A 144,179-nucleotide genomic window follows, 5' to 3' on the forward strand; every position below is an offset into this window, starting at 1 on the left:
GACATATGTAAAAGATACAGCTACAATAATATAAATAACGATTTATGTTAGTTTTCTAGTGCACATGTAGCACATTACCACAAACTTAGCTGCTTAAAACAACATCCATTTATTAGCTCACAGTTTTGTAGATCAAAAGTTCAGCATGCTGGGGGGCAGGGATTCTTCTCAAGGTATCACAAGGTGGACATCAAGGTGTCACAAGGTTGACATCAAGGTGTCAGCTGGGCTGAATTCTCATCAGAGGCTCTGGGGAAGAATCAGCTTTCAGATTCACTCTTGTTGACAGAATGCGGTTCTTTGCAGTTTAGGATTTAAGTCCTCATTTCCTTGATGTGTGGTCCCCTCCAACTTCAAGCCAGCAACCGCACATCAGGTCCATCTTATGCTTTACATCTCTGACTTCCTAGTCTGCAACTAGCTGGAGAAAATGCTCTGCTTTTAAAGACTTCATGTAATTGGGTTTGGCCCACCCAGATAATCTCATTTTTATTAACTCAAACACAACTGATTAGTAGCCTTAATTACATTTGCAAAATCCCTTCTGCAATATTCCATGATATAATCACAGACATAACACTAGGGGGCAGAAATCAATGGGGCAATCTTAGAATTCTTCTTACCACACTTTGAATCCAACACCCAGGGAAAAAGATGGAAACATAATTAAAATTATAAAACCTTTAGAAGAAAGCATAGAAGAAAATGTATGTGGCCTTAGGTTAGACAAAGATTTCTTCAATAAGATATCAAAAAGCACAATCCATATTAGTGTAGACTGAGCTTCATCAAAATTTAAAACTTCTGCTCTTCAAAATACACTATTGAGAGCATAAAGATGGGTGTTAACAGGTGACACGAAATAAGAAAAAAGAGTATAAAAAGGCTACAGACTTGCAAATCGTATCTGATAAAGGACTTGTACCTAAAATACATAAAGAACTGTCAAACTTCAAAAATAAAATATCTCAATGAAAAAAACTAGTAAGATTTCAACAGACATTTCACCAAAGAAGATAAGCTGATGGCAAATAGCCACGTGAAAAGATGTTTACTATCATTGGTTATTAGGGAAATGCAAACTAAAACTACAATGGGATACCATCACTCACCTACTAAAATGGCTGAATTTAAAAGGTGAATGGGTAAAGAAACTTTGCTATGTTCACACAATGGAATACCACTCACCAATAAAAAGGAATTGCCTACTGACACATACAACAATAATTATTTTGTTAAAGCTCAAAATAACTATTCTGAGTGCAAGAAGCCAGACCAAACAAGTATATATTATTTCATTTATATAAAATTCCGGACAATGCAAACTAATCTGTAGGAACAAGAAGCATGGCAGTGGTTGCCTGGGGTGATAGAGAGGATCACAAGGGAGGGATTAGAATGGAGCAGGAAAAACCTTTTGGGGATTGTGGCTATGTTCACTATCTCGATAGTAATGATGGTTTCATGAGTGTATACATATGTTAAAACTGATGAAATTGTTCACTTTACGTATGTGCACAATTATACCTGAATAAATCCATTGAAAATACAATAAAAAACAATTTACTCTGAATTTTATGAATTAAAAAATAAATGGAGCAAATTATTCACCGCTTTCCTGAGCACATGCAAATAGATACACATCACAGAGGACATCTGTGTTTGTTTTTCTAATGAATCTCAGGTGAACACAACTGAATAAATTGAAAGCTTTGGTTTATGGTACACTGTCTTCATTGGTTCATGCATAATTCTTTTTAATTTATGTTATTTGCTTGCATATATATTTATTATAATACTGTAAACAGTCATGAGTGCCTAGCCAATTGGAGAGCCATAACTCTGATCATCACATCACTTCATTTCATTTCCCAGCCTTCAAGCCCCGCTCCCAAATGACCAATCACCCTGAATTTTCTATTTAGCATTCTGTTAACTTCTTAGGTTATTTTTTTCCAGTGACTAAGATAGTTTTGTATGTCCTATGAACTTAAAAAGTATTTCATTCTCATAACAATATTGTTCACGATAACCAAGAGGTGAAGGCAACACAAATGTCCATCAACAGAAGAATGGATTTTTAAAATGTGGTACCTACATGCAATATAATACTATACAGCCTTTCAAAAGAATGGGGCCAGGCGCAGTGGCTCACACCTGTAATCCTAGCACTTTGGGAGGCTGATCACTTGAGCTCAGGAGTTCAAGACCAGCCTGGGCAACATGGCGAAACCCCACCTCTACTAAAAATAAAAATAAAAGAAGGGTATTCTAACACATGTTACAGCATGAATAAACCTTGAGAACACTATGCTAAGTGAAATAAGCCACTCCAAAAAGACAAATACTATATGATTCTATTTATGTAAGGTATCTAAACTCGAATTCAATGAAACAGAATAAAACAGTTACCAGGGACTAAAGGGTAAAGGAAAAGTGGAGGCTGTTGTTTAACAGGTACAGAGTTTCAGACTGGCAACGTGAGGACGTTCTCAAGAGCTGTTTCACAACAATGGACTATATTTACTACTGAATTGGATACTTAATAATAGTAGAGATAGAATACAAAGCAGAACATGCATGAAGAAAAAAAATAATTAAGATAGTACATTTTTTGTTACATGATTTTTACCATAATAAAAAACAAATAAGCAAGCAAAACAAAGAAAGTATCATGCTAAATGTAGTCTTTTTTCACTGAACATTTCTAAATTATTATTCACATTATTGTATGTGGCTATAGTTAATTTATTTTCACAGCTGCAAAATAAAAATTTTCCGTTTTCCACTTTCTTTGATTTATTTTGATGGTTTATTTTGCCTGACTCATTAACTTTCAGCATTTTTTTTTAAGTGTATGCATTCAGCCTGGCACAATGGCTCACACTTGTAATCCTGTAATCAGTACTTAGGGAAACAAAGTTTGTCAAACACGTTTTTCCTTTTGTCTCTTGTTTGGTACATTAGGAGTCTTTGCAATCTGAAGTCTTTCCTATTTCTTTAATTCTGAAGGAAGTTCTGCATTGTATCTTTAAATATTTTCTTTTCTCCGTCATTATTTTTCTCTCCTTCTGGTATCATTTTTCTGTAAAAGTTAGCACCTCTACTTCTATTCTCCATCTCTCTTAACTTTTCTTTTGTATTTTCTATTTCTTTGTCTTCTCTTATTTTCTTCTTGGGATTGTTTTTCCATCTGTTCTAACTCATCAGCAGGTCTTCACCTGTATCCATTCTGCTATTTATACCATCTTCTATGTTTCTTATTTTAATTATCTAATTTTTCATACCTAATATTTGTCCTAGGTTCCTTTTATGTTTTTGTGTTTCTGTTCCACATTGAAAATTTCCCTTTCTCCTCTGATGTAGTTTAGATATTTGTCCTCTCCAAATCTTAAGTTGAAATGTGATTCCAAATATTGTCCAGTATGTCCATGTTTTGTCCATTATGTCTTTTAATATATATAGTAAGTTTATTTAAATATTTTCATCCATGTGTTCTAATACTTCCAGGGATCTTTGATTTGTTGTTTTTCTTTCAAGATAATTAAGTTCCATAAATATTTCATTATTTTGGCTAATGAAATCATTCTCTCCCAGGGATATCATATAGGGTATACTGAGAAAGGGCTCACACGCCTGCAGAAGCCCACACTTAGATCTATCATTCCAAACGACTGCAAGGAGTGAACAGGCATGAGCCTTAGGGTAGAAAGTCTCAGGCATCATAAAACCAAAATTAATCATCCTCCTGTGTCACTAAGCAATACCTTCAGATCAAGACTTGCATGTTAGAATCACTTGGCAAGCTCTGAAAACGATGATGCTGAGGTCAACAGCCCAGGTCAGTTACATCAGAATCTCTAGGGGTGGGAGCCGGTAAGAATGATGGCAGTATAACAGTGGGAAGTGGGAGAGTGTGGCTTCCAGGGCTACACAGTCTCCAGATTTTTCCCCAACTCCTCACCTGATAGGTGCGTGTACCACCTTTGGGTCTTTGTCACTGGTTTCTGCAGGAAGCAGTTATCAATAATAATTACACAGCAAAGAATGATTGGCAAGAGCTGAATTTTTCAAACTTTTCTTTAAATCTCTTTATAGCAGCACCAGACACCCTCTGCCTCAGACCTCAGCCACTACGCACCCATCCACAAACCATAACCACCACCTCATTTCAAAACTTTCTTCCATTTCCACAGGAATTTCTCTTTTATGGATGTTGTTTGTATTCTCTAGCATTTATGTTTTTCTCTATATGATTTTTCCAGTGAATTTTTGAGAAAGGAGCCTGCCCAAATCAGGAGGAACTATCTCTCATCTATTTTAAAGTCACAAGTTTACATTCCCAATAAACGAATATTTTTGAAACCTCCAAGCATTTATATTAAATAATTAGCTCCCGATGAGTCCACATCTATGCACATGTAATTAACAATTTCCCTTTCAGAAGGCATGCTTCCATTTTGGAAAAGGAAAAGGTTTGCTTCATAGTCAAAATACCTGTAATTAAAACAAAATTTAAACTGACCAATATCTCTCATTCTTGACATCTGTAAGAAATTTTTTACTCTCATCAAGTATATTTCTATCCCACTCTGGGTCCCAGTATCTCTCATCATCATCCTTTTTGATAGAAGTGAAAAGAGGATGTCTTTGCCATTGATATGCTTCATTCTTCACCATTGTCCCAAATCCCACGAGGTTTTAAAAATAGCATAGGTCTTAGAAATTTACTCTATATAGTCCTTATCTTTCTCTAGTCAACTTAGAATGTTTAGCATGTGGGAAAATTTCCCTTTTCTCTCTAATAGAATTCAGATGTTAATAATATTACTGTTTTTCCCCTCCAAATCTTATGTTGAAATGTGATCCCAAATGTGGGAGGTGGGGCTTAGTGGGAGGTCATGAGGGCAGATCCCTCATGAATGACTTGGTGCCCTCCCCACAGTCGTAAGTTCACGTGAGATATGGTTGTTAAAGGTTCTGGAACCTCTTGCACCCTCTGTCTTGCCTCCTCTCGCATGGTGTGCCACACCTGACTCCTCTTGCCTTCCATCATGACTGTAAGCGTCCCGAGGCCCGCATTAGAAACTGATACAGGCACCACGCTTCTTTCGCAGCCTGCAGAATCATGAGCCAAATAAGCCTATTTTCCTTATAAAATTACCCAGTCTCTGCTATCTCTTTATAGCAGTGCAAAGTGGACTCATGTGTCCTTTATAAAACTAATTGCCTCTAAAATCTCCTGCTCCTTTGAAATCATGCATGGGTTGACTAAAAAGCCATATGCTATTCTCTTCCAGACATTTGTAGTCTATGCTTCTATGCTGCAGAAGAAATTACTACAAACATGGGAGCTTGAATCAGCACACAATTATTACCTCAGAGTTTCTGCAGGTCACACATCTGGCCACGGCATAGCTCGGTCCTCCTCAGAAGGTCTTACAAGGCTACATTCAAGGTGTTGGCCAGGACTGGCTCTCAACTGGAGGCTCAGCTAGGGAAGGATTTGCTTCCCAGTTCCTTTTGGCAGCAATGAGTTCCATGTGGCTTTAGGAGTTCTGGCAGCTTGCTCCTTCACAACCAGCAAGGGAGAGAGAACGTCAGTGGAGCCAGTCAGCTAGCAATACACAGTCATATAACATCACATAATCATGGAAATGACGTGCCATTCCATTTGCCATATTCTGTTGTTTAGGAGCAAGTCATGGGTCTGGTATATACCTAAGAAGAAAACAATTACACAAAGGCCTGAATACCAGGAGGAAGGGGTTGTGCGACCACCTTAAAGTTTATCTGCCACACCACTACTACGTCAATCTCATAAAATTTCATCTCCCCCAAGCCAATGGACCTGCCTCCCGGACCTCCTGATGTTTGGTAGAAGATGGCTCTCAGCAGGCTAGAAACATCTGCGGATTTTCATTCAATAACCGACAAGGAGCGACTGCTTTCTACTTTAATTTCAATAACTGACAAGGAGCGACTGCTTTCTACTTTAATTATAATTCGCCACAAATTAAATGTCCAGGGATTATTAGGATTTAAGTTCGGATGCATGCAATGGAGACATGAAATAAACTGACTTACACCAAACCGAGTTTAATTCCTTTCTTGCAGAAGAGTCCAGAGTTAAGCCGTTCAAGGGGCTCTATTCCTCAGAGTTACCAAGGACCGTGGCTGTTTCTATCTTGTTCTGCTATCCATACAGCATTGTCCTCATGATGTGGTCCAAGACGGCTTGCTGTCAGGTTCATCTTTTAGTAAGATACAGGAAGGGAGGAAGGCACATACTGGAAATTGTGTGCACTACTTCCCCTTGAATCTTTTTTGACAAAAATCACTTATGCAGAAGTACCTACCAAGGGAGACTAAACCACTAAACCATGTAGACTTTATTCTGAGTAGTCATGTCTTTGGCCAAAAGATCAGAGATTCTCTCACCAAGGGAAAATAAATCAGGAGAAATAGAAACCAGAAGACAACCAGGATTAGTGAACTCCACGAAAGTGATTATTTTTTATTTTATTTTATTTATTTATTTATTTTGTACAGATGAGGTCTCACTGTTGCCAAGTTGGTCTTGAATTCCTGGCCTCAAGTAATCTTCCTGCCTTGGCCTCCCAAAGTGCTGGGATTCCAGGTGGCAGCCACCACATTCTGCTTGATGTGAATCTTTTTTTTTTTTTTTTGAGACGGAGTTTTGCTCTTACTGCCCAGGCTGGCACGCAATGGCACAATCTCGCCTCACTGCAACCTCTACCTCCCAGGTTCAAGCGATTCTCTTACTTCAAACTCCCAAGTAGCTGGGATTACAGGCATGTGCCACCATGCCCAGCTAATTTTGTATTTTCAGTAGAGACAGAGTTTCACCATGTTGGCCAGGCTGGTCTCGAACTCCTGACGTCACATAATCTGCAGGCCTCTCCTCCCGTAGTGCTGGGATTATAGAAGTGAGCCACCGTGCCTGGCCCTAATGTGACTCTTAACTCCACTTAGGAATCATTTTTCTCCCAGTTTTCCCCTCAGTTAGCTAAAAGAAATCCTTTTATTGAAATATCCCCAGACCTACTACATGGTCCAATCAAATTGTGCTCCCTAAAATGAAGTATTTTAATAACAAAATAAAATATTTTATTTTAAAATAAAAATTTTAAAGGCATTCATTTATTGGACAAGAGGGTCAAAGGAAAAAGCAAACTGTGTGCCACGGTGCTGATCGCAGTTTAATATTTCGGGTTTTCTCACACCCTTTTGGCTTCAGAATTAGGACCTGCCCTTCCCACGTCTCTCCCCTCCATTGCGCTTTAATTGGAAATAGGGATTTACTTCTCTTTGGTTATTCTGTGACCTACAGAGAATAGGACTGGGACCTGTTTTGAGAAGCAAAATAAAATAATATTATGAATTGAAATGCTTTTGTGGTCCACTTAGCAGTGATTGGGCAAGAATTTCATCTTAATTTTTTTGTAGTGCTTATCACTTGAGTGCATTTTGGACACATGTTACATTTGCCTGGTTCTCCAGGTGACATAATGACAAATTCCTGAATGCTTGATTCTTGGTTTCTCTATGCACCTGCAGAGGAGCCCTAAAGTCATATGGGAATATAGACGTGTAACATAACAAAGGTATTGAGATATAACCCTAAAAGTTGATAGTGGTTTGCTCTGAGTAGAGGGATGGGGCAGAACTGGAATAAGTGGAGAAGGTCTCATGTGGAAGGCTAAATAATGCCCCCCACAAGAATGTCCACATTCCAATTCCCAGAGCCTGTGAATATATTATCTTATATGGCAAAAGTGACTTTATAGGTATGATTAAGCTAAGGATCTTGAGCTGGGGAGACTCTTCGAGTGGGCCCTAAATGTAATCACAAGGATCCTCATAAGAGGTAGGCAGAGGGAGATTTTACATGGAAGATAAAGTGAGGTGGTGACACTGAGATCAGAGGTAGGAGAGGTGATGTGATGTGATGTGACTACAAGCCAAGGAATGACGATATCCCCCAAAAGATGAAAAAGATAAGGAAATGGATTCTCCCCAAAGCCCCCAGTGAGTGCTGCCCGACCGACTTTGATTTTGGCCCAGGGACATCCATTAAAGACCAATGGTCTTCAGACTTGTAAAAGAATGAATCCAAGTTGCTTTAAGCCACCAAGTTTATGGTAATTTATACGGTGACTAAAGAAGCCACCAGATAATAAAAAAAATGGTAGAAAAGAAGCATTTTTTTCCTTCTATCATTGCCTCTTATAGACTTTAGCTTCTCCATGATCTCCATCAACAGGGAACTAATATAGTTTAACTTTTTACCTTGATCCCTCCTAAATGTTTGAGTTTTTTTATAATAAGTATATATGATTTTTATAATTAAAAAGTAATAAAGAGGAAAAATGATAATTTCTGATCATTAAAATGAATTTTTTACCTTGTGAATTTTTTAAACATGTGTACTACATGTCCAAAAATAATTTTAAAATGACCTGAAAGATGCATATTTACATTGTTGTCTCTTGATCATTCCATAGTCTGAATTGTACAGGGGGATGTGAGTATCATGGGGGCCAACCAGCCCTGGAATTTTGCCTTTGGCAACTTTATGTCTGTTTTTGATGTTATTGTATGTTTTTCACTTGTTTGGTTTCCTGTAGTGATGTTCCTGGTGCCATTACAGCATGCTGGTGGTGTGTGATGGTCTACTAAGAAGAGAGGACTATGATTTCAGTTGTTTCTCTGTATTAACCAGCCACCAAGAATTTCAATGACTTTTTAAAACCAGGGCCAGGCATGGTGGCTCATGCCTATAATTCCAGCACTTTGGGAGGCTGAGGCAGGAGGATCAGTTGAGGCCAGGAGTTTAAGACCAGCCTGGGTAACGTAGCAAGACCTTGTCTCTTTAAAAATGTTTTAAATTAGCTGGGCCTGAGGGTGCATGCCTGTAGTCCTAGATACTCAGGAGGCCGAGGTGGGACGATTGCTTGAGCCCAGGAGTTCCAGGCTGCATGAGCTATGATTGTGCCACTACACTCCGGCGTAAGCAATAGAGCAAGACCTTGTTCATAAAAAATAAAAATAATGAAAAGTTTCAGAGTAAAAAAGATAAAGAAGATTGTAGTGAACGTAGGCTTTCATTTGATAAGGGTATTCACGGCTTTCCTCCTAGTTTTCCCCTTTGCTGCTGCTAGTTCAAAGGTCTAGAAACAGCCCCAAGTAAATCTCATCTAGTTTCTTTCCTGGTCTATTTGTTATCTTATACAACTCAGCCCCTGAAGATTGGGGACATGCCCTAGTACTAAAGAGCCCATGCTTCGAAGAAGTCACCAGCTCATAGAAAAATGGTAGAAAAGAAGCATTTGTTTTTCCTTCTACCACTGCCTCTTACACACTTTAGCTTCTCCATGATCTCCAGCAGGAAGACAGGACCGCAGTATGTGAGACTCCCCAGTGATCCATGGATGCTTCCAGATGCATCCTTTGCAGTGTTGCTCCCCTCCCTCATCACCAGAATGTCTTTTTCTTACTTCCAAAAATACTGCCCTGCTTTCTTAGAAAGGAAAAGACCCATGACTCTCCCATCTTCCTTCACTTCGTCCCGACTGTAACGTATACAGCAGGAATTCTGTAACGTTTGTACAGTCCAGTTGGCATTGTTCCCAATTTAAAGACTTATCTAATTTTGTCTCCCAGATAGTATTTATTTGATCTTTCTTTTGAGGGCATTTTGGGGTGACAAACCAGGAATCAGTATAAGCTTACTCTTATACTTTCATATTCCTTAGTTATCTAAACTCTCTAACTTTTATTAAATGAATCTATATTATTTGTATAATTTTAAAGTAAATTTTACTTAAATGTACTTAAAAATAAATATTATTAAATTTCATTTAATAGTACTTTCCAATCAATGAATTCCTACAGTAAATATTTGAACTTATAAAATAATCCAGATGATTTTAGCTAAGCTCTAATTATCAGTTTAAATAGAGCCTCCTTTGTTCCTTTTACTGTTATTATGATGACTATATCAGTGAAGCAGAATGCACCTCTGCTCAGGAAAATTTAGGTGAAAACGATAAAATTAATACGTTTTTAATTCTACCCTGAGGTATTCTCCTTGAGTCTTTTCAATCCAGACTATTATAAACAGGAAAAACATCAGCATTTAGATTAACAGCTGGATTTTGTTTAAAATATTTTCTTAATTATAATCTATTTAATTTTTTGCACTCTAAGGGATTTTTGATGTTATTGTTATTGGAGAAAATCTCTTACTTGTGTTTCTTATATGACAATCTTGTGTTTCTGGAATACAGAGCTGAAAAATATGGTGGCAATTGTTCTGGAAAGTTTGTCTTCTTACTTGGCTCTTTCAAATTTTGCACCCAAGCAATAATTCGCTTTAGGGGTCAGACCTGAAAAACGTATCAAATCTCACCAAATCATGTAGAAATAGAAGTTCCCAAAACTGGAAGAAACCTAATGAACCTTGGGGAAATGTCACAAAAAGCAAGTAAATATGCTTGGGTGTTTACTTCCTCCTGAAACTTAGAAAGACTTTTAGCTGCATAAAAGTTACGTGAACTCAGGATTCTGGTTTTTCTCACTTTTCTCCATTTTGGGAGACGAGACAAAGTGCAGTTAGACTCAGCATAGCAATAACTCTCGGGGAGCCAAGGTGGAGCTTCACCATTTCAACAGAGACCGATTTTGGTTTTAGCACAATGCCACACATTTAGCACCGGATTGCTCCTGAAAGACCCGAGAGACCCCCCAAATACTGTGAGTGCCCAAACTGCAGAAGAGGGAAAGGGAGACCCGCCTCTCCCAAACACACATCCCCACTTGGAAAAGGGTCTAGTCTGTGGGAGAAGTTCCCAACCGACTTGGAGCTGAGTCAATTTAGAGAGCCCAGCAAAATACAGGTGCAGAGGAAGCAGCAGGAAAGGCCCTGGGAGCTCACTGGGTCCTCAAGCAGGCCATTCCTGCCTGGCACCACAGGGACCCTTCGGGAGGGTGGTCAGAGGTGCAGGGGAAAATGCCACAGTGAAAAGGAAGTCTCCAGCTGAACTTTGTAACAATTTGAACCGGACAAGAAGCCTCCTGGCCAGAACTCGGGGGAGGGTGCGAATCCAGTGTGCAGACTCCACAGGTGCGAGAAGAACCAAAGCCCTGTTCTTTTGCAGCTTGGAGGTGGGTAGCTGGGGGCAAGTTCTCAAGCCTGGCTCACCCACTGTCTGGAAACGGACTCCAGGCTGTTGGGGGTGCACAGTGGGAGTAAGACTGGCCCTTCAGATTGCACGGTAGCTGGGTGAGGCCTGTGACTGCTGGCTTTCCCCACTTCCCTGACAACCTCCATGACTCAGCAGAGGCAGCCATAATCCTCCTAGGTACGCAACTCCATTGACCTGGAAACTTCACTCCCATTCCCCACAGCAGCCACAGCAAGATCTGCCCAAGAAGAGTCTGAACTCAGACAGGCCTGACCCTGCCCCCACCTGATGGGCCTTCCCTATCCACCCTGGTAGCTGAAGACAATGGGCATAAGCTCTTGGGAGCTCTAGGGCCCCACCCACCGCCAGTTCCTCTCCATACTACTACAGTTGATGCTCTCTGGAAAGCACCACCTCCTGGCAGGAGGCCAACCAACACAAAAATAGAACATTAAACCACCAAAGCTAACAATCCTCACAGAGTCCATTTCACTCCCCTGCCACCTCCACTGGAACAGGTGGTGGTATCCATGACCGAGAGACCCATACAGTTCACATCACAGGACTCTGTGCAGACAACCCCCAGTACCAGCCTGGAACTGGAGAGACTTGCTTGGGTGGCTAGACCCAGAAGAGAGATAACAATCACTGCAGTTCAGCTCACAGGAAGCCACATCCCTAAGAAAAGGGGACGAGTAGTACATCAAGGGAACACCCGGTGGGACAAAAGAATCTGAATACAGCCTTCAGCCCTAGACCTTCCCTCTGACAGAACCTATCCAAATGAGAAGGTACCAGAAAACCAACCCTGGTAATATGACAAAACTAGGCTCTTTAACAGCCCTCACAAAATATCACACTAGCTCACCAGCAATGGATCCAAACCAAGAAGAAATCCCTGATTTACCTGAAAAAGAATTCAGGAGGTTAGTTATTAAGCTAATCAGGTAGGCATCAGAGAAAGGCAAAGCCCAATGCAAGGAAATCCAAAAAATGATACAAGAAGTAAAGGGAGAAATATTCAAGGAAATAGATAGCACACAGAAAAAACAATCAAAACTTCAGGAAACACCGGACACACTTATAGAAATGCAAAATGCCCTGGAAAGCCTCAGCAATAGAATTGAACAAGTAGAAGAAGAAATTCAGAGCTCAAAGAAAAGGTCTTCGAATTGACCCAATCCAACAAAGATAAAGAAAGAAGAATAAGAAAATATGAACGAAGCCTCCAGGAAGTCTGGGATCATGTTAAACAACCAAACCTAAGAATAATCAGTGTTCCTGAGGAAGAAGAGAAATCTAAAAGCTTGGAAAACATATTTGGGGGAATAATTGAGGAAAACTTCCCTGGCTTCGCTAGAGATCTAGACATCCAAATACAAGAAGCACAAAGAACACCTGGGAAATTCATTGCAAGAAGATCATCGCCTAGACACATTGTCATCAGGTTTTCTTAGTTAAGACGAAGGGGAGACTCTTAAGAGCTATGAGACAAAAGCACCGTGTAACCTATAAAGGAAAACCTATCAGATTAACAGCAGATTTATCAGCGGAAACCCTACAAGCTAGAAGAGATTTGGGCCCTATCTTCAGTCTCCTCAAACAAAACAATTATCAGCCAAGAATTAACTAAGCATCATATATGAAGGAAAGATTCAGTCTTTTTCAGACATCCAAATGCTGAGAAAATTCGCCACTATCAACCCACCACTACAAGAACTGCTGAAAGCAGCTCTAAATCTTGAAACAAATCCTTGAAACACATCAAAACAGAAACTCTTTAAAGCATAAATCACACAGGGCCAATAAAACAAAAATATCATTTAAAAAGCAAAAAACAAAAACAAAACAACAACAAAAAACATGGAGGTACACAGGCAACAAATAGCATGATGAATGCAATGTTACCTCACATCTCAATACTAACATTGAATGTAAATGTCCTAAATGCTCCACTTGGAAGATACAGAACTGCAGAATGGATAGGAACTCACAAACCAACTATCTGCAGCCTTTTGGAGACTCACCTAACACACGAGGACTCACAAAAACTTAAAGTAAAGGGGTGGGAAAAGGCATTTTATGCAAACAGACCCCAAAAGCAAGCAGGGGTAGCTATTCTTATATCAGACAAAACAAAATTTAAAGCAACAGCAGTTAAAGGAGACAAAGAGGGACATTATATAATGGTAAAAGGCCTTGTCCAATAGGAAAATATCTCAATCCTAAACATATATGCACCTAACACTGGAGCTCCCAAATTTATAAAACAATTACTAATAGACCTAAGAAATGAGATAGCAACACAATAATAGTGAGGGACTTCAATACTCCACTGACAGTACTAGACAGGTCATCAAGACAGAAAGTCAACAAAGAAACAGTGGATTTAAACTATAGCTTGGAACAAATGGACTTAACAGAGATATACAGAACATTTCATCCAACAACCACAGAATACACGTTCTATTCAACAGTGCATGGAACTTTCTCCAAGATAGACCATATGATAGGCCATAAAACGAACTTCAGTAAATTTTTTAAAAATGAAATTATATCAAGCACTCTTTCAACCCACAGTGGAATACAACTGGAAATCAACTCCAAAAGGAAGATTTAAAACCATGCAAATACATGAAAATTAAATAACCTGCTCCTGAATGAGCATTGGGTCAAAAATGAAATCAAGATGGAAATCAAAAAAATTATTTGAACTAAACGACAATAATGACATAACCTATCGAAACTTCTGGGATACAGCAAAGGCAGTGCTAACAGGAAAGTCGTTGCCCTAAATGCTTACATCAGAAAGACTGAAAGAGGTGGCGGGCACCTGTAATCCCAGTTACTCAGGAGGCTGAGGCAGGAGAATCATTTGAACCTGGGATGTGGACGTTGCTGGGAGCCGAGATTGTGCCACTGCACTCCAGTCTGGGTGACGGCGAGACTCCGTCTCAAAACAAAACAAAACAAACAAACGAAAAAGATTGAAAGATCACAAACTGACATTCTGAGGTCACTTCTCAAGAAACTAGAGAAACAAGAACAAACCAAACCCAAACCCAGCAGAAGAAAGGAAATAACCAAGATCAGAGCAGAACTAAATGAAATTGAAATGAAAAAAATACAAAAGATAAATGAAACAAAACACTGCTTCTTTGAAAAGATAAATAAAACGGATAGACCGTTAATGAGATTAACCAAGAAAAGAAGAGAGAAAATCCAAATAACCTCATAAGAAACGAAATGGAAGATATTAAAACTGGCACCACTGAAATACAAAAGATCATTCGAAACCACTATGAACACCTTTACACACATAAACTAGAAAACCTAGAAGAGATAGATAAATACCCGGAAAAAATACAACCCTCCTAGCTTAAATCAGGAAGAATTAGACACACTGAACAGACCAATAACAACCAGCATGATTGAAATGGTAACTTTAAAATTACCAACAAAAAAGAGTCCAGGACCAGCTGGAATCACAGTAGAATTCTACCAGACATTCAAAGAAGAACTGGTACCAATCCTTTTAACACTATTCCACAAGATAGAGAAAGAAGGAACCCTCCCTAATTCATTCCAAGAAGCCAGCATCACCCTAATACCAAAATCAGGAAAGGACATAACAAAAAAAGAAAACTACAGACCAATATCCCTGATGAACACAGACGCTAAAATCCTTAACAAAATACTAGCTAACTGAATCCAGCAACATATCAAACAGACAATCCACCATAATCAAGTGAGTTTCACACCAGGGATGCAGGGATGGTTTAACATATGCAAGCCAATAAATGTGATACACCACATAAACAGAATTAAAAACAAAAATCACATGATCATCTCAATAGACGCAGAAAAAGCATTAGAAAAAAATCTAGTATCCCTATGATAAAACTCTCAGCAAAATCAGCATACAAGGGACAGACCTCAATGTAATAAAAGCCATCTATGACAAACCCACAGACAACATAATACTGAATGGGGAAATGTTGAAAGCATTCCCTCTGAGAACTGGAACAAGACAAGGATGTCCACTCTCACCGCTCCTCTTCAACATGGTACTGGAAGTCCTAGCCAGAGCAATCGGGCAAGACAAAGAAATAAAGGGCATCCAAATTGGTAAAGAGGAAATCAAACTGTCACTCTTTGCTGATGATATGATCATTTACCTCAAAAACCCTAAAGACTCCTCTAGAAAACTCCTAGAACTGATAAAAGAATTCAGCAAAGTTTCCAGATACAAGATTAATGTACACAAATCAGTAGCTCTTCTATATACCAACCAGTGACCAAGTGGAGAATCAAATCAAGGATTCAACCCCTTTTACAATAACTGCAAAAAAAAAAAAAAAAAAAGGACTTAGGAATATACTTAACTAAGGAGGCAAAAGACCTCTACAAGGAAAACTACAAAACACCGCTGAAAGAAATCACAGAAGACACAAACAAATGGAAACACATCCCCTGCTCATGGGTGAATAGAATCAATATTGTGAAAATGACCATACTGCCAAAAGCAATCTACAAATTCAGTGCAATCCCCATCAAAATACCATCATCATTCTTTACAGAGTTAGAAAAAACAATTCTAAAATTCATATGGAACCCAAAAAGAACCCGCATAGCCAAAGCAAGACTAAGCAAAAAGAACAAACCTGAGAGGCATCACACTACCTGATTTCAAACTATGCTATAAGGCCATAGTCACCAAAACAACATGGTCCTGGTATAAAAATAGGCACATAGACCAAGGGAACAGAATAGAGGACCCAGAAATAAACCCAAATAGTAACAGCCAACTGATTTTCAACAAAGCAAACAAAAACATAAAGTGAGTAAAGGACACCTTTTTCAACAAACGGTGCTGGGATAATTGGTTAGCCACATGTAGGAGAATGAAACCAGATCTTCATCTCTCAAGTTATACAAAAATCAACTCAAGCTGGATTAAGGACTTAAATCTAAGACCTAAAACTATAAAAATCCTAGAAGATAACATTGAAGAAACCCTTCTAGACATTGGCTTAGGCAAGGATTCCATGACCAAGAACCCAAAAGGAAATGCAATAAAAACAAATATAAATAGTTGGGACTTAATTAAACTAAAGAGCTTTTGCACGGCAAAAGGAACAGTCAGCAGAGTAAACAGACAACCCACAGAGTGGGAGAAAATCTTCACAATCTATACATCTGACAAAGGGCTAATATCCAGAATCTACAACGAACTCAAAATATCAGTAAGAAAAAAACAAATAATCCCATCAAAAAGTGGGCAAAGGACATTGACGATTCTCAAAAGAAGATAGACAAATGGCCAACAAACACTTGAAAAAAGGAAACATGGAAAAAATGCTCAACATTACTAATGATCAGGGAAAAGCAAATCAAAACCACAATGCGATACCACCTTACTCCTGCAAGAATGGCCATAATCAAAAAATCAAAAAACAGTAGATGTTGGCATGGATGCAGTGATGAAAGAACACTTCTACACTGCTGGTGGGAATGTAAACTAGAACAACCACTATGGAAAACAGTGTGGAGATTCCTTAAAGAACTAAAAGTAGAACTACCATTTGATCTGGCAATCCAACTACTGAGTATCTAACTGGAAGAAAGTAGGTCATTACATGAAAAAGATACTTGCACACGCATGTTTATAGCAGCACAATTCACAATTGTGAAATCATGGAACCTCAAATACCCATCAATCAATGAGTGGGTAAAGCAACTGTGGTGTATATATATATGTACACACACACACACACACACACACACACACAATGAAACACTACTCAACCATAAAAAGGAATGAATTAATGACATTTGCAGTGACCTGGATGAGACTGGAGAATATTATTCCAAGTGAAGTAACTCAGGAATGGAAAACCAAACATCGTATGTTCTCACTGATATGTGAGAGCTAAACTATGAGGATACAAAGGCATAAGAATGACGCAATGAACTTTGGGGACTTGGGGAGACGGAAGAGGGGGGTGAGGGATAAAAGACTACAAATAGGGTACAGTGTACACTGCTCTGGTGATGGGTGCACCAAAATCTCACAAGTCACCACTACAGAACTTATTCATGTAATCAAATACCACTTGTACCCCAATAACCTATGAAAAAAAAAATAGCCACCCACTTCCAAAAAAAAGAAATTTTAACCCCAAACTTATTATCTAGTTATTTAATTGACAAAAAAAGGTAAGTATACAGAAGATATCTGAATGACACTATTAATCATCTTTACCTAAATTGATATTTAGAGAACACAGCCTCTAGTACATGGATGTTCACTAAAATAGATCATACATGCTGGGACATAAAACAAAGTTCAATAAATTTCAAAATATTGAAGTCTTACACAACATACTCTCTTACTAAAACAGAATTAAATTAGAAATTAATAACAAAAATATATCTAAAATTTCTCCAAGTACTTGGGAATTAATATACATCTGCATAATTTGTTTTCAGGTGGGTCAAAGATGAATGGCTCCCTTCTTCCTCTGTCTTGCAGTCATAAAGAATTTTCTTTTAATGAGACAATCACTGTTGGTCAATTTCACAAATGCATTTTGAAATATACATATATGTACATATACTTTGTTATACAAATGCCAGCACACACTATACTGCAGCCCACTTCCTTCAATGAACAAATCACTTGAAAGTCTTTTTATGATTAGTATATTTAGAGATGCCTCATTTGTTATAATGTATAGCTGAACCATATTTTATATAACCAATTACCTATTGAAGGTCATTTAGGTCATTTTCAATGTTTTGCTACTATCTACTGGTCGAATGGCTGGGACGAAAAGATGTATTTATTTCAAAATCTGATTGAAAATTCTAAATCATCTTCTCTAAAATTGCACCAATTTGTACTACAAGCAACATATGCAAGCACATAGAGCTCTGTTTAACAATATGTATACTCCTGGAAGAGCATCACAGTAAGGAGTCTTAAAATCTTATTAGGAGCAGGGTGATGAACTGGGTGGACATGAGCAATCAGCCCACAAATTAGACTTTCTAGCATCGGACACCACTACCCATTCAGCCTGTGCAAAAGGACCCAAATGCAGTTCTCTGGCGTGTGATAACACTGGGATTTGGGAACACATGGGCCTCTCAGCTCAAGATTCTTATCTCCAGATGTGGCACCAACCCTGCTTCTGCCATTTAGTTTGGGAATAAACTCTGCAGTTCTTCCTGCAAACCCAGGATAATCAACCCCTTAGCACGGTAATTATATGTGCATATCTACTTTTATTAATGTACCCATTTAGCTTGTGCAGAAAATCCTTAATTCAATTCAGCCTTCATCACAGATGGGGTGAAAAGAACAGGATCTGTTGTCTTGCTCTTGTTTTTGAAATACTATACTCCTCTCTACAGGAATATTCTGTCAACAAAAGTGAGATATTAATATATAAAATTATAATCCTTATATATACAAATCCTTGGTATAAAAACACTGCTCAGTTTGATCCCAAAGGAGATGTGCACATGTGTGTGTGCATGTATGTAATTGTCTCATTAAACTCTCCTCTATCTTGAATAACTTTTTGTCTCCTCGACCTATTAGTTTAAGATGGAAGGCTGTCCTTTACTACTGAAAGCAATCCTAGTGTACTCAGTAGTCAGTTATTTTTGAAAGGTACATTAGGATACCATGTAATTGCCTTTCAAGCCTCCAATAATCTCGAAAGTAAATGTGCTCTTGAAAAATAAGAAATTGGCATTTCTTTGCAGTTAAATCATTGATATTACTGATTTCCTATGCTTTATCCCTTATAATGTATAATGCATTCATGTTTTATATATTTTATATATATAAAACATATATATCTAATAACCTAAAACGTCTCTCTCTCATATATATATATATATGCTAGGTAACAGGAATGCATATATATAGGTGTGTATATGTGTGTGTGTGTGTGTGTGTATATATATATCTGAAATACTCTCAGGTTAAGAATCCATGAGCAATCTAAATTTTCCTGACATGTGCAAATACAAAAAAATTGTTGAAGATACAATATGGAATATAAAGTCATGATAAAAAGAGTAAGGCTGGGTATGGTGGCTCACACCTATAATCCCAGCACTTTGGGAGGCCGAGGGAGGTGGATAACCTGAGGTCAGGAGTTTGAGACCAGTCTGAGCAACATGGTGAAACCTGATCTCTACTTTAAAAAAATACAAAATTAGCCGGGCATGGTAGCACAAGCCTATAACCCCAGCTACTTGGGAGGCTGAGGCAGGAGAATCGCCTCAGCGAGGTGGAGGTGCAGTGAGCCAAGATCACGCCATTGCACTCCAGCCTGGGCAATGAGAGCGAAACTCCATCTTACAAAAAAAGAAAAGAAAAGAAAATAGTAGGTACCTACAAGAACATCTTATAATTATTCACAGGCATTTCTTGGTTAAAAATTATGTTTTTCTTAGTTGCTTCTTTAGTTAAGTCCATATAGAACTCTGGAAAGGAAAATAATTCAGTTCCTGCAAAAAAAATTAAAAGTTCTCCTGAAGGCATCTGCCAATAACCTCACCTTTTTGCTATAATGGCCATATAGTGATCAGGGGAAAAGAGACAAAACTTAGGGTCTTCTCGTGATGGAGATTCTAAATGACATTTCCAGAGTTGGGTCCCTACATAAAAGGATGAGTTAGGAAAAATCCCACACTGTAGAGGCAGACAGCAAGGAAACTTGCCTGTCTTAAATTTGACACTAAGCAGAGAATGAAAAAAGTATTTTAAAATTAACCACTAGCTGGGGATCAGGCACGGTGGCTCACGCCTGTAATCCCAGCACTTTGGGAGGCCGAGGGGCAAGGATGACATGAGGCCAGGAGTTCACACCCAGCCTGGGCAACATGGTGAAACCTTGTCTCTACCAAAAATATGAAAATACAAAAATTGGCCAGGCATGCAGGCACACGCCTGTAATCCCAGCTACTCGGGAAGCTGAGGCAGAAGAATCACTTGAACCCGGGAGGTGGAGGTTATAGTGAGTGGAGATCATCGCTGACCTCAAGTGATCCGCCTGCCTCGGCCTCCCAAAGCCTGGGAGACAGAGTGAGACTCTGTATCCAAAAAAAAGAAAAGAAAAGAAAATTAACCACTAACTGGTAGGCATGTCAGTTATGACTAAATACAAGCTCCCTAAATGACCCAAAAAATCTAGAGCCAATAACTAATATTAAGGTGTAATCCTGGTAGTGTTCTATAACATACTTCAAGTGGAATAAATACAAATTCATATTTAGAGGCATTATAATGAGTCTGTGGAAGACAAAGAGAAGATGTTAAATGCAGCCAGAAAGAAAACAACATCAAAGGGACAATTGGACTGAAAGCTGCCTTCTCAGCAGTAACAATTAGATGGCAGAATACTGTAGAATCATATCTTCATATATCATTCCATACAACAGAAAACATGTGTCATACCCTAAAAAAACCTATTAGGAATAAATGTAAAATCAAGACTTTTTCTGGACAAAAATTAAACCAAGAGTTACCCTCAACAGATCCTCACTAAAAGATCTTCTAAAGAAATAATTTAGACTAATTCCAAAGGAAAAGTTTGACATATGAGAAAGAATGTAGAACACAGAAATTGTTTAGATGGGTATCTAACATTGATTCTATAAAACGATAATAATGTCGGTTTCAGGGGCCAACCCTCCTCAACACACACACACACGATAAATATGAAAATAGTGGACTAAAATAGCATGGAATTTAAGAAGGCTATGATGTGAGAAGTAAATTCTTTAGGGTTTTTGCTATCATCGTTCATTGTATACCCTAAATAGTACAGGTATGGAAATGATTTTGTATTTTATTATAAACATGATAGAAGGTCATTGAGAATTTTGACTTAGAGTTAAAAACTTTTTTTCTTAAGAGATACAGCCTCACTCTGTCACCCAGGCTGGAGTGCAGTGGTACAATAGTAGCTCACTGCAGCCTGAAACTCCTGAGCTCAAACGATCCTCCCGTCTTGGCCTCAGGGCTGGAATTGCAGGTATGAGCTACCTGGTCTGGCCTTAGAGTAAAATTATCACAGACTACCCGTATTATCAAAGAATAATGAATACATGGCAGGGATTAGGGCAAAAGAGGAGACAGCAAGCCAGTCAGAAGGTTATTCCAGCAAAGTAAGGGTGATTTAGGCTGGGGTGGCCGTAAAAAGAAGTGATATAATTTGGGTTATCATCCTCAGAATGCATTTGTTTATTTCATGTGTGTGTGTGTGTGTGTATATATATATATATATATTTTTTTTTTTTTGAGACAAAGTCTTACTCTGTCACTCAGGCTGGAATGCAATGGCGCGATCTCGGCTGACTGCAACTTCCACTTCCTGGGTTCAAGCGATTCTCCTGTCTCAGCCTCCCGAGTAGCCGGGATTACAGGCATGTGCCACCACACCCGGCTAAGTTTTTGAATTTTTATTAGAGACGGGATTTTACCATGTTGGCCAGGTGGGTCTCAAACTCCTGGATGTATATACTTTTGGGGTACATGTGATCATTTAATATATTCCTATAATTTGTAAGATCAAATCAGTGTAATTGAGATATCTGTCTCCTTAAACATTTTTCTTTAAGCTAGAAACATTTGAATTATTCTTTCCTAGCTATTTTGAAATATACAATTGATTGTTGTAAACTAGTCACCCTATGGTTCTATCAAACATGGGGTCTTATTTCTTCTATCAAACTGTATATTTGTATCCATTAATCAACCTCTCCTAAATCCCCCAACCCCCGAAGATGTGTTTGTTGATTTGATGAACAAATCAAGAGAAAGACAAGATGGTTACAAGATTTGGGGCCTGAATGACCAGAGAAAAGAAGGTTTTACTTCCTGAGAGGTTGATCCCTGAGCAAAGAGCTATTTGCAAGGAAAATCAAGAACTCTGTTTGCATATGTTACATTTTAGATTTACCAGACAGGCCCTTGAAGGTGTGATGTAGAGGTACAAGAGGGTACAAGAAGGGTACAAGAGTCTGGAGTTCAAGGTAAGAGGGCAAGACTGGAGATAGTAAATTGAATTAAAATCAGAGTGGGAGATTTTAGCACACTTCCATCTTAAACTGATTAGTCAAGTAGACAAAAAGTTATGCTTGATAGAGGAGATTCTAATGAGACAATGACATGCATACAGACACATATACATGCACACAAACCATAGCCATATAATATATTGCGCCCACTGGGACATATTTGAGGTAAAAGGAGACATAATTATTACGATGAGGCAGCAGGTATAAACTGGAACAAAGAGTTGCAATGCACACATCCCACGTCTTATGCCACATTCCTACAACAATGTTAAAAATTAATAATAAAAATAAATATAACCTTCCCCTCCAAAAAAACTAACAGCACAAGTTTGAAAACTAAAAGTCAAAGTGACAAATAACTGATCATTGTAAGATAAACTCACAATAGCAATTTTGAAATTTTGGAATTAAGTGCCAGGGAATATATAGCACATTAAAACCTATGAAAATGTTCTAAGGTTTTATTTATGATAACATTTTTTGCCTGAAGAATTAGTCATTTAATTCAAAGGGCTAGGAGGCTGGGCACAGTGGCTCACGCCTATAATCTAAGCACTTTGGGAGGCCGGGGCAGGAGTATAGCTTGAGGCCAGGAGTTCAAGACCAGACTGGGAAATATAGGGGGACTCCATCTTTACAAAAAAAAAAAAATTAAAAATCAGCTGGGCATGGTGGTGCACACCTGTGGTCCTAGCTACTTGGGAGGCTGGAGCTGAAGGATCAATTGAGCCCAGGAATTCCAGGCTGCAGTGAGCTATAATTGCACCACTGCACTCCAGCCTGGAACAACACCCTGCCTCTAAAAAAGGGGGAGGAGGGGTTAGAAAAAGATTAATGGAGTAAATCTTTTTTAAAAAGTTGAAAGTGAAAACCTTGCAGAAATTAAACTAGAAAGTAAATACACGCACAAACAAAAACAAGAAAAGCAATAACTAGATTCTTTGCAGCTGTTTAAAAAAATAGCAAACACTGGAAACAATTTCAGTACCTATCAGTAAGAGAATAGATAAATAAAATATGGCATGTTACTACAATGAAACAGAATGATACCATTAATTCATTTAATTCAATTTATTCATTAAACTGAAGCTTCATGTATCCTTATGAATAAATCTCAAAAGCAATGTTGAGTAACAAAATCAAGTTGCAAAATGATAGGTGCAGTATAACACCATTTATGTAAAGCTTCAAGCACACCAAACAACAATGTTTACTTTTTCTTTTTTTTTTTTTTTCCTGGACGGATTTTCACTCTTACCCAGGCTGGAATGCAGTGGCACAATCTTGGCTCACTGCAACCTCCCCTTCCAGGGTTCAAGTGATTCTCCTGCCTCAGCCACCCGAGGAGCTGGGATTATAGGCACCCATCATCATGCCTGGCTAGCTTTTGTATTTTTAGTAGAGATGGGGTTTCACCATGTTAGTCAGGCTGGTCTCGAACTCCTGACCTCAGGTGATCCACCCACCTTGGCCTCCCAAAGTGCTGGGATTACAGGCGTGAGCCACCACACCTGGCCAATAACGTTTACTTTTATGACTGCACAGAAACTTCCTAAGATTCAAAAGTCTAAATGAGAAAGATGTCAACTTGAGAAGAATAGCCAGACCCACAGAATGGGAAGAGAATGTTCCTGTCACAGAAAGACACAAAGGAGACTTTAACTATATTTGTCCTATTTTTAATAATATCTGAAGTAAACAAGGCAAGTGTTAAGATGTGTTAAATCTGGATCTTAAGCACATAAGTGTTTTGCTATTTTCTATATGTCTGAATTATTTCATAATTTTTAAAAAATTTTTAAAAGAAAAATTGTGTTTCAATCAGGAGCATACATGAAATAATGTTTATTCTGTGAAATTATTTATCGTATACTGTCTCCTCCTCCTCCTCCTCCTCTTCCTCCTCCTTCTTCTTCTTCCTCTTGTTCTTCTTCCTCTTTCTTCCTCTGAGTCAAGGTCTCACTCCATCGCCCAGGCTAGAGTGCAGTGGCACGATCACTACTCTCTACAACCTCAACCTCTGAGGCTCAAGTGATCCTCCCACCTCAGCCTCCCAAGTAGCTGGGACTGCAGGCGCACTCCACCACAGCTGGCTAATTTTTGTACTTTTTGTAGAGTTGGGGTCTTGCCGTGTTACTCAGGCTGGTCTTGAACCCTTGGGCTCAAGTGATCCTCCTGCCTCAGCCTCTCAAGTAGCTGGGACTACAGGTGCATGCCACCACACTGGCTAATTTTTTGATTTTTGTAGAGATGGGGTCTCCCTATGTTGTTCAGGCTGGTCTTGAACTCCTGGGCTCAAGCGATCCTCCTTCCTCAGCCTCCCAGAGTGCTGGGATTACAAGCATGAGCCACCACACCCAGCCCTTCTGTCTTGTTAAGTGTTACAGAATGGAAGGTCAGCTGGCCTCCCTCCACAATGGAATGACCTTGCTAGGACTTGACACCACCTCCCACTGCTCCTCTATCTGTTCTTTTGCTTCTCTGCCCTTTCTTCACAGCACAACGTTTTGGAGAGTATGTTGGCCAGATCAACAAAAACAACATTAAAAAGTACTCTGTTTCTGATGTTGAGTAAACATGACATTCTTGGCTGATAAGTTTTTAATTCTATCAACAGCTCAGGTTGAATATATTAAATTTGGGCTCTATCATCAGATTTTACAGCTTGAGAAGGAGGCATCTGATAATATACACAGAAAAGCAGGCCATCTGTCAAACATGAAAGCTACACGGGATGCATTGTGCAGCAGCGGGGCTGATCCACTCTACAGCTAAGCAGCAAAGCTCTGCCATGTGGTTCCCATCAAAGACCTCAAATGGGCATTTCACATCATAATCTAAAGAGACGACCCTCGATTAAATACAGGCCCAACACATATACATGTCAGGATTTGGGAGAGGTATTTCTATTGCATAACATATGTAGTCATTTCTGGTACATAAATTGGATTTTTACAGGCCTGTACAGACTCCACAAAGAACCTTACCTTTTTTTCATACTCTTTCTGATAATGCTTGTATAGATGTTAACATTTATCCCTTGAGTTGTGGTAATTGGGTGGTGTGGCTTCTACATTCCTGTAAGGTGACTTTGAGATACTAGCACGGAGGAGCAGGAATGACCCAAGACCAACTGGAAAAGAGAACGTACAGGCTCAGTAAGGATACTTATCATCGTGAGAGTATGGAGATAGGGGAAAGTAGGAAGACCAACAGGGAAAAGGTAGAGAAACAATTAGAGACTCTACCCCAAACCTACGATGCCTCATTCTCAGTGCTCCTGAGACCACCCACTGCTGTGCTCCACCAGCCCAAAAAGAGACACACACCTCAGAATAATGGTCTCTCCCAAATGGCCACATCCGTATCCCCAGAATCAGTGAATCTCACGTGGCAAAAGGGATTTTGCAAAATAGATTTAGTTAAGGATATGGTTTGGCTGTGTCCCCACCCAAATCTCATCTTGAATTGTAGCTCCCATAATTCCCACGTGTTGTGGGAGGGACCCCGTGGGAGATAATTGAATCATGGGGCCGTTCCCCCATACTGTTCTCGTGGTACTGAACAAGTCTCACGAGATCTGATGATTTTACAAGGGGTTTCCCTTTTCACTTGGCTTTCTCTCATTCTCTAGTCTGCTGCCATGTAAGACATACCTTTAACCTTCTGCCATGATTGTGAGGCCTCCCCAGCCACGTGGAACTGTGAGTCCATTAAACCTCTTTTTCTTTATAAATTACCCAGTCTCAGGTATGTCTTTATCAGCAGCGTGAGAACAGACTATTACAGTTAAGGACCTCGAGATGGAGTTATTACCCTTGACCCTGGATTATCTGGATAGGGCCAATGTATTCACAAGGGTCTTTGCAAGAGAGGGGCAGGAGGATCTTACTCAGAGAAGGGGATGTGATGACAGAAGCAGAGGTCAGAGGAAGAGAGAGATCTGAAGACTGTGCTGCTGGCTTTGAAGGTGGAGGAAGAGGCCCTAGCCAAGGAATGTGGGAGGCTTCCAGAAGCCCAAAACAGCAAAGAAGTAGACCTTCACCTAGAGCTTCCAGAAAGAATGCAGCTCTGTCAACACCTCGATTTTAGAACTTCTAACTTCCTGAACTATAAGATAATACATCTGTATTGTTTCAAGCCACTAAGTCTGTGGTAACTTGTATGGTAACAATAGGAAACTAACACATGTCTCCATTGCTGGTGAAAAGTTACTGACTTATGACTCCATTCCGTCAAATCTTGATAGCCCTTGCAGTTCTCAAAGTTCATGTTTCTGTGATTACTAACTAGGGGACCATGTGGAAACCTTGTTCTTTTTTTTTTTTTAGTATATTGACAGTACATTCCTCTAAACAAATTATGAGTCCTGATTTGAAAGATTCAGAGACAAAAACGCCGGGGCCACAGAAATGTGGTAACTTCACACATGAATTGCAGCTGATTAAAAAAAAAAAAAATAGCAGACCTGCACCCACAAGACAAGGTACTACTTCCCTCGTGGGAAGCTCAGCTTCATGCACATCCTCTGCGTCCCTCCCTGTATAACCTTGGAATCCACATTCACTTTCAGGAATCCAAGCACTTTCAACCTACTGAGGGAATATCTTTCACTTAAAAGTACTGAAATGGTGAAATCTCCCATCATCAACATAAACACACATCTAAGAATCACCAGATAGCCGAGAAAATAACAATGTGAAAAAGAACTAACACATGAGGAAACAGAACTTACAAAGCAAACAAGAGAAGACTACAAAATAATCATTTGTATCCTCAGAGAGAGGAGAAGCTATCACAACAAGAAAAGTTTCTTTTAAAAAAAGTGATCAGAGTGGTTGGAAAATAGAAATGATTGTCATCCACCAACTCCACAAATAAATCTCAATCTGTGGGCTAAGATAGAGAAAGGAAATACGTGAAGATTAAATTGGCGACCTGGAAATGCAAGCTGAGGGATTCTCCAGGATACAGTGCAAAAAAGAAGCAATGAAGTGATGGGGAAAAGGTTAAGAGACAAAGAAAACAGATACACGAGTCCACTGAAAGCCTAGCAGAAGTTGTGAGGAGAAACTCATAGCAGATACACCTGACTGAAATTTTTGATGAGAATAAAGAAGTTTTCACTGCATGTTCTCACTTATGAGTGGGAGCTGAACAATGAGAACACATGGACACAGAGAGGGGAACAACACACACCGGGGCCTGCAGGGGGTTGCAGGGCCAGAGAGAGCACCAGGAAAAATAGTTAATGAATTCTGGGCTTAATACCTAGATGATGGGTTCATAGGTGCAGCAAACCACCATAGCACACATTTACCTATGTAACAAACTTGCACGTCCTGCACATGTATCCCAGAACTTAAAATAAAATAAAAAGAATAAAGAAGTTTTCTTATTACTGATTTCTATTTTGATTCTCTTAAAGTCTGAAAAAATACTCTGTAAGATTTTATTACTAGAAATGTATCGAGACCTGTTTCATGGCTCAGCTTATGATACATTTTGGTGAACATTCCATATGCTTTTAAGAAGAATGTGGGCAACATGGTGAGACCTCATCTCTACAAAAAATAAAAATTGCCTAGCATGGTGGTACACACCTATAGTCCTAGCTACTTGGGAGGCTGAGGCAGGAGGATTACTTGAGCCCAGGAGTTTGAGGCTGCAATGAGTGATTATCATGCCACTGCAATCTAGCCTAGGCAACAGAGCAAGACCCTTTTTGTTTTTTAAAAAAAAAAACAAAAAGAAGAATGCATATTTTGCAGCTGTTGGGATAATGTTCTATAAAAGAGGTTTATAGTGAGAATTAAGTGGATTAATGTATGTGAAATGACATAATAACACTGAAATATCTCAAACACGAGCTGTTATTTTGCTATTGAAAAACAGTTTTCTTTTTTTAAGGAAGATAAATAATAGATATCTGATATTCCATATTTACCTGCATATTTACCACTCGGGTGTTCTTCATTCTTTCTGTAATTCCAAGTTTCCATCTGTCATTACCCTACCCTGAAGAAGTTTCAACTTTAGATTTATAGTGTTGATGGGCTGGCAAAAAAAAAATTCTCTCGGCTTTCATTTATCACGAAATATCTCCATTTTAACTTCTGTCTTGAATGATATTCTAGATGGATATGACATTTTGGGTTAACAAATTTTTTTTCCTCTCAACACATTTAATATGTTGTTCCATTATCTCTGGGCTCCACTGTTCTGATGAGATATAAGACATCATCTGTATCCTTGTTCCTTTGGCTGTTTTCCAAATTTTCTGTCTAGCTTTTGATTTTATCTTCAGTTCATTTATCTTTAGGTCATGCTAGTTTATTTTGCCATCTCTAGTCTACTGGTTAAACCCACCCAGAAAACATTTCATTTCAGATGTCGTACTTTTCATTTCTGGAATTTCCATTTGATTTCTTTTATCCATTTCTCCCATAAAATTATAAGTCTGTTTAGTCATTGTGGTCATTTCCCTTTAAGTCTTTGAAGATAACCATAATAGCTCCTTCCAAGGTTTTGTCTGCTAATTCAAATATCGCAGGGTTTGTTTCTCTTGACTATGGATTCCATGTTTTTGCTTGTTCACCTTTCTAGTGAATTTCAATTGCATAAAAGATTAACCTATGCCATGGTTTGAATGTGTCCCCTAAAGTTCATGTATTGGAAACTTGATCCCCAATATGGAGGTGGTGGGAGATGGGAAGCTCTGCCCTCATAAACGGATTAATGCCATTATTGTGAGAGTGGGTTTATTATCACAGGAGTGGGTTTCTTTTTTTTTTTTTTTTTTTTTTTTGATGGAGTCTCACTCTGTTGCCCAGGCTGGAGTGCAGGGGCATGATCTTGGCTCACTGCAACCTCTGCCTCCTGGGTTCAAGCTATCCTCCTGCCTCAGCCTCCTGAGTAGCTGGAATTACAGGTGCATGCCACCACGCCTGGCTAATGTTTGTATTTTTAGTAGAGACGGGGTTTCACCATGTTGGCCGGTCTGGTCTTGAACTCCTGACCTCAGGTGATCCGCCCGCCTCGGCCTCCCAAAGTGCTGGGATTACAGGCGTGAGCCATCACGCCCAGCCTAGGAGTTGGTTTCTTATAAAAGAATGAGTTTTGTTCCCTCTTGCTGTCTCTGTCACCCATATGATGTATTCCACCATGTTATGATGCATAAGAAGGCCATCACCAGATGCTAGTACTTTATAGTGGACTTCTTGGCCTCCAGAACTATAAGCCAATAAATATCTGTTTATTATAGTTTTCCCAGTCTGTGGTATTCTGTTTTAGCAGCACAAAATGGACTAAGCCTATTATGAGCTACTCCTCTATCACCAAGAATTATTATTTTTGTCTTTTAGAAAAATACTCTAGTATCAATGTAATAGACTGAATGATGGAAGGTCAGATTCAGAGAGATCCATTAGAGAATGTTAATGTTACAGATTACAGTGGTAATAGAGAAGTTCAGGTTTTAACAAAGACCTGAACTAAGGATAAGGAACTCTATTTATGTATGCCAAGATGTGGAAAATAATCTAAATGTCCATTGACAGATGAATGGATAAAGAAAACATATACAAGCAATGAAGTATTATTCAGCCTTAGAAAAGAAGAAAATCCTACAGTATGAGACAACATGGATGAACGTGGAGGACATTACACTATGTGAAATAAGGCAGTCACAGGACAGCAAATACTTATAAGTAACAAATACTTCACTTATATGAAGTATCTAAAAATAGCTAAAGCCAAACCCATACACAGAGTAAGAAGAGTGGTTGCCAGAGGCTGGCAGGGGCAGGGGGAAATGGGGAGTTGATATTCAATGGGTATAAAGATTTAGTTATACAAGATGAATAAGTTCTAGAGCTCTCCATACAATTAAATGTTTATAGTTAATACTGTATTGTCACTTAAACATTTGTTGAAAGAATAGGTCTCATGTTAAACGCTATTACTACAATTTTTTAAAAGAGAAATGCTGGAAATCAAAAACACTATAAGAGAAATGAAGAGCCTTTGATGACCTCATTAGTAGACTGAATATGACTGAAGATAGAACCACTAAGTTTGAGGAAATGTCAATAGAAATATTCAAATTGGAAAAACAGAAAACGACTGGAAAAAAAGAATGTCCAAGAACTATGGGAAAACTACAAAATGTATCATGTACATGTACGGGAATACCAGAAGGAGAAGTGAGAAAGGAACAGAAGAGATTAACTGAAGCCATAATCATTGAGAATTTTGCCCAATTACATGTCAGACATCAAACCACAAATCCAGGAAGCGCGGAGAGCACCAAGCAGAATAAATCTCTCCCTCTCTCTCTCTCTCTCTCTCTCTCTCTCTCACACACACACACACACAGACACACACACACCCTACATGTAGGCATATCATATTCAAACTGAAGAAAAATCAAAGGTAAAGAAAAAGTGTTTCAAGAATGCAAAAGAAAAAAAAAAACACTTTACTTCTAGAGGAGCAAAGATAAGAATTACATGTGATGTCTCCTCAGCACGTAGGCAAGCAAGAATAGAGTGAAGTGTTTAAAGTGTTGAGATAGAAGGCCACCGACCTAGAATACTGTACCCTAAGAAATTATTCAAAAATGAAGGAGAAATGAACTTTCGCAAACAAACAAAAATCGAATTTGTTGCCAGTAGACCTGCCTTCAAGAAATGTTGAAGCATGTTCTTCAATGAGGAGGAAACTGATACAGGTCATACACTCAGATCTACATAAAGAAAAGATTAGCACTGGAAAATGAATACGATACAGTTTAACAAAAACTTTTACTTTTATTACTCATTTTTCTAACCAATAAATATTCAAAATAATAATAGAGGCTGGGTGCAGTGGCTCACACCTGTAATTCCAGTACTTTGGAAGGCTGAGGTGGGAGGATCTCTTGAACCCAAGAGTTTGGGACCAGTCTGGGCAACATGAGACCTTGTCTCTACAACAACAACAAAAAATTAGCCTGGCATAGTGGAATGCACCTGTAGTGCTACTCAGGAGGTTGAGGCAGGAGGACTGTTTGAGCCCAGAGGTCAAGGCTGCAGTGAGCCATTATCACAATATTGCACTCCAGCCTGGGCAACAGAGCAAGACCCTGCCTCAAAATAATAATAATAATTGAAGGGTATGGTGGTATATGTCTGTGGCCTCAGCTACTTAGGAGGCTAAGAGTGTCACTTAAGCCCAGGAGGCTGAGGCTGTAGAGAGCCATGATCACACCACTGTACTTCAGCCTAGGCAATAGAGTGAGACCCTGTATCAAAATAAGAATAATAGTAATAGAAACAATGTCTTTTATTATCTATGCTTATATATACGTATGTGTATGTTTAAGTTTATGTATAAGTGATAACTTTTAAAAAATGGGCCAATTTCTTTGAAATTTCACAATCTAACAAAACTCACAAAAGAAGAAATACTTTGACTAGGCCTATATCTATTAAAGAAAGTGAATCAATAATTAATAACCCTCCAAAACAGAAAGCACCAGACCCAGATGGGTTCACTGGTGAATTCTACCAAATATTGAGGAAGAAATTATGGCAATTTTCTACAATCTCTTCCAAAAGACAGAAGCAGTGGGAATATTTCCTAAATCATTCTATGAGGCCAACATTACCTTAATATGAAAACTAGACAAAGACATTATTAAGAAAGAAGACTACAGATCAATATTTCTCATGAACAAAAATTCCCAATAAAATATTAACAAAAAGAATGCAACAATGTATAAAAAGGTTACACACCATGACCAAGTGAGATTTATCTATGGTGTGCAAGGTAGTTTCAACATTCAAAAATTAATTAGTGTAATTCCATCATATCAATAGGCTGAAGAAAAATTACATGATCACACAAATAGATGCAGAAAAAGCACTTAATAAAATGCTACATGCATTCATGATAAACCATTCAGAAAACTAGTAATAGAAGGAAACTTCTCAACTTGATAAGAAGAAATCTCCAAAAACCTATGGCCAACATCATAGTTAATGGCAAGAAACTGGAAGTTTTCCCACTAAAATCAAGAAAAAGGTAAGGCTGTCCTCTCACTACTCCTTTTCAACATCATACTGGTAGTCCTAGTTAATACAATGAGACCAGAAAAGGAAATAAAATGTATACGGATTGAGAAAGAAGAAATAAAATTGTGTTTGTTTTCAGATGACATGATTGTATATGTAGAAAATCTGAATGGACAAAAAAATAAACCTCCTAGAACTAATAAGAAATTATCGTAAGGTTGCAGGATACAGGCTAATATACAAATGTCAATCATGTCTTAGTGGTATAGTGGTGAACAGAGCTGCCTTCCAAATATCAACCATTTTCCTATATAACAGCAATGAACACGTGGAATTCGAAATGAAAAGCACATTATTACTCACATTAGCACCACCAAAAATGAAATACTTAGCTGTAAATCTAACAAAATCTGTATAATATCTATATGAGAGAAACTACAAAATTCTGATGAAAGAAATCAAAGAACTAAATAAATGGAGAGATAGTCCATGTTCATGGATACAGAAAATTAATGGTTTCAAAATGTCAGTTTTTCTAACTTGATCTATAGATCTAATACAATTCCAAAATCGTAAAGGCAAAAGACCCAGAAGAGCCTTCTCAGTATTGAAGAACAAAGTCAGAGGATGGCCACTATCTGACTTGGAGACTTTGATCTTTGACAAAAGAATAAAGGCAATACCATGAAGCCAAGAAAGTCTTTTCAAGAAATGTTGCTGGAACAATTGGAAATCCACATGCAAAAGAAAGTCAATCTAGATAGACATAACACCCTTAACTAAATTAACTGAAAATGGATTATAAACCTAAAATGGAAAATGGAAAACTATAAAACTTCTAGAAGATAATACAGGAGAAAATCTAGATGACCTTGGCTATGGCAACGACTTTATAGATTCAACACCTAAGGCATGATCCATGAAAGAAATAATTGATAAGTTGGACTTCATCAAAACTAAATTTTCTTCTCTGCAAAAGACAAGTCAATAGAATAAAAAGAAAAGCTACAGATTGCGAAATAATATTTGCAAAAGACAATATCAGATTAAAGTACTGTTATTCAAAATACACAAAGAACTCTTAAAACTCAACAATAAGAAGGCAAATAACTCAACTAAAAAAGACGTTAACAGATGACTCACCAAAGAAGACACAAGAATGGTAAATAAGCATATAAAAAGATGCTCAACAACATGTGTCATTAGAGAATTGCAAATTAAAACAACAAGTGAACACTACACACCTATTTGAATTGCCGAAACCCAAAATACTGACAACATCATATGCTGGTGAGGATGTGAAGCAACCGGAACTACCATTCATTGCTAGTGGGCATGCAAAAGCCACTTTGTAAAAGCTTGGCAGTCGCAGGTATTCTCCCAAATGAACTGAGAACTTACATCCATGCAAAAACCTGTATGCACAAGTTCATGGCAGCTTTATTTATGATTGTCAAAACTTGGAAGCAAACAAGATGTCCTTCAGTAGGTGAGCAGAAATATAAACAGGTATAGACAAAGAATAAAATGTTATTCAGTGCTAAAATAGAAATGAATGATTTAAGTCACTAACAGACATGGGGAAAACTTAGTGCATATTACTAAGTGAAATAAGCCAATCTGAAAATCCTACATATTGTAATGATTTCAATTATACAACATTCAGGAAAAGGCAAAACTATGGATACGATAAAAATAGCAGTGATTGGCCAGGCGTGGTGGCTCATGCCTGTAATCCCAGCACTTTGGGAGGCCAAGGTGGGTGGATCATGAGGTCAGGAGATCGAGGGCATCCTGGCCAACGTGGTGAAACCCCGTCTCTACTAAAAAAAATACAAAAGTTAGCCAGGCATGGTGAGGTATGCCTGTAGTCCCAGCTACTCAGGAGACTGAGGTAGGAGAAAGGCTTGAACCTGAGAGGCGGAGGTTGTTGCGAGTCGAGATCTCGCCACTGCACTTCAGCCTGGTGACAGAGCAAGACTCCGTCTCAAAAATATATATATATGTGTGTGTGTGTGTGTGTGTGTGTGTGTGTGTGTGTGTGTGTGTATGTGATTGCCAGGTCTTAAAGGAGAGGGTGGGATGAATAGATACAGATACTTTTTTTTTTTTTTTTTTTGAGATGGAGTTTCACTCTTGTTGCCTGGCCTGGAATGCAATGGTACGATCTCAGCTCACTGCAACCTCTGCCTCCGGGGTTCAAGCAATTCTCCTGCCTCAGCCTCCCGAGTAGCTGGGATTACAGAGCCCCACCACCATGCCCGGCTAATTGTGTATCTTTGGTAGAGACAGGGTTTCACTTTGTTGGTCAGGCTGGTTTCAAACTCCCGACCTCAGGTGATCTGCCCGCCTCGGCCTCCCAAAGTTCTGGGATTACAGGCGTGAGCCACCACGCCCAGCCCACAGAGAATTTTAGGGCAGTAAAACTACTCTGTATGATACCACAATGGTAGACACATGTCATTGAACACTTGTCAAAACTCACAGAATGTACAACACTGAGAGTGAACTCTAATGTAAACCATGAACTTTGGTGATAATCATGCATCTCTATAGGTTCATTGATGGTAACAAAGGCACTTCTTGGGTGTAAATTGTTGGTAACAGAGAGGCTGTGCATGTGTGATGGCAGAGGATATGTGGGAATTCTGGAATTCTGTTCTTCCTGATCAATTTTTCTGTAAACCAAAAACTACTCTAAAAGTCTATTTGTGAAAAAGTACAGAATGGAATTAATCACTCAAGAAGAAAAATTAAGAAAATAGAAACAACAACAATAAAAATGTAGACTATCACTAGAACCAAGATTTTTGAAGTGGTAAGTGTGATCAACAATGTTAGCAGAGGCCGGGCGCAGTGGCTCATGCCTGTAATCCCAGCACTTTGGGAGGCGAGGCGGGGGGATCACCAGGTCAAGAGATTGAGACCATCTTGGCCGACATGGTGAAACCCTGTCTCTACCAAAAATACAAAAATTAGCTGGGAGTGGTGGCAGGTGCCTGTAGTCCCAGCTACTCGGGAGGCTGAGGCAGGAGAATCGCTTGAACCCGGGAGGTGGAGGTGGCAGTGAGCAGAGATCGCGCCATTGCACTGCAGCTTGGCTAAAGAGCAAGACTCCGTCTCAAAAAAAAAAAAAAAAAAAAAGAATGTTAGCAGAAAAAGGGCTTCTGAACATTCTAAAAATGACTTTAACATTACAGACATATACTTAGATCAAGCATGTCTATCATTACTCATCCAGAAATAGCGTAATTTAAGCAAAGAAAGGCAGTGAAAGAGGGACAGTGCCAGGTTCTGATGAAGAATACAATGAAAGGATTGTCTTATAATTTGAAACATTTGGAGAAGGAAGCCTATTAGAATTAAATGTATTCAATATATTAGAGTCAAAATCATCGAACAATTTAGTTTTAAAAGTTTGGTGGAAAATGAAGCGCAATTTTAAATTCTTTATTTTAACTGAGTGTTTCCAGAAAACAGTTTTCTCTCTCACAAAAAGAAACACAGTATAAATTCTAAAATTGTTTTAAAGGAAAAATATAAATATATATAAATAAGTAATTTTAAAGTCCTAAATTGGCTCAGTTTTATGAAATACTGGTAGCATCCTCATTTTATCTGTAATGTCTCTATTCAACCCCCTAAAACTTCTCTTTAAAAAGATAAATGTATGCAATAGAAAGGAAGCAATTCTCTCCTCCAAAATGCAAGATCGGTTATGATTCCATTTCCTCCACTTTCAACTAAGTCAATATCGGTGAATGCTGAACTATAATTTGGCCCCCAGACTACTGTGAAATCTGTCTGTTGACCAGTATAAGCATTCCATCTTACAACGGGAAGGCCCAGATATAATAAAAAGGTGATTTGTTGCTGAATTTTCTCAAAAAGAGATGAAAAGAAACAAAGTCACACAAGAAACCTGACCAAAGAAAGTACAGCCTGTGAAAATTCTCAGCTGGACAGTGCCTAAGGCGTCTTTGAACTTCACCTTCACCACAGGGTCTATCATGTTACTGAGGAGCTGCTGCCACCTCATGGAGAACTGAGAGATCTCATTTTCCAAACGCATGGGTTTCTAGTAGCCAAATGATCTTTGACAAAAGAATAAAGGCAATGCAATGAAGCAAAGAAAGTCTTTTCAAGAAATGTTGCTGGAACAATTGGAAATCCATATGCAAAAGAAAACCAATCTAGTTAGACATAACAATCATTTTCTAGGTGCATGGATTCCACAATCACCCATTTATATCTTGTCTTTTCTCTTTATTGAAAGCATAACAACCACATGAATCTCACATTAAAAAGCCCTTTCTCGTTGGATGTAATTCTCCTAATTCAATTTTTTATAACCATAGTATTATACAGCACATGCATATGAAATAAATAATATATCATCTCATTTTGAGTGATTACTGACTATCATCAGTCAAATTAATATCCCCAAACTGCAGAGAAATAGCCTAACGTCGACAGGCTAGAATTCTGCCCTGAATATACATTTACAAAGCTAATAGCTAAATTGCAAAATTTAGAGAATAACAAAATTTAAAAGGGTCTTGATGCTCCTTTTCCACCTTCCCTGCAACATCCTCACTGAAAACCAAAGTATCTTTCCTTCTTGTTTTTTGTATTATTGTCTCTCAACTTTTTTCTGTTTGGTTTTGTTTGTTCGTTTGTTTGAGATGGTGTCTCGCTCTGTCGCCAGGCTGGAGTGCAGTGGCGCAATCTCAGGTCACAGTAACTTCTGCTTCCTGAGTTCAAGCGATTCTCCTGCCTCAGCCTCCTGAGTAGCTGGGACTACAGGCGCCCACCACCACGCCCGGCTAATTTTTGTATTTTTGGTAGAGACGGGGTTTTGCCATGTTGACCAGGCTGGTCTCAAACTCCTGACCTCAAGTGGTCCGCCCGCGTCAGCCTCCCAAAGTGCTGGGATTACAGGGATGAGCCACCGCACTCGGCCGTCTCTCAACTTTCAAGTTCTGTCTTAAGCCACGTGATCCGAGCAACAGAAATGGGCAAGTCTTTCTAGCTTGGTGCGGTGTTTCATGCCTGTAATCCCAACACTTGAGAAGTCCAAGGTGGGAGAATCCCTTAGGGCTGGGAGTTCAAGATCATTCTGGGCAAAATAGCAAGACCCCGCCTCTACAAAAATAATAACAATAATAATAATAATAATAATTCGGGAGGTCAAGGCTGCAGTGAACTGTGATTGTGCCATTGCACACCAGCCTGGGCGACAAAGTGAGACCTTGTCTCAATTCTTTAAAAAAATGAAGAAGAAGAAATAGGCAAGCCTAAGAACTAAAATAAAATTATAAATTCATTTTCAAGGAGCTTTATATCTTACTCGCAGAGACAAACAGTGTTGGGTATTTTTGTGGAAGTGCCATTGTGTGGATTTTGATCTAGAACAAATTACCTCAAAGTGTAAGATGTAATTTTTATGAATGATATTCTTCACTGGAGACAGAATGGGATTTCTAATAATTGCATCTTCATCATTTGAAACTCAGTGAGTTTTGGCATTTCCATGGTTTTTGTTTGTTTGCTTATTTTTAATGCTTTAAGCAGGTACTGTCCCCCAGGAAATTTGTAGATAAAAGCAAGTTATTTACAAACTTGTTCACCTACTTTTGATCCCACCCCAGCTCTGTACTCTGGGCTCACACTTCAACAAATCCTAGTAAAGTTTAAAAACAAATCTGAATTTCCATATTTGTATTTCACATGCCCTTCAAATATTTAGAAAGTTGGAAGAGAAAATCTAAAAGTAAAATGTCTGCTTTCAATTTGTTCATCACGGTGAGTTTACATAGAAACTTAAGGAACCTCCAAAAATAAGTTATAAAATAATAAGTTATACCACATAAATGTGTATAGATGCACCTACACACACACACACACACACACACATAGTAGGACTTCAATGTGTTATCTATATTCTTTTATAAAGATGAAAATTTTATTAAAAATGAAATAAAAAGACACATGATTATAATATTATCGGAATAGACAAAATTCAAGGCTAAAACTAATTAAACAAGAAAAAGGGAATATCATATAATGGCAAAAGACGTGATGATAAAGAATATACACACTGCATTTTTTCATGAACTAAATAACATAAAGCTAAAAATTCCAAAACTATAGGAATGTGATAAAATCATCTGTCATGATAATATCCTTAATACAACTCTTTCAGAATTTGACAAAGTACACAACGTTACAATGTTATAGAAGATGTGATTAATAGTGTTTTACTTAACACACATATGTTGTATTCCACAAATCCTATACATTGAACTTCTTATATGTATGAAGTAGCTTTAAAAATCAGTCAAGGCCTGCCGGGTGCAGTGGCTCACACCTGTAATCCCAGCACTTTGGGAGGCCAAGGTGGGTGGATCACGAGGTCAGCAGATCGAGGCCATCCTGGCTAAAACGGTGAAACCCCATCTCTACTAAAAATACAAAAAATTAGCCGGGCGAGGTGGCAGGCGCCCGTAGTCCCAGCTACTCAGGAGGCTGAGGCAGGAGAATGGCGTGAACCTGGGAGGCAGAGCTTGCGATAAGTCCAGATCTCGTCACTGCACTCCAGCCTGGGTGACAGAGTGAGACTCGGTCTCAAAAAAAAAAAAAAAAAAATCAGTCAAAATTCCAACTCTATTTGTTAGCTTTGTGACCTTGGAAAAGTTCTTTAATCTTTCTAAATTCCTGTTTCCTTCTCTGTAAAATAAAAACTGTCACACTCACTTGACTGTTGCGAAGGTTTAAATGATTAATAGGAGTAAAAGCCAAGCATGGGACCTGGCACTTATGAAACAGTGTAACAGTGTTTTTTCTTTCTGTTATCATATTTCTTCCTGGTCTTCATCTTCTGCAACTTGAATGCTAGGTACTTTTCACTGCATCTTCATATCACACCTCTCTATTACTTGGAAAAATTTTAGATGCCACAAACTGGGCTACCCAACATACTCCAACATCATTGCAGCTTCGAATCAGAGTCAGGCAGTTTTATAGACCAGCATGTCCAATGAACTTGTCTTGCCCTTAGCCTCCCTGTATTATCCAACTGTAAGTCTAAAATAAGTAATCATCAAATAGAAACAAACCAGCCAGAAAAAAAAAAAAAATAACTGAATTCTTGGCCACGAAGAAAACCTTAATCAATTCCAAAAAATAGAGATTTTATGTCTCACATTCTCTAACCATACTTGAATTATAAACTAGAAGTTTACGACAAGAAGGAAAAAAATACCCTAAAGGTAGAACAATATGAAATTAAGGCACACTTCAAAATAGTTCCTATCCGAAGAGGTACTTAAAACTGATATTACAGTCTGGGCAAGATGGCTCATGTTTGGAATCCCAGCACTTTGGGCGGTCAGGGCAGGAGGATTGCTTTGGACCAGGAGTTTGAAACCAGCCTGGACAAGATGGTGAAACCTCATCTCTACAAAAAATTAAAAATTAGCCAGGTGTAGTGGCACAAGACTGTAATTGCAGTGATTCGGGAGGCTGAGGTGGGAGATCACTTGAGCCCGGGAGGTAGAGGCTGTAGTGAGCCATGATTGTGCCACTGCATTCAGCCTAAGCAACAGAGTGAGATCCTGTCTCAAAAACAAAAACAAAAACAAAAAACACTGATATTACAAATAAAAAGAATAGTCTAGGCATAGCTAAACTTTATACTACAGTAGGAAATATCTTAAATGCTTCTATTACTAAAAAGAAAAACTAACATTAAACCAAGTAAGCCAACTAATGAACTTTCTAAAAATTGTGATGAATCAAAAGAAAGTCATAGAGAATGAAAAATCAAGGATATTGACCAACCAATCACACTTCTGGCCACACAGTCTCTGTACACAATTGTTCATAGCAGCTTTATTTGTAATAGCCAAGAACAGAAAACAATCAAAATGTCCTATAACCGGTGAATGATTAAATCTATCTGTGGAACATACATGCCTTGAAATACTACTGAGCAATCAAAACAAGTTGTTGATATGCCCAACAACTTGCATTAATAGCATAGGCATTATGTCAAGTGGAAAAAGCTAATCTTAAAAGATCGCATGCTGGCTGGGCACACTGGCTCACATCTGTAATCCTAAAACTTTGAGAGGCCAATCACTTAAGGCCAGGAGTTCGAGACCAGCCTAGGCAAAATAGCAAGACCCTGTCTCCAAAAAAAATTTTTTTAATTAGTTGGGCATGATGGCATGCACCTGTAGTTGTAGCTACTCAGGAGGCTGAGGAGGGAGGCTCGCTTGAGCCCAGAAATTCAAGGCTGCAGTGAGCTATGATCACACCACTGCACGCCAGCCTGGGTGACAGAGCAAGACCCTGTCTCTAAAAAGAAAAAATTAATTTTAAAAATCACGTACTATATGATTCCATTTATATGATACTTTTGAAATGACAAAATTATCTATATGGAGAACAAATTAGTAGTTTCCAAAGGTTAGGGAAAGTAGGAGAAGGAGGAAGCATGACTGTAAAGGGACAGAACAAGAGAGACCTTTGTGGGGATGGACCTCTTCTGTATCTTGATTGTGGTGGTGACTACACTCATCCACACATGTGATCAAATGGCCCAGAAGTACATACATGCCTTGTACCAAGGTTGATCTCCTGGTTTTGATATGTAAGCCATAACCATTGGGAAGACTGGATCAAGGGTACGTGGGAATGCTCTGTACTATCTTTATAACTTCTCATGGATCTATAATTAGCTCAAAAAAAGGTGTTTTATAAAAAAAAAAGATGAAATTTTAAAATAAAAAGTATTTAAAATTTATTTTAAAGTTTTTAAATAAAATCTTGGTTTTTGAAAACACAAAGGAAATCTCAAACACAGATTAAATCTCCAACAAGGTTGAACAAGGGGGAAAAAGAGAGATGATAGAAAATATACAAGTAGGAAGAAGAAATAAGATATAACCCCAATACAGGTGATATTAAAAGTAAGAGACATGATATACACAATTCAGTGGCAATACATTTGGAAACTTAGGGTAAACTGATCTACTATGGGCCAGACATGTTTTTAGGTAGGGTCTCCCTGGATAACCACATAATTTTTGCTCACGGAATCCCCAGGAGGCACCATTCCCATAGAACACAATGGAACCCCCTAGAAATCTACAGGGGGAATACAACTGTGTCTATGAGCTGCCCTCATTATAGGAGCTTAATGTAGGTCAATTTACAAGACCCCATTTATGCCTTTCTGCAGCATATAGATGCAAAAGCTATAAATACACACACGAGTAAGTCGAATCCAGCAGTTCATTGAAAAAAATACAACATGGACAAGATACATTCTAAGAATGTAAAGATGGTTTTGAAATAGAAAATCTTCAACATAATTCATTACATAAACTAGCAACAAAACCATTTGATTGTATCAATAGGTGGCAAAAAAAAAAAAAAAAGAATCTGAAAAAAATTAGCTGCTATTCCAAAAAAGATTAAAGTAAAATATTAAAATAATACAGTTAACTCAATATTCTAAAATAGTAAAGACTATTTCTTGAAATAAAAGAAAAAAAAAAGCAAATGGTACCTTAAAAGACAAAGTACTAAAACTGTTGTTATAAAACAGGAACACACAAAATTATCTTTACTCACACATATTGTGATGAATCTAAAAAACAAGAAACACTAAAAAGAGATTAGCATTAGTAGCAAATTTGGTAAGACACTTTTCATAAGAAATACATAAACAGTAATTTTTTCTTTTTATGGAGAAAAATAAATGAGAAATGGAAATGGAAAAAAAACCTGGACACACGATAGTAACAACATATGATAAAATACCTAGAAATACATTAACAAATGTAGCTAGACAGTCTATATGAAGGAAACTCTAAAATTTTATTAACAGACATAAAACAAGAACTGAATAAATGGAAAGGTATGTCATGTTTCTGGATGGGAAGACTTTTTAAAATGTCACTTTTATAAATTAATACATAAATTTAATGTAGCTCCTGTCAGGATTCCAAAGAACTTTATTTTGTGACTGGGTAAAATGCTTGCCAAAATAGTAGTTACTGAAAAAAAAAAAAAAAATAGTGAGAGGAGAGCTTAATTTACAAATATACTGTAAATCAAAATGGTTGTGATTTTGGCACAGGACTATGTCAGTGGAACAGAACAGAATCTAGAAACAGACTCGACTGTACATGGGAACTTACTCTTTGAAGAAACAGCAATGATTCATCCAGCACCAGGGCCTCCTCCCTTTCAACTTTCTCCCAGGTTATAACCTGGACCTACCCTCAATGTCTGAATGTCAAACATCTCTCTGACATTTCTTTCCAGGTCCCTTGCCTGAGTATATCTAGGCTGAAATATTTGGCCACATTAGGAACACCCACCCTTTGGTTCTATCTACTTCTTTTCCCCCTCCATCGTCAACTTCTCACTGACCTCACTTCTCTCTTTATCCAGTTCAGATTCCATAATGCATCATTATAATTTGTCCCCTGTGTTTACTTTCAGATAACTTGTGGGGTGGACCTCTCCCCATTTCACTACCTTAGGAAAATCCCAGCCCTGCTTAAATTCAACTTTTTACCTACTCTGTGTCCCTAGATGAACATGCCTAGAAAAACACACAGAATTAAACTGACTGGCCTCTATTTTTGACCACACATTTTAAATAATCACTTTGCACTACTGATAAGTTCTATTATATTACCCTAATAGAGTTTCTTTCCTATTGTCCTAGATAATTATTTCCCATTTTCTCTTTTCTCAAATCCTCTCTTCCATTTACCCTAGTGATGATCTTGCTTTTTACATGAATAACACAGAAGCAATCAGAAGAGAACTCTCACATCCTCCTACCCCAAACCTGCAAGTCTGTCTATATCTGTGCTCCCCCACAGTCTTGTCATCTGATATGAGGACTGCACTACCTCTGCTCCTGTCTGAGGTCACTGTCTCCACTCAAGAAGTAGATCCCTTTCCTTACCTACTCAAGAGCGTTGTTGCTACCAGTTTCCCTTCTCATGACTGTTATTTTCTTTCTAGTAGATCATTTCTGATGTAGGGCAGGTGACCCCCCAAACTGGGGGTTAGCCCAGGGGACCTCTTGACTTTGCCCAGAAAAGAATTTAACAGCAAGCCAGTGATGTTGGACATAACTTTTATTGAAGCAGCAGTGCATGGCAGCAGCGGAGGGACTGCTCCTTGTGGAACGGGGCTACCCATCAGCAGTGCACCCAGAGCAGCAGCCCAGGGGCAGTTCTGCAGTCATATTTATACCAGCTTTAAATCACATGCAAATTAATGGACAGGTTATTTAGAAATTTCTAGAAAAACGGTGGTAACTTCTGAGTGTTGCCGTGGCAATGGTGAACTGACATGGCACTGGTGGATGCGTCTTATGGAGAGGTGCTTTCACCTCTTCCAAACAGCCAGTCTTCCATCTGGTCCAGAGTAAAGTCCTGCCGCCTACCTCACTGTCTCATTCCCATCAACACAAAAGTATTCTGTAACATCTCCCATTTTCTCTCTTCCTAGGCCCACTTACCCTCTCCTCACTTCCAGCTAGGACTCTATTCCAGCAAAATGTCTATTCTCTCTGCCTCCACTTGCTTCTTTCCCTATCTTCCTTTACCACTCTTTCTAGGCTTTCATCTCACCCACCTCTGAAATCTGTCAAAGTCACCAGTGACCTCCATATTACCAAATCCAAATGTGAATTCCCTTTTCCTATATGTCTCAGCTCAGCAGCGGGGGATAGTGTCTAAAAGCACCTTACACCAGAGGACAAGAATCTGGTCTTCAACCAACTGTGAAAATATGGGCAAGTTACTTACCTCCCTGTGCCAAGGTTTCCTCATTTGTAAAGGATGATGATCACACTACTCTAACACTATATTATAGGGTCGTGGAAGGATTCTGTGATTTAATATGTATAAAGCACTTAGACATTGTCTAGCACACCATAACAATTCCATAAATGTTAGCTATTATTAGTATTGATTGTTTGCTTCTTCTTGAAACCTTTTTTTTTTTTGACTGACTTCTAGGATGCCACACACCCCGGATTTTTCTGGCAACTTCCCAGTCTCCTTTGCTGACTCTTTCTTCTACTGTCTAAACAGCAAAGGGTTCTAGGATTACTTAGCACTTTCTTATTATCTATCTATTTTATAGATATATTCTTCCCTTGGTGATCTCCTATATATCTCATGTGTCTATGGCTTTAAATTTCATCTATGTGCTAATAATCCTCAAATATGTATTTCCAGATTTCTATTCTCTCCTAAGCCCAGACTCTTATACTCTTATATTCAAATATCTATTCAAGGCCGGGCGCAGCGGCTCACGCCTGTAATCCCAGCACTTTGGGAGGCCGAGGTAGACGGATCACCTGAGGTCGGGAGTTCGAGACCAGCCCGACCAAGATAGAGAAACCCTGTCTCTACTAAAAATACAAAAATTAGCCGGGCGTGGTGGCGCATGCCTGTAATCCCAGCCACTCGGCTACTCAGGAGACTGAGGCAGGAGAATCGCTTGAACCTGGGAGGCGGAGGTTGTGGTGAGTCGAGATTGTGCCATTGCACTCCAGCCTGGGCAAGGAAGAGCGAAAACTCCATCTCAAAAATAAATAAATACAAAACAAAAAAACCTATATTCAAAATTTCCACTTGGATATCCAACAGGCAACTCAAATTTAATAAGTGCAAAATAATTTTTCCCCACGTCTGTTTCTCCCTCCATATTTCCCATCTTATAATGGAGCACCGTTACCCAGTTGCTAATGCTAAACACCCAGGAATCATCCTTTGATTCCTCTCTTTTCCTCATCCAATCTATTAGCAGGTCTTATTGTATTTACCTTCAGAATACATCTTGGATCTGACACTTCTCACTACAACCCTTAGTCCAATCCACCATCATCCCTTCATTAGATTTAAGCAACACCCTCCTCATAGATCTGCTTTCACGCTTGCTCCCAAATACCAGTTTAGCAAATTTTTTGAAACAAGTATCAGATCACATTACTTCTATGGCAAAGTTGGCTAATTATCTTCCCAATAACCACCTAACACTTCTTCCTTACTTCCTTACTGCCATTGGAGACAGCAATGTGCCTAACCTAGACTATATTTTCTAGCTTGTTAGGTGTGGCCAGGAGATTACATCCAGCCAGTGAAATAAATGGGAACAGTATTATGTATATCTTCAGGAAGTTCCCCTAAAAGACAACTGACTCAGTAGGGAGTGTGCCCTTTTGTCTTCCTCTCTTTCCTGCTGCCTGGAATATGGATGTGATAAACAGAGCTCTCCCACCCTGCAGCCACTTTGGACCATAAGGTAGTCTTGAGGATGAATAGAAATGGCCAATAGAGTCACTCTCAACAGTCCTGAATGATCATTTTTGGACTTCTCTGGTATAAGAAAACAAACCATTGCACATTTAAACAATTATTATTCTGAATTTTCAGTTAATATACATCCAAACCCAATCCTAAATAATACAACTCCTCTATTTTTTCTTAGTCAAGCTAGTTAACATATCCACCACTTCATGTACTTATTTTTCTGTGGTGAGAACTTTTTTATTGGTACATAATTTTTGTTTGTATTTATGGAATACAAATGATATTTTCATACATGTATAAAATGTGCAATAATCAAGTTATTTGATTATTCAGGCTACCCATCACCTCAAGCATTTATCATTTCTTTATGGTGAGAACATTCAAAATCCCCTCTTCTAGCTATCTTGAAATATACATTATAGTGTTAACTACAGTCACCCTACTGTGCTATTGAACATTAGAAATTATTTCTTCTATCTGTATTTTTGTAACCCTTAACCAACTTCTCTTCATCCTCCTGCCCACCTTCCCTTTCCAGCCTCTGGTAACTATCATTCTACTCTCTACCTCTGTTAGATCAACTTTTTTAGCTCCCACATATGAGTGAGAACATTCAATATTTGTTTTTCTGTGCCTGGCTTATTTCACTTAACATAATAACCTCCAGTTCTAACCATGTTGCTGCAAATGATTTCATTCTTTTTTATGGTCTAATAATATTCCTGTTTCTTTGTCCATTCATCCACTGATAGACACTTAGGTTGATTCCATATTTTGGCTATTGTGAATAGTGCTGCAATAAACATTGGAATGCAGATATTCCTTTCATAGACTGATTTCTTTTTCTTTGAAGAAATACCCAGTGGTGGAATTGCTGGATCAAATGGTAGTTCTATTTTTAGTTTTTTTGAGAAACCTCCATTCCATGGTGGCTGTGCTAATTTACATTGCCACCAACAGTGTATAAGAGTTCCCTTTTCTCTGCATCCTCACCAGCATTTATTTTTGTCTTTTTTATAATTGCCATTCTAAAAGGTGTGAAATAGTATCTCATTATGGCTTTGATTTGCATTTCCCTGATGATTAGTGATGTTGAGCATTACCTTTTCTTATACCTATTGGCCATTTGTATGTCTTCTTTTGAGAAAAGTTTACTCAGATCCTTTGCCCACTTTTTAATGGGATCATTTGTTGTGCTGTTGTTTGTAACTTCTGTATTTAAAGCTCTTCAGTGGTTTCCCATCACACTCAGCATAACATCCAAACTCCACCAGGATCTACAAAGTCTTACATGGTTTGACTCCTGCTTCCTTCTTCTAACACCTCCCTGCTCACTTTCTATGCTACATAAACACTGGCCTTGTTATTCCCTGAACTCACCAAGCAGGATCTGCTCAGGCCCTTTCACACTTGCCAGTTCCTCTCCAGTAAACTCTCTCCTCCCACACATATGCGTATGTGTAGCAACATCTTTTTTCTTGTTGACTAGAGTCTCTGCTCAAATGTCCCAGAGAGGACTTGCTTGAGACCGATACACTTTTATCCAGCCAGTGTGGTCTATTTTCTTCCCACTCTTATTTCAAAATCATGTAATTCATCTGTTTACTCTCTTTTCCATCCTACTACATAAACTAACATGAGGACATTGACTCTGATTTATTCACCACTCTATCCCTAGGACTTAGAACCGTGCCTGGCAAATAGGAAGTCTGAAATAAATCTTTACTGAATAAATCAACAAGTTATGGAATTTCTATTCAGGGGAGAAAAGATTTATTAAATTGTGTTGGCAAAGTTTACTATCTGCCTGGAATAAAATAAACATCATAAAAACACCAAAAACACAAATAAATTCCAGATGGATTACATAATAAAATATAAAGACAAATAAGCAAACAACAAAACTATGAAAATAGTAGGAAAAAAAATGTTTGAGAATGGCTGTATAACCTTGGGATGGGGATGCCTTCTTGACTATAAGGGAAATACAGAAGCCATAAAGGATTAACAATGTCATCTGCACAAAAGTGAAATAATTAAGAGTTAAAAAACAAATGATTGGCCAGGTACAGTGGCTCACATCTGTAATCCTAGCACTTTGGGAGGCCAAGGCAGTGGATCACTTGAGCTCGGGAGTTCAAGACCAACCTGAGCAACACAGTGAAATCCTCATCTCTACAAAACAAAAACAAAACAGCCAAATGACTGCTCTGAACCATTGCATCCGGCCAAGAACAAATGCTCTGTCTCGGACAAGGACAGGAGTTGGTTCTTATGCCCTCCCTGAGAATATGTTAAAAATGTATTTTAAACATTAAAGAACTTTGGGAGGCCAAGGCGGGCGGATCACGAGGTCAGGAGATCGAGAACATCCTGGCTAACATTGTGAAACCCCGTCTCTACTAAAAATACAAAAAATTAGCCACGAGTGGTGGGGGGCGCCTGTAGTCCCAGCTACTTGGGAGGCTGAGGCAGAAGAATGGCGTGAACCCGGGAGGCGGAGCTTGCAGTGAGCCGAGATTGCGCCACTGCGCTCCAGCCTGGGCAACAGAACTAGACTCTATCTCAAAAAAAAGAAAGAAAGAAAGAAAGAAAGAAAGAAAAGAAAAGAAAAAAATTAAGGAAAAGAACAAATCTTTGTTGTTGTTGTTTTTGTGATGGAGTCTTGCTCTGTCGCCCAGGCTGGAGTGCAGTGGCACAATCTCGGCTCACTACAACCTCTGCCTCCTGGTTCAAGTGATTCTCCTGCCTCCTGAGTAGCTGGGACTACAGGCGACCACCAGCATGCTTGGCTAATTTTTGCATTTTTAGTAGAGACGGGATTTCACCGTGTTGGTCAGAATGCTCTCGGACTCCTGACCTCAAGTGAACTGCCCACCTTGGCCTCTCAAAGTGCTGGAATTACAGGCGTGAACCATTATGCCCGGCCAAGAACAAATCTTAATAGTAAAGAGCTGAGGCAGAAGGATCACCTGCGCCCAGGAGGTCAAGACCAGCCCGGGCAACATAGAGACTCTCTCTCTCCAAAAAGTAGAAAATTTGCAGGGCATGGTAGTGCCTACCTGTAGTCCCCACTACTTGGGAGGTTGAGATGGGATGACTGCATGAGCCCAGGAAGCTGTAGTGAGCTATGACGGCAGCACTGCACTCCAGCCTGGGCAACAGGGTGAGATCCTAAGTAAAAATAAAATAGTGAAGGCAGCGAATATTATCCTATGATATATTTCTACAGATTTATGCAAGATAGAGGCCTCTAATAAATAAAGGAAGAGAAAAAGGAAGTCTAGAACACGTAGGTAGAGACTGCAGAGTGATGAGAGCCAACCTGCCTTGGGGTGGCCACGAAAGCCCTGATCAGTGTCAGGTATAGTAGAGGTGGGAGGAAGGAGTCCAAACATAATCACAAGGAAATTTTCTGGTAATGTGAATATTCTGTATCTTAACTGATAGTGGTTCTTTTGGGAGTGGGGAGGAAGGGTCTCACTCTTGCCAGGCTGGAGTGCAGTGGCACAATCACGGCTCACTGCAGCCTTGACCTGGATTGCTCAAATGATCCTCCCACCTCAGCCTCTGGAGTAGTGGAAACCATAGCTGAACCACAATATGCCTGGCTATTTTTTTTTTTTTTTTTTAGTTTTTTGTAGAGAAGAGATCCCATTATGTTGCCCAAGCTTGTCTTGAACTCTTGGGTTCAAGCAATCTTCCTGCCTCAGTCTCCCAAAGTGCTGGGATTACAGCCATGAGCCACACTCGGCCTTGATTGTGATAGTATTTATACAAGTGCATATATTTATTAAAACCCATCAAGACATAGCCTTATATAATCAAAGTAGATTACAATACTTATGGGAATTTCATCTAAGGCAATAAACACTGAAAAATTACAAATTACATTTTTCCTATTTTTGCCTAGAAAATGAAAGAAATCCTAGTTAAACCTAAGTACCAAATGAAAGAAATTAATTAGGTGTCTCAATAAACTTAGAAAAGTCTATAGCTTTTATTAGTGACAACTACACAGATTTCTGAAACGAAGAAAACCTATGTTCCATTCACACTGACAAAATGAAATTCATAGGAATAACTTTAATAAAGAAGGTATAGGTCCTATGTGAAGAAAACCATAAACTACTAAAAACATTATAGAATCTGAATAAAGAAAGATACCCCATGTATCCTCATGGCAAGTCTTGTAACTAAATTATCAGTTTTCTCACAATGAATGCAGGAATATCATGTGATCCCAATTAGAATTCTAAAAACTAATTAAGAATTAAATTTTTGGTTTTTAAAACTTTTAAGGATGTAAAACTTCAAGCAAATTCAAAAGACAAGTCACTGGGTGAAGATGTCAGCAATAAATATTAATGACAAAAGATTAGTAACCATATTCCATTAAAAGAAATAAACCTCCTTCATATGAATATTTTTTAAAGGACCTACCAAAAGGAAAAATGGGTAAGGGATCATTTGAAGATTCACATGTGAAGAAAAAAATATAAGCACATAGAAGAATGTGCCTTACAAGCCATATACTATGTTTTCTGTTATCTAAAGCCACCATCAAGACTTTTGCTTTACCAAACCCCTGTGGCAGTCTGATGAAACCTGCAGAGCTATTTTAAGAAGGTTTTTTAAAACATAAAATACACAGAATTAAAGAAAAACCAATTATACTAAAATACATTACTTTTCAAGGTTAAGAGCCCCTAAAATAGAAGGTCAAAGTAGATTACAGTACTTATGGGAACTGCATCTAGGGCAATAGCGGTACTTCGGCTCAGTAGGAAAAGGCAGGTTTATTTCATGTTTTGTGCAGAACAACAGGCTACATGTAAGAAGAAGAATGAGATGGCTCCTTATCTTGTGCCATAAACAAGTGAATTTCAAATTATTCAAGATTTTAAAAGAAAAAATAAAATAAAAATCTCAGAGGAGGTTAAGGAAACTATGTCAAATCTAAGAGTTGAGGAGCCCAGAAGTGATAAAACATTTTTTAAAAAATTGTAAGGAAAATATAGCATAAACAAAATTTTAAAAGGCTGTTAGAAAAAAAATGCTTATAACATACACATTTGGATTAATATCTGTAGTATACAAAGAACTCATATAATAAAACCACAAAAAAACTGAACAGAAAAACTGGCAAAGGATATAAATAATCACTTCAAAAAAAAGCCCACAAACATGAAAACGACTGCAGAAAATGCAAACTAAGTTACACCTCAGAAGTTACACCTGCTTATAATCCCAGCACTTTGGGAGGCCGAGGGGGGGCGGATCACCTGAGGTCAGGAGTTCGAGATTAGCCTGGCCAACATGGTGAAACCCCATCTCTACTAAAAATATAAAAATTAGGCAGGCATAGTGGCACATGCCTGTAATCCCAGCTACTCGGGAGGCTGAGGCAGAAGAATCGTTTGAACCCGGGATGCAGAGGTTGCAGTAAGCTGAGATCACGCCACTGCACTCCAGCCTGGGTGACAGAGTCAGACTCTATCTCAAAAATATATATATACACTCACTATCTGGGAAAGATTCATTTGTATTCCAAACCTCAGCATCACACAATATACCTTTATAACAAATGTGTATAGGTACTCCTGACTCTAAAATAAAAGTTGAAAAAAAATTACACCTTATAAGTATCAAAGTAACTAAAACGTGGTAACACCTCAGGGCTGATGGGGAATGTAGGAAAGAGGGAAAGTGGTATGTTCATAGGTATTACACTAGTGGAAATGTAAAAGATTATAGACTTTGGGAAGCTATTGACAAAATATGTCAACACTTAAAAAATGCATTGTCTGATCTATGGATCCAACTCATAGATATCTAACAAAAGGAAATATGTACAAGGATATTTATCATGGTACTATCTACAGTAGCAAAAAAATAGAAACAAGATAATTGCCCATTACTAGAGGAACAGTTGAACAAATTGTGGTATCCGACACATTCGAATTTTAATACTGTACCATCACTGAAATGGATCTTAGATGTACAGAAATTGGCTTGGAGGGATTTTCACAATCTACTGTTAGGAAAGAAAGGCAGCCAGGCGCAGTGACTCATGCCTGTAATCCCAGCACTTTAGGAGGCCAAGGCAGGATAGCTTAAGCCCAGGAGCTCGAGACCAGCCTGGGCAACACAGGGAGACCTTGTCTGTACAAAAAGATGTTTAAAAAAATTATCCAGGCATGGTGGTGCACACCTGTAGTCCAGCTACTCGGGAAGCTGAGGTGAGAACATCATTTGGGTCTGGAAGGTCGAGGCTGCAGTGAGCTGTGATCATGCCACTGCACTCCTGCCTGGGAGACAGTGAATGCCTGTCTCTAAAAAATAAAGAAAAAAACAAAGAAAAACAACATGCAGAGATGAATATACAGATGGTTCCAATTTATAATATATATTTAAATGTAAAGAAAATTGTAACTATATATAAATATATATGTATCTATATGTATTTGCATATGAATATAAACATCGAGAAATGCAGAAAGAGCACATGTGCTAGGATGCAACAGATACCTCAGGGAGGAGAGGAATGAGAGGGCGTGCTCGGGTGACAGAGGAAATGAAAAGAAACCACATCATATAAATCAAGAGGTCCTTAAAATAGCATGTATGAAGTTAACTCATTTACAGTTTTCTATGTATATATCCATAAAGAAATATGTAAAAGGAATCTCACTAAAATGTTAATAGTTATTTAAAAGTAGTGGCTTTTCAAGTGGTTTACTTTTTTCTTTCTTATGCAAATAATCAATCTATTATTGATGTAACTAACCTGATGTACCTCTGTAAATAAGAAAAACACACACATTCTCACACAACATATATTTGGTTGCAAGAAAAAAGAAAATCCAAGTCAAATTGCCTTCAACAAAAAAGGAATTTATTGGCTCACATAAGTGAAAGTTGAGAAATAGATCTCAATTCAGGTCCAATTTGATCCAGAAGTCCCCAAGGGCTCCAACAGACTCCCTCTCATTCTCTTGGTACTGCCTCAGGCTGGTTCCTTTATATTAGAAAAATGAGCTGCAGCAAGTTCAGAATGTGACTCCTCCCAGCACACTATCTCCAAGGAGATGTCTTCAATAGCTCCTGAAAAAGCCTAGGCAAACATCTTTATCTCAGTAGTCTGGTCTGGGTCAGGTGCCTACCCCTGAACCATTGCTACTGGGAAGTGGGGCACTGCTTAAAGGTAACTGGGTTAATCTAGAAAGCCGAGGGTGTGACAATGCCACCCAAACCACATGCATGATTCTTTGCAGGGGGGGGGGGTATGGTGAGAGAAGGAAGTAGGTGCTGGATTGGGCAGCCACAGCACACATGAACAAGAAATTAAAGTCGGTCACAAACATATCCAATAAAATATTAAAAGTACTCAAGCTCACTAGTAATCAAAGAAACACAAATAAAACTATGTAATTTGTTGCTTCTCCGGTCAAAAAAGAGGAAAAAAATAAACAATAAATAACTTGTATATGTATGAGAAATGGTAAAGGGGGCAAGACTGAGAACAGGCACTCACATGACTATTCAAAATATGTGTGTGTGTTTGCGTACATGGAATAGCTTTAACTATGGGGCACTTAAGCAAACTTTATACCACAATCAGAAACATGACTGATTCCTAAATATGAAACAATAAGCTAGCAACAAAACAGTAAAATGTAAAGCCCCATCACAGCAGTCCTCCAGCATGATAGATGTTCCCATTTGGGGAGAGAAAAATAAAAAAAAAAAAAAAAAAAAAAACCTGGGTGAGTCTATATTCCTTAGTCCCTAGTCTTGACTTAGCTAGCCTATCTATGTCTATTTATTCTCGTCTTTCAATAGTTTAGGCAAAATCCAGGGTAAAGTCTATATAGTCGAGTATACAAGGCAGGGTCGGAGTCAGAACAATGTCTTCTGAAAACTGAATAATGTTTTTACTCCTATACCTAACTAGGGAAATACAGGAAAGACAAAATAACTTCCTAAGTATTACTGGTGAAATGTACCTCCAAGAAATAGAAGCATAATGCTTGAATATGGAGAGGATCTCTGATCTGTAATACATAAAGAATTGTTGAGTTCATTTGAAAAAAATACACAGAAAAAATATGCATTAAGTTGTACTTAAAGATAGACTATGAATATTGCGTAAGTCTGTGCCAAGTCACAGGCAGAACAAGTACTGGTGTAAGAAGGATTCTTTCATGAGCTATGGTGCTAGTCCCACCCTTAGTAGAGAATCATGTCTATTTCTTGACTATGCAAACTACGATGAATCAAAATCAAGTCTATTTCCACAACACTCAACTAGAATGCCAACACCAAGTATGAGTTTGTGGATGGCCATCAAATACATGAAATGAAAACATCACCCCCAGATTTCAGTTTTGAGCAAATTACTGTTTCCATACTTTCTGTTCTCACATAGAAAGTGAATGTACCATAAGTCCCTAACTTTGTACCTTTTCTAAGTCAGGATTTTCATTCCACTCTGAGCAGATGAAAGAAATAAGATCACCTACTCCACTACCTTAACTTTTATGTCACATGACTTATGAGGTAGATTTACATCATGGGATTTACTCTATAACCAAAAAGCCTGAAATACTTCTACTACATATAACCAAAGAGTGATAAAGAAATAGTGGACCTGCCTTAACTCAGTTGTGTTACAAAAAGCTGGTAACCACCCATTGTAAAACGAGTGATGGTGAAGAGTATGGGCTCAGGCGTAAAAATGCCATGACTGGAATCCAGCTCAATGACCGAGTAGCTATGTGATCTTTGGGGGTTACCCAACATACCTACATAGTGTTGTCCTCACCTTTAAAATGCGCATAATAGGATAATCTATTAAGGTTGCTGTGAGGTTTAATGAGATAATTCAGCACTTAGAATGGCACCTGGCACCAAGGAAGCTTTCAATAAATGTTAACTGTTACTCAGAAATTGAATAGTTCTTTATTTGTTTGAGTCAATCTCAGTACTCCCAGAACTCAAAATACTACATTCTAATTGTTCTAATTTGTACCATCTGCAAAAGACCCTTTAAGACTGCTTCAATGATTCTGAAAAGAATTAACAAAACCCTGCTACTAGGTGCCTGACTTTAGATATTACAACTGTTGTCACTTACAAAACCTCCACTACAAAACACTAAGCGTGCAACAAAATAATAAAATGAAAGCCACATAATATCAGTAACAGCATAGTACATATTCCTCAGCTGATGAGAGTAATAGGGAAATGTATATACTTCCTGCACAAATCCATCTAGGGAAGGTAGGCTATATTTATTCAAGAACTAGAAAAAGGTTACAATATAAATCTATCAAACAAAATTCATTTTTGTTATATTCAAGTAACTTGTATATATTCAAATTTAGACCAAATCAAGACAACAATCCAATACACAGATGATTATATAGCTCAAGGAGCAAAAAACAACAGTCTTGTCAATACAGACTCTACATAAATACACAAATCTCAAGTTTTAATATAACATGAACAAATCACAAATACCTGTGTTAGTGTTCTTTCTCCAAATTTCTAGTAGTAAATCTTGTATATTTAGTAAAAGCATATAGAATGTATAAAACCTTCAACCACATGTAATGTAGACTAGGAAGTGTAAATCAAATAAATGTGAGGTTTTTATATGTAAAGATGTACATTTCAGAAAGAACCCAACATGAAGTAAATTAACAAACATATTGCAAAGGTGGTCACTCACAAAAATGCTTATCATTTGCAATTGTATACAGAGAACAAACTGCCCAGAAATTAATAATGGAATCTTACTAAAGGGTATTATAGTAACCAACCTTAAAGGACAAATAACTTATTTGGGGAGTTAAAATAGCAGAGATCAGTGTAAATTAAATAACACATGAGTGAAAAAAATCTACAATATACAATAGCAAGAGGTGAGAAAACTGAATACTATGAAAAAGATGTATTAGTCTGTACAAGTTGGTTTTGATGAACTATTGGTTACTTGTTAAGTAAATTGTCAAGATTTTCATTGTGACAGTATTTTCCCTCACACATCAGAATCTGAAAGTAATATGCCTTTCTCAAATTTTCACTCGGTGTTTTTCTTCCCCACTCCTCAAAACACAGAAATAGGTTTTTCAACGTCAACTAGCCATTATGGAAGCCATAAGATACAGATATTCATCAACATTACACAAGCTACAATTGAGGTACCTGGACAAATACTACCAACATTTATGAAAAAAGATGTTGGTTTTAAAAGTGGTTAGTACGAGGAGTCACAATAAACACACTATTCACGTCCTCCTGAAACCAAAATGGGGGAAAACCTTATTGTCATTCTGCCAAACACCACATAACTAAAAATGCTGCACAGAGTCATGAATCCAATGTACATATCACAGGATTAAAACTCCAGTTAAGCAACTGAGCTAATCATTGAAGTAAATTAAAAGTACCAAGCTTCTTTAACCTATCAGTGCTGTTTTAGAAGCATCATCAGAACAAATAGAGATTTAGTTATAAATTGGCCTGGGCTACATTCTGTAATGAGAATTTTGCTTCGTACTAAAAAAGAATCTCAAACATCCTAGAAAAGCTGTGGAATCATGCTCTTTATTATTCCTGAAAGAAAATTTGCCACGTTTGATGATACCTCTATTCTTCTCCGTGGGTCTAGGAGTTCTACATACCAAGTAATTCAGAAAATGATAGGAGTATTTAAGCAAAAAGAATAGCAAAAGCAGACTTTGTATCAACATATACTAGATAGGTGGATTTTTTAAAAAATTACATGATAAATGTAAATCATAAAATTGAATGTACTTATAAAGGTACACCTATTTTGTACTACATAAAAAAACTGTAGACTGCAAACTGTGCATGCTTACCATAACATTTTACCCGGGGTCAATGGGTGGGATTTCTTGCAAATATTTACTGCTATGATATAAAACAATTATGTGCAAACTGCAAGGTCCCTAAAATAGCAGTTAAAGAGTTTATATACAGAAAGATGTCACTATCTGATCAAATATGCAAGAGATGGAATTTCCCAGAGTTTATAACACAGAACAATAACCACCACAGGCTCCTCCTCCTTGGCCTTCTTCCCTGTGTGACAGTTTGACTCCTTTATTCTGGTTCTCACTTTCCCACAGTCCAGGGGTCTGAATAATCTTTTCAACAAGTTCTTCAAAGGCACATTGTACACCATCACAGGTTTTTGCACTTGCCTCTGAAATTCAAGGAAAAAGGTCATTCATAGTATATTCCTTTCTGGCCATATTCTCATGTTTTTCTGGGAAACGATCAGGGCATAAATATCAGCCTATAATACATTAAGATCCAAATCAGCAATTTTTCCCCACAGTCAGTAACTACTGAATTTCCAAATCTCAAAACTGAGTTACTTAAATTCTATCCATAAGAATACTAGTGTATAAATTTATACCAAAAAAATACTGGTTTATAATCTTAAAACTGTGATAGAAGTATAACTTGTAAAGCCCTACTTAACTAGCATGTGAAAGTTTTTTCCTTAAGCTTTCAGTTAATTCTTACAACTTGCTCCCAAGGCAGGTATTATTCCTATTTTAAAATAAGGAAATTCATACAAGTTATACAATTAACCTGATTATTCTGTTAATAATCAGGCAGCTCCAGGTAGCTGGACAAAATGACAAACCACCATGAAAACTGGTCCCACAGCAAATGTTTGCTCATGAAACTCAAGTGGACACTCAGCACTGCTTCCAACCCTACATTTCCTTAGTGGTGATCTTTCTCACTGTCTGAGATGACGACTTTATTCCTGCCTCTCAAAACTCTATCACAGCTAATAATCTAGCTGCATTATGCTGAGAAAATCAGAAGCAATCTGGCAAGAACTACCTGATCATCCCACTAATAAATTTACCAAGTTACCTGCATATGTATCCTCATGCTCTGCCTTCCCTTCTGTGAGAACGGATGAACTGTCCCTGCTGCTATCCAAGCCATCACCTTCTCTTGTTCCTGGAGTCCCACCCCTTCTCATTCACTGAAGGATCAAACACTCTCTCTATTGGATCATACCAATCAGCCTAAAAGTCTGCCAAATTATTTTCCATCCTATTAAAAAACAAACTTGCTCTCTACGCCACATGCCCTTCTTACAGCCACCCATTTCTCTATTCTCTTTGAAACCTCTTCTAAAGAGTTATCCACATAAGCTGTTTCTACCTTCTTATCTCACATTCTTTCTTCAAACTACTCTAATTAGGCTTTCATTCCCACCACTCCACTGAAATCATTCTTTTCCAAGACCACCAACACCCTTTATCTTGTCAAATCCAACATCCTAATTTGATTTGACATCTTTGGTATTTGATACTGCTAATCACTTCTTCTTTTAAACAAGTTGTTCCCTTGACTTCCAGGACACTGAACATCCTGAAAATCCTCTATCTCATTGGCATGTCATGTGTAGACTTATTCGCTGGCACTTCCTCTTTCTGTGGACCTCTAATTGCTGGAGTCCCCCAGGGTTCAATCTTCTGCCATTTTCTTTTTTCGTTTTGTTTCGTTTCCGAGAGAGGGTCTCACTCTGTCACCTAGGCTGGAGTGCAGTGGGAGCTCCACTATAGCCCTGGACTCCCAGGCTCAAGTGATCCTCCCACCTCAGCCTCCAGAGCAACTGGAATCACAGGAACATGCCACCACACACAGCTGATTTTATTTGGAGATGAGGTCTCACTAGGTTGCCCAGGGTTCTTCAGCCCTTTTCTATCCACATTCTTTCCTGAAGTCACCAATCTAATCACGTGATCTTAAATGCCACCTAAATGCCAATGACCACCACGTCCACCGGTTATCAGAAAAATGTCTCATTCTTATGTCAAAGTGAAATTTTTGATTTCTCACTTCCCTACCGTAAACTTGCTCTTATCTCAATCTTTCACATCCCAATTATTGGCAGCACAATCTACCTCACTGCTCATGCCTAAAACCCGGAGTTATCTCTGATTGCTCTCTTTTCTTTTTCCTTTTTTTTTCTTTTCTTTTCTTTTTTGAGACGAAGTCTCGCTCTGTCGCCCAGGCTGGACTGCAGTGGCCCAATCTTGCTCACTGCAAGCTATGCCTCCCAGGTTCAAGCGATTCTCCTGCCTCAGCCTCCCCAGTAGCTGGGACTACAGGCGCCCGCCACCACTCCCAGTGAATTTTTTGTATTTTTAGTAGCGACCGGGTTTCACCATGTTAGCCAGGATGGTCTCGATCTCTTGACCTCGTAATCCACCTGCCTCGGCCTCCCAAAGTGCTGGGATTACAGGCATGAGCCACCGCGCCCGCCTGATTGCTCTCTTTTCTTATCCTCCATACCCAATCCACCCACAAATCCTGTCAGCTGTACCTTCACTGTACCTCCCAGAACTGCCAGTTTTCCACCACCCTCTACTGCTACATAGTCAAACCACTGCTTCCTTCATCTGAGCCACCGCAAGAGAAGAACTAGTCTCTTGCTTCTGTTTCCCCTAGTCCATTTTCTACACAACAGGATCTTTTTAGAGTATCAGGTCACACGCTGCTTCCCTGCTTTCCACCACAACTGGAACACAATTCATCTCTTTACCATTTGAATGGCATCTCTCACCATCTGCCTTCTCCTTAACACACACTATGCTCCAGTACACACGCTTTCTTCCTGTTCCTTTAACACACTAGCCTGGTTCCTACCTCAGGAAATATTCGCTCTTCTCTCAGCCTGAGATGATCTCCCTCTAGACTAGGAGTGTCCAGTCTTTCGGTTTCCCTGGGCCACATTAGAAGAATAGTCTTGGGCCACACATAACATACACTAACACTAATGATAGCTGGAACTTAAAAAAATAACTCACAAAATCTCATGTTTTAAGAAAGTTTACAAATTTGTGTTGGGTCACATTCAAAGCCATCCTGGGCCACATGCAGCCCGTGGGCTGGACAAGCTTGCTCTAGATCCTCACCTGAGGGATTTCTGCTCAAATGGGACAGTCTCTAAGAACTTTCCCTAATCAGTCCCCATTCCAGTCGTTCTCTCTCCCCTCATAATGTTTTATTTCCTTCATAGCACTACTTACTTATTTAAGTCTGTCTCCCTTACTAGAATGTAAGCTCCATGTGGGCAGAAAGTTTGTCTGTTTTGTCCACTGTTACATCTCGAGTGTTCAATAAATATTGGGTAAACTAATGTATGGAAATCAGGGATATACAGCAAGTAAAAGTACTCAATTCCTTTCTGAAAATCTCAATACTTTCCACTAATTCCACTCTGCTTCTATCTATATATGAAGTCCTCTCAACTTCATTTGCAGATTCCTAGTAGTTTCTAACGCCATGGAATGGTTAAATCAGTAATTCCTAAAGCTGGCTTCACATCAGAATCAACTAGAGTGCTTTTTAATAAACTGCCTTTCAAACCTGTAATAAGGCCCAGGGCCCAGGTGATTCTGATATGGCTCATCCAATTTTCTAGATGAGGGGTTGGCAAACTCTTTCTGTAAAGGGCCAGATAGTAAATATTTAGGCTTCGTGGGCCATATGGCCTCTGTTGTAACTACTAAAATCTGCCATATGGCACAAAAGCAGCCACAGACAACATGTAAACACATGGACATGGCTGTGTACCAATACAAATGGTGAGGCCAGATTTGGACCAGGCTGTAGTCTGGCAACCCTTGCTGGACCATGTTTCTCAAAAATTAATGTGCATACAAACCATATGAAGAGCTTGTTAAAATGCAGATTCCAATTCAGAAAGTCTGGGGTAGGGCCTGAGCTGAAGCACTGCTAACAAGCTCCCAGGTGGTGCTGATGGTATCAGCATATGGATCAGCAAGGCACAACTTTAGCACTGGGTGCCAAACTTTACTGAATGCCATTATATCCTGTGAGGAATGATTTGACTTTTTAAAAATATGATTTCACATAATATGATCATACATTTTACAGAAAGAAGAATAAAGAACCTTGTTATATAGTTAGATTTTGTAACACAGGGCAACTAGGAACAATACTCTAAATACATTTTATGGTTCATAAAGGAATAAACTTAGCAAAAATTCCATTAAAAAATTCCTCATTAATAATGAAAGGATAGATATTCACTCACACACCTACCTATAAATAACATGGAATGCTTTCGTGCAAATTTCAGGCCTTCATTTCTATCGACTTCACGATTTTCCTAAAACATAAATGCAATGATTAAGAAAGGCTACCAAAATACAGAACCAAAATGCCAAGTGTCTACCTTCTTACCTTATCGATTTTATTTCCAACTAGCATGTTTACTATGTCATTTCTTGTACAGTATGTTTCCAACTCATTTAACCAATTATCCAGTTTAACAAATGTGTCTCTTCTTGTGACATCATAAACTGAAATAAAAGGAGTCATTTGTTAAATAAGCATTAAAGAAAGAAGCAATGGTATATTTCTGATACGTAGCTAGGAGTTAGCATTACTAAGCAATATAGGCAAGTCTGTTTTTTATTGTCTCCAACAATTAATAATGAGTGTCTACTGATCCAAATGGAAGGAACAAGTGTTTTGTTTTAAAGCATACACACACATTTCAATCCTATTAACATATACTGTCACAGAAATGAAATTATATCCTGTGTAATAAGTGAAAACCCATTTAATACCCATTAAAGCAAAATAACAGCTGTTCCCATTCATAATGATGAATGAGGTCTAGCCAAAAACCAGAGTATTTAGATTTGAATCTGTGGCAAAATATCAAAAAAAAAAAAAGAAAAGAAAATACATGAATGTAAACATCTATGACCCCATTAATTTGTTTCTTACAAGAACCAAAATTTACAGCTTTGAAAAAATTGTAGTACAGTTAGTGGATGGGTTCCTAATGGTCTTCCTGTTATCACTTTCATCTTATGTCATTCTGCATTACAACAAAAAGCTTATTAAAGTGTTTTACAAACTCAAGAGATGCTGAACCAAAAGGCTGTCACTATCAAGTCATAATATTAAAAAAAAGAGAATTCTACCTATTAATACAATTGATCAATATTCATTTTAAACTGTTTCCCAGGAATATCAAGAACAAGCACTTTTCAACAAATTACACTGAGAAGCCACATTTGGTTTCTAAATTTTGTTTGATTATAAATCAATAGTGTTAAGTGCTTTGTGATATTTTTAGGACTAATAAAGCAGGTTCTACTAATCAACAAATACTTTTCATCCTTTATAAACTGCAGCAAATATTAATATGCTGATGACTGAAGCCCAGTTTCCGTAATACTCCAAGACAGTCGAACATACGCTGATTAATCCTCAATTACGTTCTCATTGACATGTGTTTTCAAACCAAATAGTCTTGTCTTTATTTTTTAAGTGCTAGACAAAAGACTAAAATCAGAAGTTTTAATATTCATTAATATTACATGAAGTTAATACAACTACAAGTTACATAAAAGTAGCTCTAATGAGAAGTAAAACAAAAACACACTAACTTTCACAGACTAGGAAAATCAGAAACTCCAATAAATATTTTTAAATTAATTAAAGTAAACACTTACCTAATATAACACCCTGTGCACCTCTATAATAGCTGGGAGTTAATGTTCTAAACCTCTCTTGACCAGCAGTATCCTAAAAATGATCATTATTATTAAATTAAACAAAGTATAAATAGACCTTCAATATACTAGTTTAAGAGTAGAAAGTCAAACAGCATTATTAAAAATAGTATTAATGCATGAGCTCATTAAAAAACTGGAACTTAAATAAGATGTGTTCACTTACTGACAAGTGTCACAAAATAAAATTACTTATAATTACTGATCTCTAGAAAAATGAAACTATGTAAAGGTTTTCTGCTGTTTTGAATTTAAGATTTTTATCATACATGAAATGAAACCCATGGTTCTAAACTCCAGCTGCACAATGAAATTTTCTGGGAATCTTGAGTCTAACCTCCAAAAAACTTCTGCTTAATCGGTCTAAGGTAATGACACGAATTTTTCAAAAAAATCTTACCAGGTGCTTTTAATGTAGAATCAAGGCTGAGACCCACTGATCTGAAGAAAATTATGGGGACGTCTTACTTTAGGTAACAGATTTTTAGGTTGGGCTCTTTTAAGTGTTTTCTATGTATCTCCTTTTGAGAGAATGCATATAACCAAGCCATTCTTTATTACATGTTGTTTCTGACTCATGTTAGGGTTAATGAACAACGTACACTAGGTAGAAAATGTAAATTTCATAAAGCAGGGACTCATCTGTTTAATCACCAGTTTAACCGTTGTGCTGAGAGCAATTCTTGAAAAAAGACAGTTGCTCAGAATTTGTTGAGTAAAAAAAGAAAAAAAAAAGAATGAACCTATTTAACAAGCCTTTACCTCCGGGCCCAATTCCTTCTCTCTGTTGTCTTTCCACTATCCTTGGACTATGGATTCAAAGTACCTAAGATTATACAAAGCAGCTCAGCCCACCACCTGTTTTATTAAATAAAGTTTTATTGAAACACAGCAGGCCTATTTGCTTACGTATTGCTACATGGCCCACTTCAGGATTGGACTATTTCCTATCTGGCTCTTTAAGAAAAAGTTTGCAGTCTGCTGATGCAAAGTAACCTAAAGAAAAGTAAAAGTAAACACATGTATCAAACCTCAACTTAGCTACCAGTCCCACTGCTGTAAATGAGGGTTTTCTATGGGACAAGCAGAAGCTCCTCTAGACATAAAAAGTGCTAGAATAACCTGTAAGAGGTTTATAAGATTGGAGAGGAATTCAAACCAGGGGCTTGAGGGGCTTCAACAACACAGTAGGGAGGATCTGCGGTCATTTATAACCCCAGAAGAGAAACTTAAAAGGAAAGTAACTTTCCAATGTAAACCACTTTGAACATTCACCACTCTTCCACAGATATACTTACATAAATTTGAATGCCTTTCCTTCCAGATTCTCACCACCACAGAAACTAATCCCCACCCTGCCATGCTTAAGTGAAGAAGTAACAGATTTAAAGTAAATGTTCTAAACAGATAAATTTATAAAATAAATGATTTTTCTCTTTACAAAAATTCTTGCTGCCTCTTAAGTTTCTTACAAAACCTGCTTTGGATTTTAAAATCATTCAATTTGCGTATTTACTCAACTTTTCAAGAACAATAATATGAATTAAAAGCTGCTTAAAGCAAAGTGAACTTGCTATCTAAAGCAGATTATAACTTTGGTAACATGAGACAAGTCAATATTGTAGTCTAATAATCATTAATGAAATGGCACATGGATGCCCAGTGATCTTTTTTGATCACTATGCTCAAGTAATCAAAACCCAAATTTGCAGGGAAAGAAAAAGTAATCAACTAGAAGCCAAAAGATATAACTACTATGCATATCATAGTAAAATGATTACTATGTATATCAGTAAAAGTGTCACCGCTTTTAGGAAGCAATTGGTAATATATACAATAAGAAACTAGAAATGCTCTTCACAGCCTTGTACTAGTACCTATTTCACACAATCTGATTCATAAAAACTCAATAAAAAATGTATATTTTAAAATGACAAATCATTATGAGAACGCATCCTGGCGATTTGCTTATATGCAAAAAATGACAAATTAGTAATATTCAAATTATTCAGTATCCAGATACATTATAACTTCGAGAATTGCACCATGTTAAGCATTTAACTTTTAGTAGTACAGACTATCTTCTTTAGAGAGAAAGAAAGAAAAAAGGAAGGAAAAGCCATTATTGAAAAGACAAGCCTTGGGTTTGGAACAGTGAATTAGTGAATTTGGAAATTTAAGCAGCAGCTATTTTTCCATACATGGAACACTGTTCTATATTCATAACAAATAGTTTGGGGCAAAGACCAAGTATGAAATATTTTAGCCCCAAGACTTTGTGATAACAGGAAAAAAGTTTATTCTATTTGCATATGGAAACTGTGTCCATAAGTTCCAGAGCTGGCAGAAAAACAAGTGAACATGAAATTTGTTCTCTCTGGTCTTCATTGAAATCAACTTCAAAAACTGCCTTAATGAAACACAACATAAAAATCAGAACTGCAATTCCAGTTAAAATATCCATAAATCCCGATGTTTTAAAAGTAAAAACCATAGCAAGAAAGTTTTAATGTTGAAATACTACACTTGACTTTGAAACTTTGCTTGTCAATATTTATTAATAATTAGGCCAGATGTTTAGAGCCTTGCCATTTTTGGATTCACTTATAAAAATGTTTAAATAGGTGTTATAATTTAGAGGGTGGAGGGAACCATGTGCAATAGCATTGGATCAGGATTTATAGTAACTATAAAGTGTATATGCTTAAATAGAAGTTAGATTGTTGCTTGTGTTTGTTTTCAAAACAGGAATATGTGGTAGGTATAATAACATCTTTGTAAGATAAATGAAGTATAGCTTTTTGTCTCTATCCTGTGGTTTTATTTTCTGATGGAGGAAGAAGAGAAGAAATTACTGAAAGATATATAGATCAGGGCTAGGAAATTCAGGGCTAGGAAAGATCTAGAAAGGCTTAATAATAGATGGAGGGAGTGAAAGTGAAGTAAGGACATAGAAAAAGGCAGTAGAAGAAAACAAGGTCATGGTGCGTATGCACTTTCAGGAGGCAGGAGGGGCAGGGCTATGCTTAACTATTCCATTTCATCCTAGAAAAAGCTTCCAAGTAGGAGAGAAACTCATTTTATTTTATAAATAAAACTATAGAAGAATTAGGCAATATGGATTCATATATTTCTAATAGAGAGGAAAGGCCTTCCTAAATACATTACACCCAAATGCCATGATGAAAATAGCTGATCTAACCATATAAATATTAAAACCTTGGTATGACAAGAACATCCTTTACCTCCTCTTCACCTCCCCATCCCCATATTCATCCTTAACAATATTGGAAGGTAAATGACAAACTGGAAAAAAAAATCTGTAGCATATGGCAGTTAGTATTACACACACACACAAGAACACAAACATATATTCAACTGAAACACGATTTTAAAGGCAAATGATAGATTAGAAAATTGTACCACATGACAAAGAGCTAATATTTTTATTATATAAAGACTTTAATGACAAAAAAGATGAATGCTAACATATAAAATGGGTAAAATATGTAAAAGAAAACTTATTTTTTAAAATGATCAATAAATAGGCAAAAATCTCTTATCAAAAGAAATGCAAATATAAGTAAAACAGCAACACTCAGAGGCAAAAACAAAGAATGATAACAGTATAGATAAGGATGTGGCAGAATGAATATAAATATAATTGGTGGGAGTATAAACTGAAAAAAAGGCTTTTTGGTGTACATTAATGTTAAGACTTCATATTTATTTCTACTTCCAGCTACACATTTTAAAGTAACTGGACACGTACACACAGACGTATAAATCAGAATGCTCAAAGAGCTCTAATCTTTGTGAAAAGCTGGCAAAAATGTAAGTATCTCTCACTGAAGGTTGACTAAAGTACAGCTATGAAATGGAATACTAGGTGGCCATCTAAATGGATACAGCACATACTGTGTGTGGGGGTGAGGTGGTAGGAAAGGAGGACAAACAGGTTTAAAAATGTAAGATATAATCTCTTTGTTTTGGAAAACTCACATACTCGTATGTATAGTGGTATGTATACATATCCCTAGATGTTTTAAAGAATGCTCACTAAAATGTACTCGGTGGTATACTTTTATGGACATTCTTCTCTACTACTGTCTTACTGTCTCAATTATCCTTTTTAGAATGACCCTGTATTATTCTTACAGCCAGGGGGAAAATCTCTCTTCTTTAAAGAATGTTTATAGGCCTATGGTAAAAATGTCTCTTAAATAATACCTGCCAGCCTTTTTATTAGGCAGGAACTAGAAAGTAAATTTAAAACAAAACGAAACTATGAGAGAAAAATCTCACTGCAACCAGCAAGCCTCAGATACTACTCTAATCTATATATTTCACAAAGCAGCAGCAAGGACGGAAAGGGATAATAAATCAACCACGAAAAGCATATGGAAATCAGGCCCCTACTTTAGTATGGAAAAAGCCAGCATTCTTACATCGTTCAACACATTTTACCATAGTCTAGTCCAACATTTTCCAAATTGTTCTCTGTTAGACATTACTGTTCTGATTGATATTAAATATATTTGCGGGAAAGGGGCAAACAAGTTAACAAATTTAAAGTAGTGTATGTTAGGAAAAACTGACATAAAAACATTAAACACACTTACACAGTTATTTGTTATTTGAGGATAAATGTGTATTAGAAACAGTGTGCCATTCAGAGAATGCCAAGAAATATGACATCATACAATGCATGAACACTTGCTGTTTTCAATCTGTGACTGATGTACAAACAGCATTTACCATTTAACCATCTTGTGGAAATATGTCTCGATTTGATGACTGCTGATCAGTTCTAATATGATTTCTTATGTTACAAACATATATGTATAATTATCAGAGCATATGTGGAAATTAGATACATAAAACAGTATATATTTAGAATTAACATATGTATATATAGTACCGATCATATTTAGATAGACAGATATAGATAGATCGGTATGTAGATGGGTAAATAGACTGATAAAAGGGAGACACACAGAGAGACAAACATAGACACTAAGCATCTTGGATATTTTTGACAGTTAATGCTACCTTATCTGACACTAGCATGAGGAGGTCTAGCTAGTACAGCAATGGGGATCAGAATGGTTGGATTCACAGGAAAATGAAAAGAAGTCAGTAAGGAAAAACGAGGCATTAAAAATAAGCCCAAAGTTTGAAACCTCAAATTTTATAAATATCTATACTAACAAACAAGAAAAATAAAATTTTTCCTAAACATCACGTCATTCCTCCTCCCCTTAACAATTACCTTTAGTGTTAGTTCAGTCTAGACGGTCTTTTTAAAACTTAAAGAAACATATCCAATTATGATTCTCTTTGGCAGATGAGATGATTTTTTAACATTCTGTTCTGTTTTGAAATATTCATAAAGAATTATGCATTGTAAAAATTTAAACAAAACATAGCTGCCTAATTACCCAATTATATTACTGTTTATCCTTTAATCAGTATCAAATCTCCCAAAAGTTATTTAATACAAATTGTTCATTCACCACCTCTAGAACACTACACAAATCAATTTCTGCATCCTTAAAAAGTAAAGTTTAATATTTTCAAAATACGTTTTAAAAGCTCTTACCCATATTGCAAGTTTAGCCTTATTTCCATCCACTGAAATTGTTTTCACCTTAAAGTCAACACCTTAAAGAAATGAAAATTTTGATAAGTCTCCCAGTAAAACAGACTTTTAACATCCATTACCAAGAAAACCAGAAAACAGAAAAGTCACCTTTATCACATGCCCAGTTCACACCCCAAATTCTTAGAATTCTGGATGTGGAGATAAAATCCAGGATCTTAGGATTTAATCAGGATAAATAAAAATCAAATGCTTGTAGAATTCACTCACTCACCTACCTTCCATTCTTCCAAAAAGGAAAAACAAAATTCAGTTTAAGGTAATAACTCACTCTGCGAGCTAAAAGTCAAGAGCTGCAATTACAGTGCTCACATGAAGATTATGCATGGCTGACCGTGGATCATGGCAGCTTCCAGGGGCTCCCTAAGCATCCACATGCTACCGTTAAGAGTGCTGTCCACTGTCAGCCAACCACTAACTCAGATCTTGACTGTAAGCAGCTTGGGGAACCAGTAAAAATATAAAAGGGTCCCTCACTCTTTGTCATATAATTTCTTTATTTTGTTTTTATCCTTAAAAAAATACTATTTTTATGTGATAACCTAATCAATGATAACCTGCTACAGCACAACTTCAATAAAAGAATTTATACATGAAAACATTTATATACAACCATCTAAGAATCTTCATAAGTGAAAGAGGAGTGCCCAAAGTTCTATGAAAAGCTTCTATAAGTACTAATTTATGTAAAGAAAAGAGTTTCATAAGAAGTCACACAAGGCTTTATTACAGCAGCCAAAAAAGAAACCTCTCCCTTTCCAGGAAAAGGAGTTGACACATGCCATCTGGCTTAAATGAACAGCAACTGCCCACAGGTCTTTAAAGAGTTCAGTCTACCCCACTGGCCAGAGGGAAAATATTAGCTCAAGAAGCTTGGAAAGAAACTTTCAAAAGATCTTATTAGCTTGTCACAATTAATTCAGAACAGCCCCAACTAAGATGAACAGCAACCTCACATACTAAATGCTTAATAGAACACCTGTCACCAATATGGAAATATATTCGTAATTCTTGGAAGACTTGTGGTGATCCATTACAAATACAAATTCGGTAATAAAAATGCACATTCAAAATGTGCATTATGCCAGGTCTTTCTGTATACCAAATATATATTTTTTTAAGTTTGGTGTTTTGAGCTGGGGTGATAAAGGAGTTGATAAAGCCTAGAATGACGGGCAACCATTAGTAAAAGGACAGTGCTGATTACACAGCCCAAGAAAAACCTAAATATAAAATTTCTTCACAGTCAAACAAACAAAAAATCCCACATGCTAAATAATCTTTTATTTACTAGGTCTAAATAAAGAAGCTACCATACCATTTTAAAAGTGGAACCATCTACATAAACATGAAATTATCTACATTTTCTTCCTATTGCTTTTAAAAAGAAAAAAGGAAAAAAAAAAAGTACAAAACCTGAGAAAATTCAGAAAAGGAAAATGGTTCTGACTTGGTGCAGGTACTAAATGATAGCCACTGGCAGACATTACACAGAGATAGCCTCTGTCATGCACACTCTACAGTTAAATTCTCAAGGTTTTTCAGGAAGTATATAAATAACTATTTTTTTTTTCTTAATAATCCCAGGTACATGTTCAAGAGCAGACAAACATCTTTCCTAACTATCAGCTAATTTGCTTACCCAAGAAAAGAAACCCACCACTTCCAGAATGTATGTGTTTTCTTCCCATACCCCATCTCCTCTTTCTTTTCTTATTTCCTGGTTTTGCATGTTTGTTGTCAACAGTCTAATGACTGTCTCTGACATAAGAATAATTTGCATGTGAATAACTAACAATGTCTCTAAGTTATGCTTTTGACATATTATATCTGAAACTTACCAATACCATCCACAGGAGACACTGCCCACTGTCGTCTTGCCATCAAAGCTAACAGACACAGGTAGCCTGAAGGGGCACCTAATCTAAATCCAGACCCCTAAAGTCCCCAGTCATCTTCCCTAGGTTCCTCTGGTGAATCTCACATGCAGCAAGTGAATCTCACATGCAGCAATTGAGCTGTTCAGCTCTCACATGCTAAAACTGCTTCTTCACCATGCTTCTCTTTTGTAAGTGGCTGATAATTTGCCTTAATTGGTACCAGCAGTGGGAGTCTTTTTGAGAGATTTGATTTTGCCAGTTTCTTACCAAATTTGATTAAACTGTCTTTTCAATCTCTTTATGTGGATAACATGGAGCTCACAACAGAAACAGAAGAACTGTCATCTCAGCTTTTTCTTGTCCATTTGTGTTTGCATTTTTAATATGATCTTTAATTCAGTTTCTTTGCAAGAATCTTTTTTTGGGCACACTGGTAAATTTTCATGTGGCACTTACTGCTTATTTCAAAGGTTCCATTAATTATATTATCTAGTTTTAACTAAAACAACCTTCATGAAAAAGGCCAAAGAAAATATGAACTCAACAGTAGATATATGTGAATGGGAGACCAGAAGATATTAATGGAAGCAGAAGTATATGTCTTGTCCAAGAGGAGAAAAATCAATCAATTAAAAACTACCTCAGTACTGACACAGATGTTACAACTATACACCACATGTTCAGAAAGTTAAGTAGACATGAGTGACATAAAAAAAGATCAAATAGAACTTTCTAAAGATGAAAATGGGCTGGGCACAGTGGCTCATGCCTATAATTCCAACCCTTTGAGAGGCTGAGGTGGGAGGATCGCTTGAGGCCAGGAGTTCAAGACCAACCCTGGCAAAATAGCGAGACTTTGTCTTGACAAAATAAATAATAAATTTTTTTTTTCTTTTTTGAGACAGAGTCTTGCTGTGTCGCCCAGGCTGGAGTGTAGTGGCAGCGATCTCGGTTCACAGCAAGCTCTGCCTCCCAGGGTCACGCCATTCTCCTGCCTCAGCCTCCCCAGCTGCTGGGACTACAAACGCCCGCCACCACGCCTGACTAATTTTTTGTATTTTTAGTAGAGACAAGGTTTCACCATGTTAGCCAGGATGGTCTCAATCTCCTGACCTCGTGATCCGCCCGCCTAGGCCTCCCAAAGGGGATTACAGGCGTGAGCCACCACACCCGGCCAAAAATAAAATTTTAAAATTAGCCAGGCATGGTGGCTTGTGCCTGTAGTCCCAGCTTCTCAGGAGGCTGAGGTACGAGGATGGCTTGAACCTGAAAGGTCGAGGCTGAAATGAGCAATGGTTGTGCTACTGCACTCTAGCCTGGATAACACAGCAACACCCTGTCTCAAAAAAAAAAAAAAAAAAAAAGGTAAAAATGGCAATGTCTGAGATGAAAAATACACTGGATGGGATTAACAGCAAATTAGACGCTACAGAGGAAAACATCAGTGAATGTGATGACACAGCAATAGAAACTACCCAAAAGGAAGCAGAAAGAAAAGATTCAAAGAAAATGAGAGACCATCAATCATCTGTGGGACAACTTCAAGCAGCCTAATATGCAAACAATGGAGTTGATGAAAAACAAGAGAGATGGGAGGAAAAATATATCTGAAGAAATAATGGCTGAAATTTTTCAAATTTGATGAAAAATATAAATCTACAGATCAAAAAAGTTCAATAAGCCCCTGGCAAAAAACAAAAAAAGAAGAAAAACTCAAAGACATCATAATGAAATTATTCTAAGTATTTTAAATTAAATATTTTAAATGAAAAGAAAAACATAACATTAAAATTTGTATGATGCCACTAAAGCAATACTTATAGGAACATTTATAGCACTAAATGCTCACATTAGAAAAGTAACCTAAAATCAATGACTTAGGCTTCTAAATTAAGACAACAGAAAAAGCAGCATATTAAATCCAAAGAAGTAGAAGAAAGAAAATAAAGTTCAAACCAGAAATTAAAAACAGAAAAACAACAACAAAAATCCATGAATCCAAAAGTTGGTTCTATAAGAAAACCAATAAAACTGATAAAACTTCTAGTCAAATTGATCAGGAAAAAGAAGCCAAAAAACATTATAAAGGATGAAAAAAAAAATCACACCATTCATAGATTGTACAGAGGTTAAAGGAATGACAGAATGTTATGAACAAGTTTATGCCAATAAATTTGACAACCCAGATAAAAGGGACAATTTCCTTGAAAGATTAAAAGCTACCAGAATTTACTGAAATAGATCACAAAGGAAATATTTATAGAATATAGATTAAAAAGGAAATGTGAAGAGAGTCAAAGCATATTATTATGAAAAATCCTAAACATAAAAGAAGGCAGTAATGGAAGAATTCAGAAACAAAAACTCTTTAAGGAAATAAATAGCAAAATGGCAGAGGTCCTTCCTTACTGGTATATTAAATACAAATAGAATAAACTCTCTTATCAAAAGATTGGCAGAATACTTTTTAAAAATTCAACTACATGCTTTCTATCAGAGATTCACTTTTGGTCTAGAAATACGTTGAGAGTGAAAGGACAGGAAAAGATATTCCAAACAAATAGTAACCAAAAGAAAACAAAGGTAATTATACTAAAATCAGACAAAATAGACTTTTAAGTCAAAAACTGTTAGGAGACCAAAGACAAAATATTTTGATAAAAAGGCCAATTCTCAAGAAGATACAACAATTATAAACATATACACCATAGAACAGAAGTCCAATATATATGAAGCAAACACTGATAGAATTAAATGGAAAAACAGTGTTACAACAGTAGGAGATTCTATGTATTTATTTTCCTAAACACAAGCCCTCCACTGAAAATACTGATTATTTTTATTGCCTGACAGAATTCCAAAACGTCTGTTTTCCATTTTTTTTTTTTTTTTTTTTTTTACAAATTACATTTTATTTAGATTTTTACAATTACAGTTTTATTACAAAGGATACAATATCAGGACCAACCAAAAAGAAAAACACATAAGGATGAGGTCTGGGAGGGTCCCTAACGTGGAGCTTTCATGCCTCCCCCCTCCTCTCCCCGCAGAACCAGAGCACATCACCCTCTTTTTTTTTTTTTTTTTTTAATCCTCCCACATACTTTATTTTACTTTTTTTTATTTCAATAGGTTTTTAGGAACAGGTGGTATGTGGTTACATGGATAAGTTCTTTAGGGTAATTTCCGAGACTTTGGTGCACCCATCACTCGGGCAGTGCGCACTGTACCCAGTGTGCAGTTATTTTATCCCTCTCCCTGAGTCCCCAAGGTCCACTATATCATTCTTATGCCTCTGTGTCTTCATAGCTTAGCTCCCACTTATAAATGAGAACATACAATGTTTGGTTTTCCATTCCTGAGTTACTTCACTTAGAATAATGGTCTCCAATTCCAGCCAGTTTGCTGCAAATGTCATTATTTTATTCCTTTTCATGGCTAAGTGGTATTCCATGGTATACATATGCCACATTTTATCTACTCGTTGATTGCTGGGCATTTGGGCTGGTTCCATATTTTTGCAATTGTGAATTGTGTTGCTATAAACATGCATGTGCAAGGGTCTTTTTCATATGATAAACAGTCAGAGATTTTAATACACCACTTCCAATTATGAATAGGGTACTGAGATATATTATCAACAGAAAATAAAGGATTTCAAGGCCAGTTAGAGCCAACAGAATACTCCGTACAACAACAAATTTTTTTCAAATGTACATGAAACATTCTCCAGGATAGGCCATATGTTGGCTACAAAACAAGTCTTAATACATATAAAAACAATGAAATCATGCAAACCACTTTTCTGATTACAATGGAATAAACCTAGAAATTAATGTCAGAAGGAATACTGGCAAATTCACGAATACATGAAAATGAAACAATACCCTTTTAAACAACCAATAAAAATCATAGAGAAAAATTAGAGAATGCCTTGAGACTAATAAAAATACAATATATTAAAACTTAGGGAATGCAGTGAAAGCAATGTTAACAGACATTTTTTTTTTGAGATGGAGTCTTGCTCTGTCACCCAGGCTGGAATGCAGTAGTGCGATACTGGCTCACTGCAACCTCTGCCTCTTGGGTTCAAGTGGTTTACCCATCCCAGCCTCCCTAGTAGCTGGGACTACAGGTGCCTGCAACTATGCCTGGCTAATTTTTGTATTTTTAGTAGAGACAGGGTTTCACCATGTTGGCCAGGCAGATCTCGACCTCCTGACCTAAGGTAATCTGCCTGCCTTGGACTCCTAAAGCGCTAGGATTACAGGCATGAGCCACCACGCCTGGCACAGAAATTTATAGCTGTAAATGAATATATTATAAAGGAAATAAAACTTCAAATCAATAACCTAACTTCATACCTTAAGGAACTAAAAGAGAAGAGTAAACTCTGTGCAAAGCTAGCAGGGCAAAAGTAACAAATAATATGAGCAAAGATAATTAGAGAATAAAACACAGTAAGGAAAACTGATAACCAAAGTTGTTTTTTCTTAAAGATCAACAAAATAGACAAACTTTTAAACTAGATTAACTTTAAAAAAAAAAAGAGAGAGAGAGTGAGAGAAAAGATTCAAATTACAAAACTCAGATATGAAAATAGGGCCATTACTACCAATTTTACAGAAAAAAAAAGGATCATAAGAGAATACTATGAACAACTGTATGTCAACAAATTGGATAACCTAAATTAAATTGGCAAATTTTAACAAATACACAATCTGCCAAAATTTACTCATGAATAGAAAACTTGAATAGACCCATAACCAGTAAGAAGACTGAATCAGTAATCAATCAAGTTTATTCCCAGAATGCAAGAACAGTTGAACTTCAAGAAAAATGAATCAAAGTAATATATCACATTAAGAGAATGAAAGGTTTTAAACACATGATGATCATCTTGATGCAGAAAACGCATTTGACAAAATTCAATTCCCTTTCATGATAAAAACACTCAACAAATTAGGAATAGAAGGGAATTTCCTCAACATGATATACACCACATATGAAAAACCCATGGCTAAGTCATACTCAATGGTGATAAAGCTTTGGGTTTTTTCCAAGTTGTTTTGGCTAGTCTACTTCCTTCGCATTTCCTAGTGAATTTTAGAATCAGCTTGTTGATTTAAAAATAAAAGCCTGCTGGGATTTTGATAGGGATTATGTTGAATCTATAGATCACTTTGGGGAGAACTGACCTCTTAGCAATATTAAATCTTATGGCTACTGAAAAAGTGATATCTTTCCATTCATTTAGGCCTTTAAAAATTAATCTGAAAGTATTTTGTAATTTTCAGTATTACACATCTTTGACAATTTTGGCAAATTGAGCCCTAGGTATTCCATAGATTTTTATTTAAAATTGTACTTAAATTTTTCGTCTTCCTTTTATTCGTTACTAATATATAGAAATACAATTGACACTTTAAATATAGATTTTGTATTCCTGTGGATTTTTACATTCTTCTTTTCCAATCTGGATGCATTTCTTGTCTTACTGCCCTGCCTAAAAATTTCTAGTACAATAGAAGTGGTGAGAGCTTATATCCTTATTCTATTCCTTATATTAAGGGGACAACATTCTTTCATCATTAAGTATGATGTTAGCTGTATGCTTTTTATATATATCCTTTTATCAGGTTTCTATTCACAGTTTACTGAGTGATGTTATCAAGGATACATGTTGGATTTTTCTCAAATGCATTTTCGGCATCTATTGAGACGATTATGTGATATTTCTTTTTTAGTTTAAAGTAGTGAAGTATGCACTGATTTTTTTATTCAATGTTAAACCAACTTTTCCTTTGTGGGATAAATCCCACTTCGTTTTGTGTTGTTCTTCATATGTTTCATATCAATTGATAATTTTTCAAAAGCACAAAAGCTATTCAGTGTAGAAAGGACAGTCTTTTCAACTAATAGTGTTAGAACAACTGGATATCCATATGCCAGGAAAAAAAAAAAAAAGAACTTCATACCTTACATTGTATTCAAAACTTAATTCAAAAAATTATACTTAATGTAACACTTTAAACTATAAAACTTCTGGAAGAAAATATAGGGGAAAATCACTGCAACCTTCTACCAGACAAAAGATACAACACTGAAATCATCATCCACAAATGGAAAAATTAAGAAATTAGATTTCATCAAAATAAAAAACATATGCTGTTAGAAACATACTTTTACACGAATGAAAAGACAAGCCAGAGACTGGGAGGAAAACATTTGCAAGCATATATCATCTAATAAGGGACTTAAATGCAGAATATATTTTTAAAACTCTCAAAGCCCAACAAAAAGCAAAAAACCCACTTAAAAATTAATGAAAAACTTGAACAGACACTGCAAAAAAAAATACATATATACAGTCTATATAAATGTGTGTATAGACATTAAAAAGACACTCAACCTCATTAGTCATTAGCAAAATTCAAATTAAACCACAATGAGATCCAAACACATACCTACTTACCCATTTGAAAATAAGGTGAAAATTTAAAAGGCTGCTCGTAGAAATATAAAAGGTGAGGGGTACAGAAGAATAAGAATTCTCATATGAAGCTAGTGGGAATGTAAAAATGATACAACCACTTTATAAAAATATGGCCAAACTGTTTTCCAAAGTTAAATATGCATTTACCATATGACCCAGGAATTCCATTATTGGGTATGTATTCTAAAGAAATAAAAATTAGTATTCATACAAAATCCTGTACCTGAATGTTTACAACAGGACTATTCATAATCACTAAAAACTAGAAACAACACAAATGTCTTAAAATAGATGAATAGATAAACCAACTAAAACTGTGGTACATCCACACAATGGAATATAGCTCAGCAATAAAAAGGAACAAACAATTCACAGGAACTTGGATGAAGCTCAAAGGCATCAAGCTAGGTGAAAGCAGTCTCAAAGGTAACATACCATATGACTCCCCTTATATGACATTCTCAAAAAAGATAAAACTATAGACCAGATAAGTGGCTGCTGAGGTTAGAGGCAGGAGGACCAGACTAGAACAGAACAGAAAGTGATAGCACCATGTAGTTTTGGGGATGATGGAACTAGTTGGTATGCCAACTGTGGTAGCAATTATATGACCATAAACACTTGTTTTAATACGTATGTTAAAAATCAAACTGTACATCAAAAAAATCAACTTTAATGTATAATTTAAAAAAAAATACTGCTATGAACTCCTATGTAAGAAACACGATAGATCAAAAATATTTTCTGAAAGAATAAATTATCAAGAATGTGTATTGTAAAACCTCTACTTCTTTTCAATTTAGGATTTACTTTGTTGTTGTCAAGTCTGAGACTGATTCTGTATAACTGTTCCATGGGCTTTTAAAGTAGTGAGATCTTTATTCAAAAGATTTGCTGATTGTGTTAGTCCAATTCCCTATGCCTTTATCTGTATCTTTTGGGTCTATCTATCTACAAAAGAAATGCAGCAAATCTAATACAACTGTGTTTTCATCAAATTCTTTTTTTTTCTTTGAGACAGAGTCTCGCTCTGTCATCCAGGCTGCAGTGCAGTGGCGTAATCTCGGCTCACTGCAATCTCTGCCTCCCGGATTCAAGTGATACTCCTGCCTCAGCCTCCCGAGTGGCTAGGACTACAGGTGTGAGCCACCATGCCTGGCTAATTTTTGTATTTTTAGTAGAGACAGGGTTTCACTGTGTTGGACAGGCTGGTCTCGAACTCCTGAAATCAGATGATCTGCCCTCCTCAGCATCCCAAAGTGCTGGGATTACAGGTGTGAGTCACCGCACCTGGCCCTCATTGAATTCTTTTCTTGAGTTTTGAAGTTTTTATAGAGAGCTTCTACGTTTGGTGCCTACTTATTTATGACTGTTATAGCTGCTTAGTTAATTTACTGGGCCAACATTACATACTATCCACTTTATTCTGTCCAGTGCATTAACCTTAAATTCTACCTAACTTAGGCTTTATTTTACCACATCACTTTTGCATTTTTGCATTTGCCTGGGTCATCTATTTTCAACCTTCTCTTACTTCTTTTTCAACTCTAGCTGATAATCTGAATTAGTATGAGAAGTGGACCCAGGCACATTGAATTAATTAACATATTTAATTTTACTGCTTCCCTCTTAATTATATTTAGCATTCTTTGACATTCAGGTCAAATATGTGGTTGATATACTGTGAAATAATTAAAAGAATTCCAAATTAGAAGTTGGGAGGCTGGAGTTAGCCCCAGCCTTCTGACTAAGGTATAGCCTAAGGAATATAGACTAAGGTATAGAAATCAAAGATTTCTTTCTTTTTTTTTTCTTTTTTTTCTTTCTCTGTCACCCAGGCTGGAGTGCAGTGGTGCGATCTTGGCTCACTGCAACCTCTACCTCCTGGGTTTAAGTGATTCTCCTGCCTCAGCCTCCCAGGTACCTAGGATTACACACACCTGCCAACATGCCTGGCTAATTTTTATATTTTTAGGGGAGATTGAGGTTTCACCATGTTGACCAGGCTGGTCTCGAACTCCTGACCTTCAGTGATCCACCTGCCTCGGCCTCCCAAAGTGCTGAGTACAGGCGTGAGCCACCGCGCCTGGCCCAAAGATGTCAAATGTTCAAAGGGGAAAACAAAACTAAAAATTCAAAGTATCCAGAGCAATGACAAAGAAACACTCCATACCAAAACCTATGGAACACAGAATTGGTTCTTAGAGAACATCTTTAACAAAGAATAAGGATTAAAAATAAGGGGACTTAATATTTATGTTAACAAGCCAAAAAATATGCCAAAAGAAAAGCAGGAAGAACAAGGGAAAAAAATTAAAGCAATCCTCAAAACAGTAAAATAGATACATTCCTTAGGAGAAGAACAAAAATAGACAATTTTAGAAATGAAGAGCCACAATCACAGATAATGAAAAGTTTAAAATAATACTATGTGCAACTAACTTAAGAGAAAATGAATATTTTCCCAGTTACACTCCCAAGACTATTCTAAGAATAGAAAACTTGAAGAGGTTGGAATGGTAAAGAAGGAAGGAGGATCAGATTGATTCAACAGGTAAAATGTAACCCTTAAAGAACAGATAATTCCAATATTATTTAAGCTTGTCATGAAATTTTTTCTTTTTTTTTCTTTTTTTATTTTTTTGAGACAGGTCTTGCTCTATCACCCAGGCTAGAATACAGGGGTACGATGACAGCTCACTGCAGCCTTGACCTCCCAGGCTCAAGTGATCCTCCTGCCTTGGCCTCACAAAGTGCTGGGATTATCGGCATGAGCCACTGCGCCCAGCAGAAGTCATAGGTATTTTTGAAAGCTCACTAAGGAAATAACATCAACCCATAACAACCACAATTTGTCTAAGTGTAGTTGAAATATGCCAACCCTCAAAAGACATTTTCACATATTTTAACAATTATAAGTCTTAAAATAGATTAAGAAATATGTGTGAGCCAGTCTGAAGTAGAAAAATGGTTTTACATTCATTTTCTAGGTTTTTATTTGAAAATAGTTTTTTAAGGCACCCTTTTTATATTCAAAAGTTACATAAAACGGGGTAAATAAAAAACAACGTAAAGCAAATTGTGCCTAATCAGATTATATAAAATTAGTATAACTAATTTCTACAGGATCTAATTTCCATGCTTACCAATGCCATCTATGCTACCAATTACTTAGATAAGTACCTGATTAAGGACCACCATGTGACCCTGTCATAGCAGAAAAATAAACCTAATACTATCTTTTATCAAACACTCCTATGTAATAAGCAAACAAAAAAACTGGTCAAGATACTTTTGCAGGCTGAGAGCGGTGGCTCACACCTGCAATCCCAGCACTTCGGGAGGCCAAGGTAGGAGGACTGCTTGAACCCAGGAGTTCAAGATCAGCCTAAGCAACATGGTGAGACCCTATCTCCAAAAAAATACAAAAATCATCCGGGCATGGTGGCACGTGCCTGTAGTTCCAGTTCAGGAGGCACAGGTGGATCACTTGAGCCCAGGTGGTCGAGGCTGGAGCGAGCTGTGTTTGTGCCACTGCATTCCAGCCTGGTGACAGAACAAGACCCTGCCACCAAAAAAAAAAAAAAAAAAAAAAAAAAAACCCTGCAATTTTGTGTATATAACTGTTTATTTTTACGTCAGAAATGTTATCTTGTACTACATTTTTAAAAATTTATGTTTCCGTATGTTTCCTTCTGAGTCTCAATATGCATATGTTGGATTTCCTTCTCTGATTTCCATATCTATCATTTTCTAATTCACTTTAACATTTTCATTAATTTTGGTAAATTCTACTTGCTTTTTCCATTTCTAGACTCTGTCTCTTATTGTATCTTCCACAGTTCTCTATTATCTACGTGATCCTTTCAATTTCATCTTCATTTCAGTAAAGGTTTTCTTTTCTAATTTCATTTATTTTTCTTTCCACTCAATCAGCTTACCTTGCATTTTCTCATGCAATCACTCTATTTCTTCCCTGGCCTCTTATATCAACTGCTTTGAGCTGCTAATGAAGTAAATACTTCATTAAGCTTTCTAAACTCATGGCAAAATGTTTGGTCACAATGTTCATCTTCTTTATGGCAATATTTTAGGTTACTGTTCTTCATTTGTCCTTCGTTTTTCTGTTTCTTTCTTCCTTTCTGATTTCCAAACATTTGTGGCAGTCAAGCTTAATGAATTCCTTTTGGTTATTCATCTTTGAAGAAGTGCTGGTTGTACGGAACCTGATATTTGTAAGAGGTTCATGCAGAAGGCCAGAGTGCCTCCAGTTCTGGACTGACAACCTTTTCGTGATTCAGAGATTTACCTAAGAGACAGTTTAGCGTTTTACTTCTCAACAGCCAGTGCAGACAGGCAGTCTGGAGGTTTTTCACAATGCAGTCATCTCCTCCCCAACTGCTGTAGAGACAGACACATATTACTTCCTGCAAAAATGGTTTGTTTATGTGACTCCCCATTTGGCTTCATTTCCCTGACTTCTTAGAATCAAACTAGGTGCAGGAAAGCTCCTGCCTTGAGCTGAAGAAACCCATTTCACTTTTGTAAACAAGGGGTTTAGGTTTTATACCTCAGGGGGGCCTTGCAGTTTCATGTTTCTTGCTGTCTCTGAGCTCCACAGCCATGGCATTCTATCTACTTCTTCCCACATGCAGCCAGCCTGATCGCCACTGCTCCTGGCAACAATTCCACCTATTTTGTGGCTTGGGGTTTTTAACTGTCTTCTAGTTTAGTGGAATGCTGGGTTTGTGTGTCAGTTTTTCCCTCTCTTTGTTGTTTTTAGCTAATTGCCAACAAAGAAAAATGCTAACTTTATAGTACCATCTGCAATTGCAAATCCAACAATTATCTTAAAAGAGTATTTTATACAAGACGGAAACTTAAGTGTCTCACTAAGTTACTAAAAGGTAACAATACACTTTCCTTACTACTATTTTACTGTGGGGTAAAACACCAGTTTTCCATAAAACACTAATTTTCACAAGGTCATTAAGTAATTGTTTTTATTTTAAAAACTCATGTGTGGGCTGGGCGTGGTGGCTCACGCCTGTAATCCTAGCACTTTGGGAGGCTGAGGCAGGTGCATCGTTTGAGGTCAGGAGTTCAAGACCAGCCTGGCCAATATACTGAAATCCCATCTCTACTAAAAATATAAAAATTAGCAAGGCATGGTGGCACGCACCTGCAATCCCAGCTTCTTGGGAGGCTGAGGCAGGAGCATCACTTGAACCTGGGAGGTGGAGACTGCAGTGAGCTGAGATCATGCACTACTGCACTCCGGCCTGGGCAACACAGAGAGACTCTCATCTCAAAAAAAACCAAAAAAAAACAAAAACAAAAATATATATATATACACATATATATACATGTTATTACCTAAGGCAGAAAGTAATCTGATGCTTCAATGTAAAAGATACTTTGTTCAACATATTCAAGATCCAGGGCCTATTTGGGGAACAAATTATATATATTTTCACCAGCATACTATAATCTTAATATTTGCCTTTGCAGAAGACAAAGCCTTTTTAGTAATAAAGACAACCCACGATTTGGCATGCTACTAGTCCCCAAATTCCATTTGAGTTTGTAATGTAGACAGTTAATATTATATGTATGTTCATTCCTTCAGTAAAATTTTAACTTTAGGCAAGTTTATTTTTCTGCCAGTTGCTACTGCTCTCCTCCTGGCAAGCCATTACCAATAAGTACTCAGACAGGTTTTGACCAAAATAAGGTTTTACTACTAAGTAATTTTTATAGGAGTAAATAATACACCAGTCTGGGCACAGTGGCTCACACCCATAATCTCAACACTTTGGGAGGCCCAAGGTGGGTGGATCACTTGAGGCCAGGAGTTCAAGACCAGCCTGGCCAACATAGGAAAACCCGTCTCTACTAAAAATACAATTAGCCAGGTGTGGTGGTGCATGCCTGTAGTCCTGGCTACTCAGGAAGCTGAGGCACCAGAATCACTTGAACAGACAGGTAGAGGCTGCAGTGAGTCAAGGTTGTGCCACTTCATTCCAGCCTGAGCAACAGAGCGAGACTGTCTCAAAAAAAAAAAAATTAATTAATTAAATAATAATAATAAAGCCAAATTACAATGGATTTTGAATTAGTGTTTTAAATGATTCCCTTTCCTATGACACAAATAACAGTAAATCTGTAAATGTTAATATCATGCAAAAGCTAAGTAATGCCTAATTTATTGAAAATTTACAGGCACCATGAGTTCATATGAAGAAAAAGAAACAAACAAACATGAGCTCCTCCTGAGCTGGGCATGGTGGTGCATGGCTGTGGTTCCACCTACTTGGGAGGCTGAGGCAGGAGGATCGCTTGAGCCCAGGAGTCTGAGGCCAGCCTGGGCAACACAGCAAAACACTGCCTCATAAAAAAAGAAAAAAAAAAAAAGAGCTCTTACTTACAGAATTCCAAACAAGATATGTAGACAGAGTGATGGCATTTTTTAAAAAATTCCCATTTGATAACAATCACAGTTGGAATGACAAGATCATATACTGTCCTTATCACTTGTCACAGGCAAGAATTATCAATGGATGCTACAACAAGAGGGCAAAAGGTGTAAGACGGAGGATACCTATATAGTCTCAATGTATCTCTCTACAATAAATATATATATTAGTTATGAAGGGAAAAATAATAACTTCACAGAGGAGTAAGCTGGCATATATCACCTTAAGTAACCAAAGTCCCACCACTAGTAAATGGGATAAATAGACACAATGTGCCTCTTGACACTATGCTCTGGAAAACACTTCTGTGGAATTCCTGCCAAAACTGCATAATCTGAATCTAACTGTAAGGACACACCAGACATACACAAATTGAGAGACATTCTACAAAATAATTATTTACTCTTCAAAAATGTCAAGGCCCTGAAAAGGCAAATAAAGACTGATGAATTGTTGATTAAAAGAGGCTGAAGAGGCTCGACACGGTGGCTCAAAGCTGTAATCCCAGTACTTTGGGAGGCTGAGATGGGTAGATCACTTGAGGTCAGGAGCTCGAGACCAGGTTGGCCAACATGGCAAACCCTGTCTCTACCAAAAATACAAAGAAAAATTAGCCAGGCATGGTGGGATGCGCCTGTAGTCCCAGCTACTCAGGTGGTTGAGGCAGGAGGATCACTGGAACCTGGAAAGTGGAGGTTGCACTGAGCTGAGATGGTGCCACTGCACTCCAGCCTGAGCGACAGAGCAAGACTTTGTCTCAAAAATAAATTCTTTAATTAAATGAAATAAAAGAGACTAAAGAGAAATAACTAAATTCAACATATGATCCTGGACCCAAAACAATTATTTGTCTTTTGCTATATGAGACATTAATGGAACAACTGATAAAATCTGTGAATAGACAATAAAATGTATCTATGTTCATTTAAGAAATACACATTAAAATATGCAGACATTGAAGACATCATGTCTACAAACTACTCTCAATTCATTTTTTTAAAAAAGAATACTGTGTGTATGTAGAGAGAGAATGATAAAGCAAATGTGACAAACATTAACATTTAGAGTAATTTAATAGGATACACATGAATTATTTGTGCTATTTTTACAAATCTGTGGTCTGAAATTGTTTCACAATAAAATTTTAAAAATAGACACACAATAAATGAAAACAAATAAAGGCAGTTAAGAAAAAACTCTTTATTTTCCCTGACAATAATGCTAGGATCATCTTTACTATATTCTCCTCATCAGATCATGAAATTTTAAAGCTGGAAAAAAAAGTATTCTCTCTCCCCAAATCCTTCCAATTTACAGATGAAGTTAGTAAGTCAAGTGACTTCATCAAGATTACACATAATTCAAGGCAAAGCCAACCAAGACTATTATCTAGCTCTGACTCAGCTCAGCTACCTTTCAACTATTCCAAGTGGTCTCTTCATCCCTTTACGTTGCCTACAGTCTAAACACATGATACCAAAATACTTATCTCTATCTTCTCATATATTCTCATAAGTTAGTGTGACTAACCACTTTCAGGCAATCTAAATTTTATCCTTAAAAGGCATTTAAGTATCATTGCTCCTAACAATCCTTAATAACTAGTATCAATATATACGTAAAGATAAGAATACATGTCAAGCACTGTAGCAAATGCTGAACATACAAAATTAACACACTCTGTTAGGTCCATAACGACGGAGACCAAGTTTCCCTGGCATACAATAAGTATTCAAATATAACTGTTGTATATTACAAAATAAAAGACAATCCAAAGTATAGGAAAGAAATGTGTGTACAGAAAATTACATTAGCAGTTTTAATAAAGTGCCATGAGACAACAGATAAGGAAGTTATTTTCTCTTGGTAAGATTTAGAAAAGCTTCAGACATTTAATGATACCAAAATAAGTCTTGAAGGACAAATAAGATTTCAACAAACATGGAGGCAGTGGGGTGGTGAGAAGAAGGTAGAAGAATTTAGATTAAAAAGGCCAAAGGCAAGAAAATACTGGCCATTTCTATAGAATTTTTAAACACAGGCTTACCTATTGTTGCTGCAAGTTCTGGATCAAATGTATCATCTGTGAACCTCAAGAGCAGGCTGAAAGAGATATTAAAAAGACAGGTTGGGAACCTGAATTTTCTCATCATATGATAAATGTGTTCATGACTATTTGGTCACACATTATTAGATGCAGATAATAAATGATGTAGGCCTTCTCTTAGAGCAGGTATACACAGAAAAATTAAATTACTAGAGCAGGTATACACAGAAAAATTAAATTACTAGAAAGGCAATTCAAAAATCCCAAGAGCAAGGTAGTTTACTATTAAATATATTCCCCACGGTCTCCTACACAATCCCCCAAGTACAAAAGGTGGGGGTTTTTGTTGTTGTTGTTGTTGTTTAACTGTTCTGGTATGTCCTTCTGAGAAAAATGATACTAACAGCATGTCATGCTTTAACTGACATAGATGAAAAGGGAAAAAATAAAGTCCCTTAGAATGCAACAAACTAGCTTTTAAAAATCTGATTGTGTAATCCACTCTGAATTCAAGCAAAACCAGAAACATATCAAAGCCGAGCATTCTGTAACACGCAGTATGGCTACTACCTAAGAGAAGATACAGTAAAAAGAGAGGTAAAAAGAAAGATCACACGACAGAGTAGGTAGACTCGGGCAAACACCAGGTAGAGTGTATAAAACCAAGTAGGCAACTGGAGGCTACTGGAGGCTTTTAAAGAAGTTATGACAAATACTGCTCTTTGTTTTAAAATGTTAATACTAACAAAAAATAGAAGAAAATCAACGGAAGACAACTGCCAAGGTTATGGCAAGAGAGAACGAAGGACTAAACCTAGGAAATGATAAGAAACCAGAAAGGAGGGATAAAAGATAAAGACGCCTAGGGATAAAAAGGGATAAAAAGCTAAAGATGCCAGATTAGAAGGGTACTCTAAGATTTTACATCTTCCAGAATTATTTTACTTACTACGAAGCAGAAGTGTCAGTTATTAGAAGCTCTTCAAAAATGAAATCTAAGCTTTTGTTAAAGCCCTTGATTTTAAAGTCATTCAACCTTCCCTCATGTTAACTTCTGAAGTATAAGACTATTCTAATTGACCTGTTTGCATGAATAAAATCAAAGAAACAGCCATCAGGTATCTAAATTATAGAAAAATCTTATGACTTTCTATAGGTTGTGATTATTGCTGGTAGAGGTATGTTTTGTCCATAGAGTTTTTGCAAAATATAATGGCCTCCTGGTAGTTTCCAAACCCACTGTCATTAATTATATTTGAAGGATTAACTCTCCCTTACTGGTTTTGTTTTCTTGTGTTTACCATAAAACCAGCATCACAAAATCAAAGTAAAACAGAAGAGTCAAATTCTAGATTTATCCACCTAACATCTTGACTATATTTACTTACTTGGAACGTAGGTAACAATACTAGTAAGACTCTTAAAGACTACCTATAAAATTTTTCTTTTCTCCCAACATACTCAGTTAACCATAATTTAAGAAAAGATACATAATATCTACATGTGGTCACCACAGAAAATATTACTACAAAAACTTAAGTTAACATTACCTTGTAGACTAGTTGTAATAATATCATAATAATACAATAATGATGATATTGGGTATTATTTACTGAACACATGGCAATGTGCAGACACAAAGTCAGAGGTTTTTCTCTCATAATTGCTAATCCTTAAAAGGCCTTTGTTATTAACAGTACTTCATCAGGAGAGGCAGAGAATTGGTGGCATGGTGTGAAGCAACAAATTTTAATACAGGCTCAGGGTATACATCAGATCTTAGACAGGGGTACCCTGGTAGCCCAAAAAGTATTCTAAATTCTATGTATGTCTTTTTCTAGGCAGAGAGTCCATTTCTCTATTAGACTTTGAAAGGGGAAGAGAGTTCATTTCTCTATTAGATATTGAGAGGAACTGACAATCTCAAAATAATTAAGAACCCTTTTTTTTTTTTTTTTTTTTTTTTAGAGACAGGGTCTCACTCTGTCACCCAGGCTGGAATGCAGTAGCACAACTGCAGCTCACTAATCCTCCCACCTTAGACCCCCAAGTAACTGGCACGACAGGTGTGCATCACCACGGCTGGCTTATTTTTTTATTTTTATTTTTTTAGAGGCATGGTCTCGTTATGTTGCCCAAGCTGGTCTCGAACTCCTGGCCTCAAGAGATCCTCCTGTCTCAGCCTCCTGAGTAGCTAGGATTATAGAATGAGCCACTGCACCATTCTTATAGTATTGTATATTTACACACTCATATTTTCAAAGTTAAAAGAGCAAAATGTTTCCCATGCAGAAGTAGAGATGGAAGGAGTAACTATCGCCATGGCACTTAGATGCGACCAAATTTATAATAAACAGTGTGATTATGACTAATCTGCATTTTTTAAATTTACAAATGAAATTCACCAAAAAAAAAAACAAAATGGGAAGGCAAGGGGCATAGGAGGGACAGCAATTTAGATAATAGGTCTCTCTAATCCCTTTCAGTTCTCAATACGTTCTGCTACTCTTTCCCTCACCAGGCCTAGCCACAGAATCCTAGTCTTATACATTTAGGGTCTGAGAGGTTTCTATTCCAACCCCCTCACTTTTGAAATGAAGGCCTACAGCATTCAAGTATTACACACAAGGTCACACAAGTGGCAGCCCCAGTTTCATAATCGTGATCTCCTGACTACTATCACATACCCTTTACACTCTCACACTATGAAATACACTAGAAAGTAATCCACTAATTCGGATTAAACATATCCTTTGTTTTCCCCCAACAACACAAGTGCTATCTCACTTCCACTAGCTCCAGCTCTGTAATGAAACAGAAACCAACTTGGTTAAAACAATCCTTTAAGATCATATCCACGACAAACGTTTTTGTACTAATTCACTTTAAAAGGCATAGACTTCTATTTTGGTAGAGTCATTTATTCTCATCTTATCCAGAAACATAAGTGTTCAAGATTGCTTTCCATAGCATATCACATAGGCAAATAATGTATATCCAGCTAGACAAATAAGACAACTTTCTCACTATATGTAATCCTTTCACGAAAGAAACAAAGTGTCAAAATCTTGCTGGGAGCAGTTGATAATCCATTGCCACGTATTGAGGAAAAAGTTTAAAACAGATTAGGCCCATGGTAAATGTGTTTCGGTGACATGAACTAGGGAGACTGATAAATCCACTTAACAGGCCTTACTCTACAAGGAGAACCTTGGTTGGGTGTCATTGCTCGTGTCTGTAATCCCAGCAATTTAGGAGTATGAGGCAGGAGGTTGGCTTGAGCCCGTGTGCTTGAGACCAGCCTGGGCAACATAGGAAAATCCCATCTATGAAAAAAATTTTAGAAGTAGGGCCGGTTGTGGTGGCTCATGCCTATGTTCCTAGCACTTTGGGAGGTCAAGGCAGGAGAATCTGTTGAGCTCAGGAGTTCGAGACCAGCCTGGGCAACACAGTGAGTCCTCCTCTCTATAAAAAATAAAAAACACTAGTCAGGCATGGTGACTTGTGCCTATAGTCCAGCTACTCAGAAGGCTGAGGTGGGAGGATCATTTGAGCCCAGGAGATTGAGACTGCAGTGAGCTATGATCATGCCACTGCACTCCAGTCTAGGTGACAGAACAAGACCCTGTCTCAAAAAAACAGCTGGTAGAGCAGAGGCGTTTTGTTTATATACTCCAGTTAACATTCCAGAAAATTTTAACACGCCCTAACTTGTCATCCATGCAATACATTTAGAAAAAGTGCTAACAGACCATGTATTGGGTTGAACTACATGAAATGACAGTCAACCATTCTCGACTTCAAAAACACTCATTTCATATGACTGAACTTAAATGAGAACCATGTCTCAAGGAAAAAAGGAGAAAAGAAAAAGAAAGATCACAAGGCTATGAAATTCCTATTAAGACAATGTTTACATTAACTTTTTAACCCTCAAATATGCATGTGTAATAATAGATGATCACGTAAATAATTTTACTCATCCCTTTTACACACACACAGACAAATCATGCTGGTTTGCTAATTCATAGTATTTCATTATTCTATTCCTTGGTATGTGCAAATCCTTCATTCCAGTAGACACAGAGTACATTACATGAGGAACACTATGAAAACGTGTTGTCAAACTGGTGGCTCATGCCAGTAATCCTAGCACTTTGGGAGGCCGAGGTGGGCGGATCACAAGGTCAAGATCGAGACCATAGCCTGGCCAACATGGTGAAAATCCATCTCTACGAAAAGTACAAAAGTTAACTAGGCATAATGGTGCCCGCCTGTAGTCCAAGCTACTGGGGAGGCCTATAGTCCAGAATCGCTTGAACCCAGGAGGCGGAGGCTGCAGTGACCCGAGATGGCGCCACTGCACTCCAGCCTGGCAATAGAGCGAGACTCCGTCTCAATAAATAAATAAATAAATAATATCAGAATATATTACATAAGTTTTCACATTCTGAAGAAGCTTTTAAAAAGTAAGACTTTACGAAGTGACTTTTACAAGTTATTTGAGGAGAGCTTTCATTCTAGCTTGTAGAATGAAGGCTACTTCAATTTATGAAATATAAAAAATCATTTGAAAGATATGTGTATCAGAAGGTATAGCTAAAATATGAAACTGATTACAGCCCCCGGAGTGTAAATGCGGTTTAAGGATCAGGACGGCCTTGAACATAACCTACTCATAATCAGAAGGCAAGAATGACATCACCTGGAGAACTCTGTTCCAAGACCTGGATGAAATCACAACCCTCTAGCAACATCCACCTAGATCCATGTCTTACCTTATACTCAACTCCACTGTCAATATTATTTTCCCCAAGGAAAAAAGTCAAAAATGAAAAGACAACACTAATCTTCTGTCTCCATAGGATGTGGGAAAATGAGAAATAACAACTACATTTTATTTTCAAAGGTGACCCACGGCTGAAGCACTCAGACCTTACACTAAAGCGAAATTTTCCAGCAGTCACAAGATCCAGGAGTTCTTCCACAGCCGACTAATAAAAAAGTAAAAGAAGCGACATTAAGCTGCGCCCAAACAGGCCAGGAATGGGACCTAAGGCGTCACGAAACTTCCCGAGGACATTATGTATTTAGAGAAGGCCCCACAGAAACCCTCAAGTGGGAAAGTTATGTCTCCCGGGTCTCGGGGTGACAGGCAGCCTGAACCCCGAAGAGTTCGAGGCAAGGCGCCCCCCGGCCAGATTCGGGCCCAAACCAGCCCGCCACGCCCTGAGCTCCGCGCAGCAAACCGGCCGGCGGAGCGGCGGCCCTCCGAATGGTGTTTTCTCGGCGCCACAGGAGGGAGAGCGACTCAGAGAACTTGGGCCTGGCAGAGGCCGGGAACCAGCCGCGCGGGTGGGGCGAGGGGAGGAGAAGCCGCGGGAGAGCGCAGCCCAGAGGCCGAGGAGGGCGCAAGTGGAGCCGGCCCGAGCCCGGCCCGCGCCCGCCGCCGCAGTTTACAGTTCCCGTCGCGGCCCAGGAGACAGCAGCCACCGGGACAGAAAGAGCCCAGTCACCCTCGTCACGACCCGCACGCCCGCCTCACCTGGACTTGCCCACCCCACTCTCGCCGATGATGAGGATCTTCAGGGTCGTCAGCACGTCCTCGTCCATCCTGACCCCGCTCCGCTCCGACCCCAGCTGGCCGCCCCGGTGCGCCTCTCAGCCCTTCAGCAGAGTGAGCTGCTGCGCATGCGCATCGCTCCACGGCTGCCACCTTCCTTTCACACCGGGTGTTCAGGCTGCCGAAGCCCTGGACGCCCCAGTTCCGCCTTGAGGTAGCTCCACGGCTGCGCAACCCAGAATCCCCGGCGTTTTTCCGGACTGCGTGTTCCTCCCCTGCGCAAGCGCAGGTGGGGAGAGCTGTGTGTGACTTCGTTGGCTTCTTTATGAGGTCTAGCTCCGCCCCAACCTCAACCTAACCCTCCTGTCGAGTCAGTGGGAGGACTGTCAGGAGAGTATCAAGCTATTTTATTTCAGCAGCTGCTCATAACAGCTGCACTGCGGTGGGTAAAGCACTGTGCTTGAAGCAGATTATCTTAAATTTAGGTCTACCTCTACCTTATAACTGCCTGTCATACTACCCGGCTTTCTGAGCCTTTCTTCATCTCTGAGAGACACAGTAACACTTCTTAGAACATCTGCTTCTTATTGTTATGAAGGTTAAATGAGTTAACTTGTGAAGACATTTTTTTTTTTTTTTTTTTTGAGACGGAGTCTCGCTCTGTCGCCCAGGCTGGAGTGCAGTGGCCGGATCTCAGCTCACTGCAAGCTCGGCCTCCCGGGTTCACGCCATTCTCCTGCCTCAGCCTCCCGAGTAGCTGGGACTACAGGCGCCTGCCACCTCGCCCGGCTAGTTTTTTTTTTTTTTGTATTTTTTAGTAGAGACGGAGTTTCACCGTGTTAGCCAGGATGGTCTCGATCTCCTGACCTCGTGATCCACCCATCTCAGCCTCCCAAAGTGCTGGGATTACAGGCTTGAGCCACCGCGCCCGGCGTGAAGACATATTGTTAACCAAAGCGCTCTATAAAAGGTGTGATCAGGTATTAACTTGCTGGCTTCCCCTCTGTTAGAGTGGAGAGCACCCTCCACACCCTAATTCATCTTGAAATGGAGGCCTAGACTTCAGGTAGGTCAAGTGCATTACTTCTGGCGGTGCAACTTCAAGCCAACTCTTCTCATAAGAACTGCTACACCCACACTGCAGGAAGTGTATGTCTACACCTTGCCTCCTGCATTAAGTTGTAAATCTTAGTGAAGACACCAAACCTCATTCATAATACTTAGCACAGTGCCTGGTACATGGCAGGCACTCAATAAACCTCAGTTCTCTTGTCTGATTTCCTTGTACCTGCAGCTAATGTCATATACAATAGATATTTGATTAAAGACTACATATAAATAAAATTTCAAATGTTAAGAAATTAATTTGTTAAATAGCTGGAAAAGCCCTTTCAAAAGATATCTAAATGGCTTCACCTCCTTCAGGTCTTTGCTCAACTGTTGCATTCTTAAAGAGGCCTTCCCTGTCCATTCTACTGAAATATGCAAATCCCTCCAGCATTCTCTAGACCTCTTTACATTGTTTTTTCTGCATAGGACTTAACCACTCTCTGATACACTATATATTTTACTACTTTATTAGAAGTCTCATGAAGGCAAGGATTTTTTATTTTGTCTACTGGTACGTCTTCAGTATCTAGAGTACTTCCTGGCACATAATGTGTGCGAAATAAATGTATCCTGAATGAATTAATCGAATGAATGTTGTAGAGTCCATTCCTAACCTTAGAGAATAATGTCAATGAAACAACCTCCCCTTCTCATCAAATAGCCCTTGAAATTTCAGTCAAGTCTATCTAGCTTACTTTTCATCACGACAAAAAGACCTTATTTATGAGGTTCACAGTATTGTCAAGCTCTCCTGCCGTGGGGTCCCCAGATCCCTAGAAATTCCTGAAAACCTTTCAGGGGGTTGCAAGATCAAACTATTTTCATAGTTAATATTTTTTATGCACATTCTCTAATGATAATATAATGGAGTTTTCCAAAGGCTATATACTAATAACATGTAATAGCAAAACAGATTGAAGGCAGAACAAGATATGTGAACTTAATGGTTTTCTATTATATTAAGCCAGATATTAAAGGGATTTCCTAAAATGTAAAACATTGCCACTGTTCTCAATTTTTTTGTTTTGGTTATTTTCATAAATATTTCTATTAACTGGTAATAGGTTTATTATTGTTTTTACGTAAATTAACATGTTTAAAATTTTCTCAGCTTTAATTTCTAGTAGGATAAATAAGAGATGTAATCTCTTTGGGGTTCTTATAATCAAAAGCTCTTTCAGGTCTTCAATAGTTTGTAAGATATACAATAATTTGTACAACCAAAAAGTTTGAGAACCATTGCACGGTACTATTCACACCAAGATAAATACAAAAACAAAAACTTCATCAATAAATCCAGGGCGATCTCTTGCAACCTGTAATACTGTTGACAGACTTTGGCAATATCATTTTCTCTTGGATTTCCTCCATCTCTTGGCCATTTTCTCTCTTTCTTTTACTTTTCTTTTCTTTTTTCTTTTTTTCTTTTTTTTTTTTTTTTTAAGAGATGGGATAGTGCTATGCTGCCCAGGGTGGTCTCTAACTTCTGGGCTCAAGAAGTAATCCTCCTATCTCAGCCTTTGAGTAGCTGGAACTGCAGGCATGCATCACCACGCCTAACTAATTTTTTTAAGTTTTTTAGAGATGGAGTCTTGCTATGTTGCTGGTCTCAAACTGCTGGGCTCAAGCAATCCCCTTGCCTCAGCCTCCTGAATTACTGAAATTACAGGCATGCACCACCTCTTGGTTATTTCTCGGTTTGTTTTTTTTTCTGTGATCTTCTTGCTCATTTTTTAAACAATTTTGTCTTTAGGATTTTAGCCTGGTTTTATCTTCTTGCTCTACTTCCACTGTCCCCAGTTGCCTTCTTGGCTTCTTCCTCCCCAAATGTATATCTCTGGCTGAGATTTTTCTCCTGAGGTTCAGGCCAACATACACAACTGCCAAGACATCCCTACATGGGGGCTGGCAATAAACAGATGTATGTAAAAGACATAAGGAATAATTGTCCCATGCTTAGTGAAGGAGAGGGAAAAAAGGGAAAGAAAAACATCAAACATTTCTCCAAATGTTTCAAGCCTCAGCACTACCAATCCAAGAGAAAACCCAAGATAGAAACAAGAAGGAATATGAGCTTCGTTTCAGCCGTAGTGAATTTTATGTAAAGGTGAACCTTGAAGGCAAAATTTTTCAGAACTCTTTTAGAGCAGTGGTTCCAAGATTCAGGGCAGAGAGCAAGACACTAAAAAAATGAACCAAGGAGATGGCATTCCTAACCAACGATTTGGCCTAGGTGTTCTGTTCTATATGGTGTTATCCTTACATCCCTGGAAAACAGCCAAATCCTTTCTTAGGTTTCAGACATACCTGACTGCCCTTTCCCCTGTGGATCCATCTTCTAGTATTAATTATTTTTACCATACTCCAAATATATGATCACCTCATAAAGAAATGTCTATGGCAATATTCTTAAGACCTGAAGTTTGGGATGAGCAATGAGCAAGCCCAGTACATAGGAAGAAATTGAAATGGCGATACCCCTTGGAGATGTGATGGAGAAGGCCCATCACACGTTGCTGTCAGTGACATTCCTACAGCGGGCAGCCCCAGAGATAGACAACAGATGACAGATAAAAACAGATTCAGGCCATTGACTTTTCTCCACCCTTAGTAATCGCATCAGTAATGAAGAGAAGAGAAATGCTGCTTGGAGAACTCACATTCTGTGAACAGGTACCAGCATGAGCACTGTGACTCATGGCTTATGTAGGACTGCTTGGGTCCAAGTGTAACAGGCGTCTGTGGCTGCAGTTTAGGAGTTTAGTGAGCGAAGTCATACAGCATTGCCACCTCCGCCCCCAGCTCCATTGTCCCTGGCTGAGCTAAGGTTCCAAAACTACCCTTACCCTCTCCAGGTACTGCTTCTCCTTGCCTCGGTTGGTATACACAGGAGCTTTGGTATGCAGTCACGGCAGAGTTTACCTTTTGTTGTTGTTGTTGTTGTTGTTAGAGATAGGGTCTCACTATGTTTCCCAGGCTGGACTCTAAACTCCTGGGCTCAAAAGATCCTCTTTTCTTAGCCACCCAAGTGGTTGGGACTTCAGGCACATTTCACCATACCTGGTTTAAAGAGGAGTTCATTTCATTGTTTAATTATGTGGGTGAAGACTTGGGGATTAGAGAGAGGGGTTAGAAGTAAAGTCTGTGGAAGAGGTAGCTGAAATGTCATTTTGACCACTTGGGTGGGGTTTTAGCCCTATGATTAGAAGGGTCAGGGTCAAAAGCTGGAGTAGCTGCTTTAGGCTTGCAGGCTGACACAAGCAGTGCTGTCTGAGGGTCCATGGGACAGGATAGCTGGGGCTGAGAAGAAGGTCATTGCACTGTTTTTTCCATTTGACCCCAGACCCTTTTCCAACCTTCTCTGTTACAATCTGTATAATATCACCTTCTACCAAGGAACTTATTTTACAGCAGAAGTGTGGCTGTGGGTTCAGGCATGCCCTTGGACTTCACTGGTGTTATCACCAGACCCCACCTCAGGAAGCAGCTACTATGATAGACAATGGGATGGTCCAATGCCCACTCAGTTACAGTGCCAGCAGGGAGATAATATTCTGTCAGGTTGCACTGCTGCTCTACAGGATGTAGTAAAAACTTTAAACTTGCAACCTACAAATGATGCTGTTTTCCTAATAAAATTCAGAGTCGATGAGGAGTATCTGACCTCCTGGGTCTATATTACATGTTCCTCTTATGTGACTCCCCAAGCTGACCCCAGCACTCAGTGGGCTATGGTAACACTATTTTCTGCCTTTGCTTCCTCAGATCTAGGGTGGAAAAGGCTGCCTACCGAAGTTAATCTCTAGGTTCCTCTTTTCCTGGTGCCCTAACCTGACCATGCTGCTGTAAACAGTCTTTTGGTTATACTCCATACTCTCTTGAGACATCTGAGTTAGATTTTGTTTCATGCTGGGACCCTGACTAACCATTCTATTCATTTACTCATTGACCTGAGCACCCAAAGCTCACTTCCTTGGAAGAATTAAGAGACAGCATCTTCGGCACAAACAGTGTTTTCAGGAAAGTTACCATCAACAATGATGATGAAACTTTTTTTTTTTTTTTTTTTTTGAGACAGTCTCACTCTGTTGCCCAGGCTGGAGTGCAGTGGCGCGATCTCGGCTTACTGCAAGCTCTGCCTCCCGGGTTCACGCCATTTCCCTGCCTCAGCCTCCCGAGTAGCTGGGACTACAGGCGTCCACCACTATGCCCGGCTAATTTTTTGTATTTTTAGTAGAAACGGGGTTTCACCATGTTAGCCAGGATGGTCTTGATCTCCTGACCTCATGATCTGCCCGCCTCAGCCTCCCAAAGTGCTGGGATTACAGGCGTAAGCCACCACGCCTGGCCAATGAAACGTTTTGAAGAGGCAGTTTTCTCACTATGTTCCCAGGCTGGGGTGCAGTGGCTCTTCACAGGAAGGATCATAAAGAACTGCAGCCTCTAATTCCTGGGCTCAAAGGATCCTCCCACCTTAGCCTCCCCAGGAGCTGGGACTATAGGTGCATGCCACCATGCCCAGCTATGATTATGCAACTTTAAGAGGCTTTGTGGGCAAGAGACATCAATCCATGATAGCATGAGCAGGAGGAAAAGATGGCAGAGTCAATATGATAAAAGCCTGGGATCCACATAAATAGTCAACTGATCTTTGACAAGGGGGCAAAGGCGATACAATGGATAGGAAATAATCTTCTCAACAAATGGTGCTGGAAAAACTGGAGAGTCACATGTGAAAAAATGCATCTAGAAACAGACCTTACACTTTTCACAAAAACTAACTCAAAATGGATTACGGACCTAATGTGCGACACAGAACTATAAAGCTCCTAGAAGATGTCATAGGAGAAAATCTAGATAACCTTGAGTATGGCAATGACTTTTTAGATACAACACTGAAGACGTTTCATGATCCGTGAAAGAAACTGACAAGCTGGACATAATTAAAACTTTAAAAATTTTCTCTGAGAAAGACAATGTTAAAAGAATCAGAAGACAAGCTACAGACTAGGAGAAAATATTTGTAAAAGATGCCTCTGCCAAAAGACTGCTATCCAAAATGTACAAAGAAACCTTAAAACTCAATAATATGAAAACTAACAATCTAACCAAAAACTGGACCAAAGACCTTAAGAGATACCTCACCAAAAAAGATGCACAGATGGCAAATACGTTTATGAAAAGATGCTCTAAATCATATGTCATTGGGGAAATAAAAATTAAGAAAACAATGAGATACCACTACACACCTATTAGGATGGCCAACATCCAGAACACTGACAACACCAAATGCTGAGTAGGATATGGAGCAACAGGAACTCTGATTCATTGCTGGTGGAAATGCAAAATGGCACAGCAACTTTGGAAGTCAGTTTGATGGTTCCTTATACTACTACATTTACAGACTCTTACCATGCAATTCAGCAAATGTGCTCCTTGGTATTTACCCAAAGAAGTTAAAAATATATGTCCACACAAAAACCTGCCCTCCTATGTTTGTAGCAGTTTTATTCACAATTGCCAAAACTTGGAAGCAACCAAGATATCCTTCAGTAGGAAAATGGATACATTAACTGTGTTCGAGCCAGAGAATGGAATATCATTCAGCATGGAAAAGAAATGAACTAACAAGTCATGAAAAGACATGGAGGAAACTTAAATGCATGTTACTCAGTGAAAGAAGCCAATCTGAAAAGTCTGCATATTATATAATCCCAACTATATTACATTCTGGAAAAGATACAACTATAGACACAGTAAAAAGATCAGTGGTTGGTAGACGTTAGTAGGGAGGAAGGGATGAATAGGCATAGAATAAAGGATTTTTTTAGGTCGGCGAAACTACTTTCCATGATACTATAATAGTGGATACATATCATATACATTTATTCAAACCCATAAAATGTACAACAGCAAGAGTAAGCCCTAATATATACTGTGGTCTTTGGGTGATAATGATGTGTCAATGTAACTCCATAAATTATAACAAATATAACACTCTGATGGGGAAGGATTTCTTTTTTTTTTGTATTATTAGTAGAGACGGGGTTTCATCATGTTAGCCAGGATGGTCTCAATCTCCTGACCTTGTGGTCCACTCACCTCAGCCTCCCAAAGTGCTAGGATTACAGGGGTGAGTCACTGCTCCTGGCCTACTGTCTATTGTCTTTGTCTAATTTTGGTATTTTATGCTGACATCATAAAATTGGTTGGGAAGTCTTTTCTTCACTATTTTCTAAAAGAGATTTAGGAAAATTGACCTAAATTCAAACTTAACTCTTCCTTAAGTGTTTGTAAAATTTACCAGTGAAAGCATCTGGGCCTGGTGCTTTATGTTTTGGAAGGTTATTTGTTATTGATTTAATTTCTTTAGAAGTTGCATGGAATTGGTTTTATTCCTTCTTTATATGTTTGGTAGAATTTACCGGCAAAACTATTTGAGCCTGGAGATTTCTTTTTCAGAAAATTTTCAACGGAGAATTAATGATTTACAATAGTCACAGGACTATTAAATTATCTATTTTATTTTGGTCAGTTTGGGGAGTCTGTGTTTTTTAGAAATTACTCCGGTTCAACTAAGCTGTCAAATTTATGTGAGGGAAGTTGTTTATTATCTTTTTAAAGTATGCAGGGTTATATAGTGATTTCCCCTATTTCTTTCCTGATATTGGTAATTTGGACTTCACATTTTTTGTGTGTGTCACTCCTGCTAGAGATTTATCCAATTTATTGATCTTTTCAAAGAACCAACTTTTAGTTTTATTGACTTTTCTCATTTTTCTGTTTTCAATTTCATTGATATTCTTATCTTTCTTATTTCCTTCTTATTGCTTGATTTTTGTTCTTGTTCCTCCAGTTTTACATAAGGAAGTTTGGTTATTGATTTGAGATCTTTCTTCTAATAAAGTATTTAATGGCAGAAAATTTCCACTAAGCACTCATTTAGCTGCATCCTACAAATTTAAATATGATATATTTTCATTTATTTCATAGATTCCTGTAACTTCCCCCTCTTCCGTTATGGCTGTCTTGTACATTACATCTACATTCATTGAAATCCTCACCAGACATTGTAACCACCCAGTGGGTTCACCTTGCCCGCTGCCTAGACAGAGCCAATTTATCAAGACAGGGGAATTGCAAGAGAGAAAGAGTAATTCACACAGAGCCAGCTGTGCAGGAGACTAGAGTTTTATTATTAATCAAATCAGTCTCCCCAAGCAGCACTCAGCGATCAGAGATTTTAAGGACAACTTAGTTGGTGGGGGGAAGCCAGTGAGCCAGGAGTGCTGATTGGTGTATCAATCTGGGTGGTGCCAGCTGATCCAACAAGTGCAGGGTCTGCAAAATATCTCAAGCACTGATCTTAGGAGCAGTTTAGGGAGGGTCAGAGTCTTGCAGCCTCCAGCTGCATGACTCCTAAACCATAATTTCTAATCTTGTGGTTAATTGGTTAGTCCTGCAAAGGCAGTATAGTCCCTAGGCAAGAAGAAGGTTTGTTTTGGGAAAGGGCTGTTATCCACTTTGTTTTAAACTATAAACTGTAAACTAAGTTCCCCTAAAGTTAGTTCAGCCTATGCCCAGAAAGGAACAAGGATAGTTTAAAGGTTAGAACCAAGATAGATTAGGTTAGATTAGCTCTGTTTCACTGTCTCAGTCATAATTTTGCAAAGGCAGTTTCAACATTGTTAAAATTTTTGCTTTCAAACATATTTAAAGGACTAAAGAAAAAATAATAGCCCATTATATATGCCCATATACCTATCATTTCTGTTGGTTGTCCTTAATTAATAGTTTTCCAAGTATACTTAATCTAAGAATGTCTTCCACTTTTATTCCTGAAACATATTATTTTTTACCAGACATACAATTACGAATTAACAGTTATTTTCTTTCATCACTTGAAAACTGTCTCACTTTTTTCTGGCCCCTATGGTTTCTGAGGAGAACTCCACAGTCATTTGCATCATTCTCTCTGTATAAGTAATGAGCTATTTGTGTCTGATGGCTTTCAAGACTTTTTATTTGTCTTTAGTTCATGGTTACATGTGTCTTGGAATGGGTTTCCTTGGTTTTATCCTATTCAAGGTTTGCTGATTTTCTTAAATCCGTAGGTTTATGTTGTCTGCCAAATTTCAGGATTTTTAGCCAATTTTTTAAATAGTTTTTTTGGCACCACTTTTTCTTCTCTCTTTCTGGTGACATAAAGGTTAAATCTTTTGTTATTGTCGCACAGGTCCCTGAGTCCATGTGGGTGTTTTCATATCTTTTTCTCTGTTACTCAGAGAAATGATCTAATGATCATTTCTATTGAAATTTGTTCACATATACTGGGTCTTTCCTCTGACATCTCTATTTTGCCATTAAGCCCATACAGTGAGTTGGTTTTGTTTTTGTTTTTTTTTAGTTTCAATTACTGTGTTTTTCAGTTCTAAATTTCTATTCAGTTTTTATGGCTGGAATACAGTAGCTATTCACAGGCATGATTATCACACACTACAGCCTCAAACTCCTGGGTCCAAGCAATCCTCCTGCCTCAGCCTCCAGGGTAGCTGAGACTACAGGCATCTGCCACCATACCTAGTAATAATTTCTGTTAAATAAAAACTGTAGGAGGTCACTTTTTTGAACTAAGCTCTTGCTCTAGGCCCCAAAAGACCAGACTAAAAATCAAAATGGAGTCATCCATGCTACAGTTTCATGTCACCAAACCCAAACTAAGTTGTTACCTGACCTTCAGAGAAATCGCAAGAGACATAACAGCAATCTTCAGTCTAACCTTCAATCCATATGATAATGAAGTTTCCTCTACTTAAATCCTTACACAAAAGAAGTAGCCTAAGAAATCTCGACAGTGTTTTCGTGGACAATATCTGTGTCCATAAAGTGGCTGTGCTAATTTATGTTCCCACCAACAATAAGAGTTCCTTTTTCTTCACCACATCCTTGCTAGTTTCCCTTTTCTCCACATCCTTGCCAGTATCTGGGTTTTATTGTCGCTGGTTTTTTGTTTGTTTGTTTTGTTTTGGGGGGGTGTGTGTGTGTGTGTGTCTTAATAGCCATTTAACTGGGGTAAGATAATATCTCATTGTAGTTTTGATTTACATTTCCCTAATGATTTGTGATGTTGAGCATTTTTTCATGTACCTGTTGGTCATTTGTATGCCTGCTTTTGAGAAATATCATTCATGTCTTTTTCCCACTTGCTTATTTTATTTTTTACTATTGAGTTATTTGAGTTCCTTGTACATTCTTGATATTAGTCCCTCGTGGGATGAGTAGTTTGTGAATATTTTCTTCCATTCAACAGGTTGTCTTTTCACTCCGTTGATTGTTTCCTTTGCTGTGCAGAAACTTTTTAGTTTAATATTGTCCTATTTGTTTATTTTTGGTTTTTTGCCTGTGCTTTTGAGGTCCTAGCCATAATATCTTTCCCTACACCAGTGTCCTGCATTATTTCTCCCATGTTTTCTTCTAGCAGCTTTATAGTTTTGGGTCTTGCATTAGTCTTTAATTCATCTTGAGTTGATTTATGTATATAGTGAGAGATGGGTCCAGTTTCATTCCTCTGCCTATGGATATACAATTTTCCAAACACCATTTATTGAAAAGGGTGTCTTTTCCATAATGTATGTTCTTGGCACTTATGTTAAAATTCAGTTTGGCTGTAAATACATGGATTTATTTCTCAGTTCTCCATTTTGTTCCATTGGTCTGTCTGTTTTTATACCAATACCATGCTGTTTTGGTTACTATAACCTTATAATATATTTTGAAGTCAGGAAGTGTGCTTTTAGCTTTGTTCTTTTTGCTCAAGAAAGTTTTGATTATTCAGGCTCTTTTTTGGCTTCACATGAACTTTAAGATTTTTTTTATTTCTGTGAAAAATTATATTGGTATTTTGATAGGGAATGCGTTGAATCTGTAGATTGCTGCAGAATAAAATAAAATAAAATAAACATACATTATGGAAAAGACATCCTCTTCAATAAATGGTGCTAGGAAAATTGTACATCCATATGCAGAGGAATGAAACTGGACCCATCTCTCACCATATACAAAAATCAACTCAAGATGGATCCCATGAGCATGGGATGTCTTGTCTGTGTCCTCTCAAATTTCCATCATCAGTGTTTTGCAGTTTGTCTTTAGAGCTCTTTCACTGCCTTGGTTAAATTTATTCCTAAATATTTTATTTTATTTTGTTTTATTTTATTCTGTAGCTATTGGAAATGAGATTGTTTTCTTGATTGCTTTCTTAGTTCATAATTGGTGTGTAGAAATGCTACTGATTTGTATATGTTGATTTTTTCACCTGTACCTTTAGTGAATTTTTTTTTATCAGATACCAGACTTTTTGAGTGGAAAATCTAAAACTTGAACTTCTTTATGCTCCTGCAATCCCACTACTGGGTATTTATTCAAAGGAAAAGAAATCAGTATATCAAAGGGATGCCTTCACTCTTGTATTTACTGCAGCACTATTCACAATAGCAAAGATACAGAATCAACTTAAGTGTCCATTGACAGATAAATGAATAAAGAAACATGGTACATGTACACGATAGAATACTACCAGCCATAAAAAAGAATGAAATCCTGTCATTTCCAGCAGCATGGATGGAACTGGAGGTCATCATGTTAAGTGAAATACACCAGGCACAGAAAGACAAATATCGAATGTTTTCACCCATATGTGGGAGCTAAAAAAGTTGATCCCAAGGAGGCAGAGTAGAACGATAGATACCAGAGGCAGGGAAGGCTATGTGCTGGGAGTAAGAGAATGAACACAGATTGGTTAATGGAACAAACATACATTTAAATAGAAGGAATAAGGTCTAATGATTGATAGTGGAGTAGGGTGAGTATAGTTAACAACGTATCATATATTTCAAAATAGCTAGAAGAGACAATTTGAAATGTTCTCAAAATATAGAAATGATAATTATTCAAAATTATGGACACCTGAAATATCCTGATTCGATTATCACACATTCTATGCATGTAACAAAATATTACATATACCCAATAAATACATGTGAATATTATATATCAATAAAAAAATTAAAACACACAGCCGGGTGCGGTGGCTCAAGCCTGTAATCCCAGTACTTTGGGAGGCCGAGACGGGCGGATCACGAGGTCAGGAGATCGAGACCATCCTGGCTAACACGGTGAAACCCCGTCTCTACTAAAAATACAAAAAAAAAACTTAGCCGGGCGAGGTGGCGGGTGCCTGTAGTCCCAGCTACTGGGGAGGCTGAGGCAGGAGAATGGCGTGAACCTGGGAGGCGGAGCTTGCAGTGAGCTGAGATCCGGCCACTGCACTCCAGCCTGGGCGACAGAGCCAGACTCTGTCTCAAAAAAAAAAAAAGAAAAAAAAAAAATTAAAACACACAAAGTAGCCTGAAGTAAACTGATATTAACTAATCAGTTATTTTTCTATTGTTCTTTCTCCCTGTCCCAGCCTTACAAGAAAAACAATAGCTTTGAAATAACTAATATGCTTTTTGTTCTTTGCTTCTGCTTTCTGCGGCTCTTCTCTGTCTATAAAGTCAACCTCTTCTGCTCAGCTCATCAGAGCATTTATTCTGTTTTATGGAATGAAGTTTTGCCCTATTCTATAATTGCAATGAAGCTAATTGAAATATTTAAACTTGTCCTACTTTTGTTCTTTGATATTTCAAAATCTGCATCATCTCAGTACTGGAATCTGCTTACTGTCTTTTTGAGTTGTCCCTGATTCTTTGTAAACTGAATAATTTTGGATTATATTCTGAACAGTTTACATGTTATATTATGAGACTTTGAATCTTATTTAAATCCTATGTAGAATGTTTACATTTTGTTTAAGCAAGGAGCTTACCTGATTGGGTTCAGGAAACAAATTTCAACCTACCTTCTTCAATTTTCAACAATATTGCATGGCTATTGGATCTATCCAATGTATGCACTACCCAATGGCCATTTTGGCATAAGAGCAGTCATCTTTGGTATGCTGAATAGGATCAGACCCAATTTTGTGATCTTGGTAATTTGTCCAGGATAGTTACCCCTACCATGCCATGAATGTTCATAACTGAGCCCATGTCCATGGTCATGATAGAGGCAGGAGGCAGACAAATCCATGGCAGACAGAGGCGGGTCCCAGTAAAACCCTACCTTCAAGTCAAAGACAGTCCCGTGTAAATCCTTGCACCGGATTGAGAACCTCTCTTCCCATTTGGTGTGCTTTCCTCGGATTGATTCCCACCCTTCACCTATTTTACATATACCAACCCTTTCCTAATTGGTTTTCTGAACTGTTGTGCCCACCTTTGAGTGGTGCCTTTGTTTTAGCCTTATTTTTTGCATACTCACAAACCAATCAGCACGCATTCCCCATTCTGAGCCCATAAAAGCCCCAGACCCAGTCACACTGAGAGACCGCCAAACTTCAGGTGAAGGATCACCCTCACATCCCCCATCTTCTGAGAGCTGTTCCATTGCTCAGTAAAATTCTTCTCCACCCTCCTCACCCTTCGATTGTCAGAGTAGCCTCATTCTTCTTGGACATGGGACAAGAACTCAGTACCCAACAAATACAGGTACAAAGAAGGCTGTAATACTGTGGCCTTCTGCCCTCTGCCATCAACCCAATTATATTGTCAAAGGAGTATCCATTTAGAAATAGACTGCCTCTCCCTCCACCAAACGAACAATGAGCCAGCCCAGCACCATATCAAAATCTCTTGCCCTACTGTTCTCATGTGAGAGTACTCATGGCAAGTATGCCTATAGCTCCAGTGCACCAGTAGGTGTTGGCAAATACACACTATGGAAAGTCTAGGCCCCTACCTAACTCTCCTACCTACAGCACTTGGAGAGTCAGAGCTTCTCTACTCACAGTGTCAACTGGCTGGAATCTGATCTATGAATCAGGCCAGCTGGCTAGAATCTGCTTCCGGCCTCATTCCTGCCAGCCCCATTGCCTGGGGGCTGTGTCCTGTTCTTTTTCTCTAGTTTTGGGATAATTCTTAGAACAACCTGGCTCTGTGTCTAATACTCCCACTGCTACTGTTCCAAAGCATGCTTGTGTCTTTGTCTTTTAGATTAGGTTCTTCTTGCTGATAAAGTGAACTGAATCTGTCCATGTCTGTTAGTTTTGATCTTTTGTTGATAGGACAATTCTCTCACTTTCTATTTACTATAATTTTTGTATCTGCTTTTTATTTTAATGCATTGACTACCATTTTAGAAAAAATAAAATAATAGTGACAATAACATGCATCACTTTTTTTCTTATTTCTAATTTTAGTGGGAATATCTGTAGAGCTTCACCTATGGTTTGTCATTTCTCATAACTTATTAATGTAATGTATTATGTTGGATCTTGTAATGGATTTTGTTGTATTATTTTATCCTAAGATTTATCTTGATTCATCTTGGTAAGTTATTCCTTTATATACTGTTCAATTACATTTTCTGACATTTCATTTATGAATTTGCATATGTAGGCATATTCCCAAGTGACACCAATTCATGTTTCCCTTTAACTTACTGTCACTTAGATATGGGAGAGCATAGCAGGCACTGTTCTAAGATAATCATTGATATAGTGTACACGCAATTCTTTGTGGAAGACTAGATATCTACTGTTTCTTATTACCCCAAATCTGTTTCTCCTGGTTCAGTTAACACACTCGTATTTTCCTTGAGAAACCTCTCGCTTAATGTCCTTTGAAAGAAGCTGATCTCCTATCTCACCAATTCCAGAGGGTGCCCATTAAAAAGGTCCAGCCTATCAGCTCAGTCCACGCATGAAAATGATGTAATTCAAGGATGGGTACATTACTCAATGGGGTGAAATTCTAGGACTTTTGCAGAAACTTTGAAAAAAGAGAAGTCCATTTTGCAAGAGATGCCAACAGGTTAAGATAGGGCGCTAGAGGTATTAGGAGCCCTCTAGCTACTGAGAATGAAAAACCTAAAAGAGAATAGCACCCAGAGCAAAGAAAGTAACTCCAAAAGCTGGAGACAGCTCCTGGTACCACCACTGGATCCTCTGGATTGAGTCAGACTCACAGCCAGATACTCATAGATCTTTCTGTGACAGGAGCTAGTTTCCCTTTTCAAAGAAAATTATGAAATATTTTAAACATATACATCTATAGGGAATAATATGAATAACCAGTTTTATCAAATGTATTAAGCATCAAACATTATGTTATTAACATGAAGCACTAAACATTAAAGACAATTTCAAGAACCCCCTGTGTGCTCCTCCCTGATACAATCTATTATTTTCCTCTCACCCAGAGGAAAATATGATATGATATGAAAATTGATATGGTTTGGCTGTGTCCTCATTCAAATCTCAACTTGAATTGTATCTCCCAGAATTCCAAAGTGTCATGGAGGGGACCCAGGGGGAGGTAATTGAGTCATGGGGTCAAGTCTTTCCCATGTTATTCTCATAACAGTGAATAAGTCTCACAAGATCTGACGGGTTTATCAGGGGTTTCCACTTTTTCTTCTCCCTCATTTTCTCTTGCTGTCATGATGGCAGCCTCTCGCCATGATTCTGAGGTCTCCCCAGCCATGTGGAGCTGTAAGTCCAATTAAACCTCTTTTTCTTCTCAGTCTTGGGTATGTCTTCAGCATGAAAATGGACTAATACAATAATTACTGTCATAAATTCAGTGTTTGTCATGCCTATACATGATGTTATATTTTTACCTACTTATTTATGCATCCTCAAACTTAACAGAATTTAATATTTTATTATTTTATCAAATTATACAAATACTTCTGCAATTTGCCTTTTTCATCCAGGGGGTTTAACTATGTTTTGGGGGTTTAACTATGTTGAGAGATGTAGCTGTAGTTCATTTAAAGTGCTGTATTCTATGGCTGTGATAAAAAAGTAAAAAAAAATAGTAGATGTTGGCATGGATGTGGTGAACAGGGAACACTTCTACACTGCTGGTGGGAATGTAAACTAGTACAACCACTATGGAAATCAGTGTGGAGATTCCTTAAAGAACTAAAAGTAGAACTACCATTTGATCCAGCAATCTCACTACTGGGTATCCACACAGAGGAAAAGAAATTATACGAAAAAGATACTTGCACACACATGTTTATAGCAATTGCAAAAATGTGGAACCAACCCAAGTGCCCATCAATCAACTAGTGGATAAGGAAACTGTGGCATATATATATATGATGGAATACTACTCAGCCATAAAAATGAATGAATTAATGGCATTCACAGTGACCTGGATAAGATTGGAAACTATTATTCCAAGTGGAGTAACTCAGGAATGGAAAATCAAACATCGTATGTTCTCACTCATAAGTGGGAGCTAAGCTATGAGGGTGTAAAGCCTTAAGAATGACTTTGGGGACTCAGGGGGAAAGAGTGGGAAGGGGTTGAGGAATAAAAGACTACAAGTAGGGTGCAATGTATACTGCTCAGGTGATGGGCACACCAAAATCTCACAAATCACCACTAAAGAACTTACTCATGTAACCAAACACCACTTGTTCCCCAATAACCTATGGGAAATTTAAAAATACAAAAATAAAAATAATAAAAATAAAGTGTTGTATTCTATATTCCAGAAAGCTATGTATTCATCAGTTCTTTCACTCTCTGGTGTTTCTGTAGGTGATCAAAATATGCAACCCCAAAATATATCACTTTGGCATATGGATTATTTTGAGCTGAAAGTATTTGAGATCCAACAGATGCAGAAAGGATCCTTCCCAGAGCTAAAAGCAGAAGCTTTTCAGAAATGAAGATTGCCATAAGTCCCCTTTCCTGGAGAAGTTTTATCGCCATGAAGAAGATCGAAAGTGGGTGTCAAGACGGACCTTCACAAACAAATCCTGTTCCATTTGCTTCCCCCATATATTTACCTTCCCATAATTTTCAGACCTTGAAAGCCTAAAGCCTCTTCCTTTGTTTTCTCCATAAATTTATTGCCCTTTGTTAAGATGTTATATAACCCCAGATTCTAACCACCCCTTTGAATTACTTATCACTGGGTTTCTCTTGCGTGTTTGCATGCTGCATATGGTAATAAACTATGTTTTCCTCTTGGTCATCTGTCTTTCATCAGTCTAATTCACAGGTCCCCAGTTAGAGAATGTAGGAAGATAAAGAAAATTAAGGTTTTCTTCCTCCCCTACATTTCCAATGTGTTGACAGTATACTCTCTTATCCTTTAAGCCAGATTACATTTGGGTTCCCCTTACTTGCCAACCAAAGAGTGCTGACTGGCCCATTCAGAAAATCTCTAAAAACTCCCAATATTACTCTCCCTTCAAGGAGCCTAAAATCCCTGACATTAGAGTCAATCCTGGCTGAGGCACTGTATTTGGAAAACTCTCATAGAGTGAAGGTATGATCCAGGAAGAACCAAAGATGAACTCATCAGATTTTGCACAGACCATAGAACTGTTGCTATTTAGGAGCTAGGCAGCTATCTCCTAAAACAAGACAGGGCCCTGGGTGAAGAGCAATAGATAACTACTTTTTTTTTTTGAGACAGAGTCTCACTCTGTCACCCAGGCTGGAGTGCAGTGGCACGATCTTGGCTCACTGCAACCTCCACCTCCCAGGTTCAAGGGATTCTCCTGCCTCAGCCTCCTGAGTAGTTGGGATTACAGGCATGTGCCACCACATCCAGCTAATTTTTGTATTTTTAGTAGAGACGGTGTTTCACCATGTTGGTCAGGCTGGTCTCAAACTCCTGACCTCGTGATCCGCCTGCCTCAGCCTCCCAAAGTGCTGGAATTACAGTCGTGAGCCACCGCTACTTTCATACGAGACTTTGAAGGAGGAGGACAGCCCTGAGCTTTGTTGTAACTGGGGAAGACTTGGGGAATCCAGGGTTGAGATAAGAATGCTTAAGAAGAGTTAATGGTTTTGCCTTAGAGGCGAGACATGAAATATCAGCTTTGTTTATTAAAGGTAGCAGCATCTAATTGGACAGCCTTAATTTCAAAGCTTCATTCAGTCATTTGCTGTCTGTATGATCTTGAGGCAAGTCATTCCAGTTTTTGAGCCTCGATTTCTTCACATGTAAAATGGAATGAATTATACCTACCTTTAAGGGTCGATTGCATTATTTAACACAGTGAATACATAATGTCTGGAAACTAGCACATCTTCAGTAGATAATGGTTATTATCATTATCATTAATTTAGCCAGTCCCATCGATAATAGTTACATCAATGACAGTGATTTCCCCCAGGGGTTGTACTATGAAGGGCTGACTTGAGAACCTGGGTTCAAAGCCAGGGCTTAAAAGTAAGAGGTTTATCAGAAAAATATATTTTTTCTTCTACCAAAGGTGACCCAAAGAAGGCACAATTTAGTGCTGGAGAAGACTGGGCTTATCCTGGGAGTGGATTCTAATGATCAGATCTCCATCCAAGGTGACCTGATCATTCCTGCCCAGTGCTCAACAGAAGTAAATTGGAATATAATAGAAGGGTTCTGCCAGTTTCTAACAACTTAAGGATAGTCTCTTAATGTGAAAAAAATAAAATGGTGCCCTATCCAATGTTTAAGAGGTAGAGAATCAAGCTTGAGCTAAATTTGATCATCTTGAGAATGTAGTTCTCTCAGAGTTGCTGATATGTCTAACATTGAGATAGAAGGCAGCTTCACGGAGAGGGTGAGAAGTTGCACTGCCTTTCAACCTGAGTCACACTTTAGAAACATCTGGAAGTTAAAGCTACTGATGTTGGATGCCATCCCTCAAGAAAGTCCCATGCCTTAGGTTAGGGTGGGGCATGAGCTTTAAAAAAATTATTCAGATAATTCCAACATGCTGCCAGAGATGAGATCCATTGCATAGAGATTTCCACGACTTTGGGTCCCGTATGTACAGGAACAACTACAGTATAAAATGGTGGTGTTTGTGATTCTAGGAGCAATAAGTATCACATGCAGTTAGTGTGAGCTCTGTCGGCAGAGCTGTCATCACTTACTAGAATAAATCATATCCATGGAACCCAAGGAAAATCAGGAGTTCTCAGGTGATAAGGAGAGAACCCTACCTAAGAATGACTGATGGACTCTGAGGAACCCCAGGACAAGGACCTATGAAGTTTCTCTCTTTCCCTTGTGAAACTTAAACCACAAGGTTAGCACAATCGCTGCATTTTCAATGACTTGTATACAAACTAATATAAGCAATTGTGCCTCATGTAGGCACTTCTGATTGGATACAACACAGTAATAAAACCAGTCACTCATTGTGAAGCTCTTGTTTAGAGAGCAAAGGCTGGCATATACAAACTCTTTTTCATTAGAAAATATTATACTGATGGGTAGAGGGAACAGAGGGTTCTGGAATGCTTGTACTGTTCTGTTTCTTGTTCTGGATGCTGGTGACGGGTATGTTCGGTTTATAAAAATAGGTATGTACACTTATGAACTGTGTACTTTTCAATGTGTATTTTACACTTCAGTACAGTATATAGCAAATATTAAAAACTGACTAATCACTGCTTCCTTTCAGCATGTGTATGGAGTATGCTAGATAATTCTTATCAATGGGAAAAAAAAAAAAGTCCATATTGAATTCTTCCACTTACAGAGCTTGGGAGGAGTTACACAGGGAAAGGGTTACAGAAGAAAGACGGAAATTGCAAAGTGTTTGCCGGTTCTTCAGTGCTACCCAGAGGCGAACAGGTGGTCTTTTGTTTAGCAAAGTGATGAATGTGTTTTCAGATATGCAGAAGGTGAACAGACCTCAACAGGAGGAAGAAGCAGAGAGCCCATTGCTCTGTCCTGTAATTAAATAGATTCTAATTTAGGGGAGCGCTAAAGGTGAAGGGACCTGGGGAATCACGGAATAAGAGGGGATACCTGAGAGAGAGGACTGCTTAGGCTGTGTGATGGCAGATTGCAGCTTGGGAAAAGATGCCTATACAGACTGGGAATGCATTCCGAAGATGCGATGGTTAAAGGACTCTTAAGAAAAGAGAAATCTATTATTTAATTTCAAATTTGTTTATGTGGCTGCAATGAAAACCCCATCCATTGATTCAGACCCTTGGTAACATCTGCTACCTTAGCTACCCTGCTACCCACCTGTTTTGTTTTATTTATTTGTTTATTTAGAGACAGGATCTCACTCTGTCTCCTAGGCTGGAGTGCATTGGTGTGATCTTGGCTCACTGCAGCCTCTGCCTCCCGGGTTCAAGCGATACTCCTGCCTCAGCTCCCTGAGTAGCTGGGATTATAGGAGGGCATCACCACGCCAGGCTAATTTTTGCATTTTTAGTACAGACAGGGTTTCACTGTGTTGCCCAGGCAGGTCTCGAACTCCTGACCTCAGGTGATCCACTCACCTCAGCCTCCCAAAGTGCTGGGATTACAAGCATGAGCCACTGTGCCCAGCTCCCACATGCTTTATAATATTCCTAGGTACAAACCAGACAGATGGAAGGATACTGTAGCTTAGTGAGCCAAAGAGACTGAGTTAATTTGGTTATTTTAGCTCAATTTTCTTTTAACGATGATATATGCCTGAAACTTACTGATTTGGGGCCAGACCTTTAAACTGTAAAATGAAAATATGTGACACCCCCATAAAAAAAGGACCTCGGCCCTTCTGATATAGCTAATTCTGATACACAGATCATAATTGCTACTTGCCCCAGCTGCGATGTGGGTTAAAGACTGGTAAAACTCGAAGTCAGATAATAAGTTGTATTCTTCGGGAAAGCTACTTAACATTTCTTTATTTTATTATTATTATTATTTGAGATGGAGTCTCATTCTGTTGCCCAGACTGGAGTGCAGTGGCTCGATCTTGGCTCATTGAAACCTCTACCTCCCAGGTCAAAGCGATTCTCCTGCCTCAACCTCCTGAGTGGCTGGGATTACAGGTGCCCACCACCATATCTGGCTAATTTTTAAAATATTTTTAGTAGAGACAGGGTTTCGCCACGTTAACCAAGCTAGTCTTGAACTCCTGACCTCAAGTGATCAGTCCACCTCAGCCTCCCAATGTGTTGGGATAACAGGTGTGAGCCACCATGCTCAGCCAGCTGCTTAACATTTCTAAGCTTGTTTTCTCTTGTATAAAATGGGAGAAAACAACTCACACAGAGATTCTGTGAGACCTAAATGAAAGGATGTATTTGAAGCAAGTCCCTTACCAGATAGCATATAGTAAATACTCAATAAGTATTAACTCCTTTCCTTTTTGCTCATCCATAATATGGTATATAGAAATATTTTATAAATTACAAAGTGCCATACAAATAATTGTTTAAAAAATTACTGATAACTAAAATTTGTTGACTGATTATTTGCAAAGATATTCCTTCCTAACAATTAATTTCAAGAAGTAGAAAGAGTATTTTCATACCATAAATTCAATGAATGATTTTAATACAGTGATTTTCAACTGGGAGCAATTTGGCCTCCCAAGGGTCATTTGGCAATGTCTGGGGACATTTTCGATCATCACAGCTTGGGGAATGCTACTGGCATCTAAGGAGGACAGGCCAGAGACGCTGTTAAATATCTTACAATGCATAGGACAGGCTCCCACAACAAAGAATTATCCAGCTCAAAATGTGAATGTCTCCACTGTTGAAAAACAGTGTTGGTGGCAAAGCAAGTTAGTCCGGTTTGTCTTCATATCAATTGTATTGACTGCCCACACACACATCAACACCTTTTAACCTTAAAGTATCCCCTTCTTAGCCTGTGAACCCTCAAAAGGAATGAGAAAATTCACTTCTAAGGTGACCCTGTTCTTAGACATTCAGGCATATAAACCATGAGCCTGTAATATCAATGCAAAGCTTGTGTCCTGCCCCAGAAAAGTCTAGAGAACTCTCTCACTAGACACTCTCCTCCACATCCCATTAAAAGGTGCATTATATTTTGTACAGTGTCACAACTTTAAAAAACCTGTACAGTCCTGCCTGTCTCAAGCAATACTTAGTAAATCAAATTCCATGGTACTCAGCTCATTTCATGATTCAACAATGTGGATGGAGCTCTTTCCAGTAGCGAAGATGATTTCTTCAGAGTAAGAACCTGACTTCATAGCAATCCTGAATCTTAATTTTAGGAATCAGAATGAGATAATTCACAGCTAGTGAAAAGATTGTTCAGAAACACTTCTGTTATTGCTAAGTAAATGTTCTTCCTGGCTATGAATCTAACAGAGGGTGGAGCTAGTAACCTGGGGCAATGGAGCTATTGATAGTGTACTGTTCAGTTTCTTCATCTCCCACCATCCCTGCTACTCCTGCTGACGTCTTATCCCTGGCTCCATGAGAGCAGCCAGAGGTCCTACAACAAAGTCAGAGCTGGGTCAGGAGCAAAGGATGCTGGGAAAGCTGCGTGCAACATGCAGTGGAGTTGTTCTAGAATGCAGTAATAATTATTCTATAATTTACTTTGTATTTTCACAACACATTACTTTTTTTGTTTATTTGTTTTTGTTTTTGAGACAGAGTCTCACTCCGTGGCCCAGACTGGAGTGTAGTGACATGTTCTAGGCTCAGTGCAACCTCTGCCTCCCGTGTTCCAGCAATTCTCCTGCCTCAGCCTCCCTAGTAGCTGGGACTACAGGCATGCACCACCACAACGGCTAATTTTTCTATTTTTAGTAGAGGCGGGGTTTCACCATGTTGCCCAGGCTGATCGGTCTTGAACGCCTGACCTCAGGTGATCCCCCTGCCTCGGTCTCCCAAAGTGCTGGGATTACAGACATGAGACAACACATCCAGCCCAAAATATAACTTATACGATCTTTCCAACAACCCAATGATGTAAATAAAATAAATATCTTTAACTCTACTTTACAGATTAAAAGAAAAAAAAAACCCTATAAAGGTTAAATGTTTTATCTTAAATCCTGCAAATATTAAGTATCTAGAGAGCCACGTACAGTGGCTCATACCTGTAATCCCAGCTCTTTGGGAGGCCGAGATGGGAGGATCACTTGAGCCCAGGAGTTCAAGACCAGCCTGAGCAACATAGCAAGACCCTGTCTTTATAAAAAAAAAAAAAATTAATTAGCTGGTTCCAGCTACTCAGAGGCTGAGATGGAAATGTGGCTTGAGCCTGGAGTTCGAGGCTGCCATGAGCTATATGATTGCACCACTCCTTTCCAGCTTGGGCAATAGAACAAGATTCTGTCTCAAAAAAAAAAAAAGCGTCTAGGATCCAAGCCTTCTGTGATGGTTAATATTGAGTGTCAACTTGTTTGGAACAAACGATACCAAGTATTGTTCCTCAGTGTATCTGTGAGGGTGTTGCCAAAGGAGAGTAACATTTGAGTCAGAGGACTAGGAGAGGCAAACCTACCCTCAATCTGGGTGGGCACCATCTAATCAGCTGCCAGCATGGCTAGAATAAAGTAGGCAGGCAGAAGATGGAAGAGCAGACTTCTTGCTGAGCCTTCTAGCCTTCATCTTTCTCGTATGCTGGATGCTTCCTGCCCTCAAACACCAGACTCCAAGTTCTTCAGCTTTCGGACTCTTGGACTTACACCAGTGGTTTGCCAGGGGCTCTCGGGGTTTTGGCCACAGACCGAAGGTTGCACTGTCGGCTTCTCTACTTTTGAGGTTTTGGGATGTGGACTGATCCACCACTGGCTTCCTTACTCTTCAACTTACAGACGGCCTATCGTGGGACTTTACCTTGTGATCACGTGAGTCAACTCTCCTGAATAAACTCCCTTTCACACATACATATATCCTATTAGTTCTGTCCCCCTAGAGAACCCTGACTAATACACCTTCCAACTCCTAAGAGTTCTTTACACTGAGAGTACACAAAAATAAAGTCTGTGCTCCTTTCCTTCCAGTTGTCTGCATTTACTTCCCTTTTCTCTGTTGCAGGAGTGCAAAAGAAAACCGGAGACACTGACCCGTTGTAACCTGGCCTGCAGACTCCAGAAAAGGTGCAGAAATCCTTGACTTAGCCTGGTGGTATTCTCTAAATCAGAAAGTCTCTGCCCTGCAAAAATGCCTATGGGAAATCATTCATTTCCTAAAAACTCATTTTCATAACGTCATTAATCATCCTGGACAGATTTTTCAAAATTAGCCATTATTTGTTCTTGCCTAATTTCACCTATTACTGTAATTTAAACCATATTACTGTGATTTAATGTGCTTTTCTTCAGGATTATTACTTTAAACATTTGAAGACGGCTTGTTCCAAATTAGCAATGTCATGACCTGAATGAATGTACTTATTCCCTTCATTAACTCTCTTAGCTATTCATTCTTCCTTGAAAGGATCTTTCAGTTCCCTTAACTTCCTCTTATTTGAATACTCACTGTAATTGTGTTCATACAGAACATAAGGATGTTTTTTTTTTTCCTTTCTGAGAAGGTACAGCCACCCTGTTCCAGTTATAGGAAGTTTTAATGAGGGTTTTAGGTGTGTGTATGTAGGGAGATAATTTTATTATTACTTTTTATTCTTGGAGGAGTTAAAAATTTCACAACCAGCTCTTAATATTATTAAAACTTAGAAATTTTTTATATATAGCTACAAAGTTGTAGCTTGTGTCTAGAACTGTGAAGAACAAAACCAAGAATGTAGTATTCCTGTAGCAGTGTGTGGGCCCTGAATTCAGAATACATACCTTCTAACTTCTGTAAACATAACCCAAAATTATACTGTTATTCCTTTTTGCTACTGTACTTTGAAAATTCATAACTTAAAAGGCAGGGTAAAACTATGAGTGAGCAGATGTGATTCATTCACTTCTCCATAACGAGGGAGGCTTCAGCTGCGAAAACAGAAATATTCTGTTCTGGTATCTTCTACCTCTAGGAGAAAACTTTTTAATTATATTTTGAAGTCACTATGAACGTAGGAAAATTCAGCACAGATAAAGAAGGGTGAGGATGTCACTGGAGGAGACAGACAGTGCTTGAGCTCACCAGCCCTTTGCTATGTCAATCCTTGTCTACCTTTGAACTATACCATCTTGACTTCTCTTCTTGTAACTGAATGTTGAGTTTCTCATCTTCAATTTCTTTTCTTTTTTTTTTGAGGCGGAGTCTCGCTCTGTCACCCAGGCTGGGGTACAGTGGTGTGATCTTGGCTCACTGCAATCTTTGCCTTCTGGGTTCAAGCGATTCTCCTGCCTCAGCCTCCCAAGCTGTAACCCCAGCACTTTGGGAGGCCAAGGCGGGTGGATCATGAGGTCAATAAATCGAGACCATCCTGGCCAACATGGTGAAACCCCATCTCTACTGAAAATACAAAAATTAGCTGGTCATGGTGGCGTGTGCCTGTAGTCCTACTTCCTTTTCTTTAAGCAGTAAAAACTTTATTGTTGTTAGCAATTCCTGCTTCAGTAAACAAGTTTACTGAGACCACATATGCCAAACCAAAAATCAGTCTCTCTCGATCACACACAAACATACATTTTTTATTGTCAAATATTATTCACATATAAAATGTGTGTGTATAGTTCAACAATTAGTTGAAGAAACATATACTGGTGCAACCACCATGTAGGTCACAAACTGGAAATTTTCTAGCACTGCAGCAACTGATCAGTGCAGTCCTTCCTACTCCCAACCCATCTACCCATTCAAGATCACTCTATCCCAACTTATACTAATCATTTCCTGCTTTTATTTTTAAAAGTATAGTTTTACCATATGTACTTTGTTTTCTAAAATTTATTTTTTTTAAGATGGAGTCTCACTCTGTCACCACACTGCAGTGCAGTGGCACGATCTTGGCTCACTGCAACCTCCGCCTCCCGAGTTCAAGCGATTCTCCTGCCTTAACCTCCTGAGTAGCTGGAACTACAGGTGTGCACCACCACACCCAGCTAATTTTTGTATTTTTAGTAGAGACAGGGTTTCACCACATTGGTCAAGCTGGTCTCGATCTCCTGACCTCGTGATCTGCCCACCTTGGCCTCCCAAAGTGCTGGGATTATAGGTGTGAGCCACCATGCCCAGCTGTTTTCTAAAATTTTTAATAAGATGCATCCATATTGTGTGCAAATTTAATTCATCCAAGTTCATTGCTGTATTAGAGTCTACTTTATAAAAATACCACAAGTTGTCCTTTCTGCTGATATACCATGTGGGTTGTTTCCAGTTTGGGGCAATTTTATCAACACTACTGTGAACATGCTTGTACATGTATCTAGGGTATACCTTGGAGTGAAGCTTCTGAGTCATAGGGTAGGCATATCTTGAACATTACCATATAGTGTTAAACCATCTCCCAAAGTAGTTGTACCAATTTAAACTCTTATCCATTGTACATGTGAGTTCTTGCAGTTCCACATTCTGGCCAACTTTTGATATGGTGAGATCTCAAATTTTTTGCAATCAAATACTTTAAAGAAAGGTAGCATTCTTACAACTTTTCTGTCAAAACAAAATTATTTATCAAAATCTCTTTGATGATCAATCTCTGCTACCATTTTCAACAAGTGGAGCTCCACATATCAAATGTCTAGATATTTAAAAGATGCCAAACTAATAAGCAGTGAAATTCAAAAGTCACCTATATGATGATGTTGTAAGAGTATCTCATAGTGATTTTAATTTGCATTTCTCTGATCACTGATGAGATCGCTAATGAGCCCCTTTCATGTCTAGTGGTCATTTAGATTTCCCCTTTTGGGAGAAGTGCCTGTTCAGGGTCTTTTGCCCATTTTTAGCATTCTGTATGTTTTTTCCATCATAGATGTTCTCTAAATGTTCTGAATACCACTCCTCTGTTGGTTATACAGTTGAAGATGTCTTCTCCAATACTTAGTCTATATTTTCACTTATTTTATGATGTATTTAGAAATTATTAATTTCAAGGTAAAAAGTAATGAAATGTGGCCTATGGTTGAACAGAAACAGTCTATAAAAGCAAATCTAGAGATGGCTCAGATACTGAGTTTATCAGTCAGGGACTTTAAAATAACTATAATAAATATGTTAAAGGATCTAGTTAGTAAAAATGGACAACAGACATAAAACAGGTGAGTAATATCCAAAGAGAGCTGGAAATGATAAAAAAAAATTAAAATGTAGAAATAATAAGTATAACAACAGACATGAGAATCATTCAGTGGTCTTAGTAGACTGGACATAACAGAAGAAAAAAAAGTTGGTGAGCTTGTAGACAAGTCAATTGAAATTATCCAAATTAACCTAAACAGGAGTGGAGGTGGGGAAAGAAGGTTAAAAAAACAGTCTGAGTTCTGTGGGACAAAAACAATAGTGGCCTAACATTGTACATGTCATTAGAGTTCCAGGAGGAAAAGAGAGAGAGTGGAACATGGGAAAAATTGGAAGAAATAATGGTTGAGAAATTTCTTTCTTTTTTTTTCTTTTTTTTTTTTTTGAGACAGAGTCTTACTCTGTCACCCAGGCTGGAGTGCAGTGGTGTGGTCTCAGCTCACTGCAACCTCTGCCTCCTGGTTTCAAGCAATTCTCCTGCCTCAGCCTCCCAAGTAGCTGAGATTATAAGCATGTGCCACGACGCCCAGCTAATTCTTGCACTTTCAGTAGAGATGGGGTTTCACATATGGCCAGGCTGTTCTTGAACTCCTGACCTCAAGTGATCTTCCCCCTTCAGCCTCCCAAAGTGCTGGGATTACAGGCGTGAGCCACTGCACCTGGGCATATCAGGAGTTTTAGAATTGGAATAGACACAGAGAAGAGCAGTTATGGAAAGGCCAGGGTTGGATCAGTGGAGAGGGGACATGACTCTGGCCAGCTTATAACGGAGCCATATATGGCAAGGAGATGGCCAAATGCCTCTTTGAGGCTGTAGGTCAAGAGAGCTCCTTGTTCTGTGCAGCCAGCTGAGGTGAGTCAAGGCCTTTTTCTTTCTTTATCCCTATTATTCCTGCTGCTCTAGTTTACAGTTCACAGCACATATAGTCCCAGAACATGTCCCTTTCCCCTCTTCCAATTATAGCATAGTGGAAAATGTGGGAACTCTCTTCAATTTTGCAGAATTTTCTCCCCCTTAGTTTCCAGTTTTGTTTCCAGTTTTTGCCCTTTTGTGTATCTTCTTGGGTAAGCTAATGCGAAAGTTGGAGAGGTCCCATCAGGCACATCTAGCCTGGTTTTCTTCACAACTTTTTATTATTTAAATTTTCATGTATACAGGGAAGTGGGAAGAATTTTACAGGGAACATCCATATACCCACCAAATAATTCTACCTAAAGTATTATTTTAACTTATTAACAATAAATTTTAACTTGTATACCTGCTTTATAATAAATTTTAGTTTAATTCAAGCAGATTCTCATCATGCATATTCTCAGGACTTATAAGCCTTAGATAGACTTTAAAATATTAATTATAAAAAATTAACTAGAGAAACAAGAACTGGAGTATATGTCATTGCGCTACAAATGGTATGTCTGCATTATATTAATAAGTAGAGAGTTGAAGCAATCATTTTAATAACTTCTGTTTAAAAAATTTTTGTGATGGTTAGTTTAATAATTTTTTACAACTATCCACCTCGTTCCATAGATAAAAACTGGTCATACGAGTTGAAAAGAGAAATAAAGTGATCCCAATATCAATTTGGGCCCATATTGTTTCATGTAAAAATTCACCTAAAAATCAACCAGCTGTAGTGGCTCACACCTGTAATCCCAGCACTTTGGGAGGCCAAGGCAAGAGGACTGCTTGAGCCCAAGAGTTTGAGACCAGTCCAGCCTGGACAACATGGCGAAACCTTGTATCTAAAAAAAATACAAAAATTAGTCAGGCGTGGTGGCATGCACCTGTGATCCCAGCTTCTCAGGAGGCTGAGGTGGAAGGATTGATTGATCCCAGGAGGTCGAGGCTGCAGTGAGCTGTGATCATGCCACTGCACTCCAGCCTGGGTGACAGAGCAAGACCCCATCTCAAGAAAAAGAAAAAAAAAAGGTAAAATATAAATTAATCTTGAAATTCATGGAATCTCCTTTTGTAGATTTTTTTTTTTTTTTACAGACAGAATCTCACCCTGTCGCCCAGGCTGGAGTGCAATGGCACAATCTCGGCTCTCTGCAACCTCTGCCTTCCAGGTTCAAGTGATTTTCCTGTCTCAGCCTCCCAAGTAACTGGGATTATAGGTGCACACCACCGTGCCTGGCTAATTTTTTTTTTTTTTTAATTTTAGTAGATACGGGGTTTCACTGTGTTGCCCAGGCTGGTCTCAAACTCCTGAGCTCAGGCAATCCACCCGTCTCGGCCTCCCAAAGTGCTAGGATCATAGGCATGAACCGCACCTGGCTGATAATTTTTCAGGATACTATATAGTCACATTGTCTCGTGGCAGATGATGAAGACAACAATCAGAAGATTCTTCTTGGTTTGTGATTCGTCATTTTCCAGTCCTTTCATGACCTGAGAGAAAACAACAGTAGCAGCAGCAAATGGACTTACTTCTTGCAAAGCCCAAGGATGGCCTCAAAGTTCTTTAAAAGGCCTGCTTAATTCCCGGCCTTCTTAAGAAGGGTATGTGTTAGCAAAACCTTGACTGTAATGTTCCTAAACTTTACATTATTTCCCTTATAATAGCATTTGAAACATCCCAGCCAAAGGACCACAAAGCAATCTTACTTCTATATGACAATTCCCCGCATATTGTTGTTATTATTATTTTTTAATTGCATTTCCCTGGCATGCATTACAAAGAAGTTTTCCTACAAATCAAAACCAAAAGCTTGGACCAAGCCAAAGTGAGTTTCAACTTGAATCACCACCCACCTGGGCCTGCCTCAGGCTGGCAGTCCAAAGGGAAAATACTGCCTAAGCATATTACCAGCCTCTGGATCTGTCCCCTTCTCAGGTGTAGAGAACCGAGATTAATCAGGAGAGGTGACAAGGCAAATTTGACTGGAGATGAATTCTGGGAGGCAGCAGCGTTTAGAGTAGCCCAGCCATTTGGCAAGGAGTAGCAGAAATGACTTTTGATTGGAACAGTTTGAGAAAGAACAAGGTTGCTCATGATTCCAAACTGTTGCCAGAGCTTGCTGAAGCCTTTTAGCTAGAAATGCTTTCAAGACAACACTTTTCCTACTGGAGAAGCTTAAGACCTGAAATCAAGCCAGATTTTGCTATGATGAAACTTGACAATATGTAAAATGTTAAAACATAAGACTTGGGTTCAAGAATTTACTTAAAACAAAAAGAAACCAGAATTGATCTGTTGTTGATTCTAGAGAGCCCTTTCAAATGTAGGTTCAGTCATTTTCCAAATTAATTTTCAGTAAAAGGAAGAGTAGTTTTATTAGACAATTATTGTTCTTTCCTTTTTCCCATCGACCAGATTTTGCCAGGTAAGTAAATGGTGTTAGTTGGCTGAGTCTTTCTAGCTTTAATTGTCTTTAACTCTCAAGCCTCTGGGATACTGCTCATTAAGAACAGATATTAATTATTCTCTACCCAAGGGCCTAGCAATGTGGTAGGTCTCCTAAAGTTGATGAAGAGGAGGTGTTGGTGTTGTACACCTTTCTGGGTTGACTCATGAACCCAGAAGCCTGGGAGACTATGTTGGCTGCTCTTGGGAGGTTTTATAGATGTGACTATTTGGAGAACTATGACAGAGTTTCCACCTGCCCCACTTAGTGGCTGGATAGATTGGGACAAGTTACTTAATCTCTAAGGCCCATTTCCTCATCTGCAAAATGGGGCTAATAGTAATGCCTATATCATAGAGCCATTTTTAGGATTACATGCTAAAAATAAAGAGAGCAAAGTAAATGCTAAACATATGTCAGCCATTTTTATCAGACGTGTGTGCGCACGTCTGTGTGTCTGTATATGACTCATGTAACTCCATTAAGACCTGTTTTTCTTTTGCCAGCAGGATTTCATTGCCAGCTTGAGAAAAAAAAAAAAAAAAAAAAAGAAAAGATCACAAAAAAAGCAGCAGCGAACTGGCCAGGCACAATGGCTCACGTTTGTAATCCCAGCACAGTGGGAGGCCAAGGCAGGCAGATCACTTAAGGTCAGGAGTTGGAGACCAGCCTGGGCAACATGGTGAAACCCCGTCTCTACTAAAAATACAAAAATTAGCCGGGCGTGGTGGCGGGCACCTGTAGTACCAGTTACTCAGGAGGCTGCAGGAGAATTGCTTGAACCTGGGAGGCGGAGGTTGCAGTGAGCCAAGAACATATCACTGCACTCTAGCTTGGGTGACAGAGCAAGACTTCATCTCAAAAAAAAAAAAAAAAAAAAAAAAAGCAGCAGAGGAAGAATGAAATCCCTGGGAATTGTCACTCCCAATGTCTTTTTCAGATCCCATCACCACTTAAGGTGATTTTCTCAGACCATGCACCTTTGGGAGGCCTCTTTGGAGCAGGCTTTGTGTGTTTTTCTAACGTTCCTCAACAAATATACAGAGCTTTGCTTTGAGAACACATATCATAAATCCACAAAAAGAAATCCATCAAAAACCAAATTATGGATGTAAAAAATATTATAGAGACTTCACTAATGCATGGCTACTTACACAGTATTTATATTTATGAAGAGATCCTTGAAATAACCCAAAATGTTGACTCAAATAGGCACAACTTGAGCATGTTTTTAATCTCATTGGTGTCCATATGACACCGAGCTACAATTTCATTTCAAATAAATTAGCAATAAATGAAATTACAAAATGTGGTTTCTGTCCCCAAGTGGTGGTTTTTATTGCTTTCACAATTTTGCCAAGTACATTTTCAAGATAGAGACCTGTATACCCAGTGACAGTAAACAAGATAATTGGATATTAAGAAATTAGCTTCAGTGAAGGAGATCCAGATTCTTGGAAATTTTAATTTTCACTTTTTCTGCTTTCTTTTTTTCTGTAAGAAGAATGTAATTAGTTTGTTGCTTCTATCTCCAGAGAAACATGAAAAGAGTCTTCATTTCACTGCCATTTGGAAGATGATGTAATGCACACTTTGGATTCTGATCCTTGTGCAGACATTCAGAGCCACAGGGGAACCCAGGTCACAAGCTTTCAAATTCACAATATGCCCGCTGACATCATAGGCAATTATTTTATTGTTCCTTTGGCCAAATAATAGGAGAAATTTCAGACATTCAATATGACTTTACTAAATATTAACAACATCTTTGAGTATTTATAGCTCATTATATTCTGGTATCACCCGTGGTGCTGAAAGAGAAGGGTTTTTTTTTTCCTAGTTTACATAAATTCTTGATTTTCATCTTCTGAGACCTTACGTTGGACACAGCTATCTCATAATGTCATAGTTACCTTAATTTTATACACAGACAATGGCGTGAAACTAAAAGGTCCAGTCACTCTAATGGTCCAGCCACTCTAATGAATTTATTTCTACGTAAATCCCCCAAATCTAATATTAATGTTTTGATTTTGCTGTAATGTAGATACTTCAGGGAGATAATAAAACCAAGAACACTTGACTTCAATCGTGTAGTCAAAGAAACCTCATTAATTTCTTAAAGCTGGAAATGCTCCAAAGTATTTTAGACAAATTTTACCAGGAGATTTCTATAAACATGAATACATTTCCTGATTATGCTCTACAGCACAAAGCTACTGTCTTAAAATATTTACAGAACACTAAAACTTTTAAAATTAAGAGACCAACCTTACCAACTGTTTGTTAATTGAGGATATTTAAAACAACAACAAAAATCTGCAATTTACTACCCAGCATCATTTCACCTCAAACATCAACATGTAAAAACACTAAATCCTTGATCCCCTCCTGCCAACACAAACCTTTTCACTGATGTCATCCAACTAAATAAATGGCACCCACCATTTATCAAAAAATATTTGCTCAAGACAAAGCCTTAGAAGTCAGCCCTCTCCTTTATTTCTCCCATATCCAACATCCAATTTAAGAGCAAATGCCTTTGGCTCTGCCTCCTCCAATTCTCTCCAATCCAACCACTTCACACCTTGATCTGCTAACACTTATAGTCTAAACCACTGATCTTTCTAGCCTGATTTACAGCAGTAGGTTCCTAACTGATCCCCTACTTCTGCTCTTGCACCTGATATTTAGTCTATATTCCATACACCTGTCAGAGTAATTTTTCAAAATATAGATTAGATAATTTCACCGCCCAGCTCAAAATTCCCCTATGTCTTCTTTCACATTAGAATAAACCTGAGTTCTTTCCATGCCTTCCAGGGTTCTAAATGACCTGGCCCTTGTCTACCTCTCCAACCTAATGCTACATCATTCTTTCCCTCACTCATTCTGCACTACCCAAACTTACCTCCCTCCTCTTCCCAGGGCAATCCAAGCATCCACTCACTCTAGGACTTGTCTATGCGGTCCACCTAGCTGAATGCACTTGGGATATGCTCTTAGCTCATTCTCTCTCTTCATTCATACCTCTCCTCATGTTACCCAGTCAGTCTACCTTCCCACCTAAAAGAGCGTGTTTTGTCATTCTCCAACCTAGTGGTTCTCAATGCTGGCTGTACATTAGAACCACCCAAAGTGCTTAAAAATCCACATTCCCAAGCTGTTCTCCAAACCAACTGGAATAGAATCCCTCCAAGTAGAACAGGATGTTTTAAAGCTCTCAGGTGTTTACAGTGTTGGGCCCCAGTTGAGTACCACTGCTTGAGCCCCTGGTTCTGTTTCATGTCTCTTCATAGCACTTACTACTATTGGCACCGCATTATATATCTGCCTTTTTCTGTATTCTAGAATTTGCTCTTGGGCTTTGAGCTAAGTCATATGCTGGGAACATAAGCAGCCTCCCTCCAGCCTCAGCCCCACCAACCCCTCGCCGAGGGCCTGGGCTCCCCCATCCAGCAATAGAAGGGTCCCTGGACTATATGCCTAAGCACTATTGTATTTTTGGCTTGGTGTGTATGCTTTTCATTGAGTAAAATTTCTGTTCTTTTGATAATTCAAGTAACTGTTTCACTTACTGTAGCTTTGTAAACAGAAATGTAAGAAAAAAATTCCATTGACTGTGTTCTGGTTGAAGATTTCATTACCAAGGTGTTAAGATCTGCCTTTTCCCTGTCGTTTTGAGGAAGTATTTGACTTCTCCTCCTCCCCTAATGGCTTGTAGGTTTTCCCATGTCATAATAAAGCTACATTTTATTCTGGAGGAAAAAAAAGAATTTGCTCCAAATGTTTAGAGACGTTCTATGTTTTGTTCGCTGTCAACTCCTTAGGACCTAAAACCGTTCTTGCAAATTTCATGTTTCTTATGTCCTTCCTCTGATGAAATTAATTTCATAATTTCTTGAGGAGAAGACAAGAGAAAATGGATATAATCCTTCTGAGGGCATGAAGATGTCAGGATAGCACATCTTTCCCCATCTCAAAAGGGAAACAGTGGTTTCCTTAATCTTTTGAACAAAGAAACTTCCTATTTCACCTCTAAGAGCAGAAAGTGGGACAGATGACAAGCTGTTTGTGAAGGGTGTGAATATCTTCATGTCAACAGGAAACCCAGGGCCCCTGTGTAACTCTGAACAGAAGAAAGGTGTCTTCTACTCCTGATTAAGTCAGGTTCATCCTAAATAGAGGAGCCGGGCGTTTCTTGGTGACTGGATAATCTTCTTTTTCTCTAGGTGCCATCCTGGGGAAATGGATTATTAAATAATATATCTCTTCTCAATACCTAAGACACTTAAAGGAGAGTTAAGTCAATTTACCTCACAAACGGGAAAACCAGGCCAGAGAGTTCTTTTCAACACATTATACAAGTTTCTGAAAATAGCATTACAAAGACTACAACCTCACTTTAAATTTCAAATAGCGTAGGATCAACATGTAGACATCTCCTAATTCTACATTATCCATTTCACTCCTCAAGGGCAAATACTATTTGCAGTTTGGGGTGAAACCTTCTAGACATGTTTCTATGTATACATGCATACACACACACACACACACACACGCGCGCGCGCCAAATGATTTCCTCCACTCTGTGATGCCATCAAATGTAAAGCCCAGGAGTGAACTGGTGCCACTCCTCAAGGCTACTGTCCCCTCCCATTGCGTCCTCCCGCATTGCGCCCCAAGTGTAGGCACAGCCCCGTCCCTTTCTCCACAGCAAGATCGATCAAGTAAGTGATGGTTTGCATAGTGATACCGATATTTTTGAGGGATAACTGACAGGAATTACATCACATAACAGGCCAGAAAGTGAAACTGGATTATTGCTCTGGAATTGGACAGCCTAGGTTTGTATCCCAGCTTTTCTACTCACTAATGGCCTGCCTTTGAGAAAATTACCGAGGTATCTCAATTTTCTTATTTGTGAAATGAAGATAATAATAGTACCTGCTGTACAGGGTTGTTCACAGAATTCTATTACATACATAAGAAGACCTTATAGCCATGCTGGGCAAGAATGAGTGCTTGGCAAATGTTAAATTTGTTTTACTCTTCCAAAAATCCATGCATTATACTATAAGGCTAGAGTCAGCAAACATTTTCAGTAAAGGATCACAGTTAATATTTTAGGCTTTCGGAGCCATATGGTCTCTGTCAAACTCTTCAACTCTGCACAGGGGAAAACAGCCCTAGACAATACGTAAGTGCATGGGTCTGGCATGTTCCAATAAAGCTTTATTTATGGACACTAACATTTGAATTTCATATAATGTTCACAAGTCATGAAATATTCTTTTTCAAAAATTTCTCAACCATTTTTGTGCAAAACAGGCAGTGGGCTGGATTTAGCCCTTAGGCTGTAGTTCACCCACAAATCCCCCCACGACCCTGACAGTTGTCCCCACCTGGCCACTTCTGCACCCTCTTCTCCAGGTCCCCATCTCCCTGTTTTTGCTCATCTTTCCTCTATAGGAAAAAGCAAAACTCAGTAACCAGCTTTAAGAAGAGCCCTTTCCCATTAGGACACAGGGAGCATGGTCCCTCTGTCTCAGGCTCTATACTCCAGGTTGAACTCTGCCCTCACCTTTGCAAACCAGAGGGACCAGGAAAAATGGTCACATGTGTTGTAGGAGGAAGCTCACTTTCTGTTGGAAACATACATTTTGGCTGCATAGCAGTTAACTGCTTTAGTCTACCAACTTCTTTAACTTGTCCCTTGGTAATTGATATGGTCTGGATGTGTGTCCCTGTCCAAATACCGTGTTTAACTGTAATCCCCAGTATTGGAGGTGGGGCCTGGTGGGAGATGATGGGATCATGGGGGGTGGATTTCTCGTGAATGGCTTGGCATCATCCTCTTGGTGCTGCCTTGCCACAGTGAGTGACTTCTTGCAAGATCTGACTGTTTAAAAGGATGGCACCTCTCTCTCTCTCTCTCTTTCTCTCTCTCTCTCTCTTGCATCTGTTCCCACCGTGTGAGATGCCTGCTCCCCCTTCACCTTCTACCACAATTGTAAGCTTTATGAGGACTCCCCAGAAGCACATGCTGTGTTATGCTTCCTGCACAGCCTGTGGAACCATAGGCCAATTAAACCTCTTTTCTTTATCAATTATCCAGTCTCAGGTATTTTTTTATAGCGATGCACAAACCAGCCTAATACAGTAATGAATGTCTATATTACATAGTTTCCAGGTTCCAGGTTTGCACTATTACAAGGAATGCTGAAAGAACTCTATGAGAGGGGAACAATTCAATCCCATTTGACAGATGAAGGAATCTCCGGAGGCACAGAAATTTTGAAGTAATTTGGCTAATCTCACACATGGTTATGATGGAAGCTGCTATGATCCCACTTCCTGGATACAACTGACTGACCTCCAAGAGTGGTCCCCTGAGCCAAGATGTTGTTACTGTAGTAATTCATCTATAAGCAGGCACATGGCCCATGCTAAGCCAATCAGTGTCCTTTCCCTAGAATTTTAGAACTGGACTTGTGAAACTCTTACGATTCAAACTTGGGTCTACTAGCAGACTTTTGGAGAAAAACTCATCTGTTTTCAAAAAGAAGGAAGCCAAGACAGGCAGAAAAAACAAAAACAAAAACAGATAAACCATAAGAATCTTGTGGGCAAACAAGGCTTGGTTCCAGGTGTCCCTGAGGCCCAGCTATCCCCCACATCTTCCAGAAGCTAAGTTATTTTATAAGAGTCCACAATATATATTTATATATTAATTATATAATATATATTAATACATATATATTAATATATATAATACAATATATATTAATACAATAAATTACTGATATGGTTTGGCTCTGTGTCCCCACCCAAATCTCACCTTGAATTGTAATCTCCATAATCCCCAAGTGTCAAGGGCGGCACCAGGTGGAGGTAATTGGATCATGGGGGTGCCTTCCCCCACACTGCTCTCATGATAATGGGAGTCTCATGAGATCTGATGGTTTTATAATCGTCTAGCATTTCCCCTGCTTGCACTCACTCAGTCCTGCCACCCTGCAAAGGTGATGCCTGCTTCTCCTTTGCCTTCTGCCATGATTGTAAGTTTGCTGAGGCCTCCCCAGCAATGAGGAACTGTGAGTCAATTAAAATGCTTTCCTTTATAAATTACCCAGTCTTGGGCAGTTCTTTACAGCAGCATGAGAACGGACTAATAGAATTATTATTATTATTATTTTTTTTTTTTGAGACAGAGTCTCGCTCTGTCACCCAGGCTGGAGTGCAGTGGTGTGATCTCGGCTCACTGCAAGCTCTGCCTCCTGGGTTCATGCCATTCTCCTGCCTCAGCCTCCCGGGTAAATGGGACTACAGGCGCCTGCTACCACGCCGGGCTAATTTTTTGTATTTTTTAGTAGAGACAGGGTTTCACCGTCTTAGCCAGGATGATCTGGATCTCCTGACCTCATGATCTGCCCGCCTCGGCCTCCCAGAACTACTTTTTAAAGTGATTTTATTAAAAAAAGACTTTCCTTCACTTTACCCAAGAGAATTCTAATTAAATAAATTAATCAGCTGATGGTACTGTAAACATAAGAAGACAGCCATCAGGAAAAGGACTACTTCTCTGAAAGCCACTGAAAGTTTAATACGTTTGTAAACAAAATAAATTCCTAAGCCCTCAACTGACTAAATGGATCCTTTCTTGGCCAAGGGGACCCCAGAGAAATCTGAAAAACTGAGTTCATGACATGAAAGGAAGTTGGACACACTTTATTATACTCCCTCCCTTTTGGAGTTTAGACGCAACTGACCAACATTACAATAAATTTTAAAATAAATTAACAAAATAAAAGTGATAACTTTTAATAAAAATAATAAAATTAAATTAATAAAATAAAATTTAATTCATTAAAATAAATGTAAAATTAAATAAAATTCAAATAGAGATCACAAGACTGAAAAAACAGACTCTTTGTAGCAATAAGCTACCAAATTCCAACCTGACTCTGGTATAGGATTGCAGGACACATAGCAGATCCCGAGAGAAATCAAAATATTTTAACCCAAAATATATTTATTTGACATATTATGAAATTTCCCCACAAAGCTGTCTTTTGTGGGGGAAATTTGCATCTGTAGAGAATCTCCATTAATGCAGACAGGCCTTCCCTTTCCAGGCCTTTCCTGAATCTAGGAGAGATTAACCAAGTATCTGGTACCTCTAAAGATATGAAAAAAGACGTTTATCATCTATTCTCTCTGAAGCCTGCTACCTGTGAGACTTCAACTACTTAACAAGAACTTTGGTTTCCATAGGCCTCCTTATCTTAACTCAAACATTTTTTTCCTACTGATTTCAAGTCTTTAGACAGTGCTTAACTCTTTCAACCAATTGCCAACCAGAAAAATCTCTGAATCCACCTATGACCTGTAATCCTCCCCACCCCCACCCCTCATCTCACTGCCCTCTTCAAGATATCCCCCCTCTTTGGGCTGAGCAAATGTTTACCCTCCATGTATTAATTTAGTATTTTACCTGCAATTCCCATCTCCCTAAAATGTATAAAACCAAACTATAACCCAACTGCCTAGGGCACTCTCTCTCAGACGCTCTCAAGACTATTCCCCGGGCCACGGCCACTCATATTGGCTTAGAATAAACCTCTTTAAAATACTCTACAGAGTTTGAGGTTTCTTTCCATCAACAAGTTATAGACTCAACACAAGTATTTCTACTGAACAGCCAAAAGAAAGTACATTTAGCAAACTAAGAGGCATACTCTGTTAGCCATGGCATAAAAATAGACAAAAATAAAGCCACCAGTGTTGCAGAATTTTCTTTGCTAAAAATAAAGAGGGAAAAATATAGAGAAGTAAAGTAGGAATAACAGATCCCCATCACCAAGAATAAACCATTTAAGCTCTTTTCTGTAACCTCCAAAGTTTTATGTAAAATAAAAGAGGTAGCCCAGATAACTGACTAGCTCCCTACTATCTGTAAAATTCTTTAGCTCTGATGTTAAAAAATGTCAACAGTTATTCACAAAATTTTTAAAGTCCTAGAAGTATGACAAAGATTATTTTCATACTAAACACAACTGCCAGAACTGGAGATCTTACAACTGACTTAGCTGCAACAATATAATTGGACTAAACACTTCAGAATACTTTTATTGGTTAATTAGTTTGTGTTGATGATAAATTATTACCAGCTCTTAGAAGTGAACTGTGAAGTCTAAGATATAGCCTATGCTTTTTAAATACTAAAAATATACAAAACTGTAATGTGACGATTCAAGAAAGCAAAATCAAATTGCTGTCATTTATTTCTGTATGGCTTTTAATTTAAAATTGCTACTCAGCTCAAGATCCAACTCATATTTATTTTTGTTTTAAAATGCAGTTCATTTCACACCAATAATTCACTTTATTACGAATATTTTCTTTACTGTGATTCAGTACTATATATATATACACACACACACACACATGCACACACACACATATATAAAATTAGGGTAATGATTACAAAACATTTTTGACAAGTACAGAAAATAGTAATGTTTTCCAGCTGCTACATGGTATGTCACCAAAAGAACCACTGGCCCCACAGAATAAGGCAACACCTATGCAAGTACGTGACAGAAATCTAAATGTCTAATGAATTAATTTTGATCACTGACTTATAGATTTTTGTAAATGTTCCCATATGTTGTTTAAATTGCCCATTATCCAAGTTAGTGCCTGAATGTTGTCACTTTCAGAGCTTCACTCTGGAGAGTTTTGAAAATTGTAATTATTTCAGTGTATTTGTGTGCAATGTACTGTCACTGGGGAAAACATAAAACTACTGCCTTGCCTAATAAACTCTTTCTAGATATCTAATTTTTGAAATTAAATTGAGAGTTCTAAGTCTCTTTCTTTTATTAGCTCTAGTGGTGCCATGGCAAGGTATTTTGTTGCTTTGGTAGACGTGTGTGCTAAAGAGTCAAAACGAAAAAATATATCTAAAGACCTCAAATTCAGACTACACACTGCTGAAAGGAAATGCAGAATGCTTCACAACTTGAATCTTCAAGCTCGGAAAGCACTGCAGATTGTCCATATTCCAGGAGGCTGCCATAGCATAAGCCATCTGTCCCCACCCATTCCAGCCTTCCCAGGGATTGTGCTGGGAGGAGAGAGCTCAGCCAGGACAAAGCACAAAAACCTCAGAAACTCTTTCTAGATGAATCCATTTCACTGGCCTGGCATAAAAGTAAAGATCAGAAAGCCTTCCTATAACTAAAACAATTGTTCTAAATATTATAAATATGAATATAGTTATTTTGCTGTTTAGAAAACAATACTTATAATTTATTGACTCCTTGCAAAGTACCAGCACTACCTAAGCTCCTCAGAGGCAAGTACTCTACTATCCCATTTAACTTGTCCAAGGTTACACACCTAACACACTGTCGACCCGGGATGTGAACACAGGTACCTGACTATACAGCCTGTGCCCCTGACAGTGCACAATGCTACTCCTGAAATGACCGAATGTAAAGGGCTTGATTTATTGGTACAAATGATACAAGCCTAACTTCCTGTGTTCTTGTCCTAGGCTACATTATCAGGATGTAACTAAGCAGCCTTTTTGGCCTGAGATTCTTTTAGTTCTATTAAAGTTTACACACCCTCCAATTCTTATTTTACATGCAAATGCCACACAATGAAAATTTTAAGAAAAAATAGGGCTCATGTCATATAGCTCTCCCTTTTACAGTATCAGCAAAACAGGCATCAAAGAATCTGCTCCGCTCTCCCCTGACCAAACCCTCAAGTCAAGGATGGGAAACAGGGGCTCAAGAGCCATGAGTTTTGTATGCCCATGTTTATAACAGCATTAGTCGCAACAGCTAAAACATGGAAGCAACTCAAGTGTCCGTCAATGTTTGAGGGGTATGCAAAATGTGGTATATACACACAATAGAATATCATTCAGTCTTTATAAGAAGGAAATTCTCACATAGGCTAACACACGGATGAAACTTGAGGTTATCATGCTAACTGAAATAAGCCAATCACAGAAAGACAAATACTGTATTATTCCACTTGTCTGAGGCATTTATTTAGAGTAGTCAAAATCATAGAGATAGACAGGAGAATGATGCTTAGATGGGGGTGGGGACAGGAAGGAATAGGGAGTGGCTTAAGAGATACAGAGTTTCCGTTTTGCAAGATGAGTGGTCTGGAGATGGATGGTGGTGATGGTTGCACAACCTTACACCACTGGACAGTACATTTAGAAGTGATTAAGATTGTGAATTTTATGTGTATTTTACCACCATTTTTTAATTGGGAAAAAAATTAGAAAGAAAAGAGGAGCCCTGGCACAAAATTGTGATCTATAATGATTAGCTAGATGGATTGATCCCTTCCTCCTGCCCCACAGACCTCCCCATTTTGTCAGTAGCAGGTAGCTGAGGCATCTGCTTCAGGTTGGAGAAAAGTGTGGGTTTTTAAGCTGGAGAGGCAGGGCAGGGCCTTTGTGAATGGCATTGTCGAAGCAGTCCAAGGAGCGACCCCTAAGGATTTCCTCATCCAGTAAAACGTCTGGTTCCTCCTCCACATCCTTGGAGACAGACCTCACACAAATACCCAAGTCAACAATGATCACACAGATGAGGAAAGCCAATCTCATAAAAGAGACATACTCAACTTAATCAACAGCGGTTACTCCCTAGGAAAAAAGGTTAATAGAGCAAACAAAATGAGCCTTTAATAAAAGTAAAATTAATATCCTCAGGAGGATATCATAACTATAAAAATACAACTATAAAACAATTTGAGATCCTAGAAATATAAAAATACCACTCACTATTAAAGTGAAACTCAATACCTGGGTTGAATGATAGAATAGACATGACTGAAGAGCATGTTCACAAAGCTGAAAGATCGAACTGATTACCTTGCCCTAAATGCAGTGCAATGGAATGAATGGGTGGTAAATACAAAATAAAAACTAAGACTTCAGGGAGAGTTCCAGAAGGTCTTGCACGCATCTAACTAGAGTTCCAGGAGAGAACAGAAAGTATTGAAAAAAATAATAAAAGTAATGATAGAAGGATATTCCCAAGAATATCAAAAGACATGAGTCTTCAGATTGAAAGGGATACTGAAATGTTTTTATTTTTTTCAGCCCTGCTCCTTCTGTAAAGACTACTAAAAATTGATGCAGATGAAAACAACCATAGATATGTTCTTGTGAAATATTAAGGCGTAAGAACAATATCTTCAAAGCCTTCAAAGAAGGAAAATAATTATCTGCAAAAGAGGAGGAATCAGATTGATACTAGATTTTACCATCACAATGGTGGATGCAAAAAGACATTTGAACAAATTTTCAAAGTAGCAACTGAAAATAAATTTAAATTTAATTTAAATTTGAATGTGAACAACTCAAATATCCACCGTAACAGAATGATTAGATGAGCTATGCTATATCCTCATTGTGGGACATTTTTTGTGACATTATGCAGCAGTTAAATATGACATCTCTGAAATACACTGTTAGTGAAAAAGCAAGCTTCAGAAATACAATATGCCAGACATGGTTCAAGTCATCTCTAAGATACATTGTTAGTGAATAAACAAGCTATAGAAATATTTATATATATCAGTCATGGTTCAACTAAAGAAACAAAATCAGTAGGAAATACATATTAAGAGATTTATTGCAAGGAATATGTGTATGCGGTTGTCAGGCTGGCTAGGTAGTCTGAGAACCACAGGGCAGGCCATCAGGGAGAGAAGTCTGGAACTGTCAGGCACAAACTGATACTGCTATCCACACGCAGAATTCCTTTTTCTTCAGGGAAGACTCAGCTCTGCTCTTAAGAACTTTCAAATGACTGAATCAGGCCCATCCAGATTATCTAGGACAATCTCCCTTACTCAGAATCAACAGAATATGGATTTTAATCACATCTACAAAAATGCCTTTACAGCAACACACCTAGGTTAGTGTTGATTGAATAAGTGGAAACTGTACCTTAGCCAAGTAGACACATAAAACTGACAATCACAATCATATATGTATATACACACACACACACATCATGATCCAGATGCAGTGTGTGTGTGTGTGTGTCTGTGTGTGTGTCTGTGTGTGTAGACAGAGTTTGGGAAAGATTCACATGAAATAGCTAACAATGGTTACTATTCAGGAACAGAGTGAAAACTGGAAAGGAAAGTTCAGGAACACTGTGAAAATGGAAAAGAGAAGTGGTCTAGGGCAAAGAGGAGACTCATTTTCTGCTCTTTATAGTTCCAATTTTTAAACCTTTTAACCACTAGATCATATAATGAATTGTGCATTTGTGTGTGTATGTGTATGTTTTTAAGAGACAGGTTCTCATCCAGGTTGGAATACAGTGTCACAATCATAGCTTACTACAGCCTCTAACTCCTGGGCTCAGGCAATCCTCCAGCCTCAGCCTCCCAAGTACCTAGGACTACGGACATACACCACCATCCCCAGTTAAACCTTTTAATTTTTTTTTAGCAGAGACAGGGTCTTGCTATGTTGCCCAGGCTGGTCTGTAACTGCTGGCCTCAGGTGATCCTCCAGCCTCGACTTCCCAAAATACTTGGATTATAGGCATAAGCCACTGTGCCCAACACTATATTTTTAGCATCTATAAAAATGTATGTCTACCTCTTGCCAACAAGTGGTTTATAATGAGATTAAAAACATTAGTAACATGCCTGTAAGTCATCTACAATGAGATAAAAACATTAGTAATATGTCTGCAGGTAAAGAATGAATATAATCCACCAATTTCAATGCCAACTGATTTTTTTTACAGAGCTATCATTTTATTTATATGGATATTCTTTTCAGTGTTAGTAAAGACACCTAAAGTTCAGTTTAAAAATTAAATAAAAATATATAAATAAGAAGAATCTTTTTTTTTCCAGTAAGCCAGGAACCTAGTTGTACCTCTAATGAGTGAAATATATTATCTCTCTTAGGTCGCAGGGGACCTGTTTTTTAGCATTCCAAGCTAACAGACTTCTAGTGCCCTCCCTAAGCACCTAGCTATAGACAAAGTGAATTAAACAATATGAGAAATCCAACTCATTAGGATCCAACATGCTGTACTCAGAACTACAGAGTCTCACCTCATCAGACTCGAGAATTCACCATAACACAGACGCAGAACAAAGGTCATTGTTTCACAACAGAAGATGGCTCTATCTTTTGCATTCTGAATGTACACAGTATAATCTCCTTTGATGTTTCTGGTTAATTTACAAGGTCAGGGTTTTCCAAAGGTTACATTCTAGATTTATATGGGTGTCCTGGGATTCGGCTGCTCAATATACTTCAACTGGTTTCTTACCAGGTTGCATCCAAATGCTTCTCCAAGTGTACCCTCTCTGCTTAGACTGTAAAAACAAAAGCAAGGCAGGAGGGGGCTAAGAAAAGCAGTAGAAATTAATCAGGGCATAGATAGAAACATCAAATTAGAGCTCATTCAGAGCTCCATTTATTTCTCTTTCATATTTATTAATTTTTTTTTCTTTTTTTTTTTTTTTTTGAGACAGAGTCTCGCTCTGTCACCCAGGCTGGAGTACAAAGGCATGATCCTGGCTCACTCCTATCTCTGCCTCCCAGGTTCATGCGATTCTCTTGCCTCAGCCTCCTGAGTAGCTGGGATTACAGGCGCCTGCCACTACGTGCGGCTAATGTTTGTATTTTTAGTAGAGACGGGGTTTCACCATGTTGGCCAGGCTGGTCTTAAACACCTGACCTCAGGTGATCTGCCCGCCTCAGCCTCCCATAGTGCTGGGATTACAGGCATGAGCCACCACATGCGGCCTATTTCTCTTTTTTAAATTTTTGTTTTCATTTTAGACTCAGAACGTACGTGAGCTGGTTTGTTACAAGGGTATATCACACAATGCTGAGGTTTAGGCTTCTATTGATCCCATCACCTAGATAGTACACATAGTACCCAATAGGAAGTTTTTTAGCCCTTGCCCCCTCCCTCTCTCCTTTTGGAGTCCCCAGTGTCTACTGTTCCCATCTTTATGTCTGTGCGGACCCAAGATTCAGCTCAGTTCCCACTTATAAGTGAGAATTAGTGATATTTGGTTTTGTTTCCACATTAATTAGCCTAGGATAATGGCCTCCAGCTGCATCCACGTTGCTGCAAAGGACATGATTTCATTCTTTTTATGGCTGTGTAGTACTCCATGGTGGATATGTACCACATTTTCTTTATTCAATCCACTGTTGATGGGCACCTAGGTTGATTCCGTGTCTTTGCTACTGTGAATAGTGCTGCAATTAGTATATGAGTACATGTGTATTTTTTACAAAATGACTATTTTCCTTTAGGTGTATACCCAGTAATGTGATTGCAGCATTGAATGGTAGTTCTATTTTTAGTTTTTTGAGAAATCTCCAAACTGCTTTCCACAGGTGTTTAACTAATTCGCATTTCAACCAACAGTGTGTAAGTATTCCCTTTTCTCTGCATCCTCATTAACATCTGTTATCTTTTGACTTTTTACTAATAGCCATTCTGAAGTGTGTGAGATGGTATCTCATTGTGGTTTTGATTTGCATCTCTTTGATGATCAGTGATGTTGTGTATTTTTTCATGTGTCTGATGAATACCATCAAATTTAATATCTTTAGCCCTTCCAATGAATAAATCTCCCCTACCCAACAGAAAGAATAATTAGTCTTTCATATAACTAGGCTGGTTGAAACTAGCCATTGTTAACAACTTTTTTTTCATGTGTTACCTACTGAAATACAGTTCAGTGCGTATTGTTTGGGGTTAATACCAGGAGTCTAGAGATGACTAAAGAAACCATCTTCATTTTTCCGTACTCTAAGAAAGACCTCCATGCTTCCTTCATACTAATTTGCTTGCACCCAATCGTTCTTTTGCTTTTGGAGACTGAAAACTTTTCAGTGGATTGTTTTTCCCATCTCCATACTCTTGCCACTGAGTAAAGGGAATGAAGAAATGTCAACAACTGGTAACAACGCACCCCTTTACTACAGATGTTCTATTTCACTCCCAATTGGAGTTGCTACGGTTTGACTTTTTGTCCCCTCCCAAACTCCTGTTGAAATTCAATAGCCATTGTAGCAGTATTAAGAGATGGGAACTTTAAGAGGTGATTAGACCATGAGGGCTCTGCCCTCAAGCACAAATTAATGCCATTATGGTGGGATTGAGTTATTTATAAAAGGATGAAGTCAGCCCCCTTTTGCCTTTCTTTCTCTTACTTTTTCATTGCCTTTCCACCATGGGTGCAGAAAGAAGGCCCTTGCAAGATGATGGCCCCTTAATCTTGGACTTCCCAGCCTCCAGACCCATGAACCAACACATTGCTGTTCATTATAATTACCCTGTCTGTGATAGTCCGTTATAACATCACAAAATGAGTTAAGACAGGAGTAAATTACAATTCAATTCTGACACAAACAATCCAGAGTTAGAATAAAACTCAACACGTTTCAAAATTCAGTCACAAGTGGGGTCTGCAGTCACTCACATTTCTGACCAACTGGCTACAAATTCAGAGTTTTCAAAATCTTCTCAGGTTTGACAACTTACTGGAATGACTCAAAGAACTCAAGAAAGTGCTATACTTATTATTACAGTTTTATTTTAAAGGATACACATAGGGCAAGGTCTGGGAGAGTCCAGGACATGAGCTTCCATGCCCTATCCCCGTAGAGTCAGGTTATGTCACCCTCCCAGCACATTGATGTGTTCACCAACCAGGAAGCTCCCCCAAGCCTCAGTGACCAGAGTTTTTATTGGAGTTTCATTACTTAGGCATGATTGATTAAACCAGTAATCACTTAACTGAACTCAATCTCCAAACCCCTTCCCCTCCCTAGAGATAACGTGGTTCAAAGTTCGAGCCCTCTAATCATATTCCTGGTCTTTTTGGAGGCCAGTTCCCATCCTGAAGCTATCTAAGGGCCCACCATGAATCATCTAATTAGTATAAAAAAACCACTCCATCACTCAGAAATTTCAAGGGTTTTGAAGCTCTTTTTAGGGAACCATGGGCAAAGACTATACATGTTCTTTTTTTTTTTAAGAGACATAGTCTTGTTCTGTTGCCCAGACTGGAGTGCAGTAGCACAATCATAGCCCACTGCAGCCTCAAACTCATAGGCTCAACTTAATACATTAGTTAAAAATTAAAAATGAAAAAGTCACAGTGAAACATCAGAGTATTCAGAACAGAGAAGAATTTTAAAAGCCCTCATTCTTAAAATGATGGATTACCAGGAGTCCTAGGTAGAGCAATAAGAGAAAGAAAGAGCATCCAAATTGGAAAGAAGGAAGTCAAATTATATTTGTACGCAGATGATATTATCTTATATTTGGAAAAACCTAAAGACTACCAAAAAAACTATTAGAACTGATAAATAAATTCAGTAAAGTTGCAGGATAAAAAATCAACATACAAAAATTAATGGCTTTTTTTTTTTTCTTTGAGATGGACTGTTGCTTTTGTCACCCAGGCTGGAGTGCAATGGCACGATCTCGGCTCACTGCAACCTCCACCTCCGAGGCTCAAGTGATTCTCCTGCCTCAGCCTCCCGAGTAGCTGGGATTACATGTGCCTGCCACCACGCCCAGCTAATTTTTGTATTTTTAGTAGAGAGGGGGTTTCACCACATTGGCCAGGCTGTTCTCCAACTCCTGACCTCAGGTGATCCACCTGCTTCAGACTCCCGAAGTGCTGGGATTACAGGCAAGAGCCACCACGCCCAGCCAAACAACAATCTGAAAAAAATTTTTTAAGTAATCTTATTTATAATAGATAAAATAAAATGCCAAGAATTAACCAAAAAAGTGAAAGATCTCTACAATGAAAACTACAAAACATTAATGAGAAAAATTGAAGAGGACACAAAAAATGGAAAGATAATCCATGTTCATTCATTGAAAGAATCAATATCGTTAAAATGTCCATATTACCCAGAACAATGTACAGATACAATGCAATCCCTTGACATCAATGACATTCTACAATCTACATCAGTCAATCTACAGATACAATGCAATCTCAAAACATCAATGACATTCTTCACAGAAATAGAAAATCAATCCTAAAACGTATATGGAACCACAAAAGACTCACAATAGCCAAAGCTTTTCTGAGGGAAAAAAACAAAATGAAACTGGTAGAATCATATTACCTGACATCAAATTGTATTACAGAGCTCTAGTAGCTGAAACAGCATAGTACTGGCACAAAAACCAATGGAACAGAATACAGAACCCAGAAACAAACCCACACATCTACATCGAACACATTTTTGACAAAGGTGCCAAGAACATACACTAGGGAAGGGACAGTCTCTTCAATAAATGGTGCTGGGAAAACTGGATATCCATAGGCAAAAGAAGGAAAATAGAACCCTATCTCTTGCCATATACAAAACCCAAATCAAAATGGATTAAAGACATAAAACTAAGACCTCAAACTATAAAAACACTAAAAAGAAACTTTGAGGAAACTCTCCAGGACGCTGGACTCAGCAAAGATTTCCTAGGAATACCCCCAGTCACAAGCAACCAAAGCAAAAATTTGACAAATGAGATCACATCAAGTTAAAAAGCTTCTGCACAGCAAAGGAAACAATCAATGATGTGAAGAGACAACCCAAAAAAATGGGAGAAAATATTTGCAAACTATCCATCCAACAAGGGATTAATAATAAGAATATATAGGAATATACATAAGAATATATATAACAAGAATGTATCAATCAACTCAATAGGAAAAAAATCTAATAATCTGATTAGAAAATGGGCAAAAGATCTCAATAGACATTTCTTAAAAGAAGATATTCAAATGGCAAACAGGTAGATGAAAAGATGCTCAGTATCATTGATCATCACAGAAATGCAAATTAAAACTACAATGAGATATCTATCATCCTACCTCAGTTAAAATGGCTCATATCCAAAGCTGGATGTGGTGCCTCATGCCTGTAATCCCAGCACTTTGGGAGACTGAGGTGGTCAGATCACTTGAAGTCAGGAGCCCGAGACCAGCCTGGCCAACATGGCGAAACCCCGTCTCTACTAAAAATACAAAAAAAAAAAATTAGGTGGGCATGGTGGTGTGTGCCTGTGGTCCCAGCTACTCAGGAGACTGGGGCAGGAGAATTGCTTGAATCTGGGAGGCAGAGGTTGCAGTGAGCCAAGGTCACACCACTGCACTCTAGCCTGGGCAACACCACGAGACTTCATCTCAAAAAAACAAATAAATAAAAATAAAATAAAATGACTTATATCCAAAGACAGGCAGTAACAAATGCTGGAAGGATGTGGAGAAAGGGGAACACATGTACACTGTTGGCAGGAATGTAAATTAGTGCAACCACGATGCAAAACAGTTGGAGGCTCCTCAAAAAACTAAAAATAGAGTTACCATATGATTAATCCCACTGCTGGGTATATACCCAAAAGAAAGGAAATCAGTAAGGAGATAGCTTCACTCTGATGTTTACTGAAGCACTATTCACAATAGCCAAGATTTGGAATTAGCCTGTGTCCATCAACAGATGAATGAACAAGAAAACATGGTACATATACAAAATGAAGTACTATTCAGCCATAAAAAAGAATGAGACCCTACCATGTACAACAACATGGATGGAACTGGAGGACATGATATTAAGTGAAATAAGCCAGGCACAGAAAGACAGACTTCACATATTCTCACCTGTTTGTGAGAGCTAAAAGTTAAAACAATTGAACTCATGGAGAGAGAGGTCAAAATGATAATTACCTGAGGCTAGAAACGGTAGTGAGGCAGGGTGGGAGTGGGTATGGCTAGTGGGTACAAAAATATAGTTAGGTAGAATAAATAAAATCTAGTATTTGCCAGCAAAGCAGGGTGCCACAGTTAATAATAATTTATTGTACATTTAAAAATAACTAAAAGAGTATAACTGGATTGTTTGTAACACAAAGAAAGGATAAATGCTTGAGGTGATGGATACCCCATTTACCCTAATATGACTATTGCACATTGTATGCTTATATAAAAACATCTAATGTAGTCCATAAATATGTATACCTACTATGTATTCACAAAAATTAAAAATTAAAATATTAAGGCTGGGTGCAGTGGCTCACACTTATAATTTCAGCACTTTGGGAGACCCAGGCAGGCAGATTACCTGAGGTCAGGGGTTCAGGACCAGCCTAGCCAGCATGTGAAACCCCATCTCTATTAAAAATACAAAAATTAGCCAGGCATGGTAGCATATGGGGCTTGTAAGCCCAGCTACTCAGGAAGCTGAGGCAGGAGAATTGCTTGAACCCGGGAGGTAGAGGCTGCAGTAAGCTGAGATCATGCCACTGCACTCCAGCCTGGATGACAGAGACTCTGTCTCAAAAATATATATATTAAAATATTAAAATGGCAGATTAACTATAAAGAAATGGCCATCACATGGGTAGTAAAGCACATACAAAAAAATAAGCAAAACTGAATGCTAAAAGATCATGGAGAAATATCTTCAATGTACCTAAAGTAAAGAACTCTGAAACTAAACTTCTACATACAATAAACTATCATTCAAGGAGGAAGACCATTAAACAAATATCCAGATATTAAACAACACTTTATGCCTCAATGACATTTGCAAAGAAACTACAGAAGAATAGGCACCAGCCACAAAACAGATTCAAGGAGGAGGGAAGGAAATGCAATGGTGAGCAAATCAATTTGAAAACATATTGCTGAACTGAATTATTAACTGTGAAAAAAATAACAGCAATAATGTTCATGTATGTGTTTAAAAATCAAAATGGAATTAAAATTCTAAACAATAGTAACCAAAAGTTGTGGGTTTCAGCAAAGAATAAAATATTATAAATATTTTTGTTCTTTTTAGAAGATAACAGAATTATCCAACAAAAGGAGCAAAGAATATCTAACAAAAAGAGCAAAGAATAAAAATTTTAAAAGTAGGTGGGGATAAAAGCATGGTAGACAATACAAAACGGGATAACAGAAATAAACCCAAAAATAAATTATAGGCTAGGCATGGTGGCTCATGCCTATAATCCCAGCACTTTGGAAGCTGAGACGGGGGGATATCACTGGAGCCCAAGAGTTCAACACAAACCAAGGCAACACAGTGAGACCATGCCTCTACAAAAAATAGAAAAAAATTAAAAAGGAATTAGCCTGGAGTGGTGGCAGAAACCTGTAGTTCCAGCTACTCGGGAGGCTCGGATGGGAGGATCACCTGAGCCGGGGAGACCGAGGCTGCAGTAAGCTACGATAGCACCACTGCATTCCAGCCTGAGTGACAGAGCGAAACCCTGTCTCAAAAAGTTCAAATGGGTTTTTAAAACATCCATTAAGAGACAAACTCTAAGATAAGTCTCTTTCTTTTTTAAAATCCTACTATATGTTATTTTTAACAGACATACCCAAAATAAACCAATATTAAAAGCTTAAAAATAAAGACTTGGAAAAAGGATACCAGAAAGTAATAAATGATGCTAACATAGTGATATTTTAAAGAATCAAACATTTAATGAGGTAAAGAAAGATGTGATATTGATAAAAGGAGAAATTTCCAAGAAGATCATAAACAAAATAACCTGGAATATAAAGGAAACAAACAGTATTACACGGATAAATTAACTAATTCACAATTATAGTGAAGGACTTTGCATCTCTCTTGCTCAGCAATTGGTAGGAAAAGCTGATAAAATATATAGAAATGTGTAGCATATTTATGGAAAAAAATGAATCTTATACCAAAAGGAATCATTATTATTTTCAAGCACATATAGAGATTTACATCTATAGATCAGAAAATACACCTCAATAAATTCTAAAGAACTGACATCATATAAGCCATTTTTGACAATAATATAATAAAATTATAAATAAAATATAACCAAGAAAATTCAATAGTTTTAGAAATCATTCTACTTTAAAATAACTCATGGATTAAAAAAGAAACATCTAATAAAATTATTAAATTTTTGAAACATCATTAGGACACTACACATCAAAACATGTAGAATGAAGTTAGTCTGGTACGTAAGTGAAAATTTACAGTTTTAAATGCATTTATTATAAAACAAAAAGCAGATAATATAAGAAGTTAGAAAAAGAACACAGAAAATTGGAAGAAGAAAATAAAGGCAAAGTAGAAACAGAAAGATCAAAGAATTTTAAAATAGAGTGAAACTACAAAATTAAAACCTGGTTCTCTTAAAAAAGTAGTAAGTATAAAAAGCTTCAAAAGCTTTATTGGAGAAAGAAGACAGTAGACACAAATTCATACTAAGAATAGAAAAAGGGTCTCAAAGTACAGATAAAGAACACATTTTCAATCTTAATAAAATATGTTAACTAATTTGAAAACAAATGACATAAATGCATTTTTAGAAAAATATAAATTACCAAAGTTGGCTGACGAAGAAATAAAAAACCTGACTTGCCCCATACTATCAAAGAAATTGAATTGGTTGTTAAAATTTCCCATTCCTTACAGTGACAGGTTTTAGAGCACTTTAAAAAACTGCATTCCTTAAAGGCACTAGACCCTGATAATTTCACAGAACAGATTAAGCAATCTTTCAAGTAACAGGTTATCCTTATCTTATAAAAACTCTTGTGGAAAATAAAGAAAAGGAGAAGTGACCCAACTTTTTAATAACATTGTTACTTACCCACATTAAATAATAAAAAAATTATAGGCCAATCTCACCGATAAATAGGGATGCAGAAATGTTATATCAACTATTAGTAAATTGAATCCACGTTGTATTTTCACATATTGGGTTTTCTAGCATCCTTCGAGGTTAGAAAACATAATAACACCATTTGCCAAATACATAGATTGAGGGAGGAAATCATATTATCTTCCCAATGTATCACACAGATGTCTGATAAAATTTAACTCATTCATGATTAAAAGAAAAAAAATTGTAGAATTTTCCTCACCTTGATAAAGGTATAAAACAAACAAACAAAAAACCCACCTTAGGCCGGGCGCGGTGGCTCAAGCCTGTAATCCCAGCACTTTGGGAGGCCGAGACAGGCGGATCACGAGGTCACAAGATCAAGACCATCCTGGCTAACACGGTGAAACCCCGTCTCTACTAAAAAATACAAAAAACTAGCCGGGCGAGGTGGCGGGCGCCTGTAGTCCCAGCTACTCCGGAGGCTGAGGCAGGAGAATGGCTGAACCCGGAGGCGGAGCTTGCAGTGAGCTGGAGATCCGCCACTGCACTCCCC

The 144,179-nt window shown here is 38.2% G+C and overlaps 1 protein-coding gene and 2 long non-coding RNA genes across 4 annotated transcripts; 1 reads left to right on the forward strand and 2 right to left on the reverse strand.

The window, feature by feature from the left end:
* Window positions 1-52,599: 52,599 nt before the first annotated feature.
* On the reverse strand, window positions 52,600-90,662 carry RAB18 (RAB18, member RAS oncogene family). 2 transcript variants are annotated; one of them, XR_002524208.2, is made up of 8 exons: window positions 90,452-90,662; window positions 84,907-84,962; window positions 67,948-68,009; window positions 62,286-62,358; window positions 61,000-61,118; window positions 60,859-60,925; window positions 53,733-56,959; window positions 52,600-52,840 (listed from the first exon to the last, which is right to left on the reverse strand). XR_002524208.2 is itself a non-coding variant. In XM_003903494.5 (7 exons), exons 1-7 carry the CDS (start codon window positions 90,517-90,519, stop codon window positions 56,784-56,786), a joined length of 621 nt encoding a protein of 206 aa, XP_003903543.1. In that variant the 5' UTR covers window positions 90,520-90,662; the 3' UTR covers window positions 52,600-56,783. The 2 variants fall into 2 exon arrangements, 1 of the variants encoding a protein (XP_003903543.1); XM_003903494.5 differs by having other exon boundaries at window positions 52,600-56,959.
* Window positions 80,105-81,614, reverse strand: LOC110744087. The gene is made up of 2 exons (XR_002524209.2): window positions 81,566-81,614; window positions 80,105-80,784 (listed from the first exon to the last, which is right to left on the reverse strand). It is a non-coding gene; the product is annotated as an uncharacterized LOC110744087 (long non-coding RNA).
* Window positions 90,663-90,822: 160 nt separating the features above from the next.
* LOC108587537 lies at window positions 90,823-107,666 on the forward strand. Its single transcript, XR_001906234.2, has 2 exons — window positions 90,823-90,911; window positions 107,232-107,666. It is a non-coding gene; the product is annotated as an uncharacterized LOC108587537 (long non-coding RNA).
* The last annotated feature ends 36,513 nt before the right edge of the window (window positions 107,667-144,179 follow it).

The sequence above is a fragment of the Papio anubis genome, chromosome 11, assembly GCF_008728515.1.
Source record: "Papio anubis isolate 15944 chromosome 11, Panubis1.0, whole genome shotgun sequence".
Classification (NCBI taxonomy): Eukaryota; Metazoa; Chordata; class Mammalia; order Primates; family Cercopithecidae; genus Papio; species Papio anubis.

Bases quoted from the DNA above. Each gene is read 5' to 3' on its own strand.
- RAB18 (XM_003903494.5), bottom strand. From the start codon at position 90,519: ATGGACGAGGACGTGCTGACGACCCTGAAGATCCTCATCATCGGCGAG. The intron at 62,359-67,947 runs GTAAGAGCTTTT...GATCATTTTTAG, and splicing joins AGGCTAAACTTGCAATATGG to GATACTGCTGGTCAAGAGAG. The intron at 56,960-60,858 runs GTAGGTGTGTGA...CTTGAATTTCAG, and splicing joins GCATTCCATGTTATTTATAG to AGGCAAGTGCAAAAACCTGT.